A 118,754-nucleotide genomic window follows, 5' to 3' on the forward strand; every position below is an offset into this window, starting at 1 on the left:
TGAGCTACGCCAGCCAGGGCAAATTGTTTATTTTTCTGATGAGATGATTTTATATGAAAGCATATCACCTCTAGTCACATTACTCGGACATAGACAAGGTTGACAATATGGTATTTATCTTCATGTTTATAGATATGTGATGAAAAGAGGCAGTTGTACAGTTTTAAATACAATGTGCCCTGTATACAGCTGTTTTCTAACTTACCCTTTCTCATCAAATGTGTCTTGAGGATGTCCCTGTTTCCGTAAATCGTTAGATATGCTAGTTTTTATAGTTCACCTGGTGTTGCCAGCCTGTGGACACATTGTGACTTGTTTAACTGGTTTAAATTGGCCAGGTAGGCTTTTAAAACTGGCGTTAAATTATAAAGGCTTTCCCCGGTACACAATACACATGGAAAGAAATAATCATTGCCCAATTAATCAGTACTCATATGTGATACATTTTAATTACTACCATTTACTTCACATATTTTTAAGAAAGAAAAGTTTACGGGTAGAGTTGAAGGTGTCTCAATCCAATTAATTTCTATCTTTCCATGCTACTGTCACCTTTAGTCTGAAGTTGGTTTTTCATTTTCCCATCCTTGATGTCAGGTGTTTTTTTTTTAAAGATTTTATTTTTTTATTTTTAGAGAGGAAAGGGAGGGAGATAGAGAGAGTGAGAGAAACATCAATGTGCGGTTGCTGGGGGTTATGGCCTGCAACCCAGGCATGTACCCTGACTGGGAATCGAACCTCTGACACTTTGGTTCGCAGCCCATGCTCAGTTCACTGAGCTACGGCAGCCAGGGTGATGTCAGGTTTTAATTCAAAAGTTTGTTCCGTAAGCAATAGAGGATTGTTTGAGTACTTAAATTCTACACACAAATGTAATTATGAGTGCGTAGTCATTATTGACTTAACACGATTTCAGGATTTACCACTGTTGATACAGACCTAGTTAATTTTACCTGCTCTATTATCATCTATAAATATAATTTATTAGCCTTCCCCTATTGGTATGCATTTAGGTTGTTTCTAGTAATTGGGAACCACTGCTGTCCTGATGGGGCAGGTGTGCGTGGTTAGCCTGGGAGCTGTGCCTGGAGAAGAATGAAGGGCTCATTCAAGAGCGTGAGCCTCTTCCGTTCTGCCGCACACTGCTGAGGCGCCCTGCCAAAGCACTCCAGTTTATAATCCAGCCAGTCGTGAAACGGGTCCCATTTCCTCACATCCTATGTGTGGTATGAGGCATGGCTTTCTTACAGCGTCTTCAAGGTTAAGCATCTTTTCACACTCATTAGCCAGCAAGTTTTGTCTTTTGAGCATTTCCACTCCGTACCCTTTGCTTATCATCCTCTTGAGTTGTTTGTCTTTTCTCACCGATTTGTACAATAGATTTTTAAAAAGACGATCTTGTTTTTTAAAGATTGTATTTATTTATTCTTAGAGAGGGGAAGGGAGGGAGAAAGAGAGAGAGAGAGAAACATCAATGTCTGGTTGCCGGGGGTCGTGGCCTGCAACCTAGGCATGTGCCCTGACTGGGAATCGAACCTTAGATGCTTTGATTCGCAGCCCACGCTCAATCCACTGAGCTACGCCAGCCAGGGTAGATTTTTTTTGACATATTTCGGATTCAGACAGGGTCCCTTAAAGGGGACATGTGGTATGCACAGATCCGGTAATTTAAGATGAACTTAATGGAAGGACTAGGTGCAAAAGCAGGGGCGGGTTTGGGAAGCCAGCGAGGGGCAGTGCAGTATCCACAGTGGGCAGCAGGTGGCAGTGTTCACCACCTCGGGCCCCCAGTGGCCCGGTAAGTATTGGGCAACAATTCTCCCAGGGTTTCTGGGCGTTTCCGCCTGGTCCGGCTTTTCTGAGCAAAGGGCGCTGGGAAGCTTTGTTCAAAGATGATTGGATAGCAGCCAGCCTTGAGAGCTGGAGATAGTGGACATAATAAAGATAAAGAACTAGCCCTCCAGGGAGACACTGCAGGATCCTAAAGCCTTGTCCTCCCCATCCGTGAGACCTTTGCTCACCTCCAGGGGAAACAGACCTGGAGAGCCCTCCCCTAGGCCCCTCGGAGATTTGCTTGCATTCCGGATGGCGGCATCTGTCTGCAGGGGAGGATGGGCAGGCCTGCGGCAGCCCTGATAACAGCCGAGTTTCCTAACTCAGAGCTCCTCTCCCGACCTGCCTCCTCCCACCCGAGCAGGTGAACATGGGCCCTTTGTCACGTAGCCCTGAGGGAACCGGGGAGCTGGGTACCAACTCAAGATATCGTTCTGACTGCTGCTTTTTGCTGGAACAGCCTGTGTCTCTGACCAGGGCTCTGGTGCCTTCAGTCACGGTACGTCCCTGAAACTGGGCAGCTGACTGGTCAGCTTGCAAGGGGGCAAAACCTCAGAGCCCTCATAGCATCTGACGTGCCAGAAGTGAGCAGAGCCCGGGGAAATGTGACTGTGTTAACAGGAACTACATTTCTGTGGTGGGGCCCAGGCAGCGCTGTCCCCGGGGCAGGAGCCGGGGCAGGAAACACACACCACCTGCCTCCTGGGCTCCCCCGGTGCTCCACCTGGAAACCGGAGGGGACTGGAGCACCTGGCTCAGGTCACACAGGTCAGCCCCGCAGGCGCAGAGCAGGTTGGACGAGTGGAGGTTGGACAGGGGCACAGGAAAGCCTTCAGGCACTGTAAATGGTCTGGTGCTTTGCAAATTTCCTCTTTCACACTATGGCCTGCCTTTCCTACGGAAAGATGGTCTGCTCGATATTGGCTTTTTTTTTTTGGTATGCATTCAGACTTGCTGTATGTACTTCTACCTGGTCCATATTGGTAAATGTTCCACGTGTATGTGGACTCATTGTCGTATGCTGGCTTCTGAGCAGGGCCGCTGGCTCAAGATAAACGGCAAGGGTAATAGAGACTAATTGGAGCATGGTGTGTGTGAGGGTTCGTTAAAAAAGAAAGAAAAAGAGTGGAGCTACAATACTCCACAATAAGAACACGCAGGAGTCCCGATGTCTGCCATTGCAAGTGTCAGAAACCAGGACTTCTCTGGGTCAGGCAGTCAGAAGTCCAGATGTGGCTGTCTCCCAGCTTGGTGGAATCGCCAGCTTCCTGGTGGCGTGATGGACCTAGACTCAACCATTTCTCTTCTCTCTTGTCCCTCTTATTTTAATCATGTGGGGAACCAGACATTTGTAGCCATTCCCCGTACGACATCCGAAGAGATAAATATTGCTGTTGAATGACGCTCTTAAAAAGAGAAGAAACTTCTCCCAGAAGCCTTCCTGTCAGGTTCCCTTTGTCTCCCAGTGGCTAGAGTTGGGTCACACTGGCTTTCCTGAAAACAGCACTAACAAGGCAGAAGATAACAAATTAGTCATACTGAGTTGATTCTTTTTTTTTAAGTTTGCACATTTTTTAAAAGATTTTATTTATTCATTTCTAGAGAGGGAAGGGAGAGAGAGAGAGAGAGAGAGAAACATCCATGTGCAGTTGCTGGGGGTCATGGCCTGCAACCCAGGCATGTGCCCTGACTGGGAATCGAACCTGCGATGCTTTGGTTCGCAGCCCAAGCTCAACCACTGAGCTACGTCAGCCAGGGCCTGAGTTGATTCTTGAAGCAGGAGAAGGAGTTGGCCATTCCTTTCAGAAACCTGCCACGCACTTGCAGGGGGTGCACCATGAGCAACATTTGCACTCTTTTGGGTAGAAAGGCGAGTGAGTGGGTGCTGGGTAGACAACCCGAAGCCTCCACTACAGGGGAGACCAAATTAAAGCTACCTTTCCAAACTCCACGGTAGAAAGCAAACAAGCCCATTGGGGCACAAGCAAAGATATGAAGGGATACTTCACTGGAGAGAATAAACAGATGGCACACACATGAAATGATGTTCAACATCACTAGCCATTTGGGAAATACAAATTCAAAGTACAATGAGATATCATTACACAGCTATCAGAAAGCCTAAATTAAAAAAAAAATAGTGGCAACGCCAACTGCTCACTGGATAGGATGAAACCAGACCATTCATAGTAGTAAACTGTAGAATGGTAAAACCACTCCCCATCTTGGTAGGTCAACGTCACGTCTTTTACTCCTATGATGGTATGAAAACCCCAGCCCTTAATAGTGACGGTCGATATTGGGCTACAGTCCCCTTCTGACCCAGGAAAGTGCTGTTTCTCTCTGGCTAGATTGTGTATTTCATATTTGCATTATATTTTATACAACATGTCTATGTATTTGCAGAAATATGAGGGGCATGGGATGCATTACTCAATCTGCCCAATTGCCAGAACTGAAAGTTGTAGTCTGTTTCCAATTATTTAATATTATAAATAATGCTATGATGAATATCCTTGCCCATTAATCTTTATGCACATCTCTGGTTATTTTCTTTGGAGAAAAGCCTAGAAATGGTCAGAGTATGAACATTTTTAAGGTGTTTGATATATATAATGTCCCATTGCCAACCCCCAAAGAATGCCCCACTTTACATTCCCTGCGAATTCCTGTTTTCCTGCACCCTTTCTGACATTTGGGAACTTTTTAAAAAATCACCATTTAGTTCGATAAAAAATAAAGTGTGAAACCATTATTCTTTACATTTTAACTGCTTAGAAAAATATCAAAAGAAGACTAAATTTGTGTGACATGTGAAAATGACATGAAGTTCAGATTTCAGGGCCAATAAAGACAGTTTTACTGGCACACCAAAGTATCCATTCCTTCACATATTGTCTATGGCTGCTTTAAGCTACAGTGGGCAGATGAGTTGTTTCTATAGAGACTATGGGCTGAAACACCTAAAACGTTTACAATCAGTCCATTTTCAGACGAGGTTTGAGAGCCTTGGTCCTAGGTCAAATCAGCCCATGCACAGATACACTGTAGTACAGTCAGATGATGGCACTGGCACGGTCGCTGAGACCAAATGAACTACAAACTACACACAACGATGTGAATGAATCTCACAAACATGAAGTTGAGAAAAAGAGCCCAGATACAAAAATAATACGTGTAGTAAGTATCCTGTTGATGGAACACTTAAAAACAGGCAAAACGGACCTTCGCTGATAGAAGTCAGGAGAGTGGGGACCCTGTGAGGGACAGTTCAGTGACCAGAAGTGGCCATGAGGGGGTATCGCCAGTGCTGATCTGGGTGCAAGTTAGATGGATGAGTTCACTTCGGGCAAATTCACTGAGGTCCACACCTACGATCTGTGCATTTACCTGTGGGTAGGTGATACGTTCACAAAAAGTATAGAAAGGAAAAAAGGGATGGGGGTAGGAGGCACCCCGCGGTCACATCTGGGAACATACAGTTAGATCAAAGCAGGCCAACAGTTATTGATTGATGGATGGATTGATTTGGAGAGAGAGACACACACACACACACACATATTAATTTGTTGATCCACTTATGTCTGCAGTCATTGGTTGATTCTTTTTTTTATATTTTTAAAGATTTTTATTTATTTGTTTTTACAGAGGGAAGGCAGGGAGAAAGAGAGAGAGAGAGAGAAACATCAATGTACGGTTGCTGGGGGCTGTGGCCTGCAACCCAGGCATGTGCCCTGGCTGGGAATTGAACCTGCGACACTTTGGTTCGCAGCCCGCGCTCAATCCACTGAGTTATGCCAGCCAGGGCTTGGGTGATTCTTGTATGTGTCCTGAGGATCAAACCTGCAGCCTCGGTGTATAAGGATGATGCTCTAACCAACTGAGCTACCCAGCCAGGACAAAGCAGGCCAATATTTCTTCTGCATTTTCTCGCTTTCTGTTTCTTAGTTCTTCTTTATTTCAGCTTTCATTGCTTTCCATCCTTACTACCTCCCCTTGCCCCTGCGTTAGGGGGAGGAACTCCTCTGAGGAAGTAGGTTGGTGTTATAGAGGTCTATGCATTTGTGGCAGAGATTTATCGCTGTGTAACAATCACCTCCAAAATCAATGGCTTAACCGCCAATATTTGGTTGTTTGCCCATGATTCAGGGGGTCAGGCATGGTTCAGCTAAGAGGTGCTTCTGCTGTAGCCGTGCCCTGGGCTGCACAGCTGTCCAGGATGGGAAACACAAGAAACCTTAACTTACAGAGTTTGACTTTTCAGTGCCCCTTCCCACATGGCTGTCCTGGGCAGCCGTTAGCAATGATGGGCTCAGAGTATGCAGGCTCCTTGCATGGTGGCTAACTTCCAAGAGCAAGAATATGGAAGTGCCAGTTCTCTTAAGCTTGGGGATGGAGGCCCTAGACCATCACTTCCACCATATTAGATTGGGCAAGCAAGTCACGAGGTGTGCTCATTCAGCACGAGGGCGAATAGACTCCCTTTCTTGATATGAACAACAGAAATGCATTTTCGACCTTCTTGAATCCACCCAGAACTTTATTTTTTAAAGATTTTGTTTATTTATTTTTAGAGAGGGAAGGGAGGGAGAAAGAGAGAGAGAGAAACATCCATATGCGGTTGCTGGGGGCTGTGGCCTGCAACCCACATATGTGGCCTGGCTGGGAATCGAACCTGCGACACTTTGGTTCGCAGCCCACTCTCAGTCCACTGAGCTACACCAGCCAGGGCAACCCAGAACGTTATCTAGGGTGATAGAAGTTGAGCTGGCTGGAACTTACCACACTTTCTGGGGTGCTAGAGCCTCAACTGATTATAGTAGATATCCCTTGCCCCTTCCGTGGTCTGGGAGACTTCTGTCGACCCATTAGTGTAACATGTATATGTTCCAAGCATCCAAGTGCCACTTGCACGAACTCAGTAACAAATACACACATACTTTAATAATTTGTAGAGACAGTTTTTGGAATTAATTGAATTGGAACTTGTCAGCTTTTCACCGAAAATACACGCCGTGATGTACTCTGCTGAGCGTGAAACTCAGGCGACACAGCATTACCGTAACAGTGCTGTTGCGTGAGCTCCGGTCTGGACCGATGCTTCCTAAACTTTAATGTGCATGGGAATCACCTGGGGCTCTTGTTAAAAAGCACTTTCTGATTCCGTAGGTGTGGAGTGAGGCCTGATTGTGCTGCTCTGTGGGCCACAGAGTGTGACGCTCACCATGGTTGGGCACAATCAGACCACATTGTAATTCAATCAGTTGGAGTTCAGTGCCTTCCAAAGCACACACTGGTGCAAACACCCCCTGGTTAAATTGGCTTAGAGTTAAGCTGGTCCTTTATAAGAAACATAAATCAGTCGGTTAGGGATGAAATAACGTATTCGGATGACAACCAATCACACACACATACACACACACAAATCTATAAATGGATGAGAACATGACAGGGGCAGAAAATTAGATTCAGGTTCATGCACGAAACCAGAAATGCAAGCACTTTAGGAGGAATGCAACTTGAATCATATCAGACCTTATCAGCTTGGAGCAGACTCTGGAGGGCTAAGCAAGGTTTCTGAGTTTGGATGGAATGTATTTGATAAACAATATTGGTGTTTGATCATATTATTGACATAGGGTTGCAAAGATGGACTTGTGATTTTTTTTTTAATGTAAGCACCGTAATTTGGACATTGTACTGCCCTTCAGAAGCAGTGATTACAGCTCTCAAAAGTGGTGTGTGTACATGCACACAAAAAGATTTATATAGTGTTACAAGTTTCAGTCAACTTATCTAAGTTATGAATTCAGATGCCTAGTGTTTCTTGAACCTTGTAAGTTCAGCCTAGAATCTTCATTATGCTTTGCTTTAAAAATCGTGTTTAAGTCTAGCAAACAATAGCAATGACTTTTAAGGGGCCTTTGGAAAATACTTGATTCCACTTGCAAACTTAGTTAATTCAACACTTCCATGAATTTCCAAGTATGTTTAAAATTCTTAGTCTACTGCCCTCAGTTGTCTTCGTAATCACTTCGATTGTTTCAATGAACAAATACACTCCCAAGAATGCAAATAACTTTTAAACCCAATAAATCAAACTCATAAATAAGGTGAAACTTAAGTTCTCTTAAAATGTGCCACTCATTTATATAAAATTAGTTTCCAACTACAATCACAAGTTTCTACTAATTACCCAATTGGACACTTGACAATGGTCTCCAAAGCCCAGAAATCCCTTGAAACGTTACAAAAGCAAAAAATGTCAACTGTGCACACATTCCTTCTTCACCTCAAATGTGAAACCTATAGTTTTGAGTCTCTGAAAGCTTCTGTACTTTTCCTAAATGCTCGGGGAGTCTGGAGAGGCACCCCCACTGTGGTGGTAGTCACCATCCTGTGACTGGCCTGCACACACCCCTGGATTGGGGCCGGCCCCTGGCTAGATTCTTGTCAGTGACCCTAATGGGCCACTTGAAGCCTATTAATGATTGCTATGTCCACAATGCCCTGCTTCCCAGGGGGTGGCGTCAAGACCCTGACCCTTAGTTTGAAGCTGTACCCATTATTGACTCTTCCGTGTACCCAGGGACATTTGCAGGATGGGCGGCTTGACCCCTGGACTGGATTTTCCATTTACGTGCAAAATATGTACTTTTCCTCCAGCTCCAAAGACCTTTGGTCTCCAAGAATCGTACGATACCCCTTTATCTGCTAAGAAGACCTCTGGAGTCCCGGAATCTTTCTAGATGCTTTGATAAGATTGGGTTTGGTTCTTAGGGCAAAACTGACTCATAGGTGGTGATGTTTCCTTCCTCAGGGGCATTTCATGTATCAGTGTCCCTATTGTTACGGCTTCAACAGGAGCACGTACGCTTTTGGATATTGCAAAGTATAGAGTAGTCCTGGCCCTCCCCCGTCCTTGCTTTCTGAGGTGGAGCTTTTGGCAGGTCATGATGGTGGGGCCTCAGGAATGGCATCCATGTTCTTTTACATATTTTTAAATTAAAAAAAATGTTTCTATTGATTTTAGACATAGAGGAGGAGAGAGAGGGAGAGAGAGGGAGGGAGGGAGGGAGAGAGAGGGAGGGTGAGAGAGAGAGAGAGAGAGAGAGAGAGAGAGAGAGAGAAACATCCATGTGAGAGAGAAACATGGATTGGTTGCCTCCCATACCATGCCATGACTGGGGATTGAACCCACAACCTTTTGGCGTGCCAGATGAGCCCCAGCCAACTGAGCCACACTGTCCAGGGCGGGATCGATGTTCTTTTAAAAGAGACCTCACAGGGCTCCCTTGCACCTTCTACCATGTGGGACACAACCGGAAGTGTGTGACCCAGAAAAGGGTCCTCTATCAGCACTGAACACACCTTCACCTTGGACTTCCAGCCTCCAGACCTGTGAGAAATACATTTCTGTTGTTGAGCCACCCAGGGTATGGTATGTTGTGAAAGCAGCCTGCGTGGACTAAGACAGGGGCCAATATTTTCATTTTGTACCCCAAAACATAGACCCCAAATTATACAGACAGTCCTGAGTGGGGACACCAGGAAAATCCAATCAGGCAAAACTCCAGCATTGCTTGCAGTGTGGTTGGCTTGGAGTTGGCTTTTTGCCCATGTCTGCTTCCGTGCTAGGTAAGTCTGGCTGAACTTCATGGAGACATGACCTATAGCTGAGGGACAAACAGATCCGGGTTCTTAAATGTGCTTTTGTGGAATGAGTGTGAGGGTTTGCCTGGTGGCATGGCTAGGGCTTGGTACCTCTTAGCTGAAAAACTTGCCCCGTTGATTATGAGGTTGAGTAGTGAGAACACTACCCAGGTGGCTCTCTGGATCAATATTGTCAAATCACTTTTCTTGGTTGCCACATGCCCACCCTGTTCTGTGTGTGCAGTACAGGCTTTCGCAAACTAATGGGGCCAGGCATTAAATGAGCTTCTCCCCTGTGCTGCTGTTGCACGAACCGCTCTGTGAGCAGAACGAGTCCTAGAAACAGAGCAACCGGTGATGGAGTTGGGGGTGTGATGGGTCATTCATGAGCCAACCTGACCTTGGGTCAAATGTGGTTCTGGGTGCATCTGTGAGGGTGCTTCTGGCTGGGCTGAACCTTTCATTCTGTAGACTAAGGATCGCACGGGTAGGTGGACCTCACCCGATCAGTGGAAGGCCCCAGCCAGAGAGATTCCCTCTCCCCCGGGTGAGGGGGAGCTGTTCCTGCCTGACTGATCAAGCTGGGACCTCAGTGTTTTCTGCCTTTGGACTTGGACTGAAACATCAGTTCTTCCTGCCGGCCTTGGACTGGAACTATGCCATCGGCTGTCCTGGGTTTCCGGTTTGCTGACTGCAGATCTTGGGACCTGTCAGCTTCCAGGATCACGTGGGCAAATTCCTTATAATGAATCTTGAAATTCACACACACGTGCGCGCGCACACACACGCACACACCCTATTGCCTCTGTTTCTCTGGAGAACCGTGACCACAGTGGAGCTCAGATGGGGTAGCTGAGCTTCAGTACATGCCAGTAGGACCCCTCCCTCCAGCCATGCCAACTAAAAATGTCTCCAGACACTGCCAAGTGTTCCCTGGGGGCCACCGTCGCCCGGTTGACAAGCACTGATATATAACCACCATCTCGGGTTGTTGCTCTAGGATCTAGTGAGGTTACATGTGTTCCAAAACGGTTCCATTCATGCTACAAAAGAGACTAATTTATAACGCTAGTGTCATCAAATGAAAAAAAAAATTGTTAATGACCCAGAGACTGTTCATTTCTGTGTTGGCTAAATCCTCCTGCTTGTTTCCGTAAGCCTGAGACTTCCAAGCTGCTCTGCTTGGCTCACAAAGCAGAGGTCTGCAGTTTAAGAATCTGTTTTCCCAAATACACAGGGGACCAGAGTCATAATCCTAAACAGGAGAGAACGCAGCCAGGAGGAAGCATTTTGGAGTATGCTGGCTCATGGCAGCTGTGTCTTCCTGAAATGATGGTTTGCCTGGAATCCATTTCCAATGGGCTTGTTAGCATTTTGTTGAACATAACCCCTGGGTTTGCAAAGGAAAAGAAGTAAAAATGGAGCTTTAGGAGAGGAGACCTGGACATTGAAGGAAGTGGGTGACTACGAGTGTTCTAAGTTTGGGAGAGACATTGGCCTAGCGGTTTTTTTTTTTTTTTAAATTCTGGATTTTAATCACCCAGGTACGAATGGAGTCCGCCTACAATATGACGGCCATGGACCGCTTCCAAGGACATTGCTCTGCTCTGAGAAGCCGACACAGAGCAGGATGAAACACTAAAATGGACCAAACGCAGACTGCCTGGCTTAGCCACACAGCTGACTCTTCTGGAATACCCTGCATCTCTTGGCAGCAGCAGACTAGCAAATGAGAAAAACCCTTCATCTCCAGATGATGGACTGCATCTATACCAATCAAGGAAGTCCCATTTGAGAAAAGTGCTCCCGGTCTCCCCATCCACACATCAAATCTCAACAATGGCTCTTCCGATCACAAGTCAAATAAGTGTCTAAAGTTAAAGAGATAAAGGCGTGAAATAAAGGCTCCAGGAATAACCCCAGCCCTTCCCCATTCCAATTCCTGAGCCTGAGGGGGGGGGAGAGGTGTGGACTTAGGGACCTCAGCATTTCTCCCTTCCTTCACAGTCCCTAAACCAGCAAGACAGGAATTAGCAAGAATTACATTTAATCTCCTCCCAAGTGTGTGGATTTGCATTATTTAAATACATGGGAAGCGCCCATACCCGAGTAATTATTACAGCATTTGAAGAACGCCAAACAATGAGCCATTTCTTCTTCAGACCCAATCTGGCCCATTTCCGTTTTCCTCTTAGCACATTGTACAGAATTACCCAATGTGTCACTTCCTAGAACACTTGATTGTTTACACAAGTAAGCAAGAACTTCTTTGGCAGTATTTATTTCTCTCATTTTAGACACGATGATCGCAGCCTTCACGGTGCTCTCCTTTCTAGAAGCCTCTGAAGTATTGAATGTGTACAGAGGCAATTTGGTTCCTTCCTTCCTAAAACAAAGGTTACCTTTTGGGTAGAGGGGCAGGGGGAAGAGGCTGAATCCAATTGAGAGTAAAAAAGTCTTCCAACTCTGTACTTACTTGTTTGACATGCAAGGAGTGTGCTGGGTTGACGCCTTAACCGGCATTTTTACAGAAAATATTCTGCAAGGGATTTCCCAGAGGGTCTGTGAGGAGGACAAGGATTTGCATCTCGATGACCTAGCGCCCAAGTGGATTTTTCCTGAGCCATTTTTCCATCCGAACTCTTGGTGGGAGGAGAGGTCACTACAATGTTTGTGCTTTTGTCGTTGGCGAGGCTGAGGTTTTCATATGGAGGCAATAAAGAATGCATAATTGTGCATTCAGCTAAGACTAAAGATTCCTTCCCCTACAGTGCGTTGTGTGTGCATGTGCTTTTTGTCCAACACGGAAAGCCCCACTTGACTATAAGAAAGACAGGCCTTATTCTCCCTAACAATTAACACACGCACACACACGATTTCCCAACTTATGGCAAAGCTGCGGAGTTAAGGGACCCTTTACCCCTTCCCAACTTCTCTTCCATCTTACCCAGCCTCACACAGGTCTTTAAGGACAATCAGCAGCTGCCTGGGTGAACATTACAAATCAAAAGGATGAATGGGCCAGTAGGCAGACCTTGGTCACCCCAAATTCTGGCATCTTCCAAGTTGGCTCATTTTAGGAAGACGAAAAAAAAAGCCTCCTTCATTTACCTGCATCAGAGCAGTCCAGGGGCTGCCAATAAAGCTTCTTCAGTGACGTCTATGATCTGTCGTCTCTGGCAGGCAAGTGTCGTTAGGGTACAGGTATGCAGATGTCATTTGGATGATCAAATGATTCATATTTGCTAAGTGCTTGGAGGACAGCCAGGGAAGCAGACTGTCTTACTTACGTCAGGCCTCCTTGAAGCAGTACGTGAGCTGGGGGTCCTTGTACCGAGTGAGCGACTGATTGGGGATGCTGGCTGATGCGGGCATGGAGGTAGGCTAGGGTGGGGAAGAGCTAGCAAAGCCAGCGTCGTCCTTGGCAGCTCAGGAGTATGAAGGGCATTAGCATTTGTCTTACCAGGGCAAGGGCATTGGGCTGTCATAGGGCAAAATGGGTCCCTGTTAGGTGGGCAGACCATTTCAGACATTTGTCAGCCACCGGGGATCCTCTGAAAGGGTGCAGCCCCAGCTAAGGGGGTCTGGGTGGGGTGCTGCATTTGCTACACAGATTGACAAGTGTTTGATGACAGCAGCCCCACGAGCTGAGGAATCAGGGCTCAGAGCTCAGGAATCTGAAGACCTGACTCTTGGTGCCTGGGTTTTCTCACCCGAGACACCTTCCTTTTGGTCTCACAAGGCCTCCTGAGTCTCCAATGTGAGGTTGGCACCCTGGCTTCACCTGTAGACAAGTCAAAGTCATAAGTGCTTATTGCTTTGTGTAGTTCCAGACTACACAAAGGGCTGTGGGGAGTGCACAGACTCTGTCCTGTTCTCTGTGGCACCCCAACACTAGCACGATGCCTGCGCACAGTTGGTCCGCAGTGTATCCTTGCTGCCAGTCTGAATGACGACATCACACCATCACACCTGTCACTCTCAGCGAAAGGCCTCAGCTCCTAATGGATGGAGCTTTGGGGGGTATGGAGTGTGGGAGAGAGAAACAGAGACATTGCTTTGTTGTTCCACTTTTAAATGCATTCAGTAGTTGATTCTTGTATGTGCCCTGACTGGGGAATCGAACCCACAACCTTGGTGTATTGGGGATGATGAGCTAACCACCTGAGCTAACCAGCCAGGGCCCCATTCCTCTTTATTGATGCGTCTCCGCTTGCCTTTTCTTCCGGGAGTTGGGAGTTGTTGCTGTGTGGGGGTGCTCTGCCTCTCCTCCCACCTTCCTCTGTAGATGTTCGGGGCATTTCCAGTGGGAGTGCCCGGATTTGTGACATTCTGAGATGACAGGGTGCCTGGGAGAGCCATGTCAGGTAGCAAGGTGTCCGCAGGGGGTCAGGAAGAGAGGGGAAGAGAAGGCAGTGGCAGGCCTCCGGGCCATAAATCACGCCCATCGGCAGGGCAGATGTCAGAGCATTCCCTGGAACTACACAATCACCAAGTATTTGGGGTTTTTTGATACTCTCCCCACTTTCCCTTGGACATTTCATAACCGTCCAGGTTTCACTAAAAGGACTCCAGTGATGGAATTTCCGGCGTAGAACAGGGGGGCCCGGGGGGTGCAGATATTTGGGCAGCAAGGGAGTTTCTGTGTTGTGGGGGGAGGAGAGGAGGCAAGGCCTTCCTTGGATATGTCCCAGTGAGCAGTTTCCATGCCTTCACATTCTTCTTTTTTTTTAAAAACAACTTTCCCCTTCTAAAAGTAATATTACTATTTTCCAAACAATTGGGAAGGTAAATAATAATAAAAAAAATCATTCCCCTGAAAGAACGCGAAGGACTGTGAGCATTTTGGATCGCTTCCCTCTAGTCTCTTTCTCTGTGCATCTCCGTTTGCATCCCTGTTGGAGTTTTTAGTAGAGAGTGTTGTGTCACCGTAGCAGCTTTATAACCTCCCCGATAGTTTCCTGCATTTCCTGACATTCAGTCTTGCGGCTAGGGATCTGGAGCACTAAGTAGCTGGGGGTTTTGGAGCAGGAGAGAACCCTAACTTTGGACTTCAGTTTCCTAGCTACGAGATGTGAGCGGAACATAAATGATCATTGAGGTTTCAGGTTTTAGGAGTTGTCCTGGCTTCCTCCCCAGCAGGGGCCTACTTGGGTCTCTACTCACACTACGGGATCGTCGACTGGAAGGTGGAAATGCTTAGGGTAGGTCAGGTGGCCTGGCTCACAGTGGCGATTCAGAATGAGTCCTTCTTGGGCTCTCCTGACATGGACACGAAGTGGCCACCTGCCCAGCTGTCCACTTCCAGGTAGTCCTCCCTGCCCCACCCAAGAGCACCGGCCTCGCGTTCCTCCTCTAGCTACGAGCTCTGTCGTTCTCCCCTCGGGGGCTTTACCCACATTCCTGAGACCATCTTGGATATTGGGAAGACCCAGGGCACATCACCCCAGGCTTCGGGCAGTGGGTGAAGTGAGGTGACCGCCCTCCCCCCGGGAATTGTTTGGGCCCCAGGAGGCAGCCCCAGGCAGGCCGCGCCTGCAGCCCGGGTGGGACGCCGTCCTCCCGGCCCCCCTTCCTCTCCGCGGTGGCCCGGGGGCGGACGGACGCGGTGGCGCCCATCCTGGCCCCCGTGCGGTTTCCCGGCGAGGCCCGAGGAGGTGGTGGAGCGGGAGGGGAGAGGGAGGAGCGCGCGGGGCGCCGGCGGGGAGGACTAGCCGTGGGTTGGGGGAGCAGGAGCGGCGGGCCTGGCGGAGGAGCAGCAGCGGCGCGTGGGGTGGGGGCTGGGGGGAGAGGAGGGGGGAGCGGAGGAGCCCCGGGGGAGAATGGGGGCGGAGCAGCTGTGGGAGATGGAAGGCGTCGCAGCGGGCCTGGGACCGGAGCAGAAGGGGGCGGGGCCGAGGGCGGGGCCGGGGCGGGGCCGGAGAGCGCCCCGCCCATCGCCGCCGGGCTGCGCCGAGGAACGAAGATGGCCGGGCGCACCGCGGGAACTGAAGAGTCGCCGGCAGCAGCGGCAGCGGCAGTTCTCGAGTTGTGACTCCACGAGCGGCAGCGAGCGGAGCGAGCGGAGCGGAGCGGGCCGGCTGCGCAGACGGCGACGCGCCGGACCGGCGAGCGTCGGGTGGGCGCCGGTTCACCGGCGCCGGGCGGAGGATGCACCGGGCGCGGCGGGCGGCTCCCCGCAGCCGCCCCCGCGCCTCGGGCGCCGGGCCTTAGTGCTGGCTGAGGAGGCGGCGCGCGCGGGGCGGCCGGGCGGCGGCGGCGGCGGCGGGGCCCGCGCCGTCATGCCGTGGCTGAGCGGCGGCCGCCGGCGGCGGCGGGTACCGACGCGCGAGGCCCCGCGGGAGCCGCCGTCGTCCGTGCAGTCCCCGCGGGAACCGCCGCAGCCCGCGACCCCCGTCGTGGTCCCCGTGTCCGCGGCGCCCTCCGCGATCCCTCTGCGGGCCCGGGAGAGCTCCGAGCTGCCGCTGCCCGCCGGCTGGGAGGAGGCGCGCGACTACGACGGCCGCGTCTTTTACATCGACCACAACACGCGCCAGACGTCGTGGATCGACCCCCGAGACCGGTAAGGGCGCGGGCGGGGGCGCGGGCCCCGGGCCCCCCGTCCCGGACGCCCGGTTCCTCGGGTTCTGGGAGAGGCTCGGGGACGCGGGGAGGTCTCCGGGTCTGGGCGACGAACGGGGAGCCCACACGCCCCCATCTGCGGGGCTCTGGCCGAGGATCGAGGCGCCTCCTCTCCCGGCTCCGAGCCCCGCAACGCGGAGCCGCAGCCTCCTCCCGGTCCTCGCCGCGGCGGACACACTGACTGGGTTCCCTCACGTCACCCGCTGACCGGCGCCTGGGAGCTGGGCGCCTGGAATTTCCTCTCCCGGGGCTGACGGATGGCCCTCTTTTCCTTTTTCCGCCGCGGCCTCGCCCATCGCTGCCGGGCCTGTGCGGCCCACCACCCCCGGCTGTGGCCCCACAGGCACTCCGGCCCCCGCGGTGGCCCGCGGTGGCCAGATGAGCTGTCACCTTGGAGCACGAACGTGCGCCCTAGCTTGGCGGTGTGGGCTCCTTGTCTGGCGGGCTCAGCCTCGTTTCCGTCCGAAGACTGCGGCCAGTCGGGACAGCCTCCGGGGTTCCCAGTCCCGTGCGAGTGGCGAGAGCCTCTTCCCAAACCGGGATGGTTAGTGTACTCTGTAGCGCCTTAAACATTGAGTTAAAATTCTGATTGAAACAGCCTTGTGTATTGTGGCCAGAATGGATTATGATTAGACCCAGATGCTTTTGGAAAAATCGAAAAACAAGAGTTGGATTTTGGGTTTCCTCTTTGTGCAAGATATGAACAGGGCACGACGTTATCTTATTATTTATGTAAATAAATCCCATGCAGTAAAAAACGGATTCTTGCCTTTAATTGTGTTCATGTAACGAGGATGCTTTTCTTCAGCTCTTTCAATGGTTCAGCAGCGTTTGGAGGGAGGCATTTTTCGTGGGATTGGGAATTCTGTTGAACCTGAGTGTTTCCAGTGGTTATGTGATATCTTGTCCTGTTTGGACCAACTCCTGTCCATTGCTTGGGTGCCAGAAAGGAAATATACTCCAGGTTTCCCAGTGATTTTAAGACTTGAAAAGGCCAAGAGTGGTGACATTGTGCCTGCTTCCTCCTACCTGCGCAGGAAAGGCAGCGCTGCATGGCACTAGCGTTTGAAAATAAACGTTGGAGGAGGGAAGCTGCTGAATTATTGTTTGAATATTTCTCTGGGTTCAGATAGAGAAAAACAAAACCAAGCAAAACAAAGCAAAAGGCTTGTGCTTCCCTGACACTCGCTCTGAACACTGCAGACTCTGAACTCAGAAACTTAGATAATGCTGGCGCAGTTTTATGGGTTAAAAGGATGCTTAGTTATTTTGAAAATCAGGTGAGATCATATTATAATTTTAACCAAAGGCCAGAGCCACAGCTGTTTGATCAAGCCTTGGATGGTTCTGGAATTGCTAGAACTGCTTGGAATGTGGTGCCCTTTTATGCTGTATGTGTGTTAAAAACCCAAACAACTGGAAAATGAACCAATTAAAAATACCGTTTTGCTTAGAAAAGGCTAAGGCTCATTTTATGAGGGTAATATAAACCAGTTGTGGTTACATTGGAGTGGGGATTCACGATGAAACGTGGAAATGTAAGAATTTCCCTCTTTATGGTATGACCCAGGACATAGGTAAGCAGATCCTACACAAGTCAGCGTGTGGAACCCTCCTTTCCGTTCATTTCATGCACGTTTCCTGTGTCTCTCCTTCCAGAAATGTGTTACCCAATGACATTCTCCCCATTTGCAGACATCGCTTGTGTGAGAGATTTCTCAAAAGTCTTGTTTCCAGCGCTCGCCTCGGCAGCACATATACTAAAAAGCCTTGTTTCTAGTGCTAAAAGTGTCGTTTGAGCGAACAAAAGTGGATATTTTACATTTTTTTGTAAAGTAAAAACATGTGTATACTTTTATGAGACATTGTTTTTATAGTGAGTGAAAATTCAGCAGGGGACAGCTTGCACTTCAGCTCCCATAATACCTTGCCCGAAATATGTATGGAATGTTCGGCAAGCCACAAACATTTAAGGGGAGTCTCTGAAGGGTGTAAATGGTGTAATAGTCATTCTTCTCCTTCTTCTTTCAAAACAGAACCCTTGCCGATCTTTATAGGTGACCGGGTATCCTTTAAAGTTGCAATTGTTTTGTTATGTGGAGAAAACTGTGTTGGAGCATGTTTTCCCCATGTGCATCTGACAGTTAAAACCCCTTTTGAGTCGCCTTTGATTCACACAATCAGAAAACAGTGTTCAAGGCATGAGGACCCCCCCCCCCGCCCCAAACAGCTTCCCAAAGAGAGAACTGACAGGAGAAAGGCACACAAATAGGGTTTTAAAGAAAATGAAAAATGAAATGGAAATTATGGAGGAATTTCAGTGTAGTAGGTTAGGTGCACATTGTTGCTGACCTAAAACACTTCATATATAATTTAGCGTGAACTGGAACAGCATAAAATAGACTGCTGCAAGCAAAGTAACCAAGGGCCAAGGGTGGTAAACAATCTCTTCTAGAGTTTTCTATTCATTCCATTCATTGTTGTATTTAACAGCATTTGATATTGCCAGCTCAGGGCGTGCTGGTGAATTATTGTAGCTGGACTTTCTTTTTCAAGTCACAACAAAGGGGTTGCAAGCCTAAGGAAACATCTTTACAGATGTGGCTATAAACATCCCACTATTTTCAAAACAGGATTCTTTCAGTTTGATGATCAACCCGCCTTAGGTTTAAGTTTACTACCCCTGCAGATCAGCACTGTGAGTATAACTTTCATAGTTTTTGGGATTGGACCCAAAAACTTTCTTAAAAAACAGTGAATTCACCATTTCTGTGGCTGGTCGTTTCTGTGGGTGAGTCTTATGTGGTTTACATGAGTGGCACATATGTGTACTACATATATTAACTCAGAGTTCAATGACCACTTTATAAAAAGGTATTTACCATTTAGGCGGAAAATATGGGAAGAACTTTTTTGCTTCCTTTGGAAAAATTCAGTGCCTTCTATGGTTGTGTATATGCACACGTACACTTCCTTCGGGGTGCTGTTGGTATTATCCTGTAGATGGACTGGGAGGTTGAAACTTTGTTCTGTTTGCCTTAGCTCATTCATTTTTATTTTTTATTATTTATATATATATATATTTTAATCCTCACCTGAGGATATGTTTATTGATTATTGCCTTCTAGAGGGAGAGAGGAAAGGGGGTGCAAGAGAGAGAAAGAGAGACTGCGAGTGAGAGAGGAGAGAGAAGTATCGATATGAGAGAGAAACATCAATTGCTTGTTCAGCCCTGACTGGGGATTGAACCTGCAACCTAGGGATGTACCCTGCCCTCAAATCGAACCCACAACCTTTTGGTGTATGGGACAATGCTCCAACCAACGGAACCACCTGGCCAGGACTCTCTGGCTCAGTTCTTATTCCACACTACTGGAAATGCCAAGTGTGAGCAGCTGCAGGATGGGGACCATATCACATCTGAGGTCAAAGCAGAGGGTAAATGATCGTGATGCTGGTGGAAGGCCCAGATGATACCGTGGCAGGGGCTGTTAGGGACCCATTTGTGCACCTGGTAGATTTGACGCGCATCACATAAAGGAATTCTGTGGCATGTTAAAAGTCCTCTGGACAGGCTATTGCTTTAAGGAGAAAGCAGTCCTTGGTTCGGGAATTTGCCAGGTTGGAGCCCCACCGATCAGAGCCAGATGACTCATTGATTGCCCCCTTATTAAGTATTAATTAATAAGATGTTTACTGTATTTACCACACCGAGTCTATTTTGGGATCTTAGAAACTCTCGGATAAACAAGTAACGATTTCTCCATTTTCTACTTACAGGTAGTGTTCATATGAACACGGGGGACGGTCTTGATTTTAAGGACACAGGGGTGGGACCCTAGAAGAAAGTTCTTCCACTTAGAAGATCAACAGTCACTTCTTGGTCTGTTCTTGGTCTAATATCTTTCCTTTTCTTTCCTTCCTTTTCTTTTTTAAGTGAATGGAAAAGTCATTCATTTCCAAAAATAGCTCCCGGATGTTTGGAAATCTCTAAGTTTCCTTTTCTCCCCTTTCACTCTGATTTTGGAAGTGGAAATAATGTGCTTCACCTTCTCTGGTAGGTTCTACTTCAGGAGCCCTTGGGTCAAGTGACCTGTTAAAGGTCACCTGGTGAGCCTGGCAAAGCTGCTTCTCGCCCAGGTCCTTTGGCTAATGTTGGCTGTGTTTCCAACAAATTCAAATACAGTCAATGTGAGGGAATAAAAGCAGAGTTAGCTTCTACTGAGTCCAGTTATTCCCCTTTAAATCCAGTAAAATGAGGAACTATTTACAGCGGATCTTGGTCTCCTACGTGCTGGGGTGGTAGATGGAGACTTGGTCTGGGAGATAAGAGACAAAGAAAATGAAGACAAAGCTAGTTACCAGGTGCTGTTATCAGCTGCCTCCGGCTTCCAGGAAATGGAGGGAGGGCTCACTTGAGCCTGGGGCGATCTTTATTCTCCTCCATCCTCCCCTCGATTTAGGGTTTTTTGTGCTTTCTCAGCTCCGGAGAAGAACAGTGGAAATGTGAGAAAAGTACTGGAGATGAGGAAGTGCTGGGTGTGTTCAGAGTAAACGAGGGGTCGGGGAGTTTGTCCCAGAGTCCTTGAAAGGGAGGTAAGACTTGCGCAAGACCACACATAACTGAGAACCCCACAGCGCTGGGGGTGGAAGAGCTAGGGCTGTCCTGTTTAAACTCCTCGTTTCTCACTTGAGGGCCACAGTCAAAGGGTGCGTCCTTCTGGGAGTTGGAAGGACAGGGACTTGCGCTTTGCCATCTGACCAGGAACTTCCACTATGCCACCCAACTGCCCAGCACCTACTCTCTCCCTCCCTCCCTCCCCTCACTGTTGCACAGCCTCTCCATGTCATGCACTCGCCCACGGTTCGGGACTCCATGGTGTGCACCAGCAGACAGGCCCCTGCCTCCATGGGGCTTACAGGGCGCTGGTGTCTTTCTCCCTGAGGCCTCACCATGCCGTTGCTGCCTCCCAGTTTCCCCCGCTGGAATCCCTTGGGTCTGTGGCGATGGTGGACATATGTGGAGTGCTTACCACGTGCCAAGTGCTCTAGGCATGTGCGTGGACGCTTTTACTGAAAGCCCACAACGGCCGCCCAAGTGTAGGTGGACAGGTGATGAGACCAGGCCAAGGGAGGGCGACTTCGTAAGTAACCTTGCTTCCCGTAGCCAGTGAGGGGCAGCATCTGTCCATCCGCAGAGTTCGGCCCTCCCTTGGCCACATAGATCTCTGCCCCCTGCACGGTGTTATACCCACCGGTTATTTTGACCTCGCATTCATTGTTGATATTTTACCCCTCCCTCCGGTAGGGAGAATAATGGCCCCCCAAGGATGTCCTTGTCCCGGTCTCTGAAACCTGTTAATAAGTTACCTTCCATGGCAAATAACATTTGTAGATGGGATTAAGTTAGGAATTTCGACATGAGATGATTATCCTGGATTATCTGGTGGGCCCAGTGTAATCACAAGGGTCTTTACAAGAGGGAGACCGGAGGGTCAAAGTCGGAAGAAGACATGTGACAGCAGAAGCAGATGTTGGGAGTCATGTGGCCGTGAGGCACGGATGCAGGCAGCCTCGAGCAGCTGGAAGAGGCGAGGACCTAGATTCTTCCCTTGAGTTTGGAGATGGTACCCAGCCCTACTGACCCCTCCATGTAGCCGAATAACGCTGCTTTCAGACTTTGGACCTCCAGGGCTGTGAGATAACACGTGGGTGATGTTTGAAGCCACTCGGTTCGTAGCAATTTGTTACAGCAGCAACGGGCAACTAATGCACTCCATGCGATGGTTTCCTGGTGAGCGTGGAAGCATCTGGGCAGCCTGGTGTCTTTGGTAACGGCCCCATTAGCTGATGCTTGTTGCGTGCTTAGGGGGCATCTTACTAAGCATTTTATATCCATGTCTCCCTGGCTCCTCACAGCACCCCTAGGGGTCCTCCCTTCTTGTGGGCTGAGCCTGGAGTCTTGCTCGCATTAGGCACCGAGTGAGATCTGATGAGCTAGCCTAACACGGGACGGTGGGTGGGGTGGATTTCCTACAGAAGAGGCCAGTTGGACACTGTCAGCGGTTTTCACAGATGGTGATGGGCCTGAGCTGGAGAGATCCGGGGCACTAGGCCTGGAAGAGGTGGGGATGATGTCAGGGGAATTGTGAAGGCAGCAAGAAGTGCCTGGGAGTCAGCTGATGCTTGAAGGGAAGGCAGGTGGGATCAGAAGGGGGCCAAGGGAATCTTGCTGGCACCTTAGGAGGAGCTGAGACTTACCAGTGGGCAACCCGAAGGCTGCCTATTGACCCCACTCATAAAGCTTCACTGTTTTGGCCGCTGCTGTTGGTTGTGTGTGTTCAGGGACCTGGTTACATAGGGAAGTGTGTTGAGTTGCTCGCCTTACCGTATTGCTGATGGGCAGTGTCCTAAGATGTGGCCAGACGTGGGCAGGTGTTGCTCTAGAGCACAGCACTCAGCCTCAACGCATGATATTTGGGGCTGGATAATTCTTTGTTGCAGGGCTGTTCTGTGTAGTGGATGATGTTTAGCGGCATCCAAGGTCTCTATGCATAGATGCCAGGAGCACACCCCTCCAAGTTACGATATCCGCACCTGCCTTCAGACATTGCTCAGTGTCCGCTTAGGGGGCAGTACAGCCTGGTTGCAAACCTCGAACTACTTTTGTCCACTTGGTTACAGCGATTCAGCTTTAGGAGCTGAGTTGGTTTCAAGCGGATTGACATGACAGTTTCTGAGCTGTGACAAAGGAGAGGGGAAGACCGCAAAGGCCTGATTTGCGTGTCTCCATGAAGAATGGATGTGAAACGTACTTAAGTGAAACACCCTGAATTTACTATACCACAACAAATAGTAATACCAGCATATGGAACTTTGGGGCTGTATTGTAGTACGAGTGTGATCTTCAATTTTGAGAATGTTCTCAATTGATAGGTTGTTCCTGGATGGCAGGTGTATACACATGCATGGTGGACCAGAAGAAAATGAATCTGTGAAAGCTGCAATGTTCTGCAGCAGCCCAGAGCGCCAGCCTGGCCTTCTGAGTGTGTGTGTGGGGGCTGGGTAGGTGGCAGGGTGGGGGGAGCGGTCTGCCTGAGATGCCCCCAGACATTCCGGTTCCTTCTGTGCACGAAGGAGCCGTGCGAGGATTGCCTCCACCTTTGTCCAGAAGCCCTAGAAGGACAGGGCAGGGGTGCCTTGAAAGGCTGCTTGTGGAGCTGTGGAATCACCAGCGTTTCCCGTCTGGAGGGGCCTTTTTATGTCCTTAAAGCTCAAGGGGCTGAGGGAGAGATGGAAGGGGGAAGGGAGCTAGCCAGCTCCTGGGGGACAGGCCCTGCAGTCCATGGGGTGGGTCAGGAGTCAGACTGGAGGTCTTCTGAGTGCCCCTGCACCCTAGCCCCAGTGCCACCAGGGGACAGAGCACGGCCAGGCCAAGCACGTTTCCAGGCCATGTGGAGCTCCGGCAGGATACCAGGTAGCCATTGTGGGAGATGGATTCTTTTTGCCTCTGGGAGCTCCGCTTGTGGGAAGCCCCGGTGCGGGGGAGCCCTGAGTGTGTGGGTGGACTGGGTTTGCCCTGAAAATGATCACCATCTCTTTGAAACAATTGAGGTAGAACTCACATATCATAGAATGTACCGTTTAAAAAATACACAATGTAGTGGTTTTCAATACATTCCCAAGGTTGTGCAACCATTGCCACTATCTAGTTCCGGAACATTTTGATCATCCCAGAGAGGAACCTTGTGCCCATGAGCGGTCACTCCCCAGCTCCCCGAGCTCCTGGCAGCCACTCCTCTGTTCTCTGGCTTTATAGATTCGCCTGTTCTGGAGCTTTTTGCATCAGTGGGGTCATACAGTCTGTGGCCTTGTGTCTGGCTTAGCCCACTCAGCACACTGTTTTCGAGGTTTATCTGTGTCGCAGCATGGATCACGCTCCATTTCTTTCCCTTGCCAAGCGCTGCTCCCCTGTGCGGCGAGAGCACATTTGGAAGCCGCCCCGAGGTGCCCTCCCTGTTGAGGCGTTCCCTGCAGAATACAGGAAATAGCTATGTCTTGGATTCCGTTATGTCAACTCCCAACTGTTTTACTCACAGAAAAATGACCATTCATATGTTTACAATGTCAGAATATAAACATGACCTCGTGGACTCGATGGAAAAAACGAGATCTGGGCTGGCCACGGTCAGCTGTCTGCTCTGTTCATAGGCTGCTGGCTCCGGCTCCTTGATAATCAGGACCGGGCCTTCCTGCTGGGGCAGTCGGTGCCCAGTCGACCCGGCCCGGGAGCTTCAGGTATCCTGGTGTCCTCTGCCCTCGGGGCCCAGGCCGCCCTGTATTTTAAGCTCCCCTGGGGATTGCAGTGTGCAGCCAAGAGTCACAACCGTTTTGTGCCAGCCAGGGCTAGTGGAAAAGTGATATAGGATGTGTTGGCGTTTAACCAAATTGGAGTTGGAAATCTATTAAAATGAGAGGCTTTATGAGTTGATTGATTTTTTTTTTCTCTGCAGAATGGGCAAAGGTGGTTATTTGTTTATTTTTCAAGGACAAGGTGCCCTTGTTCTGTGGACCAGCTGGACGAACCTGCCTTAGGGTCGTGGCTGTCATTTATCCAACTGGGCCTCCTTCGGAGCTCCTTGAGCTTCGCTTTCTTCCCATAGACACTGGGGCCCACGTGGGCTGTGGCAAAGTCCCGTGAGGGAGGGGGGCAGTGCGCAGAGCCTGGATCCCACACACCGCACATGCCACACACCGTGGCAGCCCCAGCCACAAGGCGGCTTGAATGGTTCACATGTAGGACACCACATTGCAGCCGGGTTAGAAAGCCACTGCTCTGGGGGACAGAGATGAGGAAGTCCATGGCGTGTGCAGGCGCAGAAGGGGCTGGGTGTGTGTGCCTTAAGAGGGAGGAATGAGTGTCTGTATTCAGATTTGTTTGTGTCTCTGTTTGGGGGATGTGGTGGGAATGGGGGAGATGGGGCCAGGGGTGCGCAATAGATCATTTTATCCTTTTTGCTTTTTAAACCATGTGACTACGTGAACTTTTCAAAGAATTAAATGAAAAAAAAATCGGCACGGGAGAACAGGGTGGTATTATCCATGTGAATTTAGGAAGCCCTTGCTGTTGCTGCTGCTGCTGCTCCTCCACCCCCCACTGCCCCTTCCTGCATGGAACTCTGTCACCTGCAGGTAAATTTCACAGGCAAGTTGTTATTCCCTAACTTGAGCTTTGAGTACACTGGGTTTCTAAGGGTCATGTTAACAATTCAATACAGTGTAACAATGTTAATTGTAGGTGGATATTTTCAATTTGTCACTGTGCATTTGGAATCTCAATATTGTAACAAAAACTTACTGCATACTACATGAGAACTGCTTATCCCATCCTTTTTTGAAACTTTTCTGTGCCCTTTTTTTTTTCCCCTGGGTCTTCGGGAATTTTTGGAAGTGGCAGTTATATTGGGACAGGTGGGCATGCTTGAGCAAAGCCTGTGAAGGTCTGGAATGGGGGAGTTATGGGCTTCCCGGCCCAAGATGACTGGCAGACCTTGCTTGTAGGTCAGAGGCCCGGCCAGGGGCACGTCCCGCTGGTCTGCCGGGCTTCGATCTCCAGGACGGGGCCTGACATTGGGAGAGCAGGTCAGGGATGATCTGGCTGCAGTGCTCATATTCACACCCTCCCCTCCATTTTCTTCTGTGCTGAAATGTCCTCCGTGCACACTGGCCGACTTCTAAGAAAGAATTAAAGTTTTTAAAGAGGAGGTGATGCGGTCCTAATAGTAGGTGCTTACAAAGCCCGTTGTACTCGTCTATGGAGCTTAATGCACTGCATGTGACTGATCAACCAAGGGACGCAGAGCAAGCATTATGGTGAGTTGCTCGGCATCATGGTGTCCAAAGAACTGCTTTGAGTTTTCTTTGCAACCAGCTGTGCTCGTCTCCTGCAGACCTCACTGTCAGTCCTCGGTTGGCGCTGCACTCCAGTGCAGATGTGCTTGGAACTGACTGTGGGCGCCCTTTAAAATGCTCAGGTCCACTGGGACCTGGGGTATTGTTTCTATTACACAGGGACCCATTGAAGCATTCTTGACATATGAGAACGACACCATGCTTTGTGTCCTTGTAGTCCAGGGGTGTCCAACGTTTTGGCATCTGTGGGCCACACTGGGAGAAGAAGAGTTGTCTTGGGCCACACACAGTAAATACATTGTGACACGTAATCACACACAACAAATCCCATCATGTTTTAGGTAAACTTACGATGTTGTGTTGGGCTGCATTCACAGCCATCCTGGCCTGCATGCAGCCCATGGGCCGCAGTTGAGACACCCATGTTAGTCCCTCCTCTGCACCTCTATCTAACTATATGTGCATAAACCTAGACTTCTGTTCTGGGGTTTTACACGAATGGGATTACACTACTAATGTTTTTACTGTGACTTGCCAGTTTCACTGAACAATATGTCCAGGTGCTCTTTCCACCCTCAGAATACAGAGAGCTATGGCATGCTGACTAGTTAACAATACTATAGTGTATATTTGAAAGATCCTAAAGAAATAGATTTTAGGGGTTATCATCACAAGCAAAGCATTTTTGTGTCTCTGTGTGGTGATAGATGTTAACAAACTTATTGTGGTGATCATTTTGCAGTATATACATATATCAAATCATGCTGTACACCTGACATGAAAATGGTGTTACATGTCAATTACATGTCAATTTAAAAAAAGAAGAAAATAGAATCCACAGAGCTACCACTATTCTTTTTATTTTTATTTATTAAAAAAGGTTTTAAAAATATATTGATTTTCGACAGACAGGGAGAGGGAGACAGACAGACAGACAGACATTGATATGGGAGAGAAACATCGATTGGTTGCCTCCCGTTTGTGCCCTGACTGGAGATCGAACCTGCAGCCTTATGGTGTATGGGACGATGTACCAACCAACTGAGCCATACAAGCAAGGGCTACCACCATTCTTTTTTAAAATGTATTTTTACTGAAGTCAAATTCACATAACAGAATTACTCATTTTAAAGTGAACAATTCCATGACTTTCAGTACAGTCACAGTGGTTCGCAGCTACCCCCTCTGTGTAGTTCCCAAACACTTTCTTCACTCCAAAAGGAAGCCCCGTACCCGTTAGCAGTCACGCCCCACCCTCCTCCCCCAGCCCCTGACCACCAGCGGTCTGCCCTCTGTCTCTGTGGATTTGCCCGATCTGGACATTTCATGTAAATGGAATCGCACAATGTATGTGGCCATTTTGTGTCGCGCTTCTTTCACTCAGCATCATGTTTTTGAGGTTCATCCACGCTGTAGGGATCTGGTTTTGTGCTTCTGCTTTTGGTTTAGTGCAGGGGACACACCATCTTGTGATCCTAACTGAGGGCAGCTGTGCGAACTTTGCCCATAGAAGCAGCCGGCACCCTTTAAGACAAATGAATTGAGCATCAAAGGGAAGACATCAACTTAATTTAGCTTTTAGTTTGTGACTTTGAGAAAGAGAGAACTCTAACACATTTCATGTTTCTTTCTGAAATGAGGGACAGGAAGCCAAAAAACGAATGTGTGGTGAGACACGAATGCTGCGATGGAGCATAAAAAACATTAAGCTCACCTAGGCCTTTTCCTCAAGGAGGAGAGAAGGCAGGCCAGAGGCAAAAGACCTACAGAAAATAGTACCCCAAGGAGGGGGGCGGGTCAGCCCTGGAGTCAGGATGGGAGGGTTGGCCCCTACCACCTGCACCATGCCGCCACGCAAGTCCCTGAATTTCTTGGTGGCTAGATTTCCTCCCATGTACTATGAGAACGACAATGCTTATCATCAGTCGATGAACCAGTTTTTGAGTGGAAACTCTTTCCCAAATGATCATGATGGCCGACCCCAGAGGGCCTTAGGACAAGGTTTTCCAGAAAGCAACCCAGGGGCTCAGTCCAGTCTACCATGTGTTTATGTATAGCCTGCAAGATGAGAATGGCTTTCCATTTTTAAATGGTTGAATAAGAATCCAAAGAAGAGTAGTAAGTATTTTGTGAAAGTTATGTGAAACCCCAGTTTCAGTGTTGGTAAATAAAGTTTTATTGGAGCACGGCCACGCTTGCGTGTTTATTGTCTGTGGCTGCTTTTGTACTGCAAGGACAAAGTTGAGTCACCGAACAGGGACCCTGTGGCTGCAAAGCTGAAAATATTTACCATCTCGCCTTTTAAGAAAACAGTTGCTGACCCCCGATCTTAGGGAAATACGGGGTCTAATCAAGGTAACCATTGGTCAGTGGGGGTGGATGGGATGTGGGGTTCAGGATAAGATCCCAGAGGGAAGTCTGACCAACAAGAGAGAGGGGGCTCAGAATCATAAGAGCCAGTGGGGGCCAGTGGGGGGGCTGTTGTTAGTCAGGGAATCCTCAGGAGAAATTCCTCGCCATCCCCCCCCCCCAAAAAAAAAAGATGTTGCATGGGTCTAAGACATTCAGGGGAAGTTAGATCACTTAAATAACACGCAAATTAAGACTACTTTATATAATAAGGCAGGAAAATAACCACTTTTTAGAAAGATTTTCATTAAAAATACAGTTCGTTCTGGGGATCTGATTGTGAATATTGGTCCTGTATACGTGACAGCTGCCAAGAGAGTAGATGTTAAGTGTTCTCACTGCAAAAAAAAAAAATAAATGACAATTATGTGATGTGATGCAAGTATTAGCTAATTATAGTGGTAATCGTATTGCAACAAATAAGTGTATTAAATCAACACATTGTATCCCTTAAACGTACACAGTGTTGTATGTCAGTTGTATACTTGTATCTCACTAAAGCTAAACAAATACACAGTTAAAAGTTATGGTTTAATGCTACAAAGAGTTTTAGTTGCCGGGAGAATTTGGGTGTAGGACAATTTGGAACAGGAAATGTGTGTGTGGTGGCTATATTTCGTTCTTGTTCTTTTAGCAGTTGAACTGTGTACCTGAAGAACATGTCTTTAGAGAAGATTTAGATATGCTCTTGGTATGCCCATATAATGTCCCACTTACAGACGGATGTTTTTCATTATTGTTTAAAGGAAAAGTGGCGGATAGTTGCTTTTGAATGGTTGGGTGGTTTGGGATCTGAAACGATGCAGCTCCAGCACACAGGGGCCAGCTCCGCGGGGTTTTCTCACGTTGTGACTTTTCTTCGGAAGCACTGCGACACCATTTTGTATGCTTCAGGAGGCATCTCAGGGAGATCGCTCTGTGCTGGCTTTGGCTCAGGTCGATCCCAAATTGTCATGTCATTAATCTCACTATTAAAAGCTGAGGCACCAGAAATCAAGCCCTCCCCCCTCCAATATTATAAACCTCCAAAATGTCACCATGCAGATGGCATATTGACAAAAATGTCAAGGATTACCAAAAATAGCTTCTTGAGTTCACATGTACTCAGGGGAGAAGTACGGAGTAGCATTTGCATTTTAAGTGCTACCATGGTGGCCAGAACCAATAATTCCTGTTGGAGCAACTCCCAACCCTCAGCTCTATCTCGGGGCTTCAGACATACTTTCAATTTTTAAATAAGAACTCATGTACTTATCATACCTTTGGAATTATTAATAGAGAGCATTCTTTTTCTTCTGCCATGTATCCCCCAGCTCCTTTAAAAATATGGATCACCATACAGTTTTATATAAACATGTAACCAATAAAATACTTGTTTTTCCTGAGTCATTGTCAACAACTCAGTTCTAAATCTAGTGCCAGCTCAGTAAATATTTGGAGTCCAAAGTCTGCATTTCCTTCAGATGGGCTAATTTTTATCTTGTTAAGTAAAGTAGAGAAACATATCACTGGCTTTTCATCTGTTTCAGGGTGGCCAGCAGCCGCTCTTTCAGTGGGTGGAGCGGATGCCATCCCTTTTTGCGCCATTCAAAATAATACCCTAGCATGTCACTTCGGGGACAGATGGCTACTTTGTTTTTTTTAAATCCGTTTTGGAGTTCTAAAACCCTGTGAATTAATCCCAGCCAGGTGGTGGGGTAGGAGCAAGAGCTAACCTTGGGTCCCACCACAGGCGGTCAGTGTCAGTGGAGAGGCGGGGGGTGTGGGGCGCTGTGTAAGCGAAACAGCTCGATGCGTCTGTGTCTTCCTGCTCTTTCACGCGGTCTCCCGTGTTTCAGGGGCGTTTGGTTGCTTTGCCTCTCTCCACCCGGAGCTAAAGAAGGTGCCTCGGCATGTTCCAGAATACTGAAATAAATGAAAATTGGGAAATTTTCTGTGAAGCAGACCAATGCCGTAGTGGTACGACAGACGTATGAGTTACTGGAATTGGTGTTGGGAAGCAGTTGGCTGGTACTGTTGGCAAAGCTGGGAGGTGTTAAGAAGCGGTTGAAGTTTTTTTTTTTCCCCTCTTACCAAAAAAGCAGTCCTACATTAGAGTTCCTGTTCTTGTACTAATTAATGGGTTTCCAAGAAACCGAAGTTCAGTTCTTTTTCCCTCCCGTGAAAGTAAAGGTGGGACAGAAGTGTGACCTTTAGGCCATCGAACTTTTGAGTTAGCTCTTACATTTACTGGAAAGAGAGGCTCAAAGGCAGAACTCTCCACAAGAAAGAAGGAGAAATTGCTGGAGAGAGAGCGTTCACTGTAGTACAGTTCGTTTATAAAGGAGCAAAGGAATCCCGCAGCGGGCTTGCTGAGTGAAACGAGGGCTCCCCATCTCTGATCGATATTAGTAAGGCCAGATCGTTGAACTACCTCCAGGGACCATCTGCGGTGAACAGAATTGGAGCATCACAGGCCCGAAGCCACAGGCGCTGTTTCTGTTTCAAGCCGGGCCTTGCTCATCAGGCTCCCACAGGACTCACAGACTAAATGGCGACCGTCAGTAGTCAGGCGTCCTGGTCCTTTCTGCCCAATGACACCTCTAACCATGGGTTGTTAGCCAGCTCAGGGTTCCCTCGTCCATTCTTTGTTGAGCTGGTCCTGCCTACAGCTTCGCCTACCCCTTTGGCCCTTGTTGTTTCTCATAAAAGTCTGTCAGCGTGTGCCCTGACTGGGTATTTGTGACCAGCACGGCATGGATCCTTGATAATGGAGGACAGCTCTCTCATTTGGTTTGTGCTCATCTTTGCGGACTGAACTGTGGGCCCCTCCGTCATTCTGGGAGCGTGATTTTGAGTTCACGTAACCTCCTGGTTATGTTGCCCTTGCAGGCCTCATGGCTGGGATTGCCTTCATTGTTGTGAATGTTACATACCTATTTCTGCTGTTCTGCAATGCACAGGTTGTTTTTCAGAGACAGGATGGGGCAGCATGCCATACCCTTGACCCTCCTTACCCATGGTTCGCGTTGCGTCAGGTAAGTCTCTGAGGTCTCAGCCACAGAAGTGCTCTCATTTTTATAAAAATTTCAGGTTACATGCTCTCCAGTCCTACATGCATGTAAGATTCACCTGGGGAGCTATGCATGTGCATGTGTACACACACCTACATATATACCCCACCCTACCCCAGGAGATTCTGATCAGCAGGGCCCAGGTAGCCCCCTGATACCCGTTTCCCCACATTTTTTATTTTTTGATTTTAGAGAGAGAGAGACAAAGGAAGGTGGGGGGTGGAGAGAGACAGAGACAGACAGACAGACATTGATTTCCTGTTCTACTTACTGATGCAGTCATTGGTTGAGTCTTGTATGCGCCCTGACTGGGGATCGAACCCGCAACCTTGGCGTATCAGGATGATGCTCTAACCAACTGAGCTACCCGGCCAGGGGCCTAATTTCCTCCCATCTTTAAAGATTGAGATAAAATTCAATAACATAGAGTGAACCACTAACCATGTGAAATGGTTAATTCAGTGGCATTTAGTGCATTCAGTGTTGTGTAACTACCACCTCCATCTAGTTCCAAAATAGTTTCACCACTGAAAAGAAAAGAAAACCTTGTACCCATTAAGCAGTCACTCCCCATTGCTCCCTCCTCCCAAGCCCCTGGCAACTACCAGTCTGTTCTCCGTCTCTGTGGTTTGCCAACACTGGACATTTCTTACAAGTAGAATCACCGAGCATGAGGTCTGTTGTGCCTAGCGTGTGTTCCAGGTTCGTCCATGTAGTCCCGTGGATGAGGATGCATTCCTTTTCATGGCCGAATACCATTTCATTATAGTGTAGATAGCAATTGTTATTTTCTGTTTTTTTTTTTGTTGTTGTTTGCTTTTTAAAAAATGGTCATCCTCTCGGGTGTGAAGTGGCATCTTATTGCATTTTTTTTTAAGATTTTATTTATTCTTTTTAGAGAGGGAATGGAAGGAGAAAGAGAGAGAGAGAGAAACACCAATGTGCGGTTGCTGGGGGTCATAGCCCGCAACCCAGGCATGTGCCCTGACTGGGAATCAAACCTGTGACACTTTGGTTCGCAGCCCGTGCTCAATCCACTGAGCCATGCCAGCCGGGGCCTTATTGCGGTTTTGATGTGCATGTCCCTGGTGACTAGTGACAGTGGGCATCTATCTTATGCGCTTGGTGGCCACTTGTAGATTGTGGAGAAATAGCTATTCAAGTCCTTTGCCCATTTTTGCTTTGGGTTGTTGTCCTTTTTTGTCATTGATTTTAGGGGTTATTTATATATTCTGGTTACTGTACCCTTCCCAGATGTATGATTTGCAACTGGTGTCCCTTTTTAAAATGTTCTCCTGGTGGGTTTGATTAGCAACCAGGCTCAAGAACCCCTGATCCGGACCAGTGATTCTCGGGGTTTCCTACACAGTGCCTGGGAAGCTTTCTTACAAACAAAAACCCCCCAAATGCAGCCCCTTAGCCTCAGACTGCTCAGGGTGTTCTGCCAAGCCCCTCCTCCACCCCAGAACACAGAATCCGGTACTTCCACAGCGAACGGGCCGGCTGCGGCTCCCTGCTCCCCATTCCCCAGAAAGGACTGTGCAGAGCCTTTGTCAAATGGGCCGTGGCAGCTCTTCATCACGATTGCTTGCGTTACAGGCTGGCCCAGCCTCCCTGAAGTCCCACCGAGACTTGTCACGTTGGCAGGCCTCTCAGGACATGCCATGTTGTCCGCCGGTTTCCTCTGTGCCCACGGGGAGGGCGCCATGGCATTGACATGTGAGACACTGAGCTCTGCACGCGTTTCTTTTCACGTTCTTCTGATGGAGAGCGCGCTGCTCGCCAGAAACATCGCTTCAATCATGTGAGTGTGGTGTGTTGTGGCTTTCTCCTCTGAAGAAAGACACCATCAGCCTACGTCCCCTACCCCAAGTACCCTTAGCTCCAGAGGATGGCTGAGAGGGTAGGATGGCTCTGGGGCTGGTAGGGGAGCTTTCTAGTGAAAGAAGGGCTCACGTGGTAGGTAGCTGGGCATGGGAGCAGGGGAGGGTGGGATCCCCCAGGTTCTCTGCTTCTGGGAGTCTCTTAAGAGAAAAGACCCCGGCAGACCAGGCAGTGCCTCCTGTGGCATCCTTTATCACCCCCGTGGGGCCCCTCTGCCCCTGGGCTCCTAAGCGCTGCGTGCCGGCCACATTCCCTGTGCAAACCCCCTGCTCCAGCCCACCACCTGGGTGCCCTCCCCTGTCTCCTGCTGGTCCAAAATGACTTCTCGCACCCACACTTTGGAAACAATGCAGGGATTCCTAAGAACAGATTTTGATGGGTGGGAAGGGAGAATAAAAACATACCACCCAGGGACTCAGTTCCATAGAAGTGCACGTGTTTTCTGAAATTTCAAGTCAGGGTGAAGGGTATTTTGGCCTGGGCAGTTTTTATAGGTCATTTCACTTACGTGCTGAATCGTGTCCAACCTTAGAGAAAGAAGGCAGACAAGCCTGGTTCGAGTACTCTCCTGGTCAGCCGCACATCTCATGCTTAGCACGTGCTCCCTGTGCCCGTTTCCAGAATTGGTGACTGTTTTAGGACCACCACCTCCCTTCCTGGGGCAGGTGTGGCATTCTACCATGTCGACACACACCTTCATGAAGCGCGTTGTGTCCACGGGTCTCATTGGCGCTTTTCTTCCCCCCACCTTGCCAGGCCATCTGGGGCTTGTCCTCATCTCTCTCATTCCCCAGAGCCTTCCCTGCCCTTGACAAACAGCAGTGCCATCACTCACCCCCGGGTGGATGAACCGGTAATTATTTGGTTACAGTTCCCCAAGGTATTTGAAATATTGAAGGTGGAATTCTCGGTTTGAAAAGCAGAGACTGATGACAGGAACTGACCGTGTGCTCCCCATATATGGTTCCTGAGTGCGCTCACCTGCCGTCTGCCCTGTCCGTGGAGCTGCCGTGCTGCAGGATGCAGGTGACCGTTTACTCCTGAGCATCAGCCCAAACCTCAAGTTATGGTCATCTGAAGGACCTTTAAAAACTATTGTTGCTCATGCCCTACCGCAGATCAGTGACGCCCGGCCTCCTGGGCCGACCCCGGTGTCCCCAGTGATTCTCACTGCAGCCAGCGTGGGAATCCACTGTCTTATGGGACTCCATCTTGTTCACAGTAATAAATGAATATTTGTGGATGATTTCAACCCCTGCATGAAACTCGGGCAGATAAGCCTTGACCTTGGAAACTAGGAATGTTGAAGTTTGTAAAAGGGGAAAGAAAGGTCAGACAGCTATAAAACGCCATTGCATTATTGTTTTGGAGTGTGAGATGGGGACATGGGTTTGATACTTTGCTGACCATAAGCATAGTTTACATTAGTGTTGACTTGTTTCCTCCTCTGAGTTGCCACAGCCCTCTGTCCGTGCCCCTACCATTCAGGGAATTCATCGTGTAGTGGTGATTTGCTGTTTATTTGCTCCCTGGCTGAGCTGAATTCCTTGAGGTTAACTCCTGGCATCTAGCATCTCAAATAGCGTTCCTGCAGCGAATTTCTAAACACATGAATAGCACTTTACAGTTTTCATAGTGCTTCTCCTAGGGCGGGGTCCCCAAGCTCTCTCATCCCTAGCCAAGATCGCATGCCTGAGACCGCGAGCATCATTTCTACCAGGCTCCGTGCCTGCCTCCACTGGGCAGGGGCTCCCTCTCGTACCTTCTGTTTTCCAGGCCATTCCTCAGGAAGGATTTTGCCACCTCTGCGCCTCACCTTGGGGTGGCGATTGCAGGCTCCAGCGCTCACCGTGGCTGGGCTCCCAACCAAGCGGTCAGATGTCAGAGGCAACAGAGTAGTGGGCACTGGGAAAGCTAGTGAGTGGCCCTGGTCAGCTTCAGCCAGTTTCTGCCTCTGGGGATTATAACCCCTGTGTTCCAGCTCTTCTCAGTTGCAGGAGAGACATCCAGGTGTTTGTAATGCAATCTCCTGCGTTTGAGCGTTGGCACCCTGTTGGGGTTTGGGGAGAACATTCCCAGGGCCAGCACGGCAAACCAGAAAGAACACGTCTGTAGGCTGCGATGGCCCTGGGCGGTCTCGGAGTCATGTGCTTCCAGCCCTCGCTGCCTGGCTTGCCCTCCTCTGAGGCAGAGAGGAGCAGGAGCCCAGGAAGCATGCAGTGGTGGCCACCTTTGTCCTTGAGGCTCATGGGAGGAGGAAAGGAGTCCACGCTGGATTCTGGGTAAACTCCTTTAAAAAAAATGACTCCTTTTACTTACATAAACAGTCCTGTCCAGCTCTCTACCTACAATTACTGCTACATTGGGTATCTTCATTGGTCTGTTTTGCTTTTGTAAACAGGGGATCCCAAACTTGATCATATATCAAGCAATTTTATGGCCATGCTTTCGCCCTGACCAATAACCAAAGCACTTACAAGGTATCACAGTGTATGGGAGCGTTATTAAGCACGCTTTAAAAATGACCCCAGGTAGGCCTCCCAAGGATGGGAATTCAACTTAGTTTCTGTTCCGTCCATCCACTGCGCCGGAGCAGAGCCGGGCGCGTATTATAGTAGGTGCTCAGTGAGTAACTATCAGATGATTGTGGCTTTGCGGCACTCTTTTGGGTCCCATCCTTATTGTCGGCTACTTGGCTTGTCTCCTTTCTCTTGTTAGTGTGCACAGTACCGTGATGCACCCCCTGATGCATTAAGTCTTCACACGTTTTAGATCGTTTTCATAGGTGTGCTGTTGACATTTTAGGCTGGGTCATTCTCCGTGGTGGGTCTCTCCTGGGCACTGTGGGGTGTTGAGCAGCATCCCGGTCTCCCCCCAGCAGATGCCAGGAGCACCTCCCCTCAGCCATCGGGACAGCCGACGATGTCTTCGGACATTGCTGTGCGTCCGCAGGAGGCAAAATGGCTCCTGCTTTGAGAACCACTGTGCTAGTGGGGTTTGTGACCTGAAGGATGCCGATATGTTTAAGATTTTGAACCTTCAAATACATGTTGCTTGGAGAAGGTCTTTCAGTGAACTGCGGTTTGCTGCCTCTCCCTGCTCCCTTGTTTCGCCCACTCTCCATCCCATGAGAGACCGGTGTCCTCTCTGTGCCCTTGGACTCTGTGTGCAGCCACGCCGTCCGGTGGGGCACTCGGTGATGAGGGAGGTCCTCAGGACGGCAGCCACTGGCTGCTTGTTTCTTGAGTGCTTGAACTGTGGCTGGTGCGACTGAGGCATGCATGTTCTGTTTTCCTTCATTTTAATTCATTTAACTTTAAATAGCTTCGTGTAGCTAGTGACTGCCACACGGGCAGTGCAGGAAAATCTCTCTCTGTGGCACCCCAAAATAACCCGCCCATTTTCACAGTGGCCCTGCTGAAAATCAAATCGCTAGCACATTTGGGGGCAGTGTCTCCGTGGTTGGTGCGTGGCTGCTATTGGGTTTGGCCCCTTCTTTTGGTACCTTCCAGCGTCCTAGTTAGGAAAGTGATCTATGGAAGACAGCACAACTGAGACAGAGAGGAACCGGGCCGCCCTCTGGCCCCGTGAGCTCGCCTGGAATGTGTTTGCCTGTGAATCCCGAGGGACCTGCTTTGGGAATTCTGGCTTATAGGGGAGACCTGATACGAGCTGGGAGTCTTCTCTTGACTAATAACATTTGCTTCCTCCTGTTCAAGAGGTTTCCTCCCTACTGGCCTGTGTAGATGGGTTCTTCATCTGTCTGCCCGCCCCTGCATCTATTTTTCCCTCTCTTTCTCCCGCCACTCTTTTATCCATCCATACGTCATCCATCCTTCTGTCCACCCATCCTATTCATCCTTTGTTCATCTCTCTGTGTGCCTAGCCATCCATCCATCCTTCCATGGACCCACCCACTGATCCAAATCTTTATTTATCTGTCCCTGCATCCATCCCTTTGTCCATCTTTCAGTTCATCCCTTCTTCCTTTTATCCATCCCTCCATTAGTGTTTTCCTCTCTCTCTCCTTTCTCTCTGTTTGTCCACCCCTTCCTTTCTTCCCTCCTTCCATCTGTCCATTCATCTCTCTGTCACACCATTTCTCCATCCGTTCGAGCCTAGTTCACTCCTGCTACAGGGTCAGGGCCTGTGTTAGGTACCAGGGGAGGGGGGAGGGCAAGACCACTGTAACACTCGACTTAGTGGTGGGCAAAGTCTAGCTGGGGTGCCCGAAGACATTAGCCCTTCAGTGAAGATTCAGAGCAGAGCAGAATTTCGAGGGCAGGTTTCCTGGGCTTGTGGTGGGGCAGCCTCTCCAGGGGAAGGGGGCTGTGGGTGCTTGGAGCCCGAAGATGAGTTAAGATCATTTCTGGACTCAGAGCACTGTGCCAGATTTTTGGGGGGTACGAAGGCGGGCCTGTGTCCTTGTAGTCTCATTATCTGCAATTGGGTGGCCTGGCCATTATGCCCAAAAGCCAGGCAGGGATGATCCTTTGGTCTTCCTTGGTTTCTGGTCCTTGGAGTAACTCCTCACTTCCTCACGTCTCTCTGCCACCCTGAAGCAGATCTCTGGAACGTGAGGTTTGCTTCAGCGGAAGAACTCACTGTAGAGCCTTGATAGAGCGCTCCCTTGGTGTGGGGGACCAGATCATTCTGCGTGGGTAGTGAAGCAGGCCCCATTTACCTTATCACTGCTTTTTCGTGACGGTACTGAACTCTGTGAGATGGCTCAGCCTCCAGTGACGTGATCTCAGGGATGTGCGTTGATAAGTTTGACAGAACAAATAATGAATTAGGTGTTCGGAGTGTTGCTTTCTGGTTTGGAGGCAGCCGGGTGTTGTGCTTTTGTTTGAATGGGCTGGGAGTGCTACCCAGCCAGACCTCCGGGCCAGAGCTTCAGGGAGCCATGTGCATCAGCGCGGGGGGGCGGGGGGGGCCCAGGCACAGCCACAGGCATCTTTGCAGGGTCGAAGGGATGATTCCACAGGCTCCCTAGAGGGGGTTTTACAGATGTTACAGGACGCCCTGAGTCCAGCCCGGTCGCACCTGGACTGCCTTACTCATTCATTTGTTCTCGCAGCCGTGTCTCCGGCCCCGTGGGGGATGCCGTGAGGAAGGCAGCAGCCCCTTGCTCCTGCCTCCTCGGAGAGTCTCAGGGGAGGCTGGTGTGGGCAGAGAAACCTTTACACCCATAACGAGTTATCCTTTGGGCAGGCATGCGTTAGAGCGGACACACTGCAGAAGACCTCGACTCAGTGCCTCCGTCATGGCCCTTTGAAGGGAAACTATTAGCGTCATGGACGTATGCACAAATGGTTACAAGGGATGCTTGTGTTCCCGTCACGCTTCCACGGCACACACCTGAGATGATGATGCACACCTCGCCTTGCTCAGGGGCCTGGTGCATGGCTCCACAAGAGCTCAGGGACCTAGGCCCTGTCACTGCTTCCCTGACCCGGGAGCCTTGGGGTGTCATCATTTTCTGCCCACAACTCCAGCCCCACTCCCGGCTCTCCACTTTCTCTGCAGCGCAGAGATCTTTCTACAAAGCAGATGTGACGATAGCCCCCGCCCTGCCTCCCGTTCCCTGATCTTTGTCTGGACAGCCCACGCCTTCGGGGGGTGTGGGGAGGCCTCCTCTTGTCGGGCCACCTGCACCCTCGCCCCACCTGCGCGGGGCCGGGGCAGGTCCACAGTCCATCAGTGTCATCCCCTGCCCTTTCTGGGCAGCTTAGAAGTGGCTGTCTCGGTGGGTTTGAGACCTTGACCCCACCGCTGGTGAAACCAGCCCTTCCCCCACTGGAGCTGCGCTCCCTACCTGGTGCCTCTTCCCTTGGGCGGGGAGCTGGAAACAGGCACCCCGAAACTGGACCTGCCGGACTGGCAGCATTTCGCGCATATACGAGGGCAGCATTTTGGGTGTATGTGTAGGCACATTTTTCTAGGGAGGAGATTGACGGCTTATCTCAGGTTCCCAGAGAGATCCAAGACTTGAAAGCACCACTGTCCCTGCGAGCTCTCCTTTCCTGGCACATGGCATTTCTCCTGAGCTTGATGGATGACTGAATGTCTTCAGATGCTCAGGCATTTCCCCCTGTGCTTTCGTGTACGGATTCAGCGGGTGATGTGTGCAGAGATGACATCTGTAAAGAGTGGAATTCTCCTGCCAGAAAGAAAACAGATGAAGTGACTGCTAAAAAGTTGTTTTTGAGGGGTGGGGGAGGGGGAGGGAATTCATGCAGAAGAGGGCGGGCGATAAAATCCCTGTGCTCTTGCTCTTGGAAGCCTGATGCAGGACTCGCTGCAACCGGGTGCAGCACACCCGGAGAGTTTGATCTTGGCGCTGTTTGCAGAGCTCACAGTGAGCTCACAGAGCCCCGAGGACTGTGACGTCCCCGCCGCTGTGTGCCGCTTGTCTGAACAGATGGCCAGAACCGTCTGGGTCGCCTCCTCCTGTGATGCCATTTCTAAAGAATGTGGTCCCGGGCCTCTTCACTCCCCTTGGCCAGGCCGCTTTCCTCTCCCGTTTCAGCTGACTTGACTTCTTCCGTCAATTGTCACTATTTGTTTCTCTCCCCAGAATCCTTCCTTAAAACCTCCCCTTTCAGTTTTTATGTGTCCTTTCCTGTCCATTATATTCAGTAGTAAGTTAACCAAACCTTTGCAATACTGTTTATTTTGAAGGACTGTGTGGAGACCATCAGCCAGCGCTTTGCGCAGACGAAAAGGCGGCAGCCGTGACTTCCCCACCTGTACCCTCATCAGAGGGATCATTAGAAATGTGTCAGGAGGGCGAGGGAGGCACAATATCATTAAAAGGGGAGGGAAATGGTACACGTCTGCTTGCTCTTATAGCAGTCAGTCGTGCGGCACCTTTATTTCTCGTTTTCCTCAGGGATGGTGGTTGCTTGACTGACTGGCTCTCAGAACCAGTTGATTTTTGCTTGAAATTTCCTCCCTGAGTGCAGTAGGAGTACAGAGAGCCTCTGGGTACCCGGGCGGGCTTCTTCTGAGTCTCCACTGCCCACTTTTGTGCCTGGGACTCGCCTCTTGGGCTGCACCCCCGAGCTCAGTTCCCTGCTCGGTAAAGGAGGGTTGCGATAACGGCCCCACCTGTTAAAACCGATGAAAGGAAACTCTCCTTGTCTGGACCTACCTCTTAAAAACCGATTAAAGGCAAGTCTCCTTGCCTGGCCCAGCAGATGCGGGCTTTGCCCCGGGGCGGTGGGTGTGGCTGCGCTCGCTCAGTGCTCACTGCGAAAGCCGTGCGCTGGCCTCTTCTCTGCTCCGTGACTGGACGTGCTCACCTGGAGGCATAGCCCGGAGTGCTGCCTTTCTGGGTGCTGCTGCCTGCCTCCGGAAGAAAGGACATCTTTTTGTGTCCGTTCCACATCCCAGAAGCAGTTTCATGACGGCGTGACTTGGGGTGTGTGGGTCAGAGTCCCCAGTTGTGTGTGGCAGCCTATATACAGTGAGTGAGGTGGCAGCGAAGCTAACGATAGTCCCCAAGTTTTCCGATGGGTTTCTTCTCCCGGGTATTTCAGGTGACTGGGCACCCTGAAATCGTTTCCTCCAACTGTAAATGAAGTTCTTACTGCAAACCTCAAAATGGGAGGGGGGTTATAAGGGGCCGAAATGGTAATGGGAAAAAAATTCAATTAAGATAAAAAAAAAACCCCCAAACCCAGAAACCTCAATATGTGTGCATGAGTGCATGTGAGCACATTTTTTACCCAGCTCAGTGAAGTGTCATTTACATACCACAACATTCACCCATCTTTGTGTACGTTGATGAGTTTTAGTCAATGTATATGGCTGGCCAACCATCCCTGTGATTTGGTTTTAGAACATCCCCACCTCCCATCCTCCCTGCCCACCCCCCCTCCCCGCCCCATGTCCCCTTCACAACAACCACTGACCCGCTTTCTGCCTGTGTGTGTATTTGGGAACGCCGGCCTTTGTGGCTCCTCCTGGGAGTCATCATTTCTCCAGCCTCCCTGCCTAGTGGACTGCAGTGGCCGGGCTTCTCCCTGGTGACCGGCTTCCCGTGGTTGGGGGCCCAGGGAGGAGGACCCACGTGGGCCCGTCCGGAGAAGACTGGCTACTGAAGGCTGGTCTGTGTGCAGGGGTGGGGGCAGCTGTGGAGTACTGACTGGTCCAGAGCAGACTTTGGGGTCTCCTTGTGAGGGCCCGCCAGCCTGCACCGGCTCTCCTGCTACAGCACCATCCGTCCGGGATACCATTCCTAACTCGACAAGCCTGTGTTTCCTACTGCGCTGGTAAGCAGATCCTGAGCACCTGTTAGTCCCATCCCCAAAGAGGAAGCAATGTATCTGTCACGCTGCAGCCCACTCTCTCACATCCAGTCTCAAGCCCCAGATCTGCACACACACCTGCTCACGGGCATGCATTCTCACAAGACAGCGCCACCCCAACGCAGCTTCTGAGCTGCTGTAGTTACAGGTTTGGTGGCAGACCCCCCTTGCCGCGGCTCAGGTCGAGTCTGTGGCTCGCCCTGTGTTGCAGCGGGGCACCTACTGGGCAGGTCAGACAGAGCTGCAGGAAAGGCCATTCTTGCCCAGAATTAACAAACACTGGGGGAGATGTGACGTGAACACATAACCACTCACAGTTCTCCTTATCGTTTTAACGAATGTCCAGGAGGAGAGAGCAAGTGCTGAGGCTGGCCAGAGAAAGGACCGCTTACTTCCCACTGGGATGGCCTGGGCCTGGGCCTGGGCCTGGGCAGGAGGAATCCGGGCCACGTCTGGGAAGATGCCTAAGGATTTGAACATGAATTGGGGGAGGAAAGCACGGCAGAGGGAGAGAGTAGTCCCCTTTGGGCAGGCTGCTGGGAATACAGAGGGACCGAAGCGGGTGGGGCGGGAAGCTGAGACTTCCCTGCAGAAGGTTTTACGGTCTTAGAAACTTGACTCTTTAAGGTTCCCACCAGGGGCTTGTGGAAGGTGGTTCTCAGGCCAGATAATTCTGAAGTGCTCTCAGCCTCAGCTCGTGGGTTTTGCCGTGACCCTTCATAGAGTCAATTGTAGAACTACATGAGGCCCCCGAGCTGTCCTGCCTGGCGCAGTCGGCGCTGCCACGTGGGCGACCAAAAGCCTGCGTCGTGGGGAGCCTGGACTGGGATGGGATCTCAGTGTAAAACACACACTGGAGTTCAAGGGTTTTGTACCAAAAAAGGATGCCAAATATCCTGTTTATAATTTTATAATCATTACATGTTGATAGTGCTTTTAATATATTGGGTCTAATAAAATATGTTATTAAACTTAATTTCTCTGGTTTCTTTTACTCTCTAAACTGTGGCTACTGGAAGTGTTTGAAATAACTGTGTGATTCTTACTGTATTTTTTATTAGATAATGCTGCCCTGGAAAATCCTCTTTCCCAACTGGGTCCAAGTGTGTCGTGATTTTACTCTAAGTTGTATTGTTAGAGCTTCTGTGTGGAAATGAGCAGTGTTCTTAGGACTGTATACTTGATGGGCTTGATGAGAAGTTCTTTTTCTGTTCTTTTTGTGACAGAGGGACCCTGCTGGGTGACGTGCATTAGGATGTCAACACGTGAATTTAGGGGCACACAAACATCCAGACCCTAGTGGCCGTCCCCTGCTGGCTTGCCTGATTTGGGGCATGGAGGGTCCTGCAAGAAGGGGACAAGTCAGGAAGGGGTGTGCATTACCCCTGTCCCCCAGCCCGTTGGCCAGAGCCCGGTCTCATGGTTCCACCCAGCTGTCCAGGACGTGGGGAGATGTGCTATTTCGGTGTGCCCACGAGGAAAATGAAGGAGGGGTTGGGTGGAATTGTTGCATTGTTGCTCCTCCATTGCTTTGGCGGAACGAATGCTAACTTAGCAGAGGCAGCCTTTAAATATCAGCTCAACCCGATGGGCACGGCCGTTTTGTTGTGACTATGAAAAGATGCCTTTGGCATGGTCTGAAGTGGAGTGCTGTGACCTGCTTAATATCCCCATGGAAATGGCGGCAGCATTGACCTTCTCACTCAGGTGAATTGATGGTGAACAGACTCTGCCATCTGTCTCCCTTCGGGCTAGTCAGTCCGTGTCTCCACTGTGAAAGGCTGTGCCCCTCGGAATGTGCTGGCCCCTGGCTCTGCGTGCGGAAGTTCAGGAAGACAAATGCTCCTGTAAATGGTGTTTTGTTCTGAGGAATGACACCTGGGAGAAGCTGGGTGAGGTGTACCTGGTTGAGGCATAAAGGCTAGTGGTAAAACCTGTCGGTACTAAAGCAGCGAGTCTGCTGGTGGACCTTTTTTTTTTTTTTTTTTTTTTGAAATGAAGCCATGGAGACTGGAGGTCTCCCACAAATGCAGTTTTGGGCTAATTGGGGAAAGGGATTCACCCACATCCTATTCTCAGTGATCATTTGTCTTGTGGCTACACTGCCATTCATAAAACCTCCATGTCTTTTCTTTCCTGGAGATGCCTTTGAGGAGCCGTTTGCTCTTCAGATTAGTCTGGAAATCTGTCCATGAACCGTAACTGTTAGCTTTCTCTTGAAGCTGATGAAAAGACTGATGACGTATCATTTATTTTTTATTCTCAAGAAGACTTAATCTTTTCACACAGAAATCATGAATGTAATTCAAGAATGATTGTAAAACTCTTAGCGCTAGACTCGGGCCCCTCGTGCCACATTAATACACTGAAATGCCAATTGCAGTGCTTCGACTGAGTTCTAGGTGTGATTGCTCTTTACCCGAAATTCTAGAATTGGGACTCGATGACAGTTGCCAGTCAATATGTTCTTCCAGATAAATATGTGCAGTTCAAATGTAAATGTCGTGATCGTTCGAGTGACTTTTCAAGATGAATGTGGTAGGTTTGTGATACAGTCACTGCTCTTTTAACCTTGACAGAGAAATGAGGAATCTTTCTAAAAGAGCTTCTCGTTGATTAGCTTCCACTTAAAGGTGAGATCATATGGTATTTGTCTCTCACTACCTGGCTTGTTTCACTTAGCATAATGCAAACAAGCAAGCAAAATAGAACCAGAGACATTGAACTTAAGAACAATCTGACAGTGACCAGAGGGGAGGTGCAAGGGGACAATGGGGATGAAGAGGGGAAGGGTTTTCAGGAACAACTATAAAGGACACACGGACAATACCAAGGGGGGTGGGATCAGGGGAGGGGTGGGGATGGCTGGGGTGGGGGGGAATGGTGGGGAGGATAAATGCAGATAACCGTACTTGAACAACAATAAAATAATTTAAAAAAATTAGAGAGCTTCTCAGCTTTGTTTCTGGGAGGTGATTATCGTGTCTGGGAATATGCTGGAAGTCCTGGAGTGTGCTTGTCTGTTTCAGTGCGGCTTTAGGGGGAGTTCAGGGACCCTGGCCGTCGAGTGTCGACACCAGGTCACTGGAGTTGGGAAAGCACGGCACACGGGGCCTGAGTCACCGTGTGGTGCCCATGTTCTGGCGGGCTCTGAAGCTCACTGGGAGCCGGGTATGTTCGAGAAGGTGAAGGAAGTCTTTACCATTTCTTGAAGGTGGGTCTGGAACTGAAATTGTAAATGAAGAAGATCCTCTGTGACTAGAACACTGAAAATGAGTAGGACATGGAAATACAAAAGTCATCTTGTTCCAGGAAACTGGAGAGTGTAGTCCACTTGCCATAGGGTTGTTCTGGCCTTTTTTTGTGTGTGATAAAGAAAATGTGTTAAGAATCCGTGTGCATATTTTTGTCTCTGCCCCCACCATCTGCTGCCCACCTCTGGTTTTCTGCAGTTTCATGTAGCCGATGCCAGGCGTTCCAGGCCCCTGAGCCCGGCCAGGGGGATGAACGTGGTCTTCGAGGCGCCGTACTGCCACCTGCTCGGCCCAGCCTCTGGCCCTGCGGTCTCCCCAGCGGCTGTCTGCGGTTGGCAGAATGATGGCCTCCTGAGAGATGTCTGTGTCCTGATCAGGACTAGAACTGGTAAAGATGTTACCTTACGTGGCAGAAGGGACTTTGCAGATGTGACTAACTAAAGGATCCTATAATGGGCAGATTATTCTGAATTAGTCAGGGGGCACCCAATGCAATCACCAGGGTGTTTGTAAGTGGAAGAGGGAGGCAGAGGAGGGAGCAGAGACAAGGCCTCCTGAGGAAGACTCAGCCACCAGTGGCTGGCTTCAGAGGCCGAGGGAGCTGCTGTGGATGGTAGGCAGTCTTTCAAAGCCGGACTGGGCAAGGGAATGGATTCCCCCCTCTGCAGCCTCGGAAAGGAACACGGCCTTATTGACTCTTTGGTTTAAGTTCAGAGAAACCAACCCAAACTTCTGATCTTTGGAACTGTAAGATAATAAGTCTGTGTTGCTTCAAGCCACCAAGGTTGTGGTCCTCTGTTAGTAAGCAGCGAAAGGAAACTCATACAGTGTGAAGCAAGTGTACTAGGGCGACGAGAAGGAGGCGGGAGGTGGAGGGGATGCAGCTGGTTTCTGCAGAAACCGAAGAGGCCGTCGCAGCTAACGTGACCCTGTGAGGTTTGTGTGATCATCCCCATTGTCAAGATCAGGAAACCGGGCTCTTTTGGAGCTGGCACAGACTGCAGTGGCCCCGGGCTGCTTCTACGAGAGCCCTGCAGGATGCAACATGCAAAAGGGAATTAAAAGAAGTCCAGTGTTGCTGCCACCCGGCCTTCTCTCCCTGCTTGTGGACCAGCTCTGGGAAACGTCCAACATGCATCCCTTTTCTGTGCTGAGGCCAGGGATGGGGGTGTCTCTGAGTGGGGGTTGGAGCAGGGAAAGGGGGCGTCTCCCCTGGTGGAGGCTGCTCAGACAGGGAGACGGAACGAGGAGACCAGTGAGAGCCGGCCCTGGGACCTTGAGATACAATGTTAGAGCACACTCTGAGGCGTGGGAACAGCGGGCACCCTGCTTATCACTTCATTGCTCACCATGTTTTTCCAACTCCCCCACATTCTGAAAATGCTATTAAACTTACACTGTACTCCCTACCAGCTTGTTCCTTGAAAGTAAAGCATGCTCGTGCTGTATGGATTTATTCTGAGCCCTTGAACAAATGCGTTCAAGATGTCCCCAGAGGGCGATGAGAAAGACCACCCTTACCTCGCGGGTAGGTGTGTGTGCTGATGACGGTCAAGCACCTTGGCAATACACATCAAGTGTTTACCGTAAGCCCCTATCTGTTCCTTACAATAAAGGGCAGAAAACTGGAACATGCCTAGATAGCGGAGTTGAGGTGCCTGGTAAATAAATTACGGTTTACTGCACCCAATGCAAGATTCCAATGCGCTAGAAAAGGGTGCTAACAAAGAGTTAAAGAGCCCGAAGAAATATGCAAACAAAAGAAATCAGTGCATGAAATTGTATCTAGCATGATATCAGCTGTGGAAAAATGTAGGGAGCAGGAGGAGAGAAAATAAGCAGGGCTTCTGGATTATAGGTGACTCCATGGCCTCTCCTTTGTACTTGACTGTCTGGATTTTTCGCATTGCATTTGAGATATGGTTAAAGGAGCTTCATATCTCTGACTCCATAAATTTACTTCTGGGGCTCTTTCAAAAAATAATTGTAAACACAGATTATGAGCTTGACACACAGAGATGTTCCTTTCATTTGTAGCTTTAAAACCTGAGATATAGTTCGCATATACCATAACATGCACCATTTAAAGTGTACAGTTTTTTTTAAAAAGTTTTATATATTTATTTTTAGAGAGAGGGGGAGGGAGGGCGAAAGAGAGGGAGGGAAACATCAATGTGCGGTTGCCTCTCACATGGTCCCCACTGGGGACCTGGCCTGCAACCCAGGCATGCGCCCTGACTGGGAATCGAACTGGTCACCCTTTGCTTCACAGGCCAGCACTCGCTCCACTGGGCCACACCAGCCGGGGCAGCAATTTCTTAAACAGTTAAACAGTTTCCATATGACGCAGCAATTCTATGCCTAGGTGTATACCCAAAAGAAATGGAAGCATGCCCACACACACACACACACAAATGTCCACAACAGCATTACTCACAACAGCCAAAAGGTGAAAACAGCTGGGCTGGCCAGTGATAAATGCATATGTAAAACATGGTCTATCATACAATGGAATGTTACTCAGCCATTGAAAAGGACAAAGTACTGACACAGGCTATAACACGGATGGACCTTGACGTCACTGTGCTGAGTTCAAGCAGCCAGAGACAGAAGGCCACATGTGTGTGGTCCTATCTGTAAGAAACGTCCAAAACAGGCAAATGTATAGCCGGGTAGTAGACCAGTGCTGCCGGGGGCTGGGGGGGAGAAGGGATGGGAGTGACTACTAATGGGGACGGGGCTTCCTCTGGGGGTGATACAAAAGTTCTAGATCCAGATAGTGGTGATGGTCACACAACTTTGTGAATATACTAAAAACAAACTGTAGGGAATATACTAAAAACAAACTGAGAGAAACTGTGATGTTTCTCTCCCTCTCTTTCTCCCTCCCTTCCCCTCTGTCTACAAATAAATAAATAAAATCTTTTAAAAAAATCAGTGAACTGTTTCCCAAGTAGCTCTCGTGAATATTTATACTGGTGGGACTTAGAAAATAAAGGAAGCTATTCCATAGTAGGAGAGTGTTTAGATAAATGATGTCAATCCCCTTAGTGAACGCTGTAAAAAATGGAAGTTATTTATTCCTAGACTTCATTCCCGTGCTTACCTGGGGCTGGGGGAGCCACTCCCAAGGAGGTTTGCTCATACAGCTGGCTGTGGGCAGGGGGCCTGAGCCCTCCTCCACGTGGGTCCCTCCACTGGGCTGCTGGAGCGCCCTGCACGGTGCGGCGCTGCTCTGCCCCAGAGCAGCCATCCAAGAGAACATGGGGGAAGCGCAGTGTCTCTTATGCGTTTACCTTGGAGGCCACACGCTCTCCTTTCCACAAGGTCCTCCTGGTCCTACAGGCCAGCCCTATCCAGTGCGGCAGGGGATTACAAGGACACACGCACCAGGGGGCGAGGAGCGTTGGGAGCCGTCTTAGAAGCCGGCTGCCGTGGGTGTGCTGCCATAGGCGCTGTATTTCACTGTGCGACGGATGAATCTAGCGAGTGGGCGTATGTGCTCCTCTGGGCCGGCAGCTGCCCCCTTCGCTGCGTGGGATCCCTGCCCTTGCCTTCTGGTGTACCACTCTGTCTTAGCCAGGAGACTCCATCGCTGTCCAAGCTGCTGTCAAGTGAGAGCAAACGAGCTCAAAGTGGGGGCCTGTGGAGTTGGGGACTTTTCTGCGGGTGCAGAGACCGAGAGCCGTGGCTCCTCATCGGCTCCCTTCGAGGCACCGGTGCCGTGGGTGCTCGTGCGGACCCCGTGCCTTGTTTAGAACGGAAGTGGAGTCAGACGCGTGGACTCTACAGAAAGCCACAATAACACTCACCTAAATGGTAGATGTATCCATTTATCTTTGGAGCAAGGAGTGCGGAAGTGTTATTGTAAGGACCTGCATTGGTCACTGGACAGAAAATTGAAAAATGCCAACTTAGAATATTTTCATAGCAGTTCTGAATTGTAGAGTGAGTGAGGTAGGCTCAGCAGTACTGTGAGGTCGGGTCTCCCACCTGCATCTGCGAGTTAAATGAGGTCATGGATGCAAACATGCTTAGACGCTGCCTGCGACTGGGCACTTTTCTCTAGGCTTATTAGTGAATCTAGGATCTCGGGGGTGTGCTCAGGACTCAGCTCATCTTAGAGTAGCGTTGTCTTTGTTGTGGTTTTGTCCCACCTATGGCTTGAATCACACACAAAATCCTGCTGTTACCTGCTTGACTTGGAACCAGACTACCGGCACACTGTCCCTAACCCGTAAAGGAATTGTGCTGTGGACGTTGTGTTGTGGGATGGGACCGGCACACAAAAGGCTCGTGTGATGTTGTGGTGTTTTGAGTGCATCATATTTGGGAGGATGCCCATGGTGACTTTTACCTTTGTATATTTCTGTTTTGATACAGGCTCTAATTTCTTAAACCTATATGCTTAAAACGAAGACAAATTCCAATCAGTGCCTTTCTGATGGTGCTCAGCAATTTCTAAATGCTACTGGGAGAGGCAGAGCCTTGTTGGCGAGCCAGTTTAGGAGACTAACATGTTCAGAATTTATAGTGGTCTTGTGGGGCTTGGCCGTGGTTGTGGCCTCTCACTTTCCTGGGGCCAGGGACACAAACAGAGGATGTGGGAGGAGTGAGTGAGTAAAATTTAGGTTATCGGCTTCCCATGCACGTCAGTCTGTGCATTTATGGAGACTGCCGAGTAGATAGCTGCCCAGACTCAGACAATTGCAGGTGTGGCCCGTTTTATACAAGAGCTGTCTTGTCAATCAGTGTGATTGTGAGGTGTGGGGGGGGGGTTCTACTTAAAGAAGCCCATCTGGAAACCTTTCCTTTACCTCTCCGTGTCAAACCGAGGTTCTACATTAGCGTTACTTCAAGGAGAGAGGTCTGCAGACAACTTGCTTTTGTTGTTCTTCTCCAGAAAACAAGAAGGCCCCTTTCCCATCTTGAGTCCCACTGCATCAGGCGCCCAGGCAGTAGTCAGTAGGCATCTCCGTGTATTGTTACCATGCGTGCTTGGATTCTTGTGCTCGGTCAACTGTTGTGTTTCACTCCTTAACTCATGACCACCGGCTATAGAAATGTTACATTTTGGCTAGATCGCAGCTGCAATGTATGGCAAATGGGGAGGGGGGACCTTTCGCAGGAACGGAGAACAAAGCGGGGCTGCTGTCCTGTTGCTGTGGAAGAGCCGCATTCCGCTGTCACCACCTCATTACATTTTACATGCGCTGCCTGGAAGAAGGTGCTTGTCTGACCTGTTCTGTAATGTTTGATATGTTTTTGCTGGTATTTAAAGTTGCACTATGAGACAGCAGTGATTTTAACTGTGAGTGTACTGATATTGTTATTGATTGTTACTTAGGCAAAGGCAGTGATTTAATTTTCCAAAAGTTGGGGGCAAGACCAGTCAATGAAATAACACAGCATTTCGTATTAAAACCTGATTCTGGAGTTGACTCAGCAAACTTACACAAAGTTGACCTGATCTTCAAATTTGCTCTTGTCATTTTATTTTGCAGGATAACAAAGCCACTAACCTTTGCTGATTGTGTTGGAGATGAACTTCCTTTAGGATGGGAAACTGTATATGATAAACAAATTGGAATTTATTACATGGACCACATAAATAGTAAGTAGAATGCCACATTTGAGTTATACGTGAGTGAGTTTTCATGTTGATCTCAAAGATGCTAAAAGCTCTTTTTGTAGGGCAAAATGATCTTGACTGCCCAGTGCATCATTAAACTGGATTTTATAAATGTAATCTGAAGTTTTCATTAGCTGACTCCTTAAAAAAAATGAAGCAGTTATGTAGCTGCTTTGCTACACGCAGCGTATGCTGCTGAGGGCGGTATGCTGGATGTTTAATGGAGGGTCATAGTATCTAACATAAGGAATATCTTTTCCAGACAGTTTGGACCTAGAAATACCTCTCATAAATGAAAAGGTTGGTTATCACGAAGTGGAGGCTTACACATTCTTGGAATAATTAACTGCCCAAGCGGTTACCCTAACTTCATTTTGGCTTGTACGTGTAACTGGAATCCATCAAACCTTTTTGATCTCCGAGAAGGGAGGGAATGGTGTCAAGACTACAGCTAAAACAGCGGGTCCCTGACCACACCCGCCTGCTCTGTAGGACTCTTCAGAGCAGTGGTTCTCACCAGGGCTTATTTTGCCTGCCGGGGACACTAGGTAATATCTGGTAATAGTCAACTGTCACACATGGCAGAGGGGCCTCCCGGAGTCTGGCGGGGAGGGGCCAGGTATGCTGTCGAACCTGCAGCGCACAGCACAGGACGGCCCCATGGGAGAATGCGCCGACCCCAGATGTCAGGGTGTGCCGAGGGCGACACGCCTTGCCTCGCAGGCCCCGTTTCATTCTAGATCTGTTCTCCACCGCTGACTCATTGCGGTGTTCCTGTCATTGTCCTTTTTACTAGCAGGGACATAAAGCATGGCTCCCCCTAACTGCGTTTTCTGTCCTCCGGCGTGTTAAGTGCAGGGCAGGCTGGAGAGCCCGACGATGCCCCATGCCCTCACATGAGTGACTTCGAGCTCTTCCCTCACTCTAGTCCTGTGGCTCTGCATGTCCCCCTGGTGTGACTGGCCCAGGTCAGTGCCTTTAGGGTCAGCTCCTTCATTGTCACTTGCCAAGTCACCCTGTGAATGGCAAACGTGAGTGGCAGTCATGTACTTCACAGAGTGGCCCTCCCGATATTTAATCTGAAGCTCACACAGAATAATATTGAATGTAAACTGCAGTTGAAAAACAAAACAAAACAAAACATAGGGGTTTAGATACGCATCATTCTCTGAGGATAGTACTGTTGTCCACCCAATCTGGATTAGATAGTTAAACAAGAAAGAAACACTCTCATTTGTCACACTAAAAACTTAAAACTATTAATATGCATGGTGTGTATTCAAAGGATGCAAAAATGGTCTAATCTAGAGAATTACTAGTTCAAGCATAATTTCTTCAGTTACAATGGAAAAACAAGAAATGAGTTGTAGAAATTCTCAGTATTAATCTTAGATGCACATTTTTAAAAAGATTTTTTAATTAATTAATTATTTATTTTTTAGAGACAGAAGGGGGGAGAGAGAGACACACACACACACACACACACACACACACACAGACATCCATGTGCAGTTGCTGGGGGCCGTGGCCTGCAACCCAGGCATGTGCCCTGACTGGGAATTGAACCTGTGATGCCTGGTTCGCAGCCTGCACTCAATCCACTGAGCTACAGCAGCTAGGGCTAAATGCACATTTTTAATGAACAAGTTTTTTAGTCATGACTTTCTCTTTCCCTTTTATGTTTGTTCTAGTTCTATTTATTGAAATTTAATTTTATGTTCATTGAATCAGATAGTAAAAAATTTGAGCTAAAAAAAAAAAAAAGAAACCTGAATGGCCAGGCTTCGCATGTCAGCCCTGGGGCCGTGCCATTTCTCATACGTGGCACCTGGCCTCGCACTCTGGTGTAGCGCTTACCCAAAGATTGGGCACTCGGCATGGGCACTGCCCGGCCTCCCAGGCAGGAATCCGGGTGGCAAGAGGGCTTCTAGGTGGATTCACCACCCCGGGTGACCCACTAGTGTGTCTTTGGGGTGTCTGGCCATCTGGGCTTGCTTTCCCAGCTGCTGGTGGGAGCACCCACAGTTGAGGGCCGCTCCTACAGGGGAGGGTAGTTCCCATAGGGGAGGGCCACTCCCACAGGTGAAGGCAGCTTGCACAGGTGAAAGCAGCTCCTACAGGTGAGGGCAGTTCCCACAGGGGAGAGCCCCTCCCACCAGTGAGGGCCGTTCTCACAGGGAAGGGCCACGCCCACAGGGGAGAGCCCCGCCCACAGGGGAGGGCAGTTCCCACAGGTGCAGGCCACTCCCACAGGTGCAGGCTGCTCGGCCAGGTCGCCGTGTTCTGGGCCTGCGCACCACAGAGCTTCATTTCCAAGCTTTCCGCCTCTAGGGCCCAGGTGGTGTGACTGAGTGGCAAAGGCATGCGCCTTGTACAACCTTTCTGGAAAGTCGGCCGGCCTGCTGCTGGAGGCCCGGGACCTGTCCCGGCTCGTCCCTCATAAACTCATCCCTCCACGGCCCCCGCTCCTCTGCTGCTGATTCACAGCACGTGTTGTAGAGGTCTCTGTTCTGGCCCCTCTTTGGGCCCTGGGGACGCAGGAAAGTGAAACCCAGTCTCCACCCCCAAGGATTCGACAGCACATCTAGACATTAAGGACATCCTTTTAATGCCACGCTGAGCATAACTGGGGTGACACAGAGGGGACACGGGTAAACACATCACCTCCCGGCTCACGCCACCTCTTCCCTCTGAGGTCTTCAGGCAACCCACCTCTTTTCTGCAGGAACAAGAAAGGTTATTATCATTGTAATGATTTGTACACAGGGGCCAGAGACCCCACCGCAGAAAGCTCACTCCTGGGAAGCCAGCTCTCGGTGACACAGCTTTCCGAAAGCACAGGACCCGAGGAGGCAGTTCTGCTCATCGCAACTGTGCAGGTCGACAGTGGGGTAGGGGCCAGAGGGGCCCTGGGTTGACCACCTTGAGGAGCCCGGGACCCTCCGGCGCTCCGGACAGAGTACTGACAGTGCCGATCACCGCAGCGGGTCTCCCAGCTGAATAAACGTCAGAGACACCGCGCAGTTACAAACAGTGGTGACTGTGCTGCCCCCAGCCCGCTGAATCTGAGCTCGGGGGCTAGGGCCAGACCCTGCTTTTTGCTGTGTTCCTGGTTTCTTATTTCCCCATGTGTGCTTTTAAGGCCTGGGATGGCTTTCTAGGAGGGCCCTGGGGTGGCAGTGTGAAGGGGGGTGAGGGGTGTTGGTGGGAGGGGGTTTAAAGGAACTTAACTTGAAACATTCTAGGAAGCATTCATGGGTATGTGTGTTAAAGTAAACCAGACATAAAATTTCCATTTTTAACCATTTTGAGGTGACATGCACGGAATATGAAATTAACCATTATCCAGTGTACAGTCCAGTGGAGTCTGGCGCCTTCACGGCATTATACAATTGGCACCTCTGTCTAGTTCCAGAACATCTCCTCGCCCCAAGGTCAAATCCTGAGCCTGTGAGCAGTCACTCCCCATTCCTCTCCCCCCACCCCAGTCTCCTAGCCCCTGGCAGCCATCAATCAATCTCCTTTCCGTCTTTATGGATTTGCCTGTTCCGGAATTTCATGTACATAGAACCAGATACTATGTGATACTTTGTATCTGGCTTCTTTCATCATGACGGCTTTGAGGTCCAAGCACGTGGTAGCCTGTGTTCGTGCTTCATTCCTTTTTACAGCTGAAAAATACTCCGTGGTGGGTACATTGCCCTTTTTCCTCCGTTCTTCAGTAGAGGGTGGGATTGGGGTTGTGATCGTGCTGCTCAAGCCCCCCCTGCAGGGATTGCTCTGCCTATTTATTTAGGGTTTGGGTGGGGGGAATTGGACCAGCCTTTCTCTCCTATGAACTCTCTCTTATTTTGTTTTGGCTGCCAGCAACCTGCATGTGCTTATCAACATGTCAACATGATAGCGGAACCACCGTAGCCTGGGGACGCTAAACATGGGACAGGGACATGGCTTTCCATTTTTCACTCGTGTTGAAACCGCCGCCAGCAGAGTTCTTGCACGAGGAGAGTAGCCTTCCTTGCCGGAGTCTGGGCGTCACTCACCTGGTGGCTCAGTTTGCCCCCTCGGCGCAAGGGTCTAATTTCAGGACTGCAGTCCTGTGTCCTCGGAGCAGACTGTCTCTTCTGTTCCTCATTCAGCGAGCCCGCAGTCAACAGTGGGTGGCTCCCCGGGTTTCAGGCTGATGAAGGGTCCTGAGAACATAAGGATGACTGAGGCTGTGTGCCTGCCTTCCAGGGGTTTGCACTCTATGTAGGAAACGAAGATAAAAACAGTTACATGCTAGTGGGAGGACCAGCAGTGTTAGCCATCGTATAGAGGCGTGTGTTCTCTGAGGGCAGAGAAGGCTTCAAAGCAGAGGCGTCTTGGCAGAGGGACTTGGAAGAGGGTGAGGCCCCCGGTGGGCAGAAGGAGCAAATAAATGCACAGGGAGCAAGGCCAAAGATGGGGACTTGGGGAAAAGTCAGTCTGTTTAGAGGATGTCCGTGGGGAAGAGGACAGAGAAGCTGGCAACTGAGTTTCAGGACTCACATCACATGTGGAGGATGTTGGACTTCGTGCTTTAAAAGAGGTCCGTGTGTTCAGGAGTTTCAAGCAGAGGTAGGAAGGCAGCTTTGGCGAGTGCACGGAGGATGCCTTTGGTGGATGAGACTGTGAGCCTGCGTGTTTTTGCAGAGGGGTCACGAGGGTCTGATTGACCTGAGTGGGGACGGACAGAAGGGTACAGAGTCAGCCATTATATCCAGGGGCCGGAGTCACCAGTTCTTGATGACTCATGGTGTGTTCTGGGTGAGGGAGAGGAGCAGGGCTTCTCTGGGGATGCAGTCCAGGCCGCATTCCCGGGTCGGCTCAGTGGGGCATCCAGACGACGCCGCTCACTTTGAGACGGGGGGGCAAGGAGAAGCAGGTGTTTGCTGCTGTGTCCTTGTTCGCTTTGGTTTCGGTCTGAGGGGCAAACGGGCGCTGTGTGAGAATGGGTTTTTGCTTTGGACGAAGGACTTAGGATTTCCCTGGGTCTGTCCACGTGGAGAAGCATCGTGAGGAGGCATTTGGGAAGCAGAGACGGGAGCTCGGGAGGGAGGTTGGAGGCGGAGGCAGGCAGCGCGAGCCCTGCGGGAGCGGGAGCTCGCAGGGGGAGGAAGGCGGGCTGGGAAGAGGGGAGTTTATGGGTGGGGGAGACAGGCAAGTGCACCAGGAATGCAGGCCGGCTGCAGGTGCGGTGTGGGAGCGACCCGGGCCCGAGGGCGGCGGAGCCGCCGGCACCCCAGTCAAAGAGGTCAGGGAGAAGAGGGCTGCAAATCTGCAAATCGTTCGTCTCTGCCAACATTTGTTTACACTTTGCAAAGTTATCTAGTGTTGTCTTCCCCCTCTGGTCAGCTATTTCATATTTATGGAGTTTTCTCCTTATTTTAACTGTGGGTGTAAAAATAGAAGTGCCCCACACTCTGGGGAGGTTTGTTATGTAGACTCTCTTGTAATGTGTATCTTGGTAATTCATTTTCTTATTGACGCGTCCCATAACCGCATGGCTATTAGTCAACCTCAAGATTTGACTTTGAAGTCACTCGCATTCTTTGTGTGTGTGTGTGTGTGTGTGTGCGTGTGTGTGTGTTTTACTTACATCTCACGCTCTTCATTTCAGAGCTGACCCAGATTGAGGACCCCAGAGAACAGTGGAGGCGAGAGCAGGAGCGGATGCTGAAGGAATATTTAGTTGTAGCCCAGGAGGCTCTCAACGCCAAGAAGGAAATCTACCAGGTGAAGCAGCAGCGGTTCGAGCTGGCTCAGGAGGAGTACCAGCAGCTGCACAGAATGTGTGAGGACGACGGCCGCTCGTACGCCAGCTGTGAGTTGACCGCCTCCTTTCGTGAACGCGTGCCATTTAAAAGCCATTTCTCTGCTAGGTTATCTGCAAACGGCAAACTTTACTCGGGCAAGAGTGCTTCATCCATTTTTTATTCCCGTATCATTAGGTCATCAGCAGGCCGCAGTGGAATCAGATGGTCACCTGCTAGCCACTCCTTTAGCAAATACTTACCAAGTGCCCACTGTGTGCCCAGGCACTGCGATACCCTGGCGCCTAAGAGAGGACGGGCCCCTGCCCTCGTGGAGCTTACATTCAGGTGGGGAAGGTGGAAAACAAGCACCTTTCAGGTAGTGACGTGCTACAACCTCGTGTCTCCTGTTTGTCACTGTGCAAAAGGCCTTTACCCGAGACCTCTGCCGTTAGGACTGTGCTGGGTGATCCTTGGGGAATCTGCACAATGGTTCGCATGTCACGTACCTGTCTCTCTGGAGGGTCCTTTCTTGGGCAGCACCTAGGGTGGAGGGACTCGGTATAACCCAGGGGATCCGGGGAACTCTTTCTGCCTCTCTAGTTAGATGGACACACACTGATGTTCTCAAAGGGAACCCCTCTTAGTTTAGGAAGCTGCCACAGGCAGACCCCTGTTCCGTTAGTACCCAGCAGATACTCAGGGTTTGAAGGAGCCAGGTTCAGTCTCGGAAGTCAAGGCATTCTGTCGTTAACTCCGCCAGTCTGCCCGAGTCGGTCCCTGGCCACACTGAACAGCCCACCGCGGGCACGCGTGGCCATGACTGCCCCGGGTACCAGGGAGCCTGGGGAGAATGAGTGGAACTGCTACCACTGGGTTGTATTTTATAAAACCTAAGTCTACTTGAGACACGAAAAGACTTCCCTGTGGCGCGACTGCCATATTGCTAGGTATTTGGCTCTGGCGACACAGCTCTGAACGTTAGAGACACGGTCAGAGCTTTTATTCTGTGTTGCAGGTCAGAATGGAGTTTAGGCTCAGGGGCCAGAGGCCTTTTTTTATTGCAGCTGTTGTTGAGGGTGAATAAGCCACATGAGCTGTGGGGGAGAGAGAGAGGTGAGGTTTCTCCCCCACCCCATAACAGGAATTTCAGATTGTTCTCTCACCACACGCCTCGAGAGAATGCAGGGCCTCAGGTGTGGTGGTGTGCTGTTTCCGGGTGGCTTTCTCTCTCCTTCTTCAGATATTGGCATGTCCCACATATTTTTTGGTTTTTGTTTTTCTATTTTAACTTCCCATCAGAATGCGATGAGTCAGCTCCGTGCTAAATTTTAGAGGCTGCTTTCTTATCTCCATAGTTTTTCTTTCTTTCTTTCTTTCTTCTTTTTTTTTTAAAAAAAAAAAAAAACTTGTTTCTCTGATTCTGGTATCAGGATAATACTGTCCTCACAGCACGAGTTGGGAAGTGTTCCTCCCACCCCTCTTTCCAGAAAGAGTTTGTGTGGGGATGGGATTAACGCTTCCTTGGCCATTTGCTAGGACTCACCAGAAAAGCCATCTGGGCATGGATTTCTTTGTGAGAATGTGTGTAAGTACAGAGTCAGTTCCTTTCCTAGATAGAGGTCTGTTGAGGTTCTCCGCTTCTTTCTCAACCAGTTCTAGTATTTGTATGCGCCAAGGCGTTGGTCTGCCTCACCGGACCCTACCGTCAGTGAACTTCCCTCTGAAGGGTCAGGTAATCAGTATCTGCAGCCTCGCGGGCCACAGGGGCTCAGTCGCAGCTACTTCCTCAGCCCTGTTGTCGCGCTGCAGAAGCAGCCAGAGACCATGCGTGTGGCTTGTTCCGAGAGAAGCATAAAAAACAGGGAACAAGCTGGAATTAGCCCACAGGGAATTAGTCAGGTCTGTCAGCTTTTCTCCGAGTTCTCTTGTAGCTCTTTTTATTCCTGGGGGCTCTGAGGTGGTGTCCTCTCGCTTTCATTCCTGATCTTTATCGCGTGTGTCTTCTTCCTTCTCTTAATCATCCTAGCTGACGTGTTACCAATTGTATTTGTCTTTACAATCGACTGGCTGTTGGCTTACCTTTTCCCCCTATTCCTTGTCTCTCTTTATTTTATTGCTTTCTCCCCTGTATTGTTTCCCTCCTTCTACTCAGTTTGACTTTAATTTGTTCTTCCTTTGCTAGCTTCCTAAAGCGAAATCTCAGATCATTGATTTTAGACCTTTCTTATTTTCTCACATGGACTCTGAAGGTATAAGTTCTTCCCTAAGTGTCACTGTAACTGCATTCCTCAAAATTGGGTGTTTTCACTTTTTCCAGTCAGTCCAGAAATTTTCTCATTTCCTCTGTGATTTGTTTTTTGACCCATGGGTCCTGGAAAAGGATGCCGTTGGGACTTTCTAAAGGTGTCGTGTTGTTGATTTCTAATTTAATCCCACTGGGGTCGGAGACTACACTGTGTAAGATTTCAGTTTTTTGAAATCTGCTAAGACAATTCTTACGGCCTAGCACATGGTCCCTTTTAAGTGACCTCGTGGGGTGGGAAGCCCATGTGGACTTGGCTCCTCGAAGTCACAGCCCGCTGAGGCATTGGCTTTGAACTGTTTCTGAGAATGTAACAGTCAGCGATTCTGAACCTTTCAGAAAGTTACTCAGTAGAAGCTAGGTTGAACCATATAAAGTTGTCATTTCTGTGGCTTACAACGGGCTGAATATTGGTGATTTCATATGATTCAACCTTCAGACGCCTTTTCTGTTCCATGGTCCCTTTTGGCTAGGTCTCCAGAGAGGCTCTCCAATCAGTGTTTCCAAGGATGGAACGGGAGAGAAGGACATATCAGGAAAACTTGAGAGGAAGTTTCTTGCCAGTGACGGAAAGGAAAGACTGCCCAGGGAAGGTGTGTCTTACCCACTGGCTACTATGTACCAGTGTGGCCAGGGCGTCCGTTGCAGGGAGCTGGGGACTCGGGACGGGAGCCTTGAGGATGCCAATACAGGGGGGCCTTTCTGCAGCCCCGGGGTTCCACAGCCGGCCTGGGGGGAGCGAGGCTCTAGGTTAAGGGCATGCAGAACTTGTAGTCCTGTGGAGCTGGGACATCCATCGGCATCCATTTATATTTTATATTTTCGTGGGCTCTGTGCTCCCTTCGCATTTGGGCCAGGAGGGAATCACAGTCAGTTACATCCCTTCCTGTGCCCCAGGGAGTTTCACTAATGCCCCGTGGAAAAGAAGCTCTGAAGATGCCGTCTTCAGAGTGGGGTGCCAAGAAACCTGCGGTACAGGAAGCAGGTGACTCTGTGGTGTTGACTTGAAATTCTAACATGCTCATCAGTTCCATTTCCCAACCCACTGGAAGTCTCTGCGTAGACGCAGCCTCTGCACCCACTTGTGTAGGTTGCCTTGGAGGTCAGATTGGGCCTGCCTGTCTTCATGAGGGGCTGGAGATGCCACCGGACCTTGCCGGGCCCTATGCCAGAGACTAGGAATGGAATCTAGAGTCAATCCAGACAGTTTATCAGGTTCCTGCTGTCCCTGGGGTTTTGACCAGGCTCTATCAATTTGCCATTTAACCTAAAGTACCAGACGCAATGAGGAAAACTCTTAGATATGACTCAAATGCATTCTTTTCGGCCACAAAATAAAGTTCAAGAGCGTGATCTCACTGGCTTGAATCGTCATGATCTAACCGATGTCGCCTGTCGAGGTCTGGGCCCACGTCAGGAGCTGCTGGTGGTAGGGTCCAAAGCATTCCCGAGCCGCACGTGGCCACCCGGGTCTCTTGCAGCCTGGTCTGCTCTCAGCGCTGGTCCTCTAAAGTGGGGAGGCATGCCCTTGCCCTGCTCCCAGAAACAGAATAGCACGTGCACTCATTTCCCATTATTCCTTCATTGTTAATGACTTGAAGCTAAGGGAAGCGATATTCAGTGAACTGTTTTCTGTGCATTGTTATGATTGCAACATTGTGAGGCACGCATTGCAGTGTTACCTTCATTGGCCACACGCGGGGCTGAATAGTGGGGAGGCTGAACTACTTGGAGGTCACATGCCTAGTAAATGGTAGAACGTGGATTTGAACCCAGACCTGGTTGTGTATGTATGTTGTAGTCTTCAGTGCTCTGTACTGTTTCCTAGATATGGAAGAGGCAGCTTACAAGAACCGATTGTGTTTTTGGAACACCTTGCCCTCCCATTGTTCAAGTTATCTGGAATTAAAGACCGGTTGTAAGTTGACAAGTCATCTATTTTGCAACACTAAATGGGGCAAGTGGAAGGCAGAGCACTTTCTACTTTTTGACTTTCTCGTGGTCCACGGTAGGATTGCTAAACTGTTCATTTAGTTTTCAGGAGATATTTATGTAGCACCTGGTGTTGCTATACACTAAATGTTGGGGACCTAATTTATGCCTCATGGCTAATTATAGGGGGAAATGAAGCAATGGTGGTAAACAAAGGAATGAACTAGAACAGCCATTTCTCATATTGGGGCAGAAGGGTATAGAGGAGGGCGGAGGGAAGGGAAGCTCACACCCTTCACAGAGCTTCCTGGGTTATGGAAATCACCAGAATAAAACTCCATTCATTGGAGAGAAAAGATTCTGTACAGTATACCATCTGCTGTCTAAGGCTGTGTAAGACTTGACTTTTTGTCCCTGACCGAAGCAGACTTAGACGCTTTGGTGGATTGGAGCATGCCTGTCCCCAGAAGGTTAAGAGCCCAACTTGATTTGTGTGACCTTGTGAGCCAGCTGTTGGGGACCTGGGCCTGGTGTGTTTTCTACAGCTCCATTTTGCAGAGTGTTCGTCTCCCTTGTTTATGCTAACATGTTCTCCTGTTTGCCTTCCTTTTCACATCAAATACACTCGTTATTTCAGAAACCTTTTTTTTTCCTGGAGTTACTCTTTCATTCTTCCCAAGAAACTCTAGCCTCCGGATGCATTCAGATGAAGTATATGACCATTTACAGCATCTTTGGAAGGGATTCTTGCATGGGGTGAACTATAGTCCTAACCACTGTGCACCAAATTATGGATGGCCCACTGACTATAAAGCCTGTCCGCTGAGGGTATTGGTAAAGAGAGTTTCGTTGGAACTCAGCCACATCTGTTCATTGACCCATTGTCTGTAGCAGCTACAGCGGCAGAGCTGAGATGAGACACAGACTGTATGGCCCCCAAACCCAAAATATTCACTATCGGGCCCTTTGGGGAGAAAGTTTCCCAGCCCCTGGTGCACACCCGTCGTTGTCAGTGATGCCTGGCCGCACATGGACATCTCCTGGAGGGCTTTTAAACCCCCCTGCCGCCTGGGCAGAGATTTTCATTTAATTGGTCTTGAGTGGGGCCAGACATTTTTGTAAACAGCTCCCCAAGTGATTCCCAGAGTTGAGGTCCACTAGTTCAGATGGATTCTTTTAGCAGCAGGAATATGGCTTTATTTGTTACCTCGGCTCCGAGGAGCTCCCAGAAGTCCGCACCAGAAGTCTCTCTGGGTGGCTGGGAAAGAGCCAGCCTTATCTGTGTTGGGAAAGTGCTGATCCACCCTGAATTCCTGAGTTAGGTGGTGGTGAAGCTTGACCTTATCAGTGATCAGTGCTGCCAACATTCTTTCTGAAGCCCCAAGGCCCTCCCACAAAGACTATCTTCCTTTAGTTCTCTGGTAAAGGGTTTCTCATCTACTATCTCGATTAGGCTGAGGGCCAAAGTCCATCCATTTAGCCTTTTGTTTTCCCTCCCCGGAGCGTGTTGGAGCAGGCAGGGGAAAATGGATCACACAGCACTTTTCACAGGTATTAGTTGGCAAGACTCGATCTCGAATGTTGTCGTGGGGCACACACGCTTACTGAGTGCTCATCCCCCGGTGCGCTCTCTTTGCGCCTGGCGGCTTCTTGCCTGGCTTCTGTGGCTCTCGAGTGGGCCTGACGTTTTTGATCCTCTGCTTAGGGTGCCTTTTACAAATTTGCATGCCCTCCTTCGTTGGCCTCAGTCATCCCTGCTCTGGTAATTAGTACCTGTCAGCATGGAGCCGGTCAGGGCTTGCCTCCTCTGCACCAGTCTTCGCCGGCTCCTTTGAGCAACCCCTGACAGTGCTGATGCTGGAGGTGCCCCTGGTCTTGCTTGAGCCATCCGTCCAGGGGATGTCTTTGGAGAGACAGACAGACAGACACAGTCTCCCTCTTTCAGGAACCTGGACGATAGAAATCCACGCTAAGTACTGCGGTCTGCAGTGCTTGGAGTGTTCCGAGCACAGGTCCAGTTCAGCTAGTGGCAAAGCTAGTGGCTTTGGAGAGCCAGAGGGCCATTTCTTCTGCCACGGGAAAAGCTCATCCGATGAGAGGCTGTCGGATAGCCGACCCCTAGGAGGCCGAGTTCCAGACACAGGTCCCTCTGCATAATGCACATCAAGTCGCTGCACACTCAGTCTGGAATCTATAAAGTGGGGGAGCATCATCATCACCACCTCTCACAAAGCTTTTTATGAGAATAGATGAAATAAATGTGAAAGGCACCCTATAATAGCAAGGACCAATAATTTACATTGTTGTGGTCCAGATGAACTAAAACCTTGTTATTATATCATCGAAAACAAAGTGTGCACCTGAGTGGACTCCTTAAGCTGTTTAATAGCTCTGCCCACTCAGCTCTTCAACAGAGAAGAAAGCTTCAGAGGTGAAAGTCTGGTATTTATCGTAAACCCTGAGATTGGAGACATGTCTTAACAGAGGAAGATAGTTTTTCTCTAAATGATGTACAGCACACGCTGTTAAAAACAGAGTCTAGACTCCTGAGCTGTTTCTTGGATTCCAGAAATGGATTCCATCAGGCTTACTGGCAGACACAAGGAACTGAGAATTTACATAAACCGAATTATATTACTAAAAGTTAGGCCAGTGTTCACAGCTCTCCTTAGCATTTGAAGATAAGGTGTACTCACGGTCTTAGGTACCTGAGCTGACTTTTCCTTCATCCCAGTCCTGGAATTTTATAATTTTAGAGGCTGTAGTAAGGCTAACATGAATGGTGTCAATGGAAGTAACACCTAGTCTGTCATTTAGGGTGGTTTCAGCTGTTAAGTCACAGACAAGACTAACTCCCATGGGCCCAGACAGTAAGGAGGTCCTCCAAGGCGGGGTGGCTTCCTGTTGGTGGCCTCGGTGGCTCAGGGATGTCGTGTTGCATCGAGCTCTCCTTCCAGGTGGGGCTCCACACTGAGCCTCCTTGGGGAGGAGTGGGGGACACGCGGCAGCCCCAGGGCACTGGTCGTTAGGAAGGGGAAGGAGCGGCAGGTTCCCGTGCATTTGTCCCAGCGTACCTGCCCCGCCTCCCATGTGCCTTTCACGTTTTGTGGCAATGATTTCAGATCATCGCTACCGATGTCGGAACATTGTGGTTAACTTCCCTGGACTTTGGCGGTGGGGTTACTTTCTACCCCGGTGGGAAGGATCCCACGTGGTAATAGTTGGCACGGTCTTCCGCAACTGCGCGGTGACGAGTTGACACAGTGGAAGTGAGGAGTCAGCAAACCTTAGGCTCATTTGCATGTTGTCTGGCTTCCAAGTGAGAGCCCCTTAAGCTCGGGTCTGAGAAACTTTTTAGTCCCGGGAGTTTAATGTGGAAATTTTATAGAAACGATTTCTGCCTCTTCAGGGCGTTGTTTGAGGTGTTGCTTTCATTACTGATCTGCAGTGAAACCAAAGAGTCAGACAAAGTAGAATTTGTAGGATTTGGAAATAGACATTCTTCATCTAAGAAGGAATTCTACTTAAAAACCATGTTATTCCATGTCTTGAGAGATTACGATTCTAAATATAAGAACATAAAGTTGGCAAACACTGAGCTCCTCCAGATATTTATTTCCAGTGGGTTCTAGAGGTTCAGAATTCCGACAGAGCAGATTTGCCATGGAACTGGTTTTTTTTAAAAAAGAGGCATCTCAACTGCCCAGATTAACTTTGAATATGATTAGGGCTGTTAAATAGTCTCGCTGTTGAAGCCACGTGACGGCTTTGAGCCATCCTTTGCCATAGAGAGTCAGGCCGTGGTTTTGAACTAGCCTCTAGGTGTTGGCAGCTGGTTGTCTGAATGGCAGCCCGGGGTCCCCGGATCAGAGGAGTAAGAGAAAGGTTGCCGGCCCTGTGGGTGGGTATTCTGAGCAGGCGGCACTGATGAAAATGATCCGGAGGCAGAGGACACCAGTGTGGGGTGACCGTAGGTGCAGGCGGAGGAGTGTTGCGCCACAAAGGAGCGGATAGAACACAAGTCGCTGTAGCCCAGGGGCTGATGGCTTGAGGCGCCCAGAGCGAGGACAGGGAAGCATCAGGAGCTAGCCATGCTCAGGGGCGGTGGGGCGGTGGGGTGAGAAGCAGCTGCTCGCCGTTGCAGCTGCCGAAATGGCAGAGGGGCTTGTAGCTTCCAGTGCAGGTGGAAACTGGCTGACTGCTTGGCACCCACAGGTGAACGTCTCTTTGTGTCTCATCCACCCCCCAGATATCAGCTCCACACAGAGATGCCATGGCCGGAAGGAGGTTCAGGCCTGCGCACTGCGCCATTTGAGAACACGTTTAGTGATGTCACGTACTGTAGCTAAACAGCCATCAAAGACAAGGCGCCAGGATAAAAGGACGGGTGCTCCCCTGTAGCTCGTGTGGAATAGCCTGGAAGAATAGCTTTTTCTCAAGCCTGTCAGATACTGGCACACTACTAGAAAGTTGTCTTTTTCATTTTACAGATCTCTAGTATTTTTTTCTTTCTTATGTCAGAAATTGTTCATCTGGGGACTATAGATATGAAGGAAATAAAACGAAAATCTTTTGTAATGAAACCATTGCAAGTAACCACAGTTGACTTTTTGGCTCTCTCCTCCCAGAGACTTCCGTGTGTGTGCATTTTAAAAGAAAGTAAAAATGATTCATAGTACCTGTACTATTTACACAGCAAGAGCAGCTTTCCATAGTTAATCATACCTTTCCCTCCCCGTATGTATGTGGTTTCTAAGCCTACTAGTCTTGCAGTCAGAGTGAGCAGAATTTCAATTTACCTATAGCCACCTATTCCACTCTGTGGGATCCTGTAGAGAGGCCTCCTGCAAAACTCAGACATCCACACTTGAGGTTGGGAAGTGCTGATCCTTTGGGAGCCAGTGCCAACTTGTAAATCTGAGACTTAATTAGTTAACACAGTGAATCAGAAGTCCCTATCTGTGTGTATTTGTTTATTTCAAAGGATCCATTATAATATAAGATATTTTCCTTCTCTTTAGCCTCCTCTGGATACTCAGCAAATACAAAATATGACCCACACCAGATTAAAGCAGAAATTGCAAGTCGCCGGGATAGGGTGAGTAAAACAAATGTTCTCGCAACCACATGCCCCATATGTGTTTTTATGTGACATCACTTAGCCGGGTTTATTTTGGGGTGGTCCGTGTATCTAACACTCATAGTTATTTCATAAGGTTTTCAATTTCGTGGACCACGATTGCATTTGGTTGTACTCTTCACTTGTTTCCAATAGGAGGGAAAATGTTGCATTTTAAAACCTTGGCCCATCTAACAAAAAGTCACCTGTGTTCCTGTGTGTACCCACCTTTCTCCCCCTCGGCCCGTGGTCTTGGTTGCCGGGGGGAGGGGGTCTGTTTTGTTGCACTGGCCTGGAAGCCTGGGAGACACCTTGGAGATGGAGCCTCCTGCTGTGGTTGGTGTCTCAGTCCCTAAGGCAGAGGGCATCTTTTGGGGCAGTGGTTCTCAAATTCTGGTGCACCTAAGAAAAGCACCCGGAGACTTGGTTAGCCAGGCATGCTCCCGGGCCCACCCCCTGAGCTTTAACATGGGCCCGGGGCGGGTCCCAGCACCTGCTTAAATAAGACCATGCTCTCAGCAGCCGACCTTCATACTGGGCTCGTGAGTAGCAAGTAAAAGGGAAGATGGACAAAGCGTTACACAGTTTGCTAATTGTAACAAGCAAATGGATACCTCGGAAAGGAAAATAGTTGCCATTCCACCTGCGTTGGAACAGTCTGGGACTTTGGTTCGCAAGCAAAGCAGTTCATTCTTCCAGGGTGGCTGTTTTTTATGCGTGTGAATGGAAGTTCAGGGAGACATTAGATGATACAGTGAATTGCAAGCTAATCAGAAAGTTCAATGACAGTGATAACAACTGTAGAAATAATTTTTCACAGCAAGCTTTTGTGAGAAACATGTTATTTGTCTTTAGCTTTCTAGACTGAAGCGCGAGCTGGCCCAGATGAAGCAAGAACTGCAGTACAAAGAGAAGGGGGTGGAGACCCTGCAAGAGTGAGTTGCCTGCGGCTATGGGAGGGAGCGTTCCCGCGATTTCCTTCTGGGCTGACCTCGCAGGCGCCTGGATGGGAGCCTGCCGCTTCCGGGGCGCCCGCTTCCATGCTTTCGCTGATGCCCCTTCGTCCCCAACCCTGAGCCTCAGAATCTCTCTTTCCCTTGAGGAGTCTTCATTCCTTTGAGGAGTCTTCATTCCTTTAAATGACACTACTGGGGAAATGGGACCTTGATTTTACATTTATGCACATTCTCGATAGCTGCACGTGTGGCTGTTTACATTTGAATTCCAGTTTTGTTAGTTTTAGTCTCTTACATTTTTCAGTTCTAAAGGTTAAAATCAAATGAATTAAAATGAAATTAAAAATTACACCCCCCAGTCTCAGGAGCCACGTCTGAAATGCTCAGCAGTCACATGTGGCCAGTGCGGGCTCTCTGCCTCGGCGCCGCTGACACTTCGGACCAGGGGGCTCGCTGCGGTGGGGCTGCCCTGTGCATCATGGGGTGTTTAGCAGCATCCCTGGCCTCGGCCCCCTAGATGCTGGTAGCACCCTCCTGCCCACTTGTGACAGCAAAAACTGTCTCCAGACTTTGCCAAGTGTTCCCTGGAAGGCCCATTTGCCCCCAGTTGAGCCATTTGCCCCCCCAGTTGAGCCATTTGCCCCAGTGGGGTAGCGGCTATTGCATTGGACAGCACAGTTCATGGACTGTTACCACCCTCACAGGCCGTTCTGTTAGACAGTCTGGTCTATAGGTCTTCCTCCTGTTGGCATCTTCACAATGAAAACTTCATCCCTGCTAGGAGTTTGGGGATGAGTTTCTTATTATTTGTGAACTTTATTATGTCAGCAAATTCACTGAACAAAAGTTATTTTGTAAGTGGTGATCTTGTTGGTCTGCAAGAATTAATTTTCTCAAGAAAGGGTATCGTATGCTTGTTGATGAAGCTGCTCTCCTCCTTCAGAGCCTGCCCTCATGCGCCGAACTTGGGCACGTGCTTCGCCACTTCTGTGCCTCCTCTTCTCACGGTCAGCGGGGACTGCCTTAGCCGCCGGGCTGCCCAGTACCATAGACCCGGGGATGTAAACGGGAGACATTTCCTTCCCACAGTTCCTACTTCTTGCTGCGCCTTCATGGGGTGGGGGTGTTGGGGGAGCTCTGGCCTTTGATATCTCTTCCTTTTCTTCTAAGGCTGCTAATCCCATTTTGGTGCTCCACCCTCAGGACCTTATTATCTGGGTCCAATCACCACACAAAGGCTCAGCTCCGAACACCAGCCCTTTGGAGCGGGGCTGGAGTGATCCAGCCCCTAGCAGCTCGCCCAGAAGGCAGCCTCAGCAGACGGCAGGAACTGCGGGGCGGGGTTCCGGCGAGGCGGGCAGCTCGCCTCTCTCGGGCATGCTGTGTGCAGATGCAGAGGCCGTGTCAGGTGTGACTGCGCCATTGCTCTCTGTAGGGAGGCGCTATGTGAATGTGAGCATTTGGCAAACCTCACTATCTCTGCCTCACATAAAGGGTAATTACCGGGCATGTCAAACCTTGTGGTTTAACACTAGGTTCAGCTTCGCTTTTTGAATCATCCAGGATTGATTTGGGTGATGATTCATTTGTCCATTTCTTTATTAAGGGCATGTTATAGGCACCTAGGCAGACACAACAGAAAGGTGAGCTGGGTCCTGTCTGGAGGCGCTTGGCTCTCCGTGGTGCGGACGCCTGGCCCTGCCCCCTGCAGGCCCTGCGGGGCGTGGATTTGGGTGCACGCTGAGGGTGAGCTGGAGTCTCACCCTGACGGCCGGCCTTTTGCTTTCCCCACCATTCCCCAGCAGTTCGTGCGCTCCTTCTCCTGCAGTTTGGATGGGCAGGAGAATGGGGCTTCCTTAAACTAGCCTCAGTCACTGCAACTTTTCAAGTTTTGCTTAAGCAGATTAAGTGGCTTTTTCCGTATCAACCACCAGTGTTGTTGCTCACTTTTTCCATTTGCGGCAGTGTTTCCCATTGCACCGCTGCACGCTCAGTAATTTTACCCCAAGGTAAAATTGGGGTACCCCCAGGTACAGCCCAGCCAGCCGCCAGAGCACGCACACCTGCCAGGGTGTTTCTGTGTGTGCGGTGGCCCCGCCCTCCTGGTCACCTCTGCTAAGGGGCGGGATAAGAAGTAAGCAGAACCAATCATTTCATTTGGTAGGTCCTTGAGAGTCGCTGGGGCTCACTCGTTGGAGTGTGCTTTCCTCCTCTCATGTGGCCGTTGCTCTCTCTCATTACCAGGGAGAATCCCGACTTGGGGATGTCTCTGGATCACACTGACTTTTCATGCTAGGCATCCCGTGGGCCATGCAGGTGCTCAGCGTTCAGGGTGGTTCGGGAGCACTGGGAGGGGGCACAGGACCCCTGAGCCTCAGAAGGGAGTCTGTCCGGCACCTTCCCCCTCTGGCTTCCCTAGTGGGATTGCCAGGCAAGGCGCCTGCTCCTTTGCCTGGTTGCAGTCACTCTGGCCATCTCCGTTTCCTTATTCGAAGACAGACGTTGTATTGCAATGTCAGCTAAGATGGAACACTCCGGAATAATGATTTTGAACTAGTATGCTGTAAGAATTTTTAAAATGTGCAATACCTGAGTATTTGGTGAAAGGCACTGACCTCTTTTCCCTTTGATTGTCAAAAAATGCCAGCAGCCAACACTACTGCAATAGCCGTTCAGTGTGAATGAATCAAAATTTTGCTTATTTTTGTCCTATTGTCAAAAATACGTTATTTTTTTTTTGCTGTGCCACAGATTTTGAGTAATGACTTTGTGTGTGTCCTGAGATAAAAAAGGTTCAAAATTGCTGGTGAAGAAAATAAAAAGTGCCAGGGCTCAGGCTCTCGCCATTGCTAGGAAGTCAACTCAGCTCATGCTCGAAGCAGCTTTAAGAATAGGAAAGGGGCAGCCTCGGTTTCTCCAGGGTGACTGGACAGGAAGCAGAAGCCCTCTTAAGGGGGGAGCTGTAACTTTACACCTGCAGCCGGCGTGGGGTATGAGCACTGCTTCTGCAAAGAGGAGGCCCCGCGCGCTGCCTGCATTTTCTTTCTGCTTTCTGAAGTAAGATCCTAGGTTTGGGAGCAGCGAGGGTAAACAGGCCCCCACCCAGGGGACAGTCGTCACTTCCTGCCAGAGCCTAGTGGAGGCTGAGCGGCATGGGGGGAAGTTGTGGCCCTTCCCTGGGTCCTGAGAGACCCACCCCAGCTTTCCAGACGGAGCAGCCTCCAGAGGCGGCGTCTGATCAGATGGTGTGCTGTCGCTGTACGTGTTCGCTCTCTTCTGTGACACAGCCTCGCAGCTTCAAGTTCTTTGGCCGGTGAAAGTCATCCGCTCCCTTCCTCCGAGTTGCACAGGCTGTGCGTGAGCTGGGGACAGCCTCATTGTGTCTTGGGTACTAAAGGTGGGCTCTCGTGTTTGGATTGGATCAGGCAGCGTGGTATTATTTATTGGGAAGTTTTGAAAGCCTTTGGTGGGCATCCATAAGGTGATTGCCCCACCCCAGCTGTCAGGGTCTAACTCTAAGAACAGAGAATACACGAGCTCTTGTCAATAACCGGGCTTCTCGGGTATTGTCGCCAGCCTCGATTTAAGGCAGGGACCCTAGCTTTGCCTCCAGAGCCATTTCTGCTGTTCTCGCTTCCCAGAATATCCAGTGTATTCTTTTCCAGAGCACCTCACCAGGAGTTTGGCCGCTTATAACATCTTAAACTCAACTTGTTTATCTTGGTGAACTTTCCTGGCTAGCAAGAAAATCCATCATTACGCTCGGGCCCAAGTGAGGAAAAAAGAACCTTTTGTATTTTTTTTTTAAGTCTATGTATGTTGTTAATTTTTGTGGATGGGAGCTGGCCATGAGCACAGTCTCTGGGTTAATGATAGAATATGGATGTGTGTGTGTATTTTAGATTTACATTATATTATACTATACTATATATTGTAATATATATGTATATACCTAAACTTTTAATGTTGGAAAATGTCTAACCTACACAAAAGGAGAGAGAATAGCATAATGGACCCCCTCCAGTATCCCTCATCCCACCCCGGCAACTCACACACAACAACCCATCTTGTTTGTCCTCACACTGCATCATCCCCTAAGCTGTATCCCCTCGCTTATTGAAGCAAATCCCAGAATCATATTTAATCCATACATCTCTCTCCCAAACTTCCGGGCTCCTTCGAAAACACAACTACAACACCTATACCCCGCTTCATAGTAACCTGTCTCTTCATATTTTCCCTTGCCCAGCAAGTTTGCCCATTTCCCTAGTTTGTTTGGGTTCAGGTTCAGATGAGGCCCACACAGTGTGCCTGGCTGGTGTGTCTTCTCTTCGTCTCTCCTCCCCTCTCCTGTCTTTTCCTCTCTGAAAACTTTGTCGAAGCAGCTAATTTGCCCTCCTACTAGAATTTCCCCGACAGTGGTTTTGGCTGCTTGAATGCACGCGGTGTCGTTCAGCTGTTTATCCAGACTGGGGTCATCAGTTTGCAGGGCATCTCCTGGTTCAAGCTCAGTTTCTTTTTCTTCCCTTTTTTTGGGGCTACGTATGTTTTGTGGGTGAGGGTATTACTTTCATCAGGAGGCACACACTCTCCTGTGGTCTCTTTTTGTGGTGTGAAGATGATTGGTAGGCTCTGTCCTTGTCTGCTTGGTGTATCCATTTATAATGTTGCCCGTCAGCTTTCCACCTGGCACTGGGCACATGTAGATACAAAAGATTTCAGCCCAAGTTCCCGAAACTGGGTTTGCTGGGTCAAAAGGTAAGTGCCTCACCGCTGTTATTAGGTATTTCCAAATTCCCCTCTCTAGGGGTCGCCCCACTTTGCATTCCCAACGCGAATCGGTGAGTGTTCCTGTTCCCACGGCTTTGCCAACAGAATGTGGTGTCAGGCTTTTGCGTTTTTGCCAGTCTCACAGGTGAGAGATAGTATCTCGGTGCAGTTGTCATTTGCATTTCTCTCGAGGCCCTTTATAAAAGTCTTCAGAAAAGAGGAGTGCCGTCTTTGGTTAATGCAAGTTTTCAGAAAAATTGGGCTTTCTCAGTGGAGGAGCGACTGGGCTGCGCTGCCGGGACATCCCCGAAGCCCGGCTGGAGGAATTGGCTTACTGCAGCTCGGCGTCCGGGGGCACGGGAGGGCTCAGAACTAGTCCGCGTGCAGTTTCCCAGATGGGTGATGCACGAGAACGTGCCAAGTGTGCCAATGGGTGTAGGGAGATTTCCCTCTCTAGTTATGCTAGATCTCTTGCAGATCTGGAATGTACCTCGTGTTAGATTCCGAGTTGTCCTGCAGCCAGGAAGCTCATTTAACATTGCTTCACTCCGAGTTTCCCACGCTTATGTGCCATTGAAGCTTTTTTCCGCCATGACACCTGTAACGTCCCTGCGTGCTGGCGCGATGGCCCAGGACACTTTGGGGTGGGGGGCACTGTCCTGGCTCCCTTCTTATCACCTGTCTCTCATGCTGTGCTGTTTCCAGACCTGGCACCCACTCCACTGTCGTAGCTTCCACTGTGACTGCTCAGCTGTGCCATGTTGGTGGCTCACCGTTGTCACACTCTGGCCACAGGGGTTCTTCTATTCTTCTAAAATGTCTCCTCTGCTGCTCTGCTGACCCTCAGCGGCCTTCTCGCTCTTGCTTAGGCTACAATCCACATTCTGGAGGCGCTGGCCCCCATCCCGACCTCATTTCCCTCCGGTCTCACCGTCACTCACCTGTGCCAACCCCCTGGCCCCGTGGCCGCCCTGCTGGTCTCTGCAGTGTGATGTCAGTCAAGTCAGAGAGATAGACAACAAAATAGAAACCATCATGTCAGGCAGTCATTGGTGGTCTAAGAAAAACAAAGTTGGGTTTGGGGATAGTATGGGTGCTGTGTGTGCTTGAGTAGCCACCGTTGCTGCTCCTGCCTGCTGGGAGCCCTCCCACAATTCACTGCATTCTGGGACCCTGGGACCCTCAGGGTGCGGGCCTGGCCTGCACGGATCTCAGGGCGGTCTCTGTAAATCGGCCAGTGACCGTCTCATTCACTGCCCTCTAGCTTTCCCTTCCCTGCTACACAGCATGTTTGAAGAAATCCTGTTCCTTATTACTGCTCTTCGAGTCACAGAAAAGGGCTGTAAACTCCATGTTTCCAATAAGCAGTTTCCATGAGGTACATTCGTAGGCAGGTGGCCTCTTCACTTCAAGCCTTTTAATTACTTGATGAACTTCTTTCCGAGTGGGGTGGTACGAGTGAAGTTAAGCCCACGTCTCCTTCCCTGAGAGTCCCTACTCTCTTCCGAGCACTCGCTACCAGGACGAGGCAGTATTAGATACTGGAATTAGCGTTTTCTGTCCGAGGGGATTTAGTGGTTTCAAAAGAGAGTAAGATTGTTCGCAGTTAGAACAGGCTTAGACCAACAATATCCCATTAACATAGCACATGAGGTACAGCCCGTGCGGAACCCCGGCACTACTCAGATAACAGTAAAACACACAGAAATGGGGGCGGAAACAAAAAGGGCATTGTTCCTGCTGCCGGACAGGTCTGGCGCTCCACACAGGACCTGCTGTTGATAGAAAGCTGCCGGAAGCTTTCTGAGGTTCATTCAAGGCCCCCTGCCAGAGCTGGTGATGTAAAAGGTAGGGTTGTAACAAAACTTCTCATTCTTTCGGGTTGTAATGTGTGGTATTAACATGGAATATCTTTAGAGGCCTGGCAGCCCTTTTCTTCAAGACGTGGGTTGAAGAAGTCGCTGGGTTTTACTTTTGCCAGTGCACTTCTCTTGGCGTCTTGAATTGGACGACGAGTATGGGAATGTGAGGGCAGCAGGAGGAAGAGGCTGATGACAAACATCTCAAAGCCACCTTCTTGGTAGTAGTGACTATGGTCATCGTTCGGGGCTGCGCCTCTCTTCTCCCTAACCGTTTCTTTCCAGGGAAGACCATACAGACCAAAAAGGTTCAGCCGGGGACGACAGTGGACTGGCTATGTGGGTGGCCTTCGGATTTGACACAGTGTGAGTTGGGAGGCCTTGCCTTGAAGGGTAGTGACCCCCTGGTGATGAAACGGATGAGGGCTGGTGTGGGGAGCCTCAGTGGGGACCTCACTGCGCCCCTTACTGGCTGTGTGACCTTCAGCATGTCACCTAGCCTCCCCAAAGCTGCCGCAAAATGTTGAGAGGTGAAAAATAGAGGCTGAGCATTCTGAGTACTAGCCTTTTTTTTTTTAACCGTGTGTCTTAGTCCATTTGGCTTACTCTTATAGCAAAATACCACAGACTGGGTGGCTTATAAACAACATAATTATATTTTCCATAGTTCTGGAGGCTGGCAGTCCGAGATCAGGGTGCCTGCATGGCCAGGTCTCGTCAGAGCCCTCTCCCAAGTTCAAAAATGGCCGCCTTCCCACTGCGTCCTCATGTGGTGGGAGGGGCAGGCGGCTCTCTGGGTCCCCCTTGTAGACACACTGACCCCATTCACGAGAATGGTCTCCCTCATGACCTGATCACCTCCCACAGGCCCCACCTCCTAACACTGTCACACTGGGCACCGGGGTTCCAGCGTGGGAATTTCGGGGGGAGGTGGGGTAAACACTCAGATCACAGCACACTGCACAATAATGGAGGTCATTCCAGTACCACCTTTTGTTTGGGCAGTGACCAATTTCCGATCATCTTATTTGAGATGTATAAGCACTGTCTTGAACTCTTAATTAAAAAATTTAAAAATTACTATTTTCTTTAGGAAATGTAATATATTGCTATTTTAGAAAATACCAAAGCATTGAGCACATCCTCTGAATTTGACCCAAGTTCTAGAGAGAATTTGACAAAAAGGGAGAAAACTCCCAAATGATTTTGCAGGTGTGAAGGAAGAGGTTATCTGGCCTTTCAAGTTTTTGCTAGATGCAGATCCAACACGTCTGGAAAATGGAACTGGCTTGAATTCTCTGAAACATTGCTTGCCTGTATATAAGCCTGTGGACTGTACATTGGCCGCTCTGAGTAAGGGTACACCCGTGGTATCGGGGGCCCCCAGTGCAGACTTGAGAACTAGGGGGTGGGGGTTTGAGTCCCAGTTCTGCCAGACTTTAGCTTGTCACCTTGGGCCACTTAATCTCTCTGAGACTCAATTTTTTTTTCATTAAAAAAAAATCTCAGAAGATTATGCTTATCTTGTAAAGCCATTGAGGGGATGAAAGGAGGTGACAAACGTAAAGCACACAGCAACACTTTGTCACCTAGTAGGTCCTTGAGACATTAAACTACTTTAATATTGCTATTTGTATAGTTACATAATATAACCAAATAACATATACTATATAGGACATTTATATGAGGTTATAGTTATATAATGACAATTTTGTTATATTTTGATGTGCTCTACAGTAATATATAACCATTTGTAAATGGCAGTGTTGCAGAGATTCCTAGAACATTGAGGTCACGTTCTCCAGCAGCTTCCACACGGTTTAAACAGTGGCATCTCTTTCCCTTCCCCACAAACATCATCTTCTGCAGAAGCAGGATAGCCGAGGCTGCAAGCAGGGGAGGGAGGTACTTGCTGAAGCAGGGCCGTGGTCCCCAAGCCCTAGCAGGCTTCCCGTTTAGCTGCTCCTGCTCACCACGTGGGGATACCCTTGGAACTGAGTGAAAACAGCTGCTCTGGGCCAGTCTTCATTCTTCTGCAAGGCCTCAGAGCGCTCGGGTAGAGCCAAGGCCGGAGCCCACGTCTGCGCGGTGAAGCTGGGCTTCCCCTAGGCACTGCACGGTGTCCGCTGATAGGATGGATTACAGGGTGCTGATCCCTCGGCCTGATGGGAATTGCAGCCCATTTTCCTGTGTCTGGCAGCCGTCCCCAGCATAGAAGCTGCTTCCTTAACAGACTGCTGGCTTTGGCCCTGGGTTTCCTAGTGGCCACCCTAAGGCTTTATAGTTGCTAAAAAGTGAAAAGGAAATCACAACACTCGAGTACAAAGCTGGGGCTCACATAGCTGGCATCCCTCAGTGCAGCCTGAGCGGTGGCTGTGTGTCCGTGGCTATTGGACTAGCAGAGATTTTCAGGCAATGGAAACAACTCCGTTTAAGGCAGTCGGGTTCCATTTCTCCATACGGGTGTCAGTGTCAAGGTGGTGAGCCCTTGGCTGTGTTTTTCATTCTGGGGCAGCCAGTGGACCTGGTTAGCAGGGGCTGTGGTCACTGACTGTTACAGGCAAATCAGACTTTTCTGGCCTTAGGTTTTTGTTGTTTTTATTCAGTCTGGAAATGCTGTAATCCTTTTCTACAGAGTTCATCAGCCTATGTGGGTTGTGGTTTGTGCCATAAATGAGATGTATTGGGAAGCCTTTGATCAGAAGATGAATACAAGAAGACATTATTATGTAAATGAGTAGATTTTTTTTTTTCCTGCAAGAAAAGTCAGGCCACTTCCTTGGCAGATGTGAGATGGATGGCCCTTTATTCCTGTCTTGCGTTAGAGACTCTTGATTCTCCATAGAAAAGCCGAAGTGGAAAAACACATGGCCAGGCCATGTTGGGATTTGGGGATGTCCCCATTTACTGTGTGGGGTCCCGTGGTGCGCCTGCATCCGCTGTCTGTGGAAGAAAGAGGCCTTGGGAGCAGTTTTCATAAATATTTGATTTGAAACTGATGGCAGTCACAGCACGGCCGCGAGCCCCCGAGCCCAGCTCCAAAGGGAGGGGATGGTTTCCTGCTCGTTCTATTTGTCCTTCTCTCATTCCAAGGGCGCTGACAGCTCAGATCAGCTCCGGTGCTGAGTTTTGCTGTGAGTTGTGACGCATGTGGCCAGGAATTTGTTAATGATAATAAAGTACCAGAGTTGGTGAATTATTTACTTTTACTCCCATGAGCAAGTAGGTCCAGAATTGTCCTGATAATAGTAATAATCGCCGCAAACATCACACACCAGGCCTCTGCCAGACCAGCCCTTTCCTTACACCTTGTTACTAAATGGGAGAAACATTGTTAGTATCTGCACGTGAGATGAGGAAACTGAGGTTTAAAGAGGTGAAGTGGCTTGCCCAGGGTCGCACTGTAGAGCTGGAGTGTCACTTGTACTCACCAGCAGGCCGGGATGCTTCTGTGTGAGTGGAAAATAAGGGCGATTGGACTGGCCGTTAAGATCGAGGTTTTCAGTGAACACGGGGGCAACAACTTAGAACCAGAAGCGGTGTAATGGTGGAGGTGGAACCTGCCACGTACGCCGGTGACTTTCCAGAGGAATGCGTTCCGTGTCTGGAGCGAAGGACTCCACGTTCTTTAGCCCTGAGGTCTTCTAAGACTCAAGACTTAGGTATGGAAGATGTGACAAAGGACACGGTGCAGGAGGCTGCGTGCTCTTGGAAGGCCAGGGCCAAGCCTCGTCTTGGTCAGCCCTCTGCCGCTGCTGCCCGGAAGCAGGCCTCGTGCACACAGGGGCAGGTGGGAAGGAAGGAAGGAAGGAATAGTGAGAGGAAAGGAAGTTTGAATGCATGGAAGGAAGGCATGTTTGAATTGAAGGAAAGAATTGAGGAGGTGTGTAGTAGAGAGAGAAGGATAAATTAGAACCAGCATGAGGTAAAACAAAGAGATACATGAGAGTTTTCAACTTTCGCGCAAGGCATCCTTAGTGAAAGGTCGCTACTCGTTGCTGTTTCCCATGTACCCTCCTTGTGCCCAGAACGCAGCCGTATGTTTATTTAGCGGATGGCTTTGCCCAGATGCCGGGGCTAAGTGAGTAAGACCTGATCCTCCTCTCAGGGGGGAGTCTAAGGTCTCAGGCAGTTATTTGAGCTGGTGACCTCGTTGTCTTATCCCCAGTGGGACCCTGACCGTACCTGGTCCTCACCTGAGGGCACACGTCTCATCTCTGTGCTCACCACAACAAGGCGGCCCTGTGCGATCTCCGTCCTCCTTCGCCAAAACCTCATCTTCCCTGTTTCCTACCTTCCTATGAAGCCTTTGAGGTTTTCGTCACGTTTAATGGAATGCGATCATCTCGCATGGAATGACAGTATTTTTCTTTTTTAACCAGGATTGACCGTAAGATGTCAAATGCTCACACCAGCTACAAACTGGACGAGGCACAGGCTATAATGAATGAGCTCCGGACCATCAAGAAAGCCATTTGCACAGGCGAGAAGGAGAGGCGGGACCTGATGCAGGTAAGAGGCCAGGGCTCTTCATGGCCCTGTGCACCTGTCTGCTACTTGTCTCTCTTTCCTTCGTTTAGGATTTAAAACATATTCTATGTTTATTATATGCACAATTCATATGTATTCTAAGATATACATGTATATATAATATTACGTATGCATATATTTTTTTTATGTGTATGTATACATATATATTTAAAATAACACATGTGAGTTTCCTAGGGCTGCCAGAACGCAGCACCCCAAACCAGGTTGCTTAGAACCATAGAGATTGATTTTCTCAGAATCCACAGGCTGGAAGTTTGAAATCAAGGTGTCCGCAGGGTGGCGCTCTCTCTGAAGGCTCTAGGGGAAGCCCCTTCCTGCCCCCCTCAGCTCCTGGCAGCTGCCGGCACTCCCAGGCTTGTAGATGCATCGTTCCAGTCTCTGCCTTCACTGTCACGTGGTGTTCTCCCTGTGTCTCCGTGCCTAAATGTTCTCTCCTTATAAGAACACCGATCATTGGGTGAGACCCCAGTCTGATGCAGTATAACCCCGTCCTCACTTGATTCCATCTGCAAACACTCTGTTTCCAATAAGCTGCAATTCAGAGGTCCCAGGGCTTAGGACTTGAACACAGTTTTTGGAGGACACAGTTCAAGCCGCAACAATGGGTGATACATTCGTAGTGTTCAATAATCAGAATAATTTAAAAAGTCAATGATAGGGAGGGAGTCTTGCTCTCTGCCCCTTCTCGCACCGCTCATGTTTCTGCGCATGCTCAGCTGCCCTCATGGACAGCGAGGACTGTGTCTGCTGGTCTGTGCCGGCTCCATCACACAACGATCGGCCCCGCCTTTCCCCACATCTGTGCGCACGGAGCTTCTCCATCCTCAGGACACAGCTGCATGACGTTCTGCCACGTGCATGGATGTAATTATATGACTGGGATCGCTGCAGCTTTAGGTTGTTTGACTTTTTTGCACCTTCAGTTTTTGTAGTTTCTCTTACTTTTAGAAAAAGTTGACTTTTTACACATGGACACACACTGGTCTTTTTACTCCACCCTGGCATGCATGCAATTGTTTCTGTTACGAGTTTTTTTTTCCTCAACACACTAAGTTCACATCTAGCACCTGGTAGGCATTCGTGTTGATTCTGCAGAAGGATATGGGAATCGAAGCTCAGATTCATTGGCCGAACGACTCAGGTACACACATAACTGCTTTGTAGGGCATTCCCTCCTAAGGTCAGGGACAGGTGAGACTTGCAGAGTGTCCCCAGGGTGCCCTTTAAATGGCAGGTTCCTGAGCCCTACCCCAGGCCTACTGGACTGACTCTCTGGCCAAGGGGCCCAGAAATCGGTATTTTCAGGCACCCTCTCCCAGTCGTGAGAGGCAAATGGTCCGTTGTCAGCTTTTCCCCTAGCCCTGGTAGGGAGGGAGGACAGCTGTGGCTCACCGAGGCGGCATCTTGTGCGCACTGCACGGGTGCTCTGTGGCTGCTCTCCGCCTAGTCCGAGCCTGAACCCCAGGCCTGGGCCGGGTGGTGCTCCACCACCGGGACACGGAGGGCTCGCCCTGGGTGGTCGAGCTGGTGCCCGTGCCCTGGCCTTTGTGCAGAGCTGGGGCAGGGCCACCCAGTCGCCTGAATTGGGTTCCGCACTGTGGAAGCCGAAGATAGGATTTCTTGAAGAGGCTTCAGATCTCAGCATCTTCTCTGAGGAGCTCCAGGGCAGTATCTTCTGGTAGAATCAACTAAGCTGTTTTGTTTGTCTTATACGACCTGAACGATACTGGCCCACTCCAGGATGCCTTTGTCTGTGTCCAGAGCCAGCTGCACGTGCTGGACTGCACCTGGGTGCCCTGGTGTCTGCAGAAGTAGTCTTTTAAAAAACTGTAGGCAATTGATTTCTCTTTAACCTTCACTCAGAGGGGTTCTCCGTGCCGCATACATGCTTCCTCTGATTTTTGGCAGACTAACGTACATACGTGACATGACTTCTGACCATGTAGAATTATGCTTGAAAAGTTAGGTTATGAAAATGTGTAGATGTCGTCTGGAAGCTGTTTTCACCTTCCGTGTGGTTTATAAAGACGTCAGGGTAGCGTTTGTCTCAGACTCATTTACCGATAGAACATTTGGGATGCGAAAGCCCCTCTCCTCACCTTTTTGAGGGACAGTTCAGAACGAAAATGGTACGAATTTAAGGTGTACAATGTGATGATTCGATACGCATATAGATTGTGAATTGATTACCACAGTAAAGCTCGTTAACACCTCCATCACCTCACATACTTACCTTTGCGGGGGGTGTGTGTGTGTGTATGCGTGATGAGGACTTTGAAGACCTGCTCTCTACGCCAGTTTCAAATACGCAGCACGGCATTGTTAACTGGCGGCGCCATGCTCTACGTCACTCCCCCAGGACTTAGTCATCAAACTGGAGGTTTGTCCCCTTTGACCGACGTCTCCCTGTTTCCCCCTCCTCCCAGGCCCTGGCAATGGCAGCCACCCTCCTACTCTCTGGTTCAAGGAGTTCGGAGTGTTTTGGAGGGAATGGGGTTTTGTTTTGTTTTTTTAAGGAGACACAAAGTTTTGAAAACCGATAAGAGTGGTACCACAGTTCTCGATATTATTCACATGGTGCCAGGACGACTCCATTGCTACCTGATTTAAATCGCTGAGCATTTTATTCCAGGCGCATGCAGTGCTGGACACGTCTCTTAAACCCAACAAGAATGGGGTTGGGGTGGCCAGCCCTCCGGGGAAGAAGCGGCTGCCCTGCAGCCGGAGTGCAGCGACTGCCTTTAGAGAGAGAGGCGCGTCACCATCCCTGTTCACCTGGCTTGTTCGTTCCGTTGCAGAGCCTGGCCAAGCTCACTGACGGGTTCAGGAATAACTTTTCTCTGAACGATCCGCAAGAGGCCCCTCACCAACAGGGCGCTGTTGGCGAGTCTCATCAGTTCTGTGATGCTGGGTCTCAGACCGACATCATCGGAGAGGTATGCTCACCAGGGGGAGAACTGAGTGGGTCGGGAGAGAAGGGCTGCTTTTGGGTTGCCACCTCTCATTTGCTTTAATTTTCCACCGTCTCTTCGGAAATGCTTTGGCTTTTGTGCCACTGAGTTTGAAGAAACAAATTCGTTTCTCACATCCACCTGTGAAGGCTCAGTGGCCTGGGATACAATGTAATTGCTTATGACCTCTAACTGTGTGATTCGGCTTTTTAAAAATGGCAGAATCATTTTGAGAGTTGAGTTTAGATGATTTTTCTGGCAGGCATAGGACTTTCTAGAGTATGAATCAGCTAACTTGTTCTGTAAAGGTCCAGATAGTAAATACCTTAGGCCTTGTAGACCATGCAGTGTCTGCCGCCCCTACACAACTGTGCTGTAGTCCCAAAGCAGCCATAGGCAATGTGTGAATAGTGGGTGGGGCTGTGTTCCAATAAAACTTTATTTATAAAAAGAGGTGGGTGGGCCGGATTGAGCCTTCCAGCCTTAGTCTGCTGATCTCTGGCTTAGACCAGTGGTTTTTCAGGGCGTTGTAGCTGTCTCACCCTTGGGTTACACTTCGGTGCTATTTCTTACTCTTCTAAAACAGTGGCAGGAAATTGAATTGAATTAAAATTAATTTTGTTTGGGACTTGAAAGAATGTCATAATGCCCCCTTTTGATGATTAGTGAAACCTTGAGTTAGCCACAAAAATCAAGTTGGCAATCGTCTCTGAAGCAGGGTGGCAAAGGCTGGAAAACACTACTACTGTAATGCCTTTGGGTGATGTTTATCATTTATTTGTTATGAATGGAAAAACAGTTTGGATATTTGGATGGCTTCTTTTCCTTTGGGCTTCTTAAGTAAGGATGAAATATCAATGGAATACAGAATGCCCTCCCTCAAATTAAATAGAAAGAAAAAAAAAAGGAAGGGAAGAACCATTGACAAAAGCCTCTGGGTTTTAAATAGTTAGCTAATATTTTTGAATTTTGGTAGGTAGTGCCTCTGTGAGGGGAATCTAATATTTTAAACAGTGACTTCTTGTGTCTTGGATGTTCTGGACTGGCCTTATTCTCAGTTTTGCCCTCATTGTTTTTTGAAGTAGGATCGGGCATTTGTGACCAGGCATCTTTGGGTTAAAGACTAATGGTGACCATGAGAAGAATCTGTAAGTCAAAAATGTCTGGCATTTTTTGCCCAGAGATTTTGGCAGGAAGGAAGGAAGGAAAGAAGTACAAGACTCAGTGCGTTGCGTGACTCGGTCATTGCTGCTTATCGAGGGGTTAGAATTAGAATTTAGAGAGGCTTAACTCACTTGAGAGAAACAGGTTAGTTTGCAGGTCCTCTCCTGGCTTTGTGGAAACGTCCGGGGAGAGTGGCTGGTTACGCGGCTGTGCGGAGCCAGCGGGAACTGGTGCGCTCGATGAGAATCTACTGCACAAAATGGGACGGATTGTTTTGCCTTTGTACCAACTTTTATCAAGTAGTTCCACATTTCTTTTAAAACTTAATTTATTGTTCGGAATGACACAATAAATAAGTACACTTTGTTTAAAAAAAATCCACCGATGTTGGAAAAGCAAAAGTCTCCCGGCCCCGCTGATCAGAGGTGGCCGCTGAGTGAGTGGCATTTGCTGTGTTTCCTTGTAGACCTTTGAAAAGTGGAAACGGAAAGATGAATTCAGATCGTCTTCCCTGTTGCTAAAAGTTGAAATGGATTTTCTATTTTGAAAATATGTTTTTAATATGCTTTCCTTCCCCTCCCCCGCCCTGCTCTGTTTTGGAAAGTTTGTCTTCGACGATAAAACAAGACTTGTAGACCGAGTGAGGCTCAATTGGCAGTACGAGGAAGCCAAAAAGAGGTAAGAAACTCCTTTTTCGAATCTTGCTTTCTGCTTACCTGCTTTCTCCCGTGCACAGACTTTCTGGCATCCCACTGTGTCATTGTCCACTTGTTATTGGAAAGTAGTGTCTGATAGAATACAAAATAAAGTAGCTTCTTAATACATATGAGGGGGGACCCCAAAAAACCAGAATTATCTTTTGGAGGGTGGGCCCCTTGTAGTCCAGGCTTCCCCCGCTAGGCAAGTGTTCCAGAAACCCATCTGGATCAGTGCACCGGTTGGTGGTGTTGTGAGGGGCTACGTTTGGCTCCAGCAATTTTTTTTTGAAGACTGTTTGAATGCATTTGCCCATTTCATGGCGGGCGATTTACGAGCCCACCTGGACACACTGTGCTGAGCGTTCAGCAGTTTTTGACCCCAAACGGCACGACCCCCGTGCCCCACCCTTCCTATTCACCTGATCTTGCTCCGAGCGACTTTTTTTTGTTTCCTTGGATGGAAAAAGTCCTCAAAGGGAAACGTTTTGCTGATGTGGAAGAGGTGACACAAAAAAGGGCGGAAGCACGAAAAGGGATCAGAATTGACGAGTTCAAAAACTGTTTTGAGCCGTGGGAAAAAATGTCTCCATAGGTGTATTGCATCCGATGGAGAGCATTTTGAAGGGGACTGAAGTTTAAACATGTAAGGATAAACACAATATTTGTAAATAAATTCTGGGTTTTTTGGGGGGTCCCTCCTTGTTGACAAAATTTCATGTTCATTTAAAATGGTGAAACTCTCAAAATTGCAAATAGTTATAAAGGTATGATTTAATAAAAAGAGAGACTTTTTTGGCCTTCCTTGTCCTCCCAGGTAGCGTGGAACCCCCTGCCTCCCTGCCTCCCTGCCTCCCTGTCTCCCTACCGACCGGCCTCCTTCCCTCCCTTCATACCCCGCGCTCCTTCCCTTCCAGCTGAGCGTCAGCCCCTCAGGCCGCCTTAAGCAAAATGGTTTTCTCTCAAATGTGTGGCTTCTAACTCCATAGGCTAATGGCAAAAGTCATGTATCTTGGTTTGAGAGATGGTCTAATAAGGATTAGGTCAACAGGTGCTGGTAATACCTAATCCAGGGGCATCAAACTCATTGTCACCAGGGGCCACGTCAGCCTCACGGTTGCCTTCAAAGGGCCGAATGTAACCTTAGGACTGCATACGTGTAACTTCTCCCTAACTAGGGGCAAGGAGCTCGGCGCTGCCAGCAGGTAGAAACAAGGTGCCAGGCCGGGCAAACCAAGGTTTCGGCCTGTGGGCCTTGTGTTTGCCGCCTGGGACCTAATCTATTTCACTTTGATAGTGAGAATTGAAAGGCCATCATTTCTGTTAACCTGCCTTGTAAATCATCTGCCTTCTGAAAATCGAGACTTGTCCTCGTTTGTGCATTTTCAAGTTTACCTTTTCCTCCCTCCCTCCCGGTCTTAACCGTAGGGCGCAGGCAAAACTGAGAGGTGGTATGTAGTCCTCACAGGCATGCGGGGCTTTAGCGTGTCCCGTTTCACCCTGTGTGTGCAGGGGCCGTGGTTTCAACAGTCTGACCCTGGCCTGGCGTCCATGTCCTCCTTTTTGAGACACTCTGTTTTGTTTTTTTGTTTGTTTGTTTGTTTTACACTCTGGAAAGAGTCTTCAAACCAAATGATTTGAAAATATGTACTTTGGAAAGCTATAAAGCATATCTTTCTAAAGTTCCTTTTGTTTTAGGGAGTGGGGGAACAGGAGTGGAATGCCAAGTGGGGTGAGGGGGTCTTTTCTGGAAGCTTAGTAGTTGGGTCTGCTCAGTATACTGTATCATTCATGGATGTCTGGAAATCCACTTTGTTGCCTTTTTAGAAAATGTAAAAATAGCAACAAAAGCCGATCATCTGACTCCCCGCTGGAGGGCAGGCTGGGACTGACATGGGCCTTTGTTTGCCGGGCCTCTGCCCCGTCCTTCCCGTCTTTTCCCGAGGTGCTCGCGGTGGGCTTTCCATTTGCCCGTGGACCGTGGCCAAGCCCCTGTGGCCGCGCTGCTTATCTCCGGGCTCAGATTCCCCGTGCAGGCTCATTCCTTCCCCGGAGCTGCCTGGGGTTCGTCAGGCGCTTGTCCCTTTGGGGTGTTCCTCTGCTCATTCTCACATGTTTCTTCTGGAACTGCACAATGTGGGCGCTGGAATTTGCTGTGTTGTATAAAACGCAGAAACTAGGTGGTTGCTACACTCGGGAACATAATTGTTACGTGTTTCGCTGTGACATTTACCAAACATAGCAAGTGATTTCTTTGTTTTCCAGAGATGGTATGTCGAGATAGTACATTTGGGCAAACAGTTAAGTATTTGAGAAACTTGTTCAGGGGAGGACACTGCACTTCCTCGTATCTGTTAAATGAAAGAGGTACTGCAAGATGGCTGGAACCTTGGCATGAAAAACACTGCAGCTGCAGAAGAGGGTCCTGTCCCCAGAGTTTCAGCCTTTGTGGGACAGTAGGAGCTCCGCGGAGATGCCTTTCTGGGCTGCAGTGGCGACCCAGAAAGGCATTTCTGGGATGTGCCATGCAGACGTCCTGGGGTTCCCCACTCGCAGTGGTCCCCAGCAGGGGCAAGGGGAACTAACTCTCCAGGGGACTTCCGGCCACCTCCACAGACGGCCTGGGTTGTTACAACTCTGGGGGAGGTGCACTTGGCACCTGGTGGGTGAGGATCAGTGACGCTGCTCACCACCCTCCAGTGCCCAGGATGCCCCGCACAAAGAATGACCTACCCCCAGTGTCACCATTGCCAAGGCTGAGAACCCCCGCTCTGCGCTGGAGGGGTGTGGCATCTCGGCGGGGCCATCACCGCAGGATTTCCCAGTGGCCCACCCCGCCAGCTTCATCCGCACAGAGGAGCTGCTGGGGGGCTGGGGGACCGCACTGCTGCTCAGTGCCCGCCCTGTTGCAGGGGTTTCGAGGAAATCAAGTGGTTTGTGTGGTGTAATCACATGGCGTCTCTAACCTGTTTGGGAGATCAAGTCCTTCACAACTAGCCAAAATATGTGGGGAGACCAGGGGTTCTGCCTGGGAGTGGGGATACTCCTGGTTGGATATGAGTGAGTACACATGGCCAGGGTATCTATGTGTGTGTGCACACACGACATGTGCATGTTTGCATATATGTGCATATCTGCACAAGCATTTTGATTTTATGATGTGAATAGTACATGCATACGCTGTTTTTGTCAAAGGCACTGTCATAGAGGCCATCCGTCTCCCCCTGGCCAACCCCACCTGCCATCGTTCATGGTTGAGTGTGAAACCTTCCAGCCTTTTATGTGAACATTTAACTAAATTCAGACCAGTGTACTTAAATGTGATACATAGCTTCTGTCACGTGAGAACCACTGGCCTTTGGATGGCCATTTAGATGGTTCCAGTCCTCCCCCCCCAACAGCGCGCCGGTTAACGGACCCCGCCTCGCAGAAGCGCCTGTTTCCTCAGATACTGACTAATGCGCTGTCTGGGTCGAGAGACACGCACACAGAAAGTCTGGATCGATGTCCCCAGATTGCCTTCCAAAATGACTTAACCACTTCACACTGCCACCTGTGATGGCTGAGAGTACTGGTTTCCGTGTCTCCTCAGCATCATGAAGCACCATTGTCCTTTGTAAATTTTGCTAATGGAATGGGCGGAGACATTCTCTCAGTTGTCACATGCTTTCCCTGGTTATAATGGTGCAGTTTTGCTCTGGCGGTGCAGCGCAACATAATTTTGTGTGACTTTGGGCTGTTTAAATTGCCATGTCTGATTTTTTTTTTTCCAGACAAATGATCCTTTCAAAGCATGTGAGATCCCATCATTCCTCTGTTCATAGTGGATCTCAACCATTGACGGGGCAATTTTTGGCCCCTAGGGGGACATTTTTGGTTCTCGTGACTGCTGTCATCGAGTGGGTGGAGCCAGGGGATTCTGCCAAACACCCAGTATGCACAAGACAATCCCACAGCGGGGACCTAGGTGGCCCAGAGCGTCAGTAGCAGCGTACTTGAGAAATCTTGCTCTTGTCTTGCTCCTCAATTTCTGCTGTTTGCAGACAACGCAGGCCTACAGGAGCAGGCAGAGGGGGAACTCTGCAGGTGGGATCGATAAACTCAGGGTCTTGAGGTGGCGAGATGATCCCGGATTATGCAGATGGGCTCAGTGTCATCCGAAATCATACCAGCCCTCTGTCTGCAGAACCTCTGGGGCCTTGCCCTTTCCCCCTCCCTCCCTTTTAATTGTCACTCGAGGACATGCTTATTGATTTCAGAGACCGAGGGGAAGGGGAGCACAAAGGGAGGGGGAGAAACATCCATGTGAGAGAGAGACGGATCGGGTGCCTCCTGCATGTGCCCTGGACTGAGCCCACAGCCCAGGCTTGTGCCCCGACTGGGAATTGAACCTTCGACCTCTTGGTTTATGGGATAACGCTCCAACCAACTGAGCCATCCTGACCAGGATGGCTTTGGTGTTTCTACACCAGGAGAGGTTTCTGTATTTAAGGACTTCAGAGAAGTCTTTCCTTGTGTGTCTAGATGTGAGTGTTTTTCCACAGTTGGGACGTCATCAGCATGCAGTGTTGTGGACAATGAGAGGTTTCATGTGTATCTGGATTTAAAGGATGTTTGTGGAAATGCAACTCATAATTCCAAATGGTGGTGTGATTTCTAGAGAATTCTCCAGACCAAAGCAGCACTCTCATGACTAGCTTTGTGTTCTTAACTCTGGGTCATGTGAGATGCACCCAAACATCCGCTGCTTCCTCTCCCCTCAGGGACACCCCTTTGGATTCTCAAGGCAGACTCTAGGATGGGAATATTGGTTAGGCTTCATTGGTTAAAAATTGCAGAATTTTTTAAGGCCAATTTGGAAGAGCAAGTCTTCTTGAAGCAATCCCGGTGACGCAGATAGCTCCTTATTTTTAACCTAAGAGCACTTGTTCCAGAACTGTGCACAAACTGTAGCTGTTTCCATAGAAACACTCGCCGTCCAGATAGGAACAAAACATTCGGCCCATCCAGTTTCTCTGTGTCTTAGTGTTTGTTGCCGGGATGGGTCCTGCTGTTCATCCGTTGTCAGGAATCAGGGTAGTGTTAGGATTCCAGTGGAATTTGATCAGTCGCTTGGATTTTTCCTTCATTTCTCAAGTGGCTGTGTATCTGGGTTTTGGGGGTGGGGCTGGGCTACGAGACACAAAGGAAAGGGTCCGTGACGTCGTGGCTCCCTCTCCCCATTCAGGCCAAGAGAAAGAAGCCTGCAGACGCTCTGCTTTTCATTTGAGGAAGTTGCTCTCGGAAGATCTGTGCATTCAAAGGGGAAAAGATGTGAGGGCAGGGAGGAATGTTGGGGTACTAGCAGACCCCTTATGCCGCATATTCTAGATTCAGACTTCTCGGGTTTCCAGTGTAGGATAGAACGTTGAGCTGAATGGACGCTGGTTTATCGATACTTAGTTCAGTCAGCTGAAGTGATTGCATCGTTCATCTTAGATCTCAGTTGAGGTTTTCTGGAAGTTACGCATTTTTATTGAAATGGATATTTACAAAAAGAAAGCTAAGGAGAGCAACCTAGAGGATCAAATCTGTAGCTGTAATTGAAATCTGAAGGCCCGAGGCTCTAAGCTGACACGGCGTCCTGGAATGTAGCATTGGGATCCGTCACGTCTCATCACTGTCACATGGGCCCGTGGCTTGCCTGGACTGCCACTTCTGTTCCAGAAAGCCGCAGTATTTTAGGAACATGTGAAATTATATAGTAGACTGCAGAATTTGCTGCAAGTCAAATAATTGGGGATTACTCTGGCTATGTAAGAATGCCTCCAAACTGTGTAATATAGAAAGCGCATGTTTTCTTGGAAAAATGCAAATCATATTTGAGATTTTCATGTGAACTGGGAAGGCCCGAGTAATGCCTACAGTATAAATGCAGGTTTCCATTCGCAGTCTAATGGTGCCTGGATTGTAACAGAAAAGGTGTTTGGGCAAAACTAGGAAAGGAAAAATGATTCTTATTTTAGTTCTGTCCACATTAGACCTGTTCAGGGAATAGAATTTGGAAATCACATAATAAATATGAAACCTGAATTCTTGACTGACGGTTTGCTTTCATTTCTTCACTGCCACGAGCACGAGGTCATAGATTTTAAAGCTTTTGAGGGCATTTGTGAGAGATTATATATAGGCCATAAAATGTATTACCTATCGAAAATAAGAATCAATAAAAATACAGTTGACTTGTAGGGAAAAAAGAAGCCTTGCCAATTTTAAGTGGCTCTCAGTTCTCTTTAAAAATGAACTGGGAAAACGTTCTTTTTTTGTAAACTTGAATCATGACCTCGCTTTGCTCCCATGTATTTAATTTCACTGAAGTGATATTTCAGAAAAGAACCATTCTGGACATTTTTTCCCCCTTGTTTTACCCACAATTGGAATGATGGTAGTCACAGGATTGGGGCTCCGACCCTGGGGTCAGCTGTTTGGCGTGGATGTAGAAGAAGGGGCGTTAGAACCGTGTTAGCCTCAGGCAGTGAGTCTGTTCCCTGCAGTAAACCCAACACACCCAGGTTGCTCCTCAAGGGGGCGCTCGTCTCCAGGCCAGTGATGTGCTAGACAAGGCATATGGTTTTAAAGGCAAAGCTGTCTTGCCTGTCCCTTGGCGAATGTACAAGAAATCATTGAGGGAATCCTAGAGCTTTCAGCTTCCAGTGCAGACAGACAGACACGTGTGTGTCTCTTGACCTGGCCGAGAGCAGGCCCTGCGTGTCTGCCTCCAGAGTGCAGACACAGGGGACAAATAGCACCTGCAGTAGATGCCAGTGTCCCCCAGAGTCATATATGGCTCTGAAGTGGACATGCAGCCGTTTGCATCATTGGTAAACGGGATCATTTTTTTAAAAAGCACTAGTCTTAAGCATAGCAGTGCTTGCCTGGTGCTCAGCACAGCCCAGACAACTTTTCCAGATGGGTTGCATGAAGTCAGCTTCTTCCAGACCTTCTTTCTGCTCCCGAGGTTGTCCCTCACCATATGTCCTTGCATATTTTTCTCACAAGTTGTGGAAAGTTACAGTGCCTGTGTCCAAGTTGGGCCGCGGTACGACTTCTTGGATGCCCACAGTGGGCAGACCTTTTGAAATTTGCCCTTTGCCTTTGCTCCCTCACGCAATTCCTTTTCTCCCCCGTCATTCTTTGTTCTGATACTGGATGTTCCTTGAGATTTTCTGGGAAAGAGTAGGATTATCTAGGTTTGCATCTTCTGTCACCCTTGGCAACTCAAATCCTTGGAGCACAGCGGCTAACCTGGACCCAACTCACATGGAATCTTGATCCCATGTGTAAACCTCAGAAATCTCAAAAAGAGTGCTTCTAAAATATGCCTGCTTGTAGTGTACGTTTGAGAGGTAGCACATATTACAAGGCAATGGCGCTACCTTTAGCTGGGCTCAGATGGGCTTTCCTGTGGACCCACGAAATTGAAATGAAACATCATGAGGACACAATGGATTTGCTCATTGTTCTTCATCTCTTTTGTATTTATTCCTTACCTTTGACTTGTCCTGATCTATAGTACAATGTTCCAGAAGTTTCATTGGGTATAGTGTCTGATTTGGCACTAACTTATTTATGGGTCTGCTTGGAGTGTATTTTCCTCGGGCTTCGGTTATATGACGGCCATAAATTTTCATTACGCTAATTAGACAGAGGTGGACGCCTCAGCGCAGCCGGATCCCTAACTCTGTTCAGCTGCCTCTGTCATTAGTTTTCTCAGTGACATGATGTGGCACCATTTTCCAACACATTTGCAGGAAATTAGTTTTAAGTTAGAAAAGACCTTGTCTAATAAAGCTACTGACGTTCAACTATTTTCTTTACCTTCTCGGGGAATTGGAGGTGAGTAAATGCATACATTGAAAGCAGTGGACTCCGGGTTTTCTGGTTGGTTTGGTGCTTGAGGAGGGGATCTCGCCTGGTCCTCTGGCCGGGCTGCCTGGCCCCCGTGCCCATGTCTGGTTCAGGAGGAGACTGTGTTGGTTCAGGGCCGGCCGGCAGGCTGTAATGCACGGGCCAGTCCTGGCTGACTGTCGGCACCTATGGGGAGCACAGTGTTGAGGAGGATTCTGGAGTCTGGGCCTGGCAGGCAGGATGCCAGCTCTGGTTAGTGACGTGTGCCCTGGGCATGGGGACCGGTAGTCTCAGGAGCACTTTTGCCATGCCTGTTTTGGTGAGGGTCATCTCGTGGTGCCTAATGCAAGCTCCTGAGAGCCCCAAGGCCAGTGAGCGCCCTCCAGATCGGGTCCGGCTGCCTGAAAGCAGAGGGTGTCCAAGTTGAGCAGGCATCACCAGCACCTGGAAGACTTGTCAAAACCCAGATCGCCCCACGCGGTCCCCGGAGTACCACTGTCAGCAGGCCTGGGTGGAGCTTGAGGTGCACACATGTAACGAGCTCCCAGGTGGTGGAGAGGCTGTGGGTCAGGGACTCCACCATGAGAGCTGCTGCCTTGGAGGCCGCAGGACTGTGTGCTCCTGACACTGGCCTCCCTTGAAGCTCCCCGGGACCTCAGGGAAGTCTTTGGATTTGGTGTTCGGACATGCATGCCAACCTCTGTCCTCCACAGCGCTGGGTTCGGGTTGAGTCTGGCATTCCTTGTTTCTGCCTGGGAATGGATCATGCTCATGGCTAGCCACACTTAAACTTAAAAGCATTCTACCCCCGCTTTGAAAGGATGCTCTGAAACCACGAGCCATATCTGTTTCACTTGATCTGTGTTCCCCAGCACCCCAGGACACAAAAAGTGGTGCAGTCTGTTTGCCGGGCAAACACGTGGACACGGAGGCCCGTGGAAAGTGACGACAGAGCCTGTATTTTGTACCTGGAGGATGTGGTGCCGACGGACTTAGGGCGGCTCACTGGGTTGCACTCAGAGCAGCTTGCACCACGCCCACGCGCACACTCACCAGGGCCGACTCTCACCCTTCCGTACATTTGCTGGCGTGTATATTCACTGCTCCACGCGTTCGGCCCTTGTGGGCTCTCTGCTCTCTGCATGGCATTCGTAATTTCACACACGGTCAGGGTCTCCTGGGCAGGAGCGAGCCCACCGAGCACCGGGCTTCAGGGCTCCTCGTTTAGGAGCACTGTGACGGGCGCAGTCTCTCCTGAACTTTCTCACGGTGGGCGTTGGCAGTTAGGCACGGCCGAGCGGGCGGGAAGCAGGAAGCCCTCTTGTGTGTGCAGTGGCGTTTAGCTGGCGGTGATGGGAGATGGGGAGCGAAGAGCCAGCTCCCTCCCGCTCTGGGACAGGACTGCGTAGGAAACCACGAATCTGAAACCACACGGCACATGGGTGTGTGGAGGACTGCCAGCCTTTTTGTCAGTTCTTTGAAACAAGCATGATGTGGTCCCCCCGAATCTCATATACAGGGTGATCACACTCATTTGTATACACAGATTTTCAAACTCTTTATTTTTGTGAGTTCATGGTCACTCGGTGCAGTCATTGCAGTATTTACTCAGTAGAGTGAGTTTCTAGAATCAGCGTGATGGTGCCGAGAACGAGTGAAGGCGGTTTTGGAAGTTCCTGCATTTTTCTCTCTCCGTTCCTTGCAGAGTCTCAAATATCCAGCAGCAACTGGCCCAGCTGGAGAGTGAGTCCTGGCCAGGCATGGCCGAGGCCGACAGGGACCGGCTGCAGCTCATCAAGGAGAAGGAGGCCCTGCTTCAGGAGCTGCAGCTCATCGTCCAGCAGAGGCGGCCGGTGGAGGACGTGGCCCGGCTCGAGGAGGAGAGGAGGCGCCTGGAGGAGGAGATCCAGCGCGCTCGCGCCACCTCTGTGCAGGGCGCCACGGAAAGGTGGGCTTAGCCTCCGGACTTCCAGGAGCAGGACCCAGCTTCTAGTGAAGAACGAACCCGAAAAGCTCCACTGGTAATCCTGTGTATGGCTGGAGAAGGGTGTCTGCCGGGGCAGCTACTGCCGGGCCAGCTTCCTTGCCAGGCAGAGAGAAGGTGGAGGCGTATCGGGCGTTGTTCAGGGTGCCGGCGGTGCATTTTCAAGCCAGACAAAAACAGTCTGTTGTTGGGGCGTTTATGACTCGAGTGTGCTTTTTAGTTATTTAGCCGTTCAAACGGAAATCATTTGCGGGATGGAATTTGTCGTTGGATTTCTTGTTAGAGAAATGTATCTGATGTCTTTGAGACCCACCCATGGGCTCTTTTCTCACCTACAGGATCCTGCTTCAGGAAAAACGGAATTGCCTACTTATGCAGCTAGAAGAAGCTACTCGATTGACATCCTATCTCCAGTCCCAGTTAAAGAGGTAGGCACCCTTAAAAGAGGAAGGTGTACTTCATTACCACGTCATGAATATCATGTTATAAAGACGTGTCCGGGAACTTCGTAATTCCCTTTAGCTTGGTTTTCTCCACCAGGACTTAGGACCAGAGGGGGTGGAAACACAGAATGCGAAAGCGGGCACGTTGTAGTTTCAGGAGGGGCTGCTAATATGTGATTCAAGGAATATAAGGAGACCGACCGAATCTGGCTGTGGAATACCGAGTCTGAAGTCACATTCATGCAAGGATTTTGCAGTTCACAGCTTCCGAATGTGTGTATCCGTCTGCATATACGCAGACAGACCTTTTTATTCTGGGTCTTTAAAAACCATTACGGATAGTATTTTGTGGGTCATGGGTATTTTAAAATAAGATTTGGATGCTGTACGATAGCTCCTGTTTTCAAGTACTTTATCGTGAAGCGTAATGGTCAGGGCTTTCTGTTACAATTTTCTCAGTTACTCCTTGTAAGAGTTTCAGGTGAGAGAAACCGTCTTTGTCACAGCCCCCAGTGAGAAAGTGGGAAGCTCAGAAAGGGCAAACAAGTTGGCCGTGTGGACTCGGCTAGTCCGCCTTTGAGCTGGGCCTTGAACTCAGACACGATTCCTTGATTTTAACTACTGCCACCTACTGCCATTCAGAGGAGACAGAGGAAATGTTCTAGAAGGTGCCTTATAGCGTTCGCAGGTGTTTCAAGACATGCTCCTGTCCACGGGAGAATGGGGCAGGGGTCTGTTCCGTCGGGGACAGACTTGCCGCTCAGCCTCGCCATGCGCAGCGGGGGCTCCAGTGCTGACTGAGGGCGTGCGGGTTCTCTCATTTCAGCCTGTCTGCCAGCACCCTGACCATGTCTTCGGGGAGCAGCCGGGGCTCGCTGGCCTCCAGCCGGGGCTCGCTGGCCTCCAGCCGGGGTTCCTTGAGCTCCGTCAGCTTCACCGACATCTACGGGCTGCCGCAGTACGAGAAACCCGATGCTGAGAGCAGCCAGCTTTTGCGCTTTGATGTGATTCCCTTTGATGCCCTGGGACGGGAGGCTCCCTCCTCAGAGCCCCCCGTCCCCTCCGGCTTCCACAAGCAGAGACGCTCCCTGGACACGCCGCAGTCCCTGGCTTCCCTGTCCTCCCGCTCCTCCCTGTCCTCCCTGTCTCCCCCGAGCTCGCCCTTGGATACGCCCTTCCTCTCGGCCTCTCGAGACTCGCCCTTGGCCCCGCCGGGGGATAGTTTGGAGGTGCCAAGCCTGGGTGCCCTGGACAGACTGCGGGCTCAGACCTCTGCTCTGGGAGAGGAAGACTTGCAGGGCGCTGCATCCCTTCCTCTGCCGCCGCCGCCGCCGCCGCCGCCGCCGCCGCCGCCGCATGCATTCCCTGCCCCTGCCGCCGATGGGGAAGGACCTCGTGAGCGAGGCCCCCAAATGGCCACTGTTGCCACCGGTACAAGTAAGTATAGACCAGTCCTGCGGCTTTTCCTGGTCCTGGGAGGAAGGCTTCAGATTCAGGGAAGGAATCGTGTGTGAGGGCACTGAAGCCGGCTGGTGTTTCAACCACACGGCGAGCTTTAATTTCTGCACCACTGCTGGGGCGAGGGGGCCCGCTGGCTGGCTGTATCCCGCAAAGGTCACTGAGATCCGCAAAGTAGTCTCTGCCAGGCCTGTTTTCAGGACGTGCTTCACTGTTGACAAGGAGGGGAGGAACCACACGGTCTTCCACACCACACCGAGGGGCTGAGGGAGAGGCGCCGGGGCCCAGGGAGCTCTCAGGGCGTGTCCAGACGGAATGTTCCCTGTGCGCTGCTCCAGACCCGCACGCGCGCTGCTGTCTGCCCGTAGCTGAGGGAATCTCTGCTTCCTTTGTCTTTGTGATTTCATTTCTCCATCCTCTGTCCTCACACTTTTAAAGGTTATAGTTCTGTCCAGAGAGGAAATGAAAACAATTGGCATGCCGGCTCAGTTTCTCTGGTGGTCTCCGAATTGAGACACATGTAGCCACGGGGAACTTCGTTCCTCCAGGCCCTGTTAACTCAACTTCTACTCGGTACCAGGGCCTGCCAGCTTGTGGTTCGTGTAGAAAACCGAACTGCTGTTCTAAAGAATATTCCAGCTGATGGCTCATGCACAAAGCGGGGCCTGGGCTTCAACTCTCCTCACCTTGACCCCCGTCTGCTTTTCCAAGCCACCCTCCAGGAACTCTGACTTCCCCAGCTTTGAGAGAAGATCAAGAATAAGCTCTCCTATTCCTGAAGTTCAGCCCATTTGATGAACTTATTTGCACACCAACACTGCTGTAGGCACTGTGTTAGGCGAGCACCAGGTGATTAGTATAGCACAGTGGGTATCAAGCAGGGGCGTTTTGGCCCCCAGGAGATACTTGGCAATCTCTGTCTGGAGACATTTTTGGTGTTCACAACTGGGTGCAGGGGCTGGTAAGGAGGTGCTACTGCCATCTAGTGGAGGGAGAGCAGAGGTGCTGCTCAACACCCCACAGTGCAGAGGACAGTGCCCACCACAGAGAATGATCCAGCCCAAGTGTCATATCACTGAGGCTCAGACATCCTGGTCATGTCGTGTCGAATAGTTTGACGGTAAAGGGTTGAAATAAAATGTGAATACAAAACCAAGTTTGAGCTCAAGCAAGCAGTGGAGTGGAAACGGGTTTTAGACTAGCAGCTTAGAGACCCAGAATCTGTTCTGTTGAACAGAACCTCGTTGGCTTGCTAGCTGGGTGACCTCGAGCGAGTTCCTGGGCATGGCTGAGTCTTAGCTTCCCTGCCCTGGAATGAGTGGTCTTTATGGGCCCTCCCATTCCCCGCCATTCTCCTACCCACGAGGTTTCATATACAACCACGCTGGTCACCACAGACATGTAAATATGAAGAATGGTCTCTGTTAACACTTACATATTTCATCAGCCCCGGGGCTTTTTGGCACCTGTCACTTCCTGTCTTCCCCTCTGTGTTTGCAAACACCCCTTTTGGATCCCCAGACACAGGGTACACATGCAGGTGATCTTCACTGGGGTTAGTTTTTAGAATCACCAGTTCAGGGCTCCATGTTTATTCCTTTCATTCCCCAAAGGAAATACAAAATAGGGACTGAATGAATCTGTTGTTAGTTACTTAAGCTTGCTTTCTCAGTGCCCCTGCCTTCCATGCAAACGTCTCTTTCAAGGCCGAGATACAGGAGTATCAGCCTCATGCAGAAAATCCACGCTAGGCCCAAGGGCCCTTTTGGGCCAAGAGAAAGACAAGGTGGGAAAGAGAAGAGTTGGCTTAACTTTGAATCCTGATTTCTTAATTTTTCCTTTTCCCTTTGTGGCAGACATCATAAGGCTTCCAACGTGTTGAACTGAAAAGTATTAGCGTATGCTGTGGTCACATACTGCCACCTGCTGGCATATTCCTTTATGACACCGCCAGTTGACTTGGATCCTTGCAGACTAGAAATGACCCAGCCAATGGGTCCTGGTAGGGGCTCTCAGGGGGCTGGATTGGGTAACCAGCTTCAGACTCGGACGCAGAGTGACCTCTTGCTTCCCTGATTCTGGGGGGGCATCATTATTCTGATGATCCCAGAATCATCATAGCTTCGTAAAGCTAGCGAGGCTCTCAGCACTCATGATGTTACTCCGCCCCTCGTTTATGAAGCCCAAGGTCACAGAGTTCCCTCTGACTTTCCATTCCAGTCTGGCTAGGAACAGTACAGTCCACGTCTGACCTCAAGCAAGTTTTACTGAGATAAAGTTTGAGCAAGATAACATTCAAAATCGCTCAAACCTAAGAGACAAGCCCTAGGATATAATTTCTCTTAAATCAGTTTCAAGGAACAGGCAGGGCGGTACAGGGAAGAACAGCAGTAGATTGTAATCGGGAACATTTTTTACATTTTACTACAGTTTTATCTTCCCCAAGTTTTCAAAGTCAAAGGTTTCATCATTTTGAAATACTTTCCAGTTTTTATTTTCCATTGGTATTTGCTAATCTAAAGCCATGAAAACCTTGAGTTTGCTTATCTATTCCTTGATGTTTTTATGATGTGCATACTGTTTAAAATTGTTGGCTTACATTCTGAAGTTTTTTCACTTTGTGCTTTTATCTCTTTTTCTCATGCAACTCCACAGAAACGCTCACTGTAAGTGACCTTGGAATTTTCCTTTACCTTGTCGGTCAGGCTGCGTGCGGCACATCTTCGTGCAGTGAATCAATGTGCTCAGGATGGTTGGGGTGTGGCCCAGAGGGCACAGCTCGGAGTTGTACCTCAGCGAAGTTCAACAATTATTATGATTCTTTCAACATTAGTATTTGTCATGCCAGCTAAAGTTGTATATGAAAGAAAAGCTCGACGTGTTTATTCTTCTATATACTTTCCCCCAGATTTTTAATGGCTCCTATTTTTTTTTTTGCTTTCATTATTTTTAATATGCTAGGTGGCTGCTTTGCTTACAGTGTGGTTTTCATTCCGTCTTCTTCCTTTCTGTCAACCAGCATTGATGTCCTTAGGTCTCGGTGTCTGTGTGTCTGTTTTTTAACGATGACAAAGGTAGAGGTTTTAAAAGCAACTGTTTGGAAGCTTGTGTACTCCCAAGTTCATTGGCATTGAGCCGCCTTGAAGCCTGAGAGCAGACAGCTGGGGTACATGTGGGGGGCGGCAGGGGGTGGTCTGCTGTGCGCTTTTTCCCCTCACCCAGGGCAACGGCTGACCGCACTTCCTCCAGTCAGCTCTGCTTCCGGTTGCTCCGTGGTTTCGGTGGCTGATCCTGGGATCATTGAAGATCATCCCTTTGTCCCTTCATCCACCTTCCTTGTGGTGAGGGAGAAACTCGGTCAGAGGCACACCATCAGGCTCACGGGAAGTGCTTATTGCACAGTGTTGGGGGGCACAAAGCCGCGTCGGAGCGGTGTCAGGTGCTAGGGCTGCGAGTGGAAGTGGCCGTTTTTGTTTGCGAGGGTCTGTGCATTACACTGAGGGGTTCCGCCTGCAACCCAGAGCTGGGGACTTTGGGTTCCTCCAGATGGCAGGAGAGACGAGCAGAGTGGCGCTTGGGCATATCCTGGCCTGCGGTTTGAGAGTCAGGGCCTCCAGCAGCCCCGGAAGGGAGGTGGCTCTGGCCCAGGCTAGAAGCTCCAGCTCCTTCAGAAGGTCAGCTTTTGCCTGCAGTGGAGATTACAAGACCAAGGACCATAGCTGCGTCTGTTTTGTGTGTTGTCGGAAGCGTTCGGATTTAGTCGGTGTGTGAATAGTAGTTTGACTGGAAAGGGAGGTGGTCATATAGACTCACCATTTCCCTTGAGTTAGGGGGTGCACAGGTGTCTAGATGTTCTGTTGCTAGAGCTGAGATGGCCGAGGAAAAGCGCAGAGACAACCCAGGAGGTGCGTCATGAACAGGAGGCACCGCCGTGTCAGAGTTGCACACCAAGGCACTCCGGGGACATAGCGACAGATGATGGGCCTGTCCCGTGATGGTTCTGTGAAAGGAACTTGGTGCTACGAGGGAAGGAGTAGAAACAGTCGAGGAAATGCTGAAAGGAAAGATGTCAGTGGTTGTCTTTGGTTCTTGATTAAAAATGATTTGAGGTGAAAAGAAGCTGCATGGAAACGCCCGCTTTCTCACCCCAGGAAAGCAGTTTCGGGAGCAAACCTGGGCCAGGAGGAGGCTGCAGTTAGACGGGCAGATGCTCAAGTGCGTGTTTTCAAAGGCTGCATCTGGGGTCAGCCGTGTCCTCTGACTTGAGAGTCACTACAATTTTGTTAGCATTTACTTAGATAATCTTTTATGGTTTCTGATTACAAAATGCTAGTATATGTTTATTGTATGAACTATGGAAAATGCCAGACAGCGTAAAGAAGGAAATGAAAGATACCTATCCCCACTTGGAGAGGCAGCTGCTGCTTGCATTTGGGGGAACCTGTCCCCCCTAGCTGTTTGAGTGTGACAGTCTCTCAGTGCACTGTGAAGGGGCTCCCGACTGACACCTCGTGTTCCCTGCCCCTCATTCGGGAGGCAAAAAGAAATTTGTCCTAGTTCGGGGAGCCTTCAGAGAAGTAGGCAGAAGTGTATTTCTCCGCTTTTTCAGTGTTTAAAAAAAAGTTGAGTGCTGCATATTTAATCACGTGTGTGTACATACAGGGTGTGTCTGGAGCACAGTAACCGTGTGTGCGCTTGCGCCTAGAATTCATCCCTGGCCTCCCGTGCTGTGCCTCCTGACCTGTGCCTCTTATTTGTAGCAGTGACTCTTCGAGAAGACAGCGCCAAGAGGTTGGAGAGGAGAGCGCGCCGCATTTCTGCATGCATGTCTGATTACTCGCTAGCAACCGATAGCGGGGTATTTGAGCCTCCGAGCAAAAGGTTAGAAGCTGATCTTATTATCTCCTTCTCCCTAAGCAGCCATCCCACAGTGTTACTGGTGAGCACCAAAGGGACCCATCCCGAGAATAACACGGGCTGAGACTTGGTGTGTACCCAGGTGGGGCTTTTTCGGGCTCCTCTCCACACTGGAGGTTGGGCCTTAAGAACCTGCAAAGGTAACTCCTCTGGCTTCTGTGTGGGGTTTGGGGGATGGCCCCCATCCTGTGGTTCTAGGGCTTCTCTCTCTGGCCCTGGTAGGTTTAATTCTTAAGCCGAGCAGAACTGGGAAAGGAAAATCCGTGCACAAGAGAGGCCTGCTTGACCTGCTTGTCTAGCAAGGACACTCATTAGAAATGAACTTCCCCCCTTCCCGAGCTAGAGGAATCGCTTTGCAATGACGAAGCACCTTTTGGGATCTGGAGGTTCCTTGTACTTGGAATCTTTGCCATCATTGTTTCATCTCACTGATTGCAAACTTCTTAGAAGTTCGCCTCTGAACTTTGTTCCAAGTATCACATGTGATCTCGAAAGGTATGCGGAGTTGTTTTCGAAGACGTGCCGGCTCAGAGGCAGGTGCCCGGCGAGATGTGTCATGGACCCGGGGACCTGCAGTCCCTTGAAGCATTTATTTACTTATGTCACAGTTTAATAAATCCCCTCTCAGTATGAAGCACCCCTCACATGAGAGAGCACGTGCCCACCCCGAGGTCACCGGTTGCCTGCGGAGTAACCGCCGTGGCTTTCTGGTTGTGCTCAGGAGCGAGGATGCTGATGAGCCTGCACATGGAGGCACTTGTGTCATCGAGGGGCCCCAGATCCACGTCGGGTTCTGGTGAGTGCAGAAGCCTCCTCCCCTGGCGCTTGTAAAGGTGATCGACAGTAGATTGGGACCCGCCCAGTGACTCACCCCTCCGCACAGGGGCCGGGAGGGACTGGTGGACGGGTCTACGTGACCCAGGGCTGCTCACTGGCCTGGATACCCTGAGGCCACTACAGCCGTCCCAGGCGAGGGACCCAGGTGGTGGGAAGGAGGGTTGGGGAAGAGTAGCTCCATTGCTGTCCTCTGACACTGAGAGTCACCTCATGGAGCCCGAGGTTCGAGGCCATCATGTAGAAACACTAAAAGCCCCCGGTGAGGTGGGGCCTTGGGGAAGTTCTCACGTTCCTGCTCAGTGTCGCTCGTGTGCACCGCAGCGCAGACAGCCGGCCTGCCGCCTGCTCCCCAGAGCAAGCTGGCGTGCCGTGCGTGGCTTTTTGGTTTCTAGTTACTTTCAGTAGTGTTCACACTATACCGAGGCAGGACGTTCACGGCCCAACTGTTCTTTTGCTCACTCTTGTCATTCCAGCTGGGTGTTTCTCAGTGTTGGCACTAGTGCCATTTGGGACCGGATCGTTCTTGGTGGTGGGCGCCGTCCTGTGCACGGCGGGATGGTGAGCAGCATCTCCGGTGTGCACCCACCAGATGACAGTAGCTCACCCTCTGCCCAGCCGTGACACCAAAAGTGTCTCCGGCCATGGCACGTGTCGCTCAGGGGTGGCCGTGGCGGAACCGCCCTCAAGTTGTGGGCCACTGCTGCAGTTCAGCCAGAAGTATGTATACGCCCTGGGGCATCGGCGGTTGTTGAACTAGTGTTTCGTTTGCTAGGCACGACAGTGGCAGCGAGTGTCTCCTCGTGAACGTGTTGCAGCTGAAGAACTTCGCCGGGCTGGTCATGAAGGAAGACTGCAAAATGTGAGCTCTGGGGCCCGTGGACACCCCGCCCACTGCCCGCGGTGCCGCTGGCTGGCCTGCGCCGCTCGGCAGTTTGGGTTGGGGACGTGAGCAGTTTGGAACCCCAGTTTACAACAAAACCACGGGGTGTCTGTCTTTAAAAGCGGGCCGTAAGTTTTAAGAAGAGTCTGCTTTATTATTTGAGGCAGATGGAGCCGGGCTGCCCATGTGCTGCGGCAATACCAAGAAAGTGCCAAGTGCCCATCACTGGCTGCATTTGGGCTTAAGTTGTCCATCCGGGTCACGGGGCTGGGTGGTCCTGAAGCCGCACTCGGCTCTGTGATCCAGAGAGGCTCCTGAAGAGGCCTCTGGCTGGGAAACGGGGCTCCTTGTCTGAGGGGAGGAAAAGGAAAGACAAGTTGGCCCCAGTTGAGAGGCGCTGCCTCTGCGAGCTCCGCAGCTGAAGGTGGGTGCCGGATGGAGGTCCCAGTTTCCCAGGTGGGGAGCACGCCTGGGACGGTGCATTCAAGTCCCAGGGCACCCTGCCTTCCATGACTTTCCTTCATAAACTAGTCTTCTCAAGGCCTCGGAAGCAGCCGGGGCGCAAGTGGCTGAGGGCTCCCTGGGACTTTGTTGTCCCCACTGTGCACTTGGCGGGTTCACTGGTGTCCTGCATCCTCCCCGGTGTGCCGGCGTCTGTGCTGTGGCGGACAGGGCAGGAGACCCGGCGCCGCGGGCTGGGCAGGCGGAGCTTGAGGAGGGAGCCAAGGCCCACTGGGGAGACCAGCGCAGATGCCTCCCCCAAAGGACGGGCGAGCAGAACCTCTGCCTGACCCCGCTCAGTCCCGACGGCTGCCTTTGAGCCTTTCTCTTTGCGCCCGGTTTCCCTCTAACCTCCAGGGGCATGTAGGTTCCTCGGCATCACTCTCTGCGGGGAAAGGGACTTTGTCTGGAAGACTTCGCAGTTCTGCCCACGGGCGTTCAAGGAGAGCTACGTGTGTGCGCGCGCACCCATGTTCACGAGTGGTATCATGCAGACGGTCCGTAGCCTGACTCCGTCTGCTGCTTTCTCCTCTCCGCCTGCAGACATGTCCGCGTCTACTTGCCATCGCTGGACTCTGGCACACCAGACACCTACTGCTCCAAGTCTGTGGAATTCCAGTCCCCCCTGGTATTTAATGATGTTTTCAGAATCCCTGTGCATCCGAGCACGCTGACGTCGAAGTCCCTTCAGTTATACGTGTGTGCGGTGAATCCGCAGCTGCAGGAAGAACTGCTGGTATGGCCTGCGCATGGGCGCGCTCTCCCTTCTCCGTCTCCTCCTGCGTTTCTCTGTCTTTCCGTCAGTCCGTCTGTCTTTGTGTCCCGTTCTTTCTTCAGCCCTCTTTTGTCACTCTCTCCCTCTTTCTGAGTCTCAGTCTGCCGTTCTGTCTTCCTTTCTGTGTCTCTCTGCCTTTCTCCCTCTTCCCCTGTCCTCTCGCTCTCCTCCCTCCGGTTTCCAGTCATTGGCCACTTCGAAATCGGCCTGTTAAGAAGGGTCTCTGTAAGCAGGACTACAGAAAAGGACTGTTTTGTGCTCTAAATATATTGTATTATCTCAAATAATACTTGCCAAACTCCTACTCGACAGCTTCTGAGTCATCTCCATTTTTAGTCGAAGGAACTAAGGAGGGCACACAAATTTGGCAAATAAAAATATGGAGTGGTCAGTTAACTTTGAATTTCAAATGCACTATAGGTACTTTTTGTTAGTATAAGCATGTTTTATACAGTGTGTGAGACGTACTGATGCTTTCTTTAAAAGTTGCTTGTTTGCAGTTCAGACTTACCTGGATGGCCCTGTATTTTCCCCTGGCCATCTCTGCCTGGCCACACTTGGAGGCCGGAGTGCTTTCCTTGCCAGGCTGGAATACCGTCCTTCAGTCCTGGCCCCTCAGCAGCAGACTTAGGGATTGTAGGGTTCAGCCGCGCCTCCCTGCTTTCAGAAATTCCTGAGAGCATCAGCCCCATCAAGCGGCACACCCTGAGCCCAGCCCACCGTTTTAGGTTGGCCATTTTCTGGCCCTGTTCCCCCGCCAGCATGTTCTGAATGAGCAAGCGAGAAGCCGCTCCCGTCCCTGCTGGGCTGCTCTGCGACCATGTTCGCGTTACTGCAGTCAGTTGAAGGGCAGTAAAGCATCTTACCTGCTTTCTGGTCAGGATGGAGGGGGTGACCTTGATGTTTTTAGAACATTCCCATTGGTTGTTAAGGTGAAATCACTCTGTGCCTATTCTGCCTTTTTTTTTTTTAACACCTGTGCAGGGCATTGCCCAAATTAACCTGGCCAACTGTAACAGCCTGAGTGAAATGCAGCTGCGCTGGTACCCAGTCCAGGTGTTCACCAGCCCCGAGCTGCCCAGGACCAGAGACAATCCACGGGCTGAGAAAAGTGGGTCCCGGGACCCTGTGCACACTGCTGCCACCACCTATGCTGCCACCACCTATGCTGCCGCCGCCGCCACCACCTCTGCCGCTGCCGCCACCACTGCCACCGTCGCTGTTGCCGCCGCTGCCCCTGCCGCCGCCACCACCGCTGCCGCTGCCACCACTGCTGCCGCCGCCGCCGCCACTGCCGCCACCGCCACTGGGAAGACGGTGCGTGTGTCTGCCCTACAGAGCAGCTCCCTCCTGCTTCCTGGCCTTGGGACTGGCTTTTCCTGGGGGAGGTCCTCTCTGAGAAGAATCCGTATAGATGTAGGTGTTGGGACGTGGCAGGGAAGCAGCAGACTTATAAGGGAAGCCATAAAAGTGGAAGGTATGGGTGTGCGTGGCCACTCATGATAGTGTTTTTCAACACAAATGTGTTCATGATCGTGAGTGGCACGTTTATGGTTTTTAAATTTGAGCCTTTAGCTGTCAATGGTGCGGTGGACTTCTCCCTGCCGGAGAGCAGCTGAAGTACAGCCGCCAGCCTGGAGGAAGGGGCCAGACTGAGCGGTGGGCCGCAGGCCCGCCGGTCCGAGCTGGTTCTCACACGTGGCCCTCTCTTCCCGCAGGACGCCGTGACGGTGCTGCTGGCCAGAACCACAGCGCAGCTGCAGGCGGTGGAGCGCGAGCTGGCCGAGGAGCGCGTGAAGCTGGAGGAGGAGATCCTGGAGATGGACCGGAAGGAGGAGCAGGTGGAGGCCGTGTCTGAGCGGTAAGGCTCCCGGGATCTGTCGGCGAGGTGGCGCCGCGCCTTTTGTCGGGCCGAGGCCGGCGCTGTGCTCATCAGCCATGGGTCTGGGCGCCTTTGGGCGCGAGTTGTTTTTCTCATTCAGAGAAGTGGGGATTCTCCCGGGAAACCAAATGCTGATCTGGATGAGGGCAGGACTCTGACCTCGCTCCCCCTGCTCTCCGTGTAGGCTTTTCACCTTCTCCTTCTGTTGCGGGATTTCTCTTAAAGAGCGGGACTATTGAATGACTCCGCTCTGCCAGGAGTGAATACAATAAGGTCCCTTTAAGGTGTTTTTTTTTTTTAACAGCTGTATTGAGATGCAATCTACCTACCGTACAATTCACCCATTTAAAGTGGACAATTCAGTGGTTTTTCGTTCAGTCACAGAGTTGTGCCACCATCGCCACAATCAATTTGCATCGGGCCAAAAAGAAACCCCATACCCATTAGCGGTCACCCCCATTCCTCCTTTGCTCGGCCTCTGGCAACTGCTAATCTGCCGGCCGCGTCTGTGGAGTTGCCTGGGCTGGACATTGCATCTGAGTGCAACCGCGTGAGGTTCCTTTCCGTTTTACCGGAAGTGGCCTGTTGGTGACCCCTTGACTCAGCACAGCCCCGCCTGCCGCAGAACAATAATGGAGATGCCCGGCATCTCCAGCGGACTGGCTTCTGTCTAACCCTTTCCAGAGGCGCTTTCGCATGGCTTTCCTTCCGCGGTTTTCCATAAAGAGTGTCGTCTTTCTAAAGCTTCCCACTTCTTCCTGTAGCTCTTCCTGGATTTCTTTGAGAGCACTTTCTTCTACAGAGGGAGGTGCATGGCCGGGGCGGTGGGGGGGGGCAGTGTTGGACTCAGGGCCAGGCAGGAAGCTGTGAGAGTCCCCGGGGGAGCGGGGGTTTTCAGGACGCTGGCATCTGCAGCAGGTGCAATTGGGGGATGAGGACAGACAGAGCCTCTTCAAGAAAGTCCCCGTGGCATTGTCCCCCTAGAAAACATACGTGCACTTTTATAAGAGAAGCAGCTATCGGCAAAGACTGGAAGCAAATACGGGGCGTCTCTGCTGCTGTGCTCTGTGTGCGCAGCAGGGACCTGTCCCTTGGGTGAGCGTTCTGTGGGCTTTGCAATATGCACCCTTAGGAGCTGGCAGGCCGACTCGGTGGACAGCGGCTGTAGCAGCTGCACCCAGACCAGCCCCCCGCACCCAGAGCCCTGCTGCACCACTGTGGACTCCATCCACGGACAGCCGTTGGCGGGCCGGGCAGATCCTTACAGCCCCAGGAAACCTCAGCCCCCTCCTCTAAAGGTAAGTAGTTAAGGTCAAGGGGGTCTCTGGAACCCCATGTGCTTTGTCGCCCAGCGCCCGGCAGGAGAGCACGCTTAAGATCAATAAAGAGGCCCATAGCAATGTGTGTCAACTTTGAATTAAAAAGAAAGGACAACTGCAACTAAAAAGGATTGACTTCAACTCCTTCACATGCCTGCTGGTGATGACCCAGTCCCGCCTCCAGGGCCAGCCAGGCGCAGGCTGCTCCGGGGAGCCCACGGTTTTGGACACTTGCTTTCCTCCCTTCGGGATGTTAAGAACAGCAAAGTATCCTTTTGCCTCTTCTCTTCACTTGACCTTCCTTTTTTTGTTTTTTTTTTTCATCCCCAAGTCTTTAGGGAGGTCATCTTTCAGGCTTGCAGTGACAAATGTCTCAGGGAACCAGTGTAGTTGGAAGATGACTTACCAAGGCTCTATGGAAACTTTGTTCCCAACCTGTGCGGCTCACCCCGGCACAAATACTCAGGGAGTGAAACCCACCCCCTGGGCAGCTGCCCAGGCCGCGGTGTGTACACAGCAGGGCTAGGCTAGGCTGCCGGGTTGCTGCCGTAAAGCACTGGCCCGGATCACGGCACGAGGCTGTGGGAAGGTAGTGTGGTGTGGCCCACTCCTCCAGCTTGTCATTTTAAAACACTTCAAATCTATGCAACAGTGGCTGGCTTGAGCCCAGGGGTGACATGATCTGACTTCAGGTTTTTTTGTTGATTGCTTTCTAACTTATTGACATGCAATTCACATAAGATGAAACGAACCATTTCCAAGTGAACAGTCCGGTGGCGTTAAGGACACTCACAGTGTTGTGCGATCACCGCCTCTGCTGGGTCCCAAGCACCTCTGTTACCCCAGAGTGGAACCCCGTCCGCATGAGCAGTCACTGCCCGTTCCCGCCCTCCCAGCCCCTGGAAACCACCAGTCTGCCTGTGTCTCTGTGGATTTGCCAATTCTAGACGTTTTCGTGTAAATAGAATCACACGACATGTGGCTTTTTGTGTCGGGCTTCGCTCACTCAGCCTAATGCTTTCTCGGTCCATCTGCGCGCATTGTGGCGTCTGTCAGGGCCTCGGCCCTGTTGCTAGCTGAGCAGTCTCCCCTCGCCTGGGCCCGCCACGTTTCCTCGTCTGCTCCCCTGTTTGTGCATGTTTGGACTGCCTCCCCCTTTCGGCTATTCGAATAACGCTGCTGTGAGAACGTGCGTGCGCAAATACTTGTTTTGTCCGCAAAAAGAAGACTCGAACCTTTGTAGATTTAAGAAAAGACTTTTAGGTGGGCCTCACTGAGGACATGCCCGAGAGCAGAGTTCCAAGAAACCTTGAAACAGTGCCCAGCTTTAGACAAGTGCGTGACGGGAGCTTCTGTGGGCAGGAGGACACAGAGAGAGACAGCTGTGTGTCAGCAGTCTGAGTAAGTCCCGTGCAGTCAAGGAAACGGACGACCTCAGGCGGAGGGAATGTGCAGATAAGGTGGGGTCATCCAGCGTCTGGAGTCAGGGAGTCATGGGAATGGGCCTGGAAGCAATTATTTTGAAACCTTTATCAGGATGTAGAAAGAACAGGCTTTGCCTCCTATAACCATTTATCTTTGTAATTGGGACTGTTAGAGAGTGTACGTGACCAGCCCCACGGAAGGCCTCGGGTAGGAATTTGCTGTTCCCCTGGTTACCGGTCAGGTTGGGGCCGCCTACACAGCCTTTGCTTTCTCGGCAGCGAACTCCTGTTTTCAGGTCTTTTCCATACGCTCATGGCAAAGGAATGGCTGCGTCTGGCTGCAGCTCTAGCAGGGTCTTCCCGGGTGCTCCGTGCAGAGGAAATGGAGGGGGGGCGGGCAAGGGATGGAGCAGGTGGGCGAGACGCCCACCGCGCTCCCTGGGCATAAACCACAGTGACCCGGATGGAGGGTTGGTGACAGGTGGTTGACACATGCGCAATCTGGAATATAGAGCCAACAGGGCTTGGTTTGGGGCCAAACACAAGGTGTGCGAAAGAGGACGAGAGTCCGGGACGACACCAAGGCTTTTTTTTCTTTTTCTTTTTTGCACGAAAACTGACCAGCAGAGACCCTTGTCAGAGGAGGACGGGTTGGGAGAAAAACTGCAAGTCAGTGTCAGATGTGTTCAGAGTGACACGGCAGCCCGAGTTCCAAGTAGAGAAGGCAGGGACGAGGTGTGTGCGCACAAAGTTTACTGCTGTGTTCTAGAAAAAGTGGTGGTAATAATGAATTACTGTCTAGGTTGATAAGGAAACCAACACCGAAGACCTCTTCCCAGAAGAAGTAGCCAGTCTTCCGAAGGAGCGGGCCAGCCGCAGGGGCCGAGGGGCACCCTTTGTCCGCAGTAGCACCATTGTCCGTTCCCAGACTTTCTCGCCTGGGGCGCGAAGCCAGTATGTTTGCAGAGTAAGTTGCAATTCCTTTGCCACCAAAAAAAAAAAAAAAAAAAAAAAAAAAAAGCTTGCTTCCCCCGCCCTTCCCTGGTTGTGTTTTCCTTTTTATTCCTTATGCTAAAAGACAAAGGTGTTCTCCCAGCTAACCCCCGTCAGTGAGCAGCATTCTTGTGCTGCTCTCGTCCGCCCTACCTCGTCCCGCATCTATATCTAAGTGGATTTCTCCCGAACTCCAACCCCTTTCCCCGGGAGACTCGCAGTGCCTTGCAGTGCCGTGTGTGCGCTGCCTCGAGGTCAGGAAGCAGGGTGACCCCTTTGCACAGCAGGCTAGGGGTGAGTGAATTGCAACAGGGAGTATCTTGACTGGGGTTGAGGCCTGCAAGTCAGCTCCCTGTGGGCCGGAAGTGCCGGAGGACGGCCACGGGGGAGGCCCAGGGAGGATGGCGGCCGTGAGCACTCAGGGGCTGGGGCTGCCCGTCCTCCCTCCCTGCATGTAAAGCCTCGCCCTGTGGGTGATGGCAGGACATGCTGGCTGACTCTCAGGCCCAGCTGCTCCTTGCAGCACAGTCACAGTGCCTGGGTACCCGCCCCCCCAGGGGTTGTCACTGGTCCTGCTGGGGCCCGGACATCGGAGCTCTGGGACGTAGCGTGCTCACAGGGTTGAGAACCTCAAGTAACTTGGACAGGGAGACCCAGTCCACTGTGGTTCTCAAAGAGGGGGCAGCATGTTGGAGGTTGGCAGGCAGTGACAGTGTCATAGTGACAGCACAGACGAAGACAGAGAAGGGATTTTTAAGCATAAATGATTTTGATGCAGTGCCCTGAAAGGGACATTGGATTGGGAAGAAGTTTGAGCCTTCCCACTCCTCTGGATTGGACTTGAAGGGGCTGCCAAGGAGCTGGCTTCATTAGGGCAGAGCCTTTATTGTGTTCACCGTCACGATTGTTTACAGTGACGGGGTGTAGACCAAAGTCAGCAGAAGGAAGAGGCACGTAGGGCCGCGCTCAGGAGACACTGGGCACAAGCTTCCGGTCGGTCTCTGCAGCAGAGCTGTGCAGACAGCTCGTCTCTCTCCCGGCAGTGGCAGGTGGCAGCACGCACAGAGTGCTGGCCACGGGGCAGGGTCTCCTGAGCCTTGGTGTGCAGGCTTTTCCGTGGGGCTGGCCATGTTGTCCCAATCTAGTGCTACGTGGCTGAAGTGGCTGACTGTGGTCACCAGGCCCTCCAGAGGTCAGGCTGACGACCAGAGGTCCCTACCATAGGTCACATTGTCGGCAGAGACTATGTAGCCTGGCCCCAGGTCCCCAGAGACACTTAGGCAGCACATTGCAGGGCCTTCCAGGTGACCTCCCAGGCTAAGGACCTTCCTTGGGGCAATGTTAATCCTTTGCCGCATGCACTGAACAGCAGGAGGTGGCACCCAGGGGGCCCCGGCCGCACTCCTGCCCTGATTGTGAGACTTGCTGCTCTTCTTTGCACGGACGGACGTGAGGTGTCGGGCTCACGGCTGCCCGGGGTGGCCCAGAGCGAAGCCCAGGCACCGCTGCCCTGCCAGGGCTCAGCTCCTCTGCCGGGCTCCTGGCCCCGCTGCTTCTGTCTGCTCCGCAGTGGAAAGCGCCTTCCCCACGGCACCTCAGTGCAAGACTGAATAAGGAAACCAGTTGCTTCCTCCTAAGTCGTGCGGATCAGGTACACAGAAACAGCACTTTGGGAAACAGTCATCGAGGCTTGAGGCCCTGCAGTCTCAACAGATCACTCCCCAACCTGCCCTTCTTCCAGTTCTGCTTCAGTCTGATAGAGGCTATGAACCCAGCGGTGGCTCAGAGGCCAGGAACGGTCAGTTCCAGGGGTTCTCTAAGTATGTACAGATTCTGCAGTAACGTGTGGACTTTTGTACTGAATGGTGCTGAATTCAGAGAGGTGATAGAACTTATTAAAATGGGGGTGGGTGGGGAGAAGGATTCAGCCCAGGCGGTTGCAGATGCTAGGCTAGCTCGAGGGGCATCCTCAGGCCTTCCTAGGACTCTTGCCAAACGCTGCAGAGCAGATTCAAGCCCGCTCCCTGCAAAGGAGAGGCGGGAGAGGAGAGCCTTTGCTTCCCCGGAGGGAGGCTTCCAGTGCCTGACTGCGTTCGGTGCCCTCCCTAGAAGCACGCGTTCGCTGGCGGCGCTGTCAGAGGCCGCTTTGTTTCCGTACACATTTGTCACGATCAGGAGGCCCAGCAGCTGCCATGCCACGGCTCTGCCCGAGTGTTTTGGGTTAATTGGCGTGGAAAATAAGGCCACGAAGGCCAGGACTTTGGCTCTCACACAGATCCACATTGATCCTGAAGCAGGAACCCGCCACCAAATGAAATACATAATGTCTTGGCTCCCATAAAGAAGGCATTATTTATTTTTCTTTTTCCAAGGCAGACCTCTCCCCTTGACTGGCAGAGCGGGCGTGAGGGCCGCTGCCGTGTCCTGCTGCAGGAACGAGGCTCGGTTTTGGAAAGCGCTCTCTTTCCAGCTCTTGCCAAAGCCAGGAACACAGCAGATGACAATGACGACGAGTGCCAAGCGCTGAGGACAGTGCTGGCTTTCATGAGCATCACACATCCTATCAAGTCACAGTTGCTATTGGTGGAACAGAAATACTGTGGCCTCAATTAGCCTAGGAAGTTCCTGTGGGCCGGCTGATAGACATGAAGGAGGGCTGGGCTGGCGGGGAGTGGGGAATCTTGGTATGCTTCATTGGTTTGTTTTTCTTTGTCCTTTGTTTTACTGCAAAGTCTTGTTACTCAAACCAGGGATCTCGGTAAAAGCACTATGGTTCATAAATACATTTGAGTGCCTATGAGGAGAAAGAAAATAATCTAACTCAGAGTGCAAAGAGAAGGAATCTCGAATTTCCAAGAAAGTGTTTGTGAACCTCATTCTTTTTGGTGCAGCTCTATCGTAGTGACAGCGACAGTTCAACACTGCCCCGGAAGTCTCCCTTTGTCCGGAACACTTTGGAAAGACGAACCCTCCGCTATAAGCAGGTGTGTGCTGCGTAAGCTGATATGGAATCTGTACGTACCCTGGGAGTTATCTTTAGAAACCTTAAAAAGGTGATCTTTTAGATTGCTGGTTCACCTCTGTTCTTTAATTGTGGGAGAACCTTCTGGAAGGCCCGAGCTTGCTGGCCACGTGGTGCCCGCACGCTTGGTGAGCACGCGCACTCACGGCTGTGGTCTCTCGCAGTCCTGTAGGTCATCCCTGGCCGAGCTCATGGCCCGCACCTCCCTGGACCTGGAGCTGGACCTCCAGGCGTCGAGAACTCGGCAGAGGCAGCTGAACGAGGAGATCTGCGCGCTCCGAGAGCTGAGGCAGCGCCTGGAAGATGCCCAGCTCCGGGGCCAGACCGACCTCCCGCACTGGGTGCTGTGCGACGAGCGATTCCGGAATCTGCTGAAGGAAGCGGAGAGGCAGGTGAGAGGCCTGGGGCCTGGCCGCACCGTCACCGCCCTCTGCTCCCATGCTAGTGGCCTGCGAGTCAGCATTGCAGATGACAAAACTACTTAAGCGACCCAGGCACTTGTATTAAGGAGCTGGGTTTCTCCCTCTGTTCCGACAGCAGCAGCACACATGTGGATGCTTTGCAGCTGTTGCACGGGGGTGCATTGGGGCTCCCGCGGCCAGCACCCCCACTACCCGCTTTGGGATGGGGTGTTCTGTGTCCCGTGTCTGTGAGGCCATGACCCCGGGGACCCTGACTAGGTGCTCTGAGGATTCCCTGAGGGCAGTGGGTCCCCTCTGGGTCCCCAGAGTTGGGAGTGGTTTCATTCATTCTTCCTTAAAGCGGCAGTAAAACGTCTCGTTCATCCAATGTTGCCGTTCCAGACAAGACAGACCAGACTTGACTTCCGTCAAGAACAGGCAGCTGAGAAGATGCTGAAGGAGGCCTCCAAAGGGGTCTGCCAGCTGCGTGGGCAGAACCACAAGGAGCCCATCCAAGTGCAGACGTTCAGGTAGGGGGGTGTAGGCCTCGCTCTTTGCCATCTAACTTGTCATTAGAAACACGGTAGCCTTGAGAAAACCCACGAAACAGGAATCCCCGCTGCCATGAGCAATTTCCTGCTTTCTTCCAATCTTTTTTTTTCTAGACACTTTCTTTTGCATGCTACTTGTAATAATAATGTGGGTTCAGTTGTGCATTTAGCTTTGTTTAGATGAAATAGCCTGTGTTGCCACACCATCTGTTATCTTTGTTGGCTGTCGTGGCTCACCCAGCAGATATAATTCACAGGAATATTCTATTTTATAACCCTGCTTCTTCCCAAACGTCCCCTATTGAAAATGACACATTGATTTACTTATATATACACCTGTGTAGCACCTTGGCCTTTTTCGTTACCTTGTGATTGCAGCACAATGTACACGCTGGGGAGTGTGCACGTCGTAGCTGTGAACTAGTTCAGGGAATTATCACGGATGCTACAACCTCAGGCTTCCCACACCAGAGTGACCGCTGTTTTGAATCTGAGTATCATAGATGAGCTTTCCCTAGTCTGTTCACATAGCATAAAATTACACATTTAAAGTGAACAATTCTAGTCCCGACTGGAGTGGTGCCGTTGCTTGGGTGTTGTCCCACAGGGCGAAAGGTCGCTGGTGTGATTCCAGGAATCACAGACCCAGCTGGTGTGGTCAGGGCACAGGCCTGGGTTGTGGGTTTGTTTGGTCCTCGGTCACGGCACGCACAGTGTTTCTCTCTCACACGAATGTTTCTCTCCCTCTCTTTCGCACTCCCTTCCCCTCTCTAAAATAAATAAAATACAAGAATTTAAAGTGAACAATTCCACACCATTTGGAACATCCACAGCGTCCTTCAACCACCACCTCTGTCTAGTTCCAAAACATTCCCATCATCCTAAAAGGAAGCCCCGCACCCATGAGCCGTCCCTCCCCGTTCTTCCCTCCCCTACCCCCAGCAACCCCCAGTCCGCCTCTGTCTCTGTGGCTTGGCCGATTCTGGGCGTTCACGTAAGTGGGGTCGCACAGTGTGTGGTCTTCTGTGCTTGGCTTCTCAGGATAATGTTTCTAAAGTCCATCTACATTGTAGTGCGTCTCAGAGCTGCATTCCTTTTCAGGGCTGAATAACATGTGCCCAACTTTTACTCTTAATTTGTTCATACCCTGAATTTTCACATCCCCATCATAAAGAAAAAACAAAGTGCTTAACTATCTTCCTTCAATGATGATTTAGAATGACTTCATTTGTATAGTTTTTATTCATTAATTTATTTTTAAAAATATTTTATTTATTATTTATTTTTAGAGAGGGGAGGGAGGGAGAAAGAGGGAGAGAGAGAGAAACATCCATGTGTGGTTGCTGGGGGCCATGGCCTGCAACCTAGGCATGTGCCCTGACTGGGAATCGAACCTGCGATGGTTTGGTTTGCAGCCCTCGCTCAATCCACTGAGCTACGCCAGCCAGGGCTTTATTTATTAATTTATTAATAAAGCAAATATTTGCTGAATCCTTGCCCTCATGGGGCTTCGTAATTTCCATTAAAATTTTTAGAGTCTCTCTATTCAAACAGGTGTGTTGTTCGGATTTAAATTCAGTTTGTTCTATGAGTAAGAAAAGCTGTCATTGATATTGAGAGCCTCCTGGCAGCTTTCAGTGCGTTTCTGTCAGCTTCTAACCGGTAATTCTTTCCACTCCCAGGGAGAAGATAGCATTTTTTACCAGACCAAGGATTAACATACCTCCTCTGCCCGCCGATGACGTTTGATGTAGTGCTTTGTACGCGTGAAGTATTTATCTTCCTGTCTTGTTTTCATGAAGTCCTTAGACTAGCTAAATTTGTCTTAAAATATTTGTGCAAAGCTATTAATATACACATTTTGTAAAAAAACACATATCTATACATATATATTTTATAATAGTGACGGCAACAGGGCTTGGTTTTTCCTTGTTGTGAAACTGACATCTCTGAAGACAAGTTATTTTATAAAAGATCAACTATCATGTTAAGAGTGTACAGTTTTTACGCTGTTTTATTTGACTTAAAGGCTGGAAGACAGAAACGAAGTGAGTTCAGGCAAATTCACTGTATTGTAATTTATTTATAGTACTTTTTTTTTCCTTGAAGGAAAATACTGACTTTAAGATGTATTTTAAGACTGAAATTTTGTTCTTCAGTATTTGTCATGCAGTAGAATGGAACTTTGGGGCCGGTTTTGTTTCTGACACGGAAATGCAAACACTTTGTGCTACATTTGTCACTCGTACCAGCTTCTCATGTGTGCCTTTATCCATGTACATTGTCCACTGTCACACTCGTGTTCTGTTAAGATCCCGCCTGGGGGCTCAGCCGTAGTTCACACGTGCGCGAGCGCGTGCGTCGCAGAGCTCCGTCTCCCACGGTGACTGCGCGCCGAGAGCCCCCCTCATTTCTGTGTTGTGTCAGCGTGCACAGCTCTGTGCTCCCTCCGAGTTTCCCCACAGAGCCCCCGGCGCCCTCGCTGGGTCCTGCCTGCTCGCGGCAGCTGTCCACCCTGCCCCGTACCGGACCCAGCGACCTGCCCTTCCAGTGCGCCCCATCCGCTGTGCCCGACAGGAAGGCGGCGCCGGGGCTCCCGTTCTACTGCTCTGTCATGAAGGAAAGTGAAAGGGACCTAGGAACGCGCCCTCGCATCAGCCAGCGAACCTGCTGATGCGGACAGCAGTTCTGCCATAGACATGATGACCTCTGAAGGCGCTTTGCCGTGGAAGGAAGTGCACGCGGGTAGCTGCAGTTACCCGGCAAGTCACTTAACAGGAGAGTGTTTGATTCATTTTGATTTAAATCATAATCCTCCCCGGTACTGGAAGGTACCTAATATTTCTTAATAAATCTTAGAAGTAGTTCATGAAAAAAAAAGTTTTATGTAATTAAAAAAAATACCATTATTCTCTTAAAATGCCAAATGATATACCTATTTTGCCTCATGCATATTTATTATATATGGAATGCACTCTCCTTTCTGAGGCCTCGGAGAAGGAAGCGAGGTGGTCACGTAAAATAGACAAGAGAACTTCCTCGTCCTAGACTCCTCTGCCCCTCCCTTGGAAATGCCCCCTTTTAATCAATGTCTCTCTTCTCATTAGTCTGTAATTGTCCCCCTTGTATAATCCGCCTTCCTTTTTGCATTTATTAAAAGTGAATTTTGTAAAAAGCATTTCATTGACACGCGACCTGTCACGGGCAATGGACCTTGTCAGTGGCGGTAAGACTGAAACCTCTATGCTTTTCACAGTTGTCATCTTTTGCTATGTATTTCTGCCTCGAGTCTCGCTGGATTTTTGTTTTTTGTTTTGTTTTGTTGTTTTGGGCTAACTTCTCTGTGAACATACCCACAACAGAGATGGAGACACGCAAAGCCCCGCGGTCCTGTGGCAGACAGCGCCGCTGAGCGCGCGAGGACAATGGCAGGCCCTCTCTGTGCCCCAGCTGGGGAACTCGCACCAGCAACAGTCTGCCACTCCGACGCCTCGGGCGCGCGGCTCCTCCTGTGGGGAGAGTCCCCTGAAGCTGCCTCTCAGTGGGCCTGTGGGTGGAAGCCCCTTTTCTGCCAACCCCCACTAAGCGGCACTGTGGGGGAAGCCTGCCATGCGCATGCGTAAAGCTCTCCGGCAAGGGTTTCCGATACATGCCACCGCCCAGCGTGCGCAGATTTACGGTCAGAGTGCCTCCCCACCCGAGGGTTTTGAACAGAAACCCAGAAGCCAACGGGAGCCTGCTTCACTATCTTTCCCAGGCGATCTTGTGGTGGCCCTCCCCGTCCCCTGCTGTCCCGTCCCGAAAGGGCACATAGCCGGTGACAGCTGGGGTGGGCACACGGGAGGACTCGAGCACCTGAGTGGCTTCTCACTCGTGACCTGATTTTGCAGCTTTTGAGTAGTTCAGACCGCCACCCCGCCCAAGCCGAACACCCACGCGGGGTGGTTCCATCTTCTGTCTAGCTCCGCCTATGCTACGCCTTGTGATGAGCAGCACTGTGCCGCGCGTTCGTCAGCAGTTGTAGTCCAGAGATGGGGAAAAGGGAATTTGATCTTCACTTCATTGATTGTTGAAATTGTCACCACTGTAATCAGTAACCTTCTGTTGTGGGAATAAGTTCTAATCAGTAGTCATCTCTGTTCTAATTGTGTCATTTGTATTGCTTGAAACTATTTCTTCTATAAAATTAAACTAATCTGCCTTAAGAACAAAATGGAAATGTGTGGTTTTTTTAAAACAATAACAATGTCATTACAGAGACAAATATATAAAAATACATACCATTTTTTGCCACATGAACATACAGGTATAGAGATAGTACAATGAACGCACAGGCAGCCACCCCGGCTTCAACGTGGGCTACTCGTGGGCGATGTTCTGTCTGCACCTCCCCTGCCTCCCCGGTCCTTATCACGTCTGAGCAGCCACTGACTCACCGTCATTCACTGTCCAAGGCTCACCTTTCCAGTCGTTTCATAGAGCATTCTTTTTTAAACTCAGCAGAATCCAAATCTGGTCTGTTTATTGGGATTTTTTAATCTTGATGCATTTTTTAAACCCTTTACCCATTTCCCCGACCCATACCTCCTGCCTCTGGCAACCACCAACCTGGTTTTTTGAGTAACAGCTTTCTTGAGATAGAACTCACTTATCATACATTTCGCCCTTTTAAAGCATATGATTCAGCCGTGGCTGGTGTGGCTCAGTGGATCGAACACCAGCCTGCAAACCAAAGGGTTGCTGGTTTGACTCCCAGTCAGGGCACACACCTGGGTTGCGGGCCAGGTCCCTGGTGGGAGGCGCACAAGAGGTAACCACACACTGATGTTTCCCTCCCTCTCTACCTCCCACCCTTCCCCCTCTAAAAGTAAATAAATAAAAACAACATCTTTTTAAAAAAAACATATAATTCAGCAGTATTTAGTATATTCAGAGCTGGGCAAATATCACTGCAATCCATTTTAAAACTTTTTCATCATCCCCCCTGCAAAACCCTGTACGCACTACCAGTCGCGCCCAATTTCCCCTCCCCCACCCCCTGGTGACTACTAATCCGCTTTCTGCCTCTGGATTTGCATGTTCAGGACATTTCAAATCAATGGAATCCTGCAACATGTGGCCTTGTGTGTCTGGCTTCTTTCACTCGGCGTCACATTTTCCAGGCTCATCCGTGTTGCAGCGTGTGTCAGAGCTTCATTCATTTTTATCGCTGAATAACATCGCCTTGTATGGAGGAGCCACATTTTGTTGATCCATCTACCAGATGGATATTTTTAGCTATTATGAATAATGCCGCTGTGATCGTTCACATTCAAGTTTTGGTGCACACAGATGTTTTCATTTCTCTTGGGTCTCAAACCGAAAGTGGAATTGCTGGGTCATATGCTAACTCTATGTTGAGCTGTGTGAGGAACTGCCACACTGGTTTCCAAAGCAGCTACACCATTTTACATTCCCATCAGCAGCATTTGAAGGTTCCAATGTCTCCATGTTTTGGCCAACACTTGTAACATCATTTTTTTAAAAGATTTTTTTTTTAGAGAGGGAAGGGAGGGGAGGGAGAAGGAGAGAGAAACATCAATGTGAGGTTGCTGGGGGCCATGGCCTGCAACCCAGGCATGTACCCTGGCTGGGAATCGAACCTGCAACACTTGGGTTCGCAGCCCGTGCTCAATCCACTGAGCTATGCCAGCCAGGGCTGCATTATTATTTTTAATATAAGCAGATATACAAGTATATATACACATGTACAAGCATGTACACAAAATAGACATGCATATGCATGTGAACATACATCCATGAATATGCACGCATCTATGTTTCTATCCACCCCCCTCTAATAAATGGTATCGCACCAGACAGACTTTTCTCCATCTGGCTTTTGTCACTTAAAGATCTATCTCAACAACCCACCAACATCTGCATTGGCCGCTGTGATCATTTACCACACACTTGGCTTAAAACAACAGAAATTTATGGTCAGTAGTTCTAAAGCCCAGGAGCCTGAAATCAAGGCCACTGGCAGGTCCCGCCCGAAGGCTCTGGGGGAGGCTCCTTCCTGCCTCTTTCCGGCGGCATTGGGGCTGCGCCCCACCACCTTGTCCTTGGAGATCTCTGGCTTGTGGAGCCATCACTCAACCTTTGCCCCCATCTCCTCACCGCCCTCTCCTCTTTATCTCCCCCCGCACCCGTTCCTCTTCAGTCTATTTGGAGAACACAAGTCCTTGGATTTAGGACCCACTAGTTAATCCAAGGTGATCTCACCTCCAAATCTTCCATGACCTCTGCAAAGTCCCTTTTCCAAAGAAGGTCACATCCACACATTCCAGATGGGCATATTTTCTGATGGTCGTCATTCAGCCACTACCACCTGCCCTCTGGCTCCCCCAAACTCGTGTTCATCCCACATGCAAATTCCGTTGACCCGCTCCCACGTCCCCAGAGCGATATGTCCAGTCTCCATTTGTCTTCACCTTTGCAGTCTGCCTTAGTGGAGGTGACAATTGATTCCATCCCCTCTCCGCCATCTCCCGGTGTTTCTGGTTTTCTGCTATTAAAAAGATTTCAGCAATGCGGCCCTGGCTGGCATAGCTCAGTGAATTGAGCATGGGCTGCGAACCAAAGCATCGCAGGTTCAATTCCCAGTCAGGGCATATGCCTGGGTTGCAGGCCACGGCCCCCAGCAACCGCACATAGATGTTTCCCTCTCTCTCTCTTTCTCCCTCCCTTCCCTCTCTAAAAATAAAGAAATAAAATCTTTAAAAAAAAAAAGATTTCAGCAGTGCGAAGCCTGTGCAGACGCCCCTTCATGGTTTCACCAGGGTTTCTGGGGATGGAT

At 50.1% G+C, this 118,754-nt stretch overlaps 1 protein-coding gene across 6 annotated transcripts; it reads left to right on the top strand.

Annotated features, from left to right (window-relative positions):
• The first annotated feature begins 15,434 nt into the window (after nucleotides 1–15,434).
• On the top strand, nucleotides 15,435–114,940 carry WWC3 (WWC family member 3). 6 transcript variants are annotated; one of them, XM_036016280.1, is made up of 26 exons: nucleotides 15,435–16,048; nucleotides 50,439–50,548; nucleotides 56,208–56,411; nucleotides 56,539–56,688; nucleotides 59,119–59,238; nucleotides 60,474–60,563; nucleotides 65,599–65,675; nucleotides 66,552–66,631; nucleotides 77,664–77,793; nucleotides 80,631–80,768; nucleotides 82,552–82,625; nucleotides 92,235–92,477; nucleotides 92,852–92,941; nucleotides 93,783–94,393; nucleotides 99,175–99,295; nucleotides 100,053–100,127; nucleotides 100,941–101,027; nucleotides 102,093–102,285; nucleotides 103,309–103,641; nucleotides 104,043–104,185; nucleotides 105,339–105,504; nucleotides 107,752–107,916; nucleotides 110,834–110,926; nucleotides 111,129–111,356; nucleotides 111,768–111,895; nucleotides 113,599–114,940. In XM_036016280.1, exons 1-26 carry the CDS (start codon nucleotides 15,768–15,770, stop codon nucleotides 113,663–113,665), a joined length of 4,197 nt encoding a protein of 1,398 aa, XP_035872173.1. In that variant the 5' UTR covers nucleotides 15,435–15,767; the 3' UTR covers nucleotides 113,666–114,940. The 6 variants fall into 6 exon arrangements, with proteins under 6 accessions (XP_035872173.1, XP_035872174.1, XP_035872175.1 ...); XM_036016281.1 differs by lacking the exon at nucleotides 59,119–59,238; XM_036016282.1 differs by lacking the exon at nucleotides 56,539–56,688.
• Nucleotides 114,941–118,754: the final 3,814 nt, after the last annotated feature.

Source organism: Phyllostomus discolor, chromosome X (assembly GCF_004126475.2).
Source record: "Phyllostomus discolor isolate MPI-MPIP mPhyDis1 chromosome X, mPhyDis1.pri.v3, whole genome shotgun sequence".
Lineage (NCBI taxonomy): Eukaryota > Metazoa > Chordata > Mammalia > Chiroptera > Phyllostomidae > Phyllostomus > Phyllostomus discolor.

Bases quoted from the DNA above. Each gene is read 5' to 3' on its own strand.
- WWC3 (XM_036016280.1), top strand. From the start codon at position 15,768: ATGCCGTGGCTGAGCGGCGGCCGCCGGCGGCGGCGGGTACCGACGCGC. The intron at 16,049-50,438 runs GTAAGGGCGCGG...TTTATTTTGCAG, and splicing joins TGGATCGACCCCCGAGACCG to GATAACAAAGCCACTAACCT. The intron at 59,239-60,473 runs GTGTGTCTTACC...ACTGTTTCCTAG, and splicing joins GGAAAGACTGCCCAGGGAAG to ATATGGAAGAGGCAGCTTAC.